At 39.3% G+C, this 104,819-nt stretch overlaps 1 protein-coding gene across 2 annotated transcripts; it reads left to right on the top strand.

The window, feature by feature from the left end:
- The first annotated feature begins 22,358 nt into the window (after nt 1–22,358).
- TSPAN12 (tetraspanin 12) lies at nt 22,359–88,261 on the top strand. 2 transcript variants are annotated; one of them, XM_082662027.1, is made up of 9 exons: nt 22,359–22,429; nt 22,670–22,838; nt 23,806–23,941; nt 38,193–38,275; nt 39,939–40,074; nt 60,367–60,441; nt 64,559–64,666; nt 69,151–69,294; nt 86,684–88,261. In XM_082662027.1, exons 3-9 carry the CDS (start codon nt 23,876–23,878, stop codon nt 86,987–86,989), a joined length of 918 nt encoding a protein of 305 aa, XP_082518153.1. In that variant the 5' UTR covers nt 22,359–22,429; nt 22,670–22,838; nt 23,806–23,875; the 3' UTR covers nt 86,990–88,261. The 2 variants fall into 2 exon arrangements, with proteins under 2 accessions (XP_082518153.1, XP_082518154.1); XM_082662028.1 differs by lacking the exons at nt 22,359–22,429; nt 22,670–22,838 and adding an exon at nt 23,247–23,345.
- Nucleotides 88,262–104,819: the final 16,558 nt, after the last annotated feature.

The following is a 104,819-nucleotide window of genomic DNA, read 5'->3' on the forward strand; positions in this document are numbered from 1 at the left end:
AGAGATGTACTTATAGGAGTCGTCAAGATATCAATGTAATTTAAAGCTTGAGAACTAATTGAGATGGTACAAGGGTAGGGTGAGACTGGCGGGAAAGAAAAGGAAGAAAAATAACAAGAAGGGGCAAAGTGGGCTCAGGAAATGCAGCTGTTCCCCATTCCATCATCTCCCAGTGCCCTGCAGGGAGAAAGAACTCTTGAAATTAATCCTGCTGTCTCCTTCCAGGGTTAATTTAGAGGAGTAGGGAGGGGACAGTAGAGACATATATGAAAGCCTTAAATAGAAGCAGCTGCTGACTCTTCTGGGTAGTAATTTGATGACTATTTATTTAGCTTCAGTGGAATAATTTTGTGGAATAGATGAAACAGTTTAAAATATTCTTATGCTGACTGTATATACCTTTATGTCTTACCAATTTTTAAAAATTGCATGGGTAGATTTACAGAAGGGCATTTCCAGGTAGAATTGAGATATTTTAAGGGTATAAAAAACTTGGGTATGCCATATGTCCAGTTTGAGTTAGCCCAATCAGTAAATATTACTGTTAAAGTTCTAAAGCACTATATACCTGTTAATGATGGGTGATCATTTCTATTTGTGCTTTCCACATGATTATAAAATAAAATAAAATTATATTGGCAATTTGCATCTATTATGTCTGTGACAGTAAGTGCTTTTTTTGTTTGGTATTTAATGGAAAGCAATCATTTAATAAGCCAATGAAAGTTTTGAATGATTATTTTATGAACTAAGAATCTTTTTTTCATTCTCCTTATTCAGCCTGTAAGCCTGGGGATTTTTTTCCTTTCTTTCTTTCTTCCCTAAGGAATGAAAGAGTTGAAAATCTGAAGCATCCCTATTGTGGTCTGCACCGAAGTTACTACGTTAAAAAACAAGTTCAGCAAGTTTTAAAGAAAAGACCTGTTAGTTAAGTAGAAGGCAAATATTTTCACTAGTGCTGAGTGGAAAAGGGAAAGTTTCATGTGACACATCAATGTTCGATCACTTCTCACCCAAAGCCCTTTTACCTCAGAGAAGAGGGAGAAGACAAAATAATGAATTCGAAATGAGGAGAGTTTACATCAGCAAAAAAATTTTTTTTTCACAAAATGGAGAAAGAAGAGATGGTGCTATTTTATTCAGCACCTCAGTACTGTTTCATGTAAAATAGAAACTCAAACAATTATTTTGGATATGTTTTTGATTAGGATGGAACAATTAAGAATAATAATTGAGAAGATGCTAAAAGTAGTAAGGAAGATAGGGAAAGGAAGTACATTCCTGTAGCCTGACCCATTGTGTGCATGCGGTGGAGATGAAAACGGCTTTTCATCTCCTGAACACCATCTCACACCTAGATGGCGCCAAGAAGGCTTCATCTACCTTCTGGAAGCGATATGGTGCCCTGACATGGTGGAACTGAACCAAGGCCTTTGGGATGCACCTCTGGAGGAAGGAGGGGTTTCTCTCAACAGTGGTCCTCATCCCAGGGGACTCAATTTGAAAAGGGGAGAGAGCAAAGCTGTCCCATTTTAGACTTGTCAGTGTAATTATTGGTGAGGAGAGTTGATCTCTGTTAGAAGTGCTACCTTCAACCCAGCGCCAAAGGAAGCTTGCCTCAGGAAACTAAATAAAATATTCAAATGAATATTCAAATATGCAAATGAAAATTTGCACAGGAAAATACTGGGGTCACAAACCGCTCTGATCGCGAACCTCTTAAAAGAATTGTTACACTGGCTGGAGGAGGACTGGCTCAGCCCTCCACATGCATATCCTTCTACTTCAACCAAGGGAGTAGTGGACAAAACCGTGAGAAGAAGGGAGGCACAATGACAGGGCAGTCATGCCTACATCACCAGGAGCAACAGCGTACCGAAATGGAGCACAGCATTGGCAATGGAAGTTGAGTCACCATATTGGTGCCTGTATATAGAACAAGTTCTAATGATATCCAGGGACAGGGTGAGATAGGCTGGCCCTCGTTGAAGGAAATAAGTGTGTAAAAGCGTGCAGTTTAAAAACAAACAAACAGAAGACTACGGTTATCATATCACTCCTTCCCCTGCAAACATATTCTCTCCTATTGATGAAAAATGGCAGCATGTATTCCATTCAGAGATTGCACTTAAAATATTTAATACCATTATGGTCCAGACGACAACAAACTAGAATGGCTGTTCCATAGTTCCTGGAGGGCAAGTGCTGCCCCAGCCTTAATGCTTTATTTTCTAGATGGTCAAAGATTGTGGGAGTGTGGGCCAGGTAGCTGGGGAGCCAAGGGCTCAGAGCAGCAGCTATTTCAGAAGCATTTCATATTTTACTGACCAGTAGAGCCATATCCATGCTTGCCAGATAAATATAAACTCTGATGAAATCAGATGAGTTCCCAAATGTTCCCTCCCTCTTGAAAACTTGAATCAATGGTGTGCAGCATATTTTTTTTAATATATTTTGGTTCAATAATGAATCTGAGCATGATTCCTTGATCATTCATCAGGTATTTATTTTACTACACATTAATTTTGGTGATAGAAAAGATTTTGGAGCTACTTATTTTGAGAGTTACTTTCTACCTCAGATCTCTAATCAAAATTGAATTATTATCAAATGGTTTTTATAGATCCAAATCATGATTTCATTTGTATATAGAAACAATGTTTTAGTGTACGCATGCACTTGAACTATCTTGGGACCATTATACGTAAAGATTCGGGAAGAACTCATGTAGCACAGCTTTTCTAAGCATGGTTTTTAAAAAGGTAATCAGCAAATAAACTGCCGACCATAAGTTATTTTTTAAAGTACTAATAGGAAAGATTGATTTAAAAATTTTTTTTTTGCCATTGATGCGACCAGGGGAAGAAACTGATTTGGATACGAGTCAACTCTGCCTGCCTATCTAAATGGAGTGGATATCCAACAGAGAGTACACACGTTAAGTTGCTTTCCAGCACCCAGGTTGTTTGTTCCTACCCTCCTACTAGCCCTCTGTTGATTAAGGGCCACATTTCCAGAGGACAGCAAGAACTCATGATCCTGAGAAACAGGATAGACTCTCAGTCCAACTGGGTTGCCCGGACTTTCCTTGGTTATGGAAGGACAGAAAAAATTATTAGGGAACTTGGAGAATTTTCTGTTTTGGAGAATTATAAGCAGAATTTAGTCCTATCTTCAGGTGTTTTATCCCAGAGAAAAAAAGGATGACTAAAAAAGAAAAATCTGCTGCCAGGAACATAGATAGATAAGTAGATAGACAGATAATTTTAAAGCATAGGCTTGGCTCATGGATGAGTGATATGAGTGCAAAACCATCTTTGTGTTTCTGCTCTCTCCAGTTCAGCCACCTCATTAACTCTTCCTTTTCTGATTCTTCTTTCTTTCTTTTTTATTTCAACCTCCTCGCCTCTCTCCCCTTCCCCCTCCTCCCATACCCTCCCTTCCCCTCTCCTTCTCTTCTTTCTCCCCTCAATATCTCTTCCTCTTCTCCCCCTCCCTCCTCGTGTCCCTCCCCCTTTCCTGCTTCCTTCCCTCCCTCATTCCCCTTCTGTTCTAACTCCAGTCACACAATGCTTCCTTAATCCTTTCCCTCTTTTGACGCTTCAGCACAAGTAACCAAGCACAATGTGGGAAATTGGTCTGGGGGAGTTTTGTGGGGATCGGAGCTAAGGGTGTAGAAGAAAGATTTTATGATGTGGGTATTGTAAAAGGTTTAAAGTGGTAAACTATTCAGATCTTCTATAGATCATTAGAACAGAGTATATAAAAAGGGCACAGATTAAATTAAATGTGCCTTAGTGCTGCTAACTAATTAGACTAAGTAAATACTCATGATTTGTTTTATCATTTTTACATTAAGAAGATTTCTCAAATGGAGGATAATTACAGCCAAAGCCTAATTTTAACCATACTCTTCTGTTCTGATGCATTAATGATTTCTTTTGTGTTATAATTGTTGTATTCATCAGGGCTCGTTAAGTGTTTCCTTTTCAGTATTCATGTAGAGGATGCAGAACACAAAGTGGGAAGTGTGTCTTAAGAATGAGCCAGTTATTGAAATGAGTTTGATATTTCTAGTCCAATCGCTGCAGTTTTATTATCTGCATGGCAAAAAATTCTAAAACATTTGGCACTACCATTCGTTTTAGCAGAAAACATATCTTTTGAAAATCAGAACTTTCCCTCATTCTGTTCAATTGAGAATCTCAAATGTACTTATACTGAACTATAATTGATTACTGCTGTACTAATTATTTTGTGACGATTAAGTCATAAAAATCATATAATATTGTCATTTTTATCCTGTAAATGAAAGAATAATGGGTTAAAATGAATCATGATTTATGGTCTTGAATCTGAATGAACAGAGGAAATTAGTAACTACATTAGCACAGATTAATAAACTACAATTTTGCCTTCTATGAATGTCCAATGTTCAAAAAAATTATAAGATTAAGTATGAATGTGGGTGCATAATACAATTGTATGTTTTAATTCACAGCCACCTGCAAACTTGAAAGATAAAAGAATAGAAAGAAAGCAAATTTAACACTTAAAATTCTAGATATACCTAGAGGAGATATAAGTATTTGATTTATGTAACACAAGGACCATTTTAAAGCCTCTGAGAAGCAGGAGATTGTTTTTTGTTTTTTTAACCAAAGATAACATGTAAACTAATGTTGTAACTTTGAACTTTAACAATTGAGATGTGATTTGTCATAATAATATCAAAACGCTGAACTATTGTTATCAATAGAATTGAAGGACATTCTCCATATCAGCACTTTGTGTTTAGATTTAAGTAAAGGATGTTAGGTCATGAATATTTTGCCTCTAAAACACCTACTATTGCTAGTAATTTTTGTCAGAACTCAAAAGGACAGAATTTTAAAATATGTGGTCCAATCGCTTGATGTTGGAACTATAATATTAAAATGAAAGAAGTTAATAGAATGTTAGGGATGAAAAACTCTTTCCACGTCTCCAGGTAGAGAGCTATTAAACAACTCTAGGCTTTCTGGCTCAGAAAAAATCTGGATGAGAACCTCAGTCTTCTGCTTCCCAGTTCACTGGTCATTTCACTCACCAGATAGGCTTGAAGTAGCTCAGAACAAAATTAGATTTGAAATATCACAATCTGCGAAAAGTAAATTTTCCTTCAAATATTTTCTCAGAGACTTTTTTCAAAAGGTTAGTTCAGTAATACTTTCATGACATGACCAGAGTTACTGATTTTAGAACCTTAACTACACAGAACATAGATGGATAAAACACATACATGTGCACACGCACGCGCACACTCCTTATGCAAAAACAGACAACATGAAATCCTTACACTAAAACTCATGCATTTTTCTAGACTCCCATTAGAGTATATTTCCTCTGACTCTGAGTTCCATTCTATCATCTTGCTTCTCCTGATTTTCTGCTCAAAGCAGATTAGAAGATTTCTTCCTTTGCTTTTGACAGGAAAGAGAGCAAGGTATAGGCAAGGGGAGAGCTATGTAGCTTGTTGCAAGCCTGCTACAACCAGCAAAAATAACAAACAAACCAACAAAAACGAGCCTGACAGTAAGGAGAGAGTTATGTCACAAACTCACTCAGGAGTGAAGCTAATAACCTGCTTACTTCCATAAGCTGTGAGATCAGTCCTGAAAAGAGACTTTAAAATATTCACTGTTAAACTCATGCAACTTTGGGCCAAACGCAGAGACACAGAAGCCATCAAATCTTTACAGGTCAATATCAGAAAGATCTGGGGACAGTGCCCCAGCTCTAGGGGTTGAGGTACATGTCTGAGGGGTCAAGGCAGACCCAGACTTGCTTCTTGCGGGTTTTAGTATCCAAGAAGGTCAAACAATGTGTGTGTGTGAGTGTGTGTATGTATGTGTGTTGGAGGGTGGTGATGGTGGTGGGGAGCTGATGGGTGGGGGAATCTTGAAGGACATCAAGAAAATTCCAATTTGAGCAGGTTGGAGCACTGTAGTGGTTTAAGGGTCCATTCCCAATGGGTCCCGGAAAAGTAAGAAAGCAAATGAAATATAGGGAGCTAGGTCTAGCCTCTAGAGAAAGAGATTAAGAATAGTATTAGGGCCTAGCCAAGAAGATAGGGTTTAGGGAAGGATTTCTGACTCTAAATAAGAATCCAAATTGGAATGTCAGGTGGGGAAAGTAGGCAGGAGCTCATAATTAGTACTGGACCAGCAGTGTCGGGACAATAGCGACAGGCCACAGCTGGGGGACAAAGGGAATCTCAGAAGCTCTGGTAGCAAATAGGCTTGGCCTTCCTGTTATACCGTCTGCACTGCGACTTCAGGCTTGTTTCAGCACCAGAGTGGGGTTGAGAACTCAGAAGGGCATCAGGAACTTAGCAAGTAACTGCTAAGGAAGATAGGGGCTGGTGTCAACATCTTTGATGAAGTAGACAGGGGAATCCCTTCCTCCCTTCCTTCTTTCCTTTCTATCTTATAAAATAATTACTTTATCACCTATAGTCATTTCCTTAGCCTGTTATAGTTTTGCTCCCACCCACCTCCTTCTGCTGTTATTGGCCAACATATTACAATAATATTTCTATATGTCATGGGACCAACAACACATTTCATGGATATAATTTGTTGTTTTATATATATATTTTTGTTTATATGAAATGTATTTATATGTATAAATATAAAATATATCATTGAGACTAGAGCACTTAAAAACATTTGGCTTTTATCATTTATATCTTTTGATTGATGTTATCTATATGATGTGACACTGCCGTCACTCCTTCCTGTACTTCTCTAGCCGTACTTCCTTTTGTGCTGTAAGCATATTTATAATGGCTACTTTGACATCTTTTTCTGTTAGACCCAACATCAGGTCACTGTCACAAGCAGTTTCTGTTGTCTGCTTTTCGTCCCTGGTGTATGAGTCACACTTTCCTGTTTCTTTTCAGGCCTCAACATTTTTTTTTTGTTGTTGGAAACTAGGTATTTTAGATAATTCACTGTGCAACTCTAGGTTCTGGTCACTCCCTCCCACTTTGGGGCTTGTTATTGTTATTTGCTTGTTTATTTGTTGAGGGATTGCCTGGGTCATTTGAGTGAAGTCCATTTCCCGGCATGGTGTTAAGCCTCTCATGTTGCTCCTCAGGATGGCACAGCTCTGGGTGTGCCCCCGCCAGCCTGGGGTGACAGTGGGACGGGTAGGGCTCTCTTCTACTCTGTCCTTGACCACAGACAGCCGGTAAACTCCACGAATTGGCTGCTGTTGCCTATACTGTTTTCAGTAATGCCACCAGGCAAATAGTCCTCTATAACCTAATCCAATCAAAATGTAGCTTCTTGGAAGGAAATTTCCAAGGTCAGGGTCTGCTATTTGTTCTGATCCCAGAATGACTCCTCCCAGCTTTTTTTTTTTTTTTTTTTTTTTTTAGCGGTACGTGGGCGCGGCGTGTGGGATCTTCCCGGACTGGGGTAAGAACCCGTGTCCCCTGCCTCGGCAGGCGGACTCTCAACCACTGCGCCATCAGGGACACCGTCCTCCCAGCTATCTTAATCCCAGGTTCTCTTCCGAAAACTAGCTGTCTATACTCTAGGCTGTATCTTAATCTGATCTGCTAATCTCTTGCTAATTTCCTTGCATCAGAATTTCTCTTAGGAAAAGAATTGTCTGAAAGCTGAGACCTCTAGAGCAGAGTTTGATAGAAGACTATAAGACAGAAAAGATAGCTATGTCGTCTGCATGGGAAATGACTAGGAATTTGTGGTTGGAGTATAAACAGAGGGAGAGCAGCATAGAGAAGAGGGAGTCAGTCAACATGGAAACTTCAGGAAAAGTCAACCAGGAAGAAATAAGTAGTATTAGAATAGCCACAGGATTTCTAATATTTGTTTCTGAGTTGTATGTGATGCTGCTACAAAAATCCTCTCAGATTCTTTGAGACTTCAAAGGCAGCTACGAATGGAGGCTTGCACTGGCGATACTTTGAGAGAGAAGGGATCTTTTTCTGAAGGTTGTCGCCCTTTAGAGAAAAGAATACATGGGGTGACAAGGTGACCTGTAAACTGATTCAGAACTCTAGAAGGACTGTTTCCCATTCTTTTCCCATCTCAAGAATCTGCAGAGGGATGACAAGGGGAAAACAAATTTACCCACTGCTTGCAGGAAAGGGGCTCAGCCATTCTACTTCAACCTCAAAGGACAGCGTGACCCCAGCTAAATTTAGGCCCCTCACCTATGACATAACACTCATGACCACTTTAGGAGGTAGGTATACAGATAAAGAAACTGAGACCTATGGAGGTGAGGTCATTTGCTCATTATCACATTACCAGCCCAGCGAGTGAGAAGCCAGCATTCCAATCCGGGTCTGACTCTAAACCCCTGCTGTTGTTGGTTATATTATTCTTCTTATCACGTCAAAACCCTTCAGTGGCTGCCACTGCCTCTGAATAAAGGGCCAACTCCTTAGCCCAGCATGTAAGATCTTCCTTAATCTGGAACCCAGAAACTTTTGTAATCTTAATATTATGACTCTTAAAAGTAGAAACTAGAGGAATTTCTCTGGGACGATGGTTCTTGTTCTTGAGTCATGGTTTTCTAGGAGCCTGCGTTCATCTCTGTGGACCAGCCTCACCGGCTGGGCCTTGGCAGAGAGGAGCTAAATCACCTTGATGTGTTGGGGGGAGGCAGGTCCTCTTCTTGTTCTGGGAAACTTTTCGTGTTTTTGCTGCCCAACTCCTGTGCCACTGGGTTCTGTCTGTCTGCCAGGGCACCTGCCTGTTACCATTTGCTGGACCTCTCTGATGCTGCCATCTGTCTTCCTGCTGAGATTTCCACCTCGCCCTTGCCAATGCATTCCCCTCATTCTTGGTTCCGCTTGGCCGCCTGAATTTACATTGCCCTTTGATGGTTCCTCACTCAAGTTCCAGTCACACCCTAATTGATTGGTCTAATTTTCAGGTTCTGGCCATCCCCATCCACTCCCATAACTGAATGAGGCACGTCTGTGAAACTTTGGATGTACAGCAAATACATTAAGTTCATGGGATAGTTGGCGACACCGGCCTGAATAGAGTGAAGTTTGTGGAGGGGAGGGAAGAGGAGAAATGATTGTAGTGTTCTTAGTACATGTGCAAGTTGGGGACCGTAAAAGGAAGAACAGATCGAGACAGAGAGTAACCTTAACTAACGTAAGCTTTCAGTTGTTACATTCTCATTTTTATGTCTGATCTAAGGAATGGATCTTGGGACCTAGTTAATTAAGTTAACATATGGTCAGTCTTGCAGCCCATGCTGGCTGCTGCCACATTTGAAGCCACTTTCTCTGAAGTGAGAACCAACTCATTTCCACCTTGGCAGACTTAGAAGTTTCCTTTCTGTGACCCAATGCTAAGGTGACTGGGGATCATAAAACACCATCAGTATAAAACTCACAAGGAAAACACATAATTCAGTTCCTGCTAGTCATTTTGGAAGATAGGTATACGTTTTCTAAAACAAGCATATTACATCCCAAGTCTTTTTTTCTAGTCAGTTACAGTGAGTAATATTCCTGATAAAGCTAAGAAATATATTAAGATAATAGAAATGCTTGCTAGTTATTAAAACTACCTGTATGAGTTATGTATGGTTGACTTATGTCCCTGTCATGATATCTTTTCCTTTATTACTGTGAATACTAACCCTCTGAGACTACTTTCTAAGAGAGAATAGTGACAATACAAAGATGGTAAAACATAATGACAATTGTTAGTTCTTAGGAATGAAAAAAGAAAAAGCAGTACCCTCACTGAAAGAAAGCAGGAATGCTAGCTTTTTTTCATATTCATCAGTCAATCCTTCACACATTCATACCATGAAATATGAAATGAAAATTCACTACATCTCTAGTTTGCCACCGGTGGTTATGGCTAATACACATACACACAATAATAACATAAAAATAGAAAGTCTAAATTTCAACGATAGAACTTTTGTAAAGGCTGAATTATAATCACAAGATCACAGTTGTTTTTGTTACATAAAATAGTTTATATGTGGTAGGTTGAGGACACTCAAGAGTTTGGATTAGCTGACTGCAAATAATTTTAAAAATTAAATATTTGTATCTAGCATAAATAAATAAATGTCTTATTAATGCCCTGTTGGAGTAAACTAAAAGTTTTAAAACATGGCAAGTGAATTGAAGGGGCAGCAGATGAAGACAAATGTCTAATATTCATGGTAAATATTGGTTTATTTCTCCTAGCTGTTGTATTGGGGACATGATAAGAAGCTGATGTCATCAGATAATGGAGTAACTCCTGAGGGATCTTTCTAAGAAAAGTAGGGTTTCGCAGCTGTTTGTAAATGGAAGCTATATTCCTTCCTTTTCCTTATAGTTTGTTTCAGAGAACTGTCAATTAAGACTTTTTATAAGGGGAAAGAGTTCTTAAGTTCTCTAAGTTTCACTTTCTGAAGAGAAAGTATGCCAATGATGTTATAAGTTCTTTGAGAGTCAAAGTTATGTTAGAACTTTTGCTATCTCCTAGCATAGTTCTGAGTTTGTAGTAACAATTCAATAAATATTTACTGAATACGACTGGATTATTTGTACAAATGTTAGCCAGTGAAATGAATCCAAATCTCTGAACTTTGTACAGAGGATGGGTTTGGATAAACGTTAAGAGGAAATTCTTCTAGGACTTTATACAAGAGTGCTAATTTGGACAATTTTTTTAAACATCTTTATTGGAATATAATTGCTTTACAATGGTGTGTTAGTTTCTGCTTTATAACAAAGTGAATCAGCTATACATATACCTATATCCCCATATCTCCTCCCTCTTGCGTCTCCCTCCACCCTCCCTAACCCACCCCTCTAGGTGGTCACAAAGTACCAAACTGATCTCCCTGTGCTATGTGGCTGCTTCCCACTAGCTATCTATTTTACATTTGGTAGTATATATAAGTCCATGCCACTCTCTCACTTCATCCCAGCTTACCCTTCCCCCTCCCCGTGTCCTCAAGTCCATTCTCTACGTCTGTGTCTTATTCTTGTCCTGACCCTAGGTTCTTCATAACCAATTTTTTTTTTAGATTCCATATATATGTGTTACCATACGTTATTTGTTTTTCTCTTTCTGACTTACTTCACTCTGCATGACAGACTCTAGGTCCATCCACATCACTACAAATAACTCAATTTCGTTTCTTTTTATGGCTGAGCAATATTCCACTGTATATATGCACCACATCTTCTTTATCCATTCATCTGTTGATGGACACTTAGGTTGCTTCCATGTCCTGGCTATTGTAAATAGAGCTGCAATGAATATTTTGGCACATGACTCTTTTTGAATTATGGTTTTCTCAGGGTGTATGACCAGTAGTGGGATTGCTGGGTCATATGGTAGTTCTATTTGTAGTTTCTTAAGGAACATACTGTTCCTTAAGTTCCTTAAGTTCCTCCACATACTGTTCTCCATAGTGGCTGTATCAATTTACATTCCCACCAACAGTGCAAGAGGGTTCCCTTTTCTCCACATCCTCTCCAGGATTTGTTTTTTTGTAGATTTTTTGGTGATGGCCATTCTGACTGGTGTGAGGTGATACCTCACTGTAGTTTGATTTGCATTTCTCTAATGATTAGTGATGTTGAGAATTCTTTCATATGTTTGTTGGCAATCTGTATATCTTCTTTAGAGAAATATCTATTTATGTCTTCTGTCCAGTTTTGGACTGGGTTGTTTGTTTTTCTGATATTGAGCTGCATGAGCTGCTTGTAAGTTTTGGAGATTAATTCTTTGTCAGTTGCTTCATTTTCAAATATTTTCTCCCATTCTGAGGGTTGTCTTTTCTTCTTGTTTATGGTTTCCTTTGCTGTGCAAAAGTTTTAAGTTTCATTAGGTCCCATTTGTTTATTTTTGTTTTTATTTCCATTTCTCTAGGAGGCAGGTCAAAAAGGATCTTGCTGTGATTTATGTCATAGAGTGTTCTGCTTATGTTTTCCTCTAGGAGTTTTATAGTGTCTGGCCTTACGTTTAAGTCTTTAATCCATTTTGAGTTTATTTTTGTGTATGGTGTTAAGGAGTGTTTTAATTTCATTCTTTTTCATGTAGCTGTCCAGTTTTCCCAGCACCACTTACTGAAGATGATGTCTTTTCTCCATTGTATATTCTTGCCTCATTTATTAAAGATAAGGTGACCATATGTGCATGGGTTTATCTCCTGGCTTTCTATCCTGTTCCATTGATCTATATTTCTGTTTTTGTGTCAGTACCAAACTATCTTGGTTACTGTAGCTTTGTAGTATAGTCTGAAGTCCGGCAGCCTTATTCCTCTAGCTCCATTTTTCTTTCTCAAGATTGCTTTGGCTATTCGGGGTCTTTTGTGTTTCCATACAGATTGTGAAGTTTTTTGTTCTAGTTCTGTGAAAAATGCCAGTGGTAGTTTGATAGGGATTGCATTGAATCTGTAGATTGCTTTGGGTACTACACTCATTTTCACAATGTTGTTCTTCCAATCCAAGAACATGGTATATCTCTCCATCTGTATCATCTTTAATTTCTTTCATCAGTGTCTTATAGTTTTCTGCATACAGGTCTTTTGTCTCCTTAGGTAGGTTTATTCCTAGGTATTTTATTCTTTTTGTTGCAATGGCAAATGGGAGTGTTTCCTTTATTTCTCTTTCAGATATTTCATCATTAGTGTATAGGAATGCCAGAGATTTCTGTGCATTAATTTTGTATCCTGCTACTTTACCAAATTCATTGATTAGCTCTAGTAGTTTTCTGGTAGCATCTTTAGGATTCTCTATGTATAGTATCATGTCATCTGAAAACAGTGACAGCTTTACTTCTTCTTTACTGATTTGGATTCCTTTTATTTCTTTTTCTTCTCTGATTGCTGTGGCTAAAACTTCCAAAACTCTGTTGAATAATAGTGGTGAGAGTGGGCAACCTTGTCTCCTTCCTGATCTTAGTGGAAATGCTTTCAGTTTTTCACCATTGAGAACGATGTTGGCTGTGGGTTTGTCATATATGGGCTTTATTATTTTGAGGTAAGTTCTCTCTGTGCCTACTCTCTGGTGGGTTTTTATCATAAATAGGTGTTGGATTTTGTCAAAAGGTTTTTCTGAATCTATTGAGATGATCATATGGTTTTTCTCCTTCAATCTGTTAATATGGTGTATCACATTGATTGATTTGCGTATACTGAAGAATCTTTGCATTCCTGGGATAAACTCCACTTGATCATGGTATACAATCCTTTTAATGTGCTGTTGGATTCTGTTTGCTAGTATTTTGTTGAGGATTTTGCATCTATGTTCATCAGTGATATCAGCCTGTAGTTTTCTTTGTGACATCTTTGGTTTTGGTATCAGGGTGATGGTGGCCTCGTAGAATGAGTTTGGGAGTGCTCATCCCTCTGCTATATTTTGGAAGAGTTTGAGAAGGATAAGTGTTAGCTCTTCTCAAACTGTTTGATAGAATTTGCCTGTGAAGCCATCTGGTCCTGGGCTGTTGTTTTTTGGAAGATTTTTAATCACAGTCTCAATTTCACTGCTTGTGATTTGTCTGTTTATATTTTCTATTTCTTCCTGGTTCATTCTCAGAAGGTTGTGCTTTTCTAAGAATTTGTCCATTTCTTGCAGGTTGTCCATTTTATTGGCATAGAGTTTCTTGTAGTAATCTCTCATGATCCTTTGAATTTCTGCAGTGTCAGTTGTTACTTCTCCTTTTTCATTTCTAATTCTATTGATTTGAGTCTTCTCCCTTTTTTTCTTAATTAGACTAGCTAATGGTTTATCAATTTTGTTAATCTTCCCAAAGAAACAGCTTTTAGTGTTATTGATCTTTGCTATCGTTTCCTTCATTTCTTTTTCATTTATTTCTGTCTGATCTTTATGATTTCTTTCCTTCTGCTAACTTTGGGTTTTTTTCTTCTTCTTTCTCTAATTGGTTTAGGTGTAAGGTTAGGTTGTTTATTTGAGATGTTTCTTGTTTGTTGAGGTAGGATTGTATTGCTGTAAACTTCCCTCTTAGAACTGCTTCTGCTGCATCCCACAGGTTTTGGGTTGTTGTGTTTTCATTGTCATTTGTTTCTAGGTATTTTTTAATTTCCTCTTTGATTTGTTCAGTGATCTCTTGGTTATTAAGTAGTGTATTGTTTAGCCTCCATGTGTTTTTATTTTTTACAGATTTTTTTCCTGTAATTGATGTCTAGTCTCATAGCGTTGTGGTTGGAAAAGATACTTGATACGATTTCAATTTTCTTAAATTTACCAAGGCTTGGAAAAGATACTTGATACATTTCAATTTTCTTAAATTTACCAAGGCTTGATTTGTGACCCAAGATATGATCTATCTATCTATGTATCTATCCTGGAGAATGTTCCTTGAGCACTTGAGAAGAAAGTGTATTCTGTTGTTTTTGGATTTACTGTCCTATAAATATCAATTAAGTCCATCTCGCTTAATGTGCCATTTAATGCTTGTGTTTCCTTATTTATTTACATTTTTGATGATCTGTCCACTGGTGAAAATGGGGTGTTAAAGTCCTCTACTATGATTGTGTTACTGTCAATTTCCCCTTTTATGCCTGTTAGCATTTGCCTTAGGTACTGAGGTGCTCCTATGTTGGATGCATAAATTTTACAATTGTTATATCTTCTTCTTGGACTGATCCCTTGATTGTTATGCAGTGTCCTTCTTTGTCTCTTGTAATAGTCTTTATTTTAAAGTCTATTTTGTGTGATATGAGAATTGATACTCCAGCTTTCTTTTGATTTCCATTTGCATGGAATATCTTTTTCCATCCCCTCACTTTCAGTCTATGTCTATGTCTTAGGCCAGTCTAGGTCTTTTGGTTGGAGCATTTAATCCATTTAAATTTAAGGTAATTATCGATATGTATGTTCCTATTACCATTTTCTTAATTGTTTTGGGTTTGTTATTGTAGGTCTTTTCCTTCTCTTGTGTTTCCTGCCTAGAGAAGTTCGTTTATCATTTGTGGTAAAGCTGGTTTGGTGGTGCTGAATTCTCTTAGTTTTGCTTATCTGTAAAGGTTTTAATTTCTCTGTCAAATCTGAATGAGATCCTTGCTGGGTAGAGTAATCTTTGTTGTAGGTTTTTCCCTTTCATCACTTCAAATATGTCCTGCCAGTCCCTTCTGGTTTGCAGAGTTTCTGCTGAAAGATCAGCTTTTTAACCTTATGGGCATTCCCTTGTATGTTATTTCTTGGTTTTCCCTTGCTGCTTTTAATATTTTTTCTTTGTTGTTAATTTTTATAGTTTGATTAATATGTGTCTTGCTGTGTTTCTCCTTGGATTTATCCTGTATGGGACTCTCTGTGCTTCCTGGACTTAACTATTTCCTTTCCCATATTAGGGAAATTTTCATCTATAATCTCTTCAAATATTTTCTCCTTCCCTTTCTTTTTCTCTTCTTCTTCTGGGACCCCTATAATTCGAATGTTGGTGTGTTTAATGTTTTCCCAGAGGTCTCTGAGACTATCCTCAATTCTTTTCATTCTTTTTTCTTTATTCTGCTCTGCAGTAGTTATTTCCACTATTTTATCTTCCAGGTCCCTTATCCGTCCTTCTGCCTCAGTTATTCTGCTATTGATGCCTTCTAGAGAATTTCTAATTTCATTTATTGTGTTGTTCATCATTTTTTGTTTGCTCTTTAGTTCTCTAGGTCCTTGTTAAACGTTTCTTGTATTTTTTCCATTCTATTTCCACGATTTCAGATCATCTTTAGTATCATTACTATGAATTTTTTTTTAGGTAGACTGACTATTTTCTCTTCATTTGTTTGGTCTGGTGGGTTTTTACCTTGCTCCTTCATCTGCTGTGTGTTTTTCTGTCTTCTCATTTTGCTTAACTTACTTTTTGCAGGCTGCAGGTTCATAGTTCCCATTGTTTTTGGTGTCTGTCCCCAGTGGCTAAGGTTGGTTCAGTGGGTTGTGTAGGCTTCTGGTGGAGGGGACTATTGCCTGTGTTCTGGTGGATGAGGCTGGATCTTGTCTTTCTGGTGTGCAGGACTGCATCCGGTGGTGTGTTGGGGGTGTCTGTGACCTTTTTTATGATTTTAGGCAGCATCTTGGCTAATAGGTGGTTTTGCATTCTGTCTTGCTAGTTGTTTGGCATGGGGTGTCCAGCACTGTAGCTTGCTGGTCGTTGAGTGGAGCTGGGTCTTAGTGTTGAGATGGAGATCTCTGGGAGAGTTTTCACTGTTGGATATTATGTGGAGCTGGGAGGTCTCTGGCGGAACCATGTCCTGAACTCGGCTTTCCTACCTCAGAGGCAGAAGCCTGACACCTGGCCAGAGCACCAAGACCCTGTCAGCCACACAGCTCAGAAGAAAAGGGAGAAAAACTAAATAAATAAATAAAATAAAATAAAGTTATTAAAATAAAAATTAAAAAATAATTTTAAAAAATAAAAAAAGTAATTTAAAAAAGAAAACATAAGAAGAAAGAAGAGAGCAAAGAAACCCAAAACAAATCCACCAATGATAACAAGCACTAAAAACTATATTAAAAAAAAAACAAAACCAAAAACAAACCAAAACAAAACAACAAGAAAACGGACAGACAGAACCCTAGGACAAATGGTAAAAGCAAAGCTATACAGACAAAATCACACAAAGTAGCATACACATACACACTCACAAAAAGAGAAAAAGGAAAAAAAAAATGTATATCATTGCTCCCAAAGTCCATCTCCTCAATTTGGGATGATTCGTTGTCTATTCATGTATTCCACAGATGCAGGTTACATCAAGTTGATTGTGGAGATTTAATCCACTTCTCCTGAGGCTGCTGGGAGACATTTCCCTTTCTCTTCTTTTTCGCACAGCTCCTGGGGTTCAGCTTTGGATTTGGACCTGCCTCTGCATGTAGGTCGCCTGAGGGCATCTGTTCTTCGCTCAGACAGGATGGGGTTAAAGGAGCAGCTGATTCGGGGGCTCTGGCTCACTCAGGCCGGGGGGAGGGAGGGGTATGGTTGCGGGGTGAGCCTGTGGTGGCAGAGGCCGGTGTGACGTTGCACCAGCGTGAGGCACGCCGTGAGTTCTCCCGGGGAAGTTGTCCCTGGATCCTGGGACCCTGGCAGTGGCGGGCTGCCCGGGCTCCCCGGAAGTGGGGTGTGGATAGTGACCTGTGCTCGCACACAGGCTTCTTGGTGGCGGCAGCAGCAGCCTTAGCGTCTCATGCCTGTCTCTGGCGTCCGCATTGGTAGGCGCGGCTCGCGCCCGTCTCTGGAGCTCGTTTGTTCGGAGCTCTGAAACCCCTCTCCTTGCAAACCCTGAAACAATGGTCTGTTGCCTCTTAGGCAGCTCCAGACTTTTTCCCGGACTCCCTCCCAGCTAGCCGTGGCGCACTAGCCCCCTGCAGGCTGTGTTCATGCAGCCACCCCCAGTCCTCTCCTTGGGATCCGACCTCCAAAGCCCGAGCCTCAGCTCCCAGCCCCCACCCGCCCCAGCGAGTGAGCAGACAAGCCTCTCGGGCTGGTGAGTGCTGGTCGGCACTGATCCTCTGTGCGGGAATCTCTCCGCTTTGCCCTCCGCACCCCTGTTGCTGCGCTCTCCTCCCTGGCCCCGAAGCTTACCCCCTCCACCACCCGCAGTCTCCGCCTGTGAAGGGGCTTCCTAGTGTGTGGAAACCTTTCCTCCTTCACAGCTCCCTCCCACTGGTGCAGGTCCCGTCCCTATTCTTATGTCTCTGATTTTTCTTTTTTCTTTGGCCCTACCCAGGTACGTGGGGAGTTTCTTGCCTTTTGGGAGGTCTGAGGTCTTCTGCCAGCGTTCAGTAGGTGTTCTCTAGGAGCTGTTCCACATGCAGATGTATTTCTGATGTATTTGTGGGGAGGAACGCGATCTCCACGTCTTACTCTTCCACCATCTTGAAGGTCTGTCTCCATTTACATCTTGTATTTTTTAAAAAAATGATCCTTACAATAGCCCTATAAGTCATACATCATTAAGCGTGAGTTCAAAGAGGCTACTAGAAAATAGTAGTTTGCAAATTCATGTCTTCTGACCCAAATCCACTGTCCCAGTCCCAGGGCTACACTCTTCCCAGCCGTGTTTCCTTCCCTGCTCAGCTTTGAGTGTTCGGGAGATGAAGGACTCCACGGAGTCGCCGGCAGAGCAGCAGCCTCCAAAGTGCCGGCGTGATGAGTTATTGGCCCCTGTGACTCCAACTTCAAAACTCTGGCGAGGGGCAGAAGAGCCCCCAGAAGGGCACTTCTCCACACCGGCCCGCAGAACCCGTGGGACGGGCTGGGCAGAGTGGGGCACCGCTGCCAGAACCTGCTTTCTCATTCAGATGCTCATGCTCGCTCCTGGACAGCTCTCTATTCAATCATATGGTGTACAAAGGCAAATGTGGGTACAGGATGTAAGCTGATGGCGTGGGATGGAAATGATGTGATCTGGGTTTTCTTAGGGTTCTTCGCTGTTGCCAGGAGGTTCCTGCTTCAGTGGTTCTCTCAGGAACTAAGGGCCTTTGCTGAGTAGTGCCACAGAAATTGTTGGGTGAGAGCTGGGTTGTTTCAGCAGTGAATGCGAGAGAAGGGGGCAGCACCCAGTTTTTTCTCTACCCTGCAGTTCAAATAAAAATCTGATTATTTTCTATTATCTACCCTCCTCTGTTTGGCCGTGCGCTTCAGAGAAGAGTCACTCCAGGCACAAGGAAGGCATCTTGATTGCTTTAAACCAGTCATGGCTGACCCATAGCCTTACCAATAATCCATGCATACATCAGTATGTGACAGGGTTCTAGCTAATGAATCATAACAGATAACCTGCTGCAAAACTTCTGGGAGAGGTTTCCTTGATCATAAGGGAGAGCCATAGGTGGGAAGAGTTTCTTCCTTCTCTAGAAGAAGTGATAACTGCACGTAGTGCCTGGATTTGCACAGTTATCTTGTGAGTATGAGAAGATGTAGCCCAAGGACGTTAGTTGACACACTGTATATATCAAAAAAGCAAGCTGGAAAAAGAACTGATGTCATTGCTGACTGGATAGATTGCTATTTTTGAACACACACTGTTATGTGAAATTATATATTTACTTATATCATTATTGTAGTACTTTGAGTTGAATTTTCTAGTTTGCATAGGATTGTCAGAATTAGCAAATAAAAATGTAGGATGCACATTAAATTTGAATTTCAGATAAACAATGAATAATTTTTTAGTATGTGTTTGTCCAATGTTATACTTGTCCCATGTAATATTTGGGACATCCTTATGCTGAAAAGTTATTTGTTGTTGATCTGAAATGCAAACCTAAATGGGCATCCTGCATTTTATATTTGCCAACCTTAAGCTTGTAGTGAGTGAAGTCTACGTAATTCAGTGCCGAAAGGCTTTTCTCAGGTCTGACTGGGTATACTCTTTCAGAAGTAAAAGGTGAGAGTAGATTCGCCAGTCATTGTTAGAGTATACATATTTGAAATTCAGCCTCATATGCGCAAGAAGTAATAATAATTGCCGAGAATATTTTTATTCTTGAAACTTGTCAGTGAATTCCCACCAAGATTTGAAATATTATTGTAATGCAGATTAACAGTGGAAAGAGTCAGACCGATCTTAGAATCTCACTTTCTTTTCACTACCAGTATGGCCCTGGAGAAATCAACTCTCCGAGTCTCAGTATCCAACTGTGTCGTTATGAGGAATTAATAAGACATTTTATGAGAAGCATCTATGATGTCAGACACATAAGACTTCTCAAAACATAATACTTCTCAAAACATCTTTCCTGTATTGATTGTGAAGGACCGTTGCAGGTGTACTGTAAGGGTATTATACCAAGAAGCAACAGAAATTCAGTCATCCTACCAAATACCTATGCAGTTCCTTCCCTCTGCACAACTTGAGCAGAATGAGTGCAATAAGATGTAGACAAATGAGCTGCCTTGTGGAGTGAAGAACTTGTATTACATTACTGCTTAGCTAGCTGAGTTTTGCTCCTGACTGTAGGAATGACACACATGAGACTGCTCGTAGATAGTAGCTGCTATTGTTTTCTAAACTGAAAAGAAGAGTTTTGCCTTTTCTTGAAGGACAGGGACCCATCTTATTCTTAGTACCTTCAGCATGTGGCCACACACTCAAAGGTACACGAGTGACGTATACATGGCCAGAGAACTGGGTTCCTACTTCACGGGCAATGAACAGACCATTCCGCCTTCCTAATGTGTTATTCTACATTCAAACTGTAATGCCCATTTTGGGATTTTTCTATCCTACCTTTGTGCACAAAAACGTTATTCTCACAGAGAAAAATGGAGAGCCGACAGAATGACAGCTGTGATGTCAAGTCTTACTGCGCTTCTATGATCCTAGAGAAGAGAAGACTTAGAGAGGAGGGGACTAGAAGCTGCCCTCAGGGAGTTGAAGGACTGTCATATGGGAGAAGGATTGCTCCTGCTGTGGATTCCAAAAGGCAGAAGAACTAGAGCTGAGTGGTACCAGTTATAGGGAGGTATGGTCAGGTTTAAGCTATTAAAACTACCCAGTTCTGCAATGCCTCAAATGTGGTGAGGTCTCCCCTGCTGAGATGCTGATCACAGACTTTGATATACCATTCTTCAGGAATATGAGAACAGTAACTGCAGCTCTGTTTTCTTCTTAACTTCTAACATAGGAATAATCCCAGGTATCAATTCACAGGTGAGGGATTTGATCCAACTAAACCTGAAGAAACTCCTTTGCTAGTTTTAAGGCATCTGTAAAGTGTTAGTTGCAGTGGTTTTCAAACTTTGCTGCAGATTAGAATTACCCTGCAAACTTTGAAAAATCTGGATGCCCAGGCCACATCTGCAGAGATTCCAATTTAATTAGTGTGGGCTATAGCCTGAGCATTAGGATTTGTCCAAAACTCCCTAAGTGGTTCTAATATACAGCAATTTTGAGAATCACTGAACTAGTTAGAGAGTATGATTCTGGATTTTCGCTTGGGATCTGATTTAACGAGAGGTGTAAATGAGCAACTTTGAAAACTTCTCGTGGCTCTATATTCCTCATTTACTAAAAGCGGGTGGGGGTGGTGGGAGATGTACTTCTAAAGCATCTTCCTCTAAAATTTTATTATTCTAGGGCCTTTCAAGGTTTATGACTTAAAAGGTACTTCACTGCTTTCTAGAAATAGAAGAGGATCTCTGTTCGGAGACCTGGGAATGATTTGCACTCTTTCTGTCAGTTTTAATGGCAGTCATAGACTGCCCTCAGTGTGGGGATTTTTCTGTCACTTAGAGGAATGTGTGGCACCAACAGCATTCAGATGGTGGGTGGTTTCAGCAGCCCTCTGCTTGTAACTGGCGTACACCCTCATTTGAGCAGTAACTGAGGATTAAAGTGGGTTTCTTTGCTCTTCTCTGTGACTCCAGAAGATACTCTGTTGCCAGAGGTAGTGTCATTTGGTGGATGACTGGACATTTGTCTTGGTATTTGGAGTCGATGGCTTTCGTGCTCTTTAGAGCTTGCTGCCTTACACACAGCTTAGTGACTCGCTTGCCAAGACTTTTCCTCCCATAACCCAGGACACTCAAGTTCTCTTTAGGTCTTAATTTTACTTCTCTCCACATGAGAGTGTGTGTTTCTTCGTCACCCTGGTCTTGTAGCAACTGACTCTAGATAGGCAGTGATGGACACAGGACTCCATTTTATTCCCCACCCCCCAAAGAAATTGAAGGAGGACTCCTATTATTAGGTTTTCTCAAAGATGTTTATATTTCAAGTAATTCACATTTGTCAGTGAAGTTTTATTTGCCACACAATGCACACAGAAGTAGTCATAGATGTGGACTATCACAAGGCATAAAACATCAAAATTCCACCATATTTTATGTCTGAAATTTCTTACTTTCAAAAGGGAAGGTACTTTTAGAAGTATAGTCTCCTACTATGAATACTTCCTGAATTTTTTGTTAAAAAAATTCAAAACCCATTACCATATACACAATTCAAGATAAATTACCCTGTTAAAGCTCAAACAATCCTATTGCGAGAAAATTTTTGAAACTTTGCGTTACTTGTGAAAGAGTTAAACATGTTCTTCCTATTCTGGCCGTCAGATCTCCACATGTCTACCCTGGGGTGTAAGTAAATGCTATTAGTGCACCATGGAAGTGGGAAAGAACTGTTTTTTTTTTAAATCAGGGAGGGCAACAAAGCAATAAGAAGGAGCACAGGGCACCATGTTAGTGACAAATCGCAGGAGGTGGTTCTAGAAAGGTTGTGAAAACTAGTTTCTCATTGCAGGAATCGGGTTGGGCCACTCCTTCACCCTCCTTCTCAAACACAAATATTTTCATATAATAAAAGCCTGTTCCCTATGGTTATAACCCAGCCTCCCCTCCTCCGACACCACCATTTTTAAGGGGCTTGCTGCGCGGACTTCTCCAAAGTCCCTAGGTTTTTTCTCCCTCTGGCCCTTGTAGAGGTGAGGCGTCCCTTCGGGGGCTCACGCCGCGTGAGGGGACCAGAAACACCCATTAGGATCCAACCCGGGCAGCCGGCGGCCCGAGCATGCGCTGAGAGTTCGTGCAGCTGGCCCTGGCTGCCGCCGCTGCCTCGTCCGGACTTGGCGAGGACTTGGGAGGGACAGCGGCGCTGGGAGGTGGCTTAGCAGAGACTTTCCAGCAACTGCTGCCCAGGACTTTTTTTTTCCCCCTTTTCCCAGGAGGCGGCGACGGCGGCGGCGGGGGGAGAGGAAGAGAAGGAAGCTTCTCCAGTTTGAGTCAATGCAGCCCTGCGGCTTTCCAGGAGGAGCGTCGCTGCCCCGATGAGCCCCCGCAGTGCGTCCCCGACTGTCCCCCGGCGGGATCGGGGCGCGGAGCCCAGCGCCGACGGTGAGTGGCCGCGCGTCTCTCGTCCTTCCTGCCCGCTGTCCCGCCAGCCCGCCGGCGGCGGCTGCCCCCGGCGCTGTGTGCTAAACTACTTAGAGTGCTGGCTTCGGGGCTCCCCGCCGCCGGCGCTTCCCCGCGCGCCCTGCCGGGGGCGCGCGCCCGGGTGGCGGGGCGGCTGACCGCGCTCGGCTTTGTGCTCCTCGGGCGGCTGGGAGAGCCGGGTCGCGGCCGGGGCCGGGCCGGGGGAGGGGGACGTGAATGACTAACCCGGCGTCTGCACAGCTGCACCGGCCCTAATTCCCGTGCGCCCCTCCCCGCTCCCCGCCCGCCGCCCCCGGCTAATCCATCATTCCGGGGCCCAAACATCATTTCTTGTGTTCTCCCGGAGAAACCCTAGTCGCCGGGCGGAATCCCAGCTCAGCGCTGCGCCCCCTCCAGTGCCCCGCGTTCACACCCGAGCTGCGGGATGGCGAAGGGGGTGCGGAGGCGGGGGGCCCAGGAACTGTCCAAGTGAGAGGAACACTCTCACCTTCGGTGTCGCCCGCGGCGTCTGTGACATCTCCGGGGGGGTGGGGGGACGGGAGTGTGGTTTCCAACCTTCGGGACAGTTCGGAGCAGAGCTCTTCCCGAGGAGGGGCGTGGACTGAGGGAGGTTTTAAAGAGCGTCTCATCAGAATTCAGAGGACACCGCCGCGTGTCCCCTGAGAACCCGAGTTTACTGCGCGCCTTCATTCATCCGGGGAGACAATCTTTTCTCTTCCCAGCAGGTGTTATCTGAAGCCTGTTTGGAACTTTGGGGAGTTTAGGTTACTATTATAACTTTAACAAATGATTTTCGATGAAGCGATGTCTCGAATGAACTAGGCTTCGGACCAGACCTGCACCCAGCTGACGGCTGGCAGAGGAGGGATGGGCTGGGGGTGAGGAGCGCGGTGGTGAGAAGTCCCCTGTTATCCTCCGCCCTCTGCAGATCGCTGCTGTTTTGCCCGTGGGGGTAGGATGTGGTGAAAGGATGGAGCTTCTCCCTCCCGGGGCTCACAATGGCCAGAGAAGATTCTGTGAAGTGTTTGCGCTGCCTGCTCTACGCGCTCAATCTGCTCTTTTGGGTAAGTCAAGCAGTCCACTGCACCAACAGGTGGGGACGGCTGGACTCGGTTTCCTATAGCCACCACATAATGCGCCAAAGGGCATGGCTAAGCATTAATTAATTACATGGGATCACACCCTCTATTTTTCAGAGAAGTAAATTTTGACCTTAAAATGCCTTTGATCTAGCTCAAGTTCCATTTGTAATTAGAAAAAAGAAATCCACCGCTGGATACTAGTGGCAGTAAAATTAGACTTGAAGTTAATCTGGGGATATAAATAAATGCACGTGCTTGTGCTTGTAGATAAGAAAATTTTGACACACTACTTAGGGAACTGCTTGTTTTCAGGAATTTCAGATAACTGTGCAAGCCATAAATTGTTTCCTTACGTCATCCTATAAAATCTGGTGGGGGCAGAAGTCTTACTATGTTTTTGTAGGAATTCATACCCAGATATCCTATCAAAAGACTAAGTAGATTTTTCTGGGAGATTCCATATAGTCTGAAAAGGTGGTTTCCGTGTAACTATTTCTAAGTTGGCAAAGCTTTAAGGAATTTTGTGTATGCTTTTGGAAAATCCCATAACCATTTAAGGAAATAAAATACATAAAATTTAACAAGCTCATGGAAATCTTTATGCCCTGTGAGTTAGTGACTTTTTATGCATTGCACCCAGGCATAAATTTTCATTAAGTGTTATTAATAATCACATTGTTATTTACAAAACTTTTGAGGAAACTGTAAAAATTTAAACGTTGAATGTTGCTTCAGGAAGCTGTCCTGCTTAAGCAGTTAGTTTTTTTCCCTGAAATTTGTGTTCTATTAATAATTTATATTCAAAACGTTCTGTTACAGTTTTTAATGAGTAATTTATTTATTTGGCTGACTAGCTGGCATTTACCAGCTTTTTTTTTTGTAGGGTTATGACATGTGGTCTCTAGAGAATGACATTTTGGTTGAACTACTCCTTATGGATGGCTCCATTTTAAGGTGACAAATGAAGCCTTACGTCAGGAAGTAATCTGAAAGATATCTAAACTGGCAACTTTTTTTCTCAACATGAAACTTAAAGCATTGAGTAGTTATATTCACCACTTGGAAATATAAAATACCTAACTGATCTTGTTGCAGTTTTTAATTCTAAAAATGTACAAATTAAATGTACATTTAATTTAAGGTACAAACTTAATTTAATTAAGGTCATTAAATTACCTGCTTAGCTATAGGGTATTAAGATTTTGAACTTTGTTCCTTTAAAATGTGTGATAATTGTCACTTCTGTTTATTAGTTTTTCACTTTTCTACTTTATTGTTTTTAATTACAGAATCAACACATTTTTATAACTAAAAGGGGATTTAAGATGATCTGGTCGAACTTCCTTACTTTGGGAATGAGAAAACTAAGTGTAGGTTAGTGACGGGAAGCCAAAGGTCAGATGGCCCAATGGTGACAGTGCCGGGAGCAGAACTCAGCTTTCTTGCCCCTAGACGGTGCCTTTACATGGACGATTACTGTGTTCGAACCTTGGAATTACTAGGACTTTTTTTGTGCAACATAGAACAATGTTTTGGAAATTTTCTCAATAACGTGTATTATGTGTGTGTGTGGAGGGGAACCCAAATCACTTAACAAAAATATTACTCTTCTGAGTAATGACATTTGCTTAAAAATGCCTATTCCTTAAACTCCTCCAGGGCTCTTTGTGTCCCCAAAGAATGTAAAATGTTATTTCTTTGTTGTTATCCTGTACTTCAACATTCTCACTTTCTGTGTGTTCTGATTTATTAAAATTGCTTCCCCCTTTCTCCAGCCCTCCTCTTCTCCAAATATCATCTCCCCACCAACAAAATAATCCGAGTTTACTGCCTACTCAGCATCCCTCTGTATTTTTCTTTATTTTATTATTATTATTATTTTTTTTTTTGCTGTACGCGGGCCTCTCACTGTTGTGGCCTCTCCCGTTGCGGAGCACAGGCTCCGGACGCGCAGGCTCAGCGCCCATGGCTCACGGGCCAGCCGCTCCGCGGCATGTGGGATCTTCCCGGACCGGGGCACGAACCCGTGTGCCCTGCATCGGCAGGTGGACTCTCAACCACTGCGCCACCAGGGAAGCCCTATTTTTTCTTTATTTCATACAAAGATGTATTTACTCATACCTGTCCACGTATACCCATTCATGTACATTCATATAGATATTCATGACATTTTTTGTTAGGTTGTTTTTCTCATTTGGTTAGAGTTACAGGAGCGGGATTGCTATGTCAGAGGATATGTAATGATGACAACAAAATAGCTAACATTTATGTAGTTCTTACTATGTGTGCCAGGCACGTTTAAGTGTCTCCGTTTCCTAGTCTGCAAAATAGGAATGGTTCCTATTTTTTAGAGTTTTTTAGAGTTGTTGGGGAATTAGACTCAATATATGTGAAGTGCTTGAACAGTGGCACTTAATAAGCGCTATCTAGGTCGTAGCGGTAGCAGTAGTAGCTGTAGTACCCGCAGTCGTTACTACTACTACAATAATGATGCTCACGAATAGTTTACTGTAATAAGTAGATTACCGGGAGATGGATGGATGAGTCAAAGGAATCCTTGTAGTAGTAATGGTTATTGTTGTGATTAATACTGCTACTATTGCTACCGCTCCTCCATTCCTTTGACCCAGTAATCCTGTCCTGGGAATCTATCTCCTAGAAATAGAAGCACCAATATACCTCATTATATGTACATCATATACATATAATGTTGCTGCCATCTTATGAAACTTTAAAATTTTTACCAATCTAAGAGGCTTAAAGTGTTATTTCACTGTTACTTTATTCTTTACCTCCCCCACTATCAGTGAGCTTGAGCATCACTTTATATAAACAAATTTTTATATGTTTTTTCGGTAGAATTTTTCTCTAGAATTTTTTTTATTCTTCTGTTCTTTTAAAGCACCTGCCTTTCTTGTCTTGATTAAGGTTTCTTTTTCTTTGAGATGATTTTATACAATTAAAATACCTGTCAGGAGTTTTTTGGAATTATATGAAATGTATATGCTAACTTTGGGGACATTGGTGTTATTCTTTCAAAGTTAAAGCAATGTTTGCAGATCCTATATTTCCTTACTTGTGCCTCACACACTCCTGGGCATCCTTACACTACTCTTTCATCTAATTCTCATCTAATTCTCGTTTTCCGCCTGGAAAATGGCGGGTGGTGGTAAAGAGAAGTTACTCAGTGAAGCTCATTAACTTGCCAGTAAGTAGCAGAATAGGGATTCAAAGTCCAATTTTTTTTTTCTCTAAGTGCGGCAGAAGTTGTACTATTGGAAACGGTGCTGAATTTATTTGCAGCAGAGAAATAAACATCTTCAGTAGGAAGGGATTAGCTGTCCACCTGCTCATTCCAAGTCCCCTAGAGCAGTGCTTCTCAAACCTCCACGTGCATACAGATCACCTGGGCATCTCGTTAAAATGCAAATTCTGATTCAGTATGTCTGGGGCTGGGCCTGAGAGTCTGCATTTCTCAAAAGCCCCTCTGTGACACTGTTGCTGCTGGTCTGACTGCCCCATCTGGAGGAGCAAGGCTTTAGTCCTTGCTTTTAGTTCTCATTGTAATTAGAAGGAGAACAAACTAGTGTGGCGTGAACCTGAGCTCATCCTGAGTGTGGAGAGGGCGACTGTACTGGCCTCTAGTTTTGTGGGATTGAGATACCTGCACTCATTAACTGCAGGATCAAAAGCTGTATCCTTTTACTCTTCTCCTAGCATCTGAAATAGACTTTTTCTTATCTATTTCTACTATACTGGTACCCTCTCCCCTTCTCTACCCAACAAAGATTTTAGGGAAAGAAAAATAAATCTTATTTGGAAAAACACTGAGGACCTATACAATTTTGTTTTTCTGTTCTGGGAGTTGAATATCAAACAGTGAATTTTTTTTTTCAGTAAAAACGTGTATCTTGCATATTTAATTTTTTTAAGTGGGAGGTATAGACCTGTCTAAGAGGAAACAACCCACAGAATATTCAAGATCACAGATGCACTGCATTCTTTCATTGCTGTGGATCCGGTCACCTTGATTTGCCATCTGTTGAAGTGGCTCTTTCACTTGTAAAGAAGCATGATCCCAGTTCAGCTCTACTGGGGCTGGCAGACAGATACTGGACCTTCGAGGTTTGTCATGAGTTTTGTGGATTTGTAACGGGAAAAGGCACATGAGACACAGTGCACGTGAGTAAACTGCCCTGAGAGCTCTTTGGAGACCATGATTCACATTCTGGCCACGATAGAGCAAGGAAATGGGTTATTTTTACTTCAAATGTATCACACTTTTACTTTTTAAATGCCATACTATTTCATAAATGAAAGCTTTCCTCCATTTTAAAGACAACTTCTGTGGCTTTATGATGTGAGTGTTTGCCATTCTTAGATGATAATTTTCTGCTGTTGGAAAAATGGATACATATGGTTCTTTTTGGAAATTCTTGAAATTGGTGAACACTTAACATTCATCACGTTTGTTTATTATTTTCTAAAAGTATAATATCCCACCTGTAGTTTTAAACTCTCTTTTCTCACCAGCAGATAAGAGCCATTGTCTTTCACTTACCATTACCAAAGAGTAGCAAGAGAGAGGAACTACCCTCGACAAAATACGAAAAGAAGCTTATAAAAGAAAGCCTAAAAAGCAGACAGGAAATCTGGTTCACACTTTTGGGATATATGCAAGCTAGATGAAGAAAACAGAAGACTCAATGTTCTGTTTGTTTTTCTCCGGTTTTCTATAGTGAACCTTAGGTGTCTGACCCCCGTAGTCCCTAAAGAGATTCTGGGCAAGTGGGTATTTGCATTCACACAGCATTTATATACTCATGTTAAAATACTACTTTTTATTTTTTTATTTATTTTTTATTTTTTTTTTTGCAGTACGCAGGCCTCTCACTATTGTGGCCTATCCCGTAGCGGAGCACAGGCTCCGGACGTGCAGGCTCAGCGGCCATGGCTCACGGGCCCAGCCGCTCCGTGGCATGTGGGATCTTCCCGGACCGGGACACGAACCTGCATCCCTTGCATCTGCAGGCAGACTCTCAACCACTGCGCCACCAGGGAAGCCCTACTACTTTTTGAATTGTTGCTCTCCACCCCCCCACAATTTTGTACTATGAAAGGCATTCCAGTTTACTTTAACTCTTCCTAAGGAATAAAGGAGAGCCCTTCGAGAAATGTTAGTGCTTTTTAAAAATAAACATTCAATAAGCTTTAGTCTCAGGGGCAAAGCTAATACACTTTTCTTAATGCGGTTGGCTCAGCTGAGCAAAGACAGGCCACTGCATGCTTCTTAAGGAAGCATTTCGAGAAGGAGAAGGGCGTGGAGGCTTCCTTGGGGCCCAGCCCTGCTGCCAACTGGACTCACAGGCCCCTCAGGCATCGTTCCCCACTCAGAACAGTCACAGGCTGGGCCATTGGGCTGCACAGAAACTACGGTGTAGAATGAGGCCTTTCACCCTTCTTTTGCCTGCATTGCCTATAGGGTGACCAGATCATTTATTGTGGAAATCAGGACAATTTTGAGAGTGAAGTTATAAGGGGTTGTCTCTATTAATAATGATGACAGGACAACAGAGGCTTAAAGTGGAACCATCCTGGTCAGAGCAGGATGTATGGTCACCCTGTCTGCAGGGCAACATGATCTATAAAAACTATTAGTCAGCACAGCTCCAAGGTGCTATTGATTTATTCATCCTTAATTAGTAGATGTTCGTGCTTAAATGATACCCACAAGGAATCTTCGGAACTTGTTTCAGCCATCATTTACAGTGCCCGTGCTTTCAGGCAAATAGTCTGATCTGTTTGCTTTTTTCTGCTGCTCCCGGCTCCCCCCCAGACCCCCAGAAGGGAAGCTGGTTGAGGCATGAACTGATTAAAAGGTGGATGGGAGCAGGCTTGGGAACTGAGACAGACATGTTCCTGGGAAGTACTTGCCTTGGACTGCTAGCCTCCAAATTATCAAAAATTGATTTACCGGGCTTCCTTGGTGGCGCAGTGGTTGAGAGTCCGCCCGCCGATGCAGGGGACACGGGTCCATGCCCCGGTCCGGGAGGATCCTACATGCCGCGGAGCGGCTGGGCCCGTGAGCCATGGCTGCTGAGCCTGCGCGTCCGGAGCCTGTTGCTCCGCAACGGGAGAGGCCACGACAGTGAGAGGCCCGCGTACCGCAAAAAAACAAAAACAAAACCAAAAAACATTGATTTACCTTTACATTTTAATAAATAATAATTGGAATCCTTTTGTTTTTAAGAAAAAAAGGGAATTTTAAAAGCATCTAGTTCAATTTTTCCATTTTCATCATGAGCGAAAAGAGTTTCTAAAAGTTTGAATTACTCGTCCAAGTTCTCTGTAGAGACAGAAATGTAACTAAGTTCCTGGTCTCTCTTCCACATTCTGCTCTTTGCTAACAGATTTGACATAAAAAGAAAAGTTTAGGTGGCTGGCTTTAGACATCTGTCCGCCTTGAGCAGAAATGATTAGTGTTACTGTCACCTTATATAAGAATATATATTATATATGCCAGACAGTTGAAGGATGTAAATGTCTATTTTTTGACTGCAACCTTACTTCCTGGAAACTATAGGTATACATTTCATAATAAATTCTGATATAGGAAACAACTTGATTCTTGTTATTTTTTTTACATGATTAAATTCAAGCAAAACCAGAATATATCTGCAACACAGCAAATTTCATTTTTATAAATATTTGTTGAGAGCTAGCATTTTCTGAACGTTTTTTGCAAGACAGAAGGTGGCAGAGGTCCTGCCAAGTAGTATATTAAATATATTTCTCTAAAGTAATCTTTGTGTTATTTTCTAAATATTTCCTTGAACTACAGATAATATTTTGCAATATTGGAGAAGATGTAAGGAGCTATAAACCTAGTTACATGTGATAACTACAGTGTCCTAATAATTTAATCATCATGAATGACAGTTGAAGAATTATTTTATTTTAATTTGGAAAGTTAGTAGAAAATACCATTATTTGTAAGGAGTCCTGAATTGGTTGCATAATTTGTCCTTCTGGATTTAATAGCATTAGGATTAGTTATTGAAGTGACCTTGTCTCATTTTAGCTTAGTTCCTTGCTATAGCATGCACTGTATTTGTTGTTACTGTTATTATTTTCTCAACAATAAGTAAAATCACTCTTTGAGAATTGAACTTTCTCAGCCATTTAATGCGGCTGGAAATAAGGTCATAATAAAAAGCAGTGTATTTTCAGAATTGCTTGTTTACTGTGAGATAAAGCTTTGTGTTGATATTATTTATTTCTACTGATGTTCTCTGCACAGCTACAAGGCTTCGGTGACTACAGTGAAAAAAACAGCGGGGCTAAGTAGAATGCAACATTTGTAGTTTAAACGACTTTTGAGAACACTTAAGCCAGCTTCTGACCTGATATATAAATTTTTCATCATGTAATTCAGCAAGCATCTCTCTACTGGAAAACTTCCAGTGATAGAAAGCTCAGTTCTACTTAAAGCATCTCCTAATTTTGCTAAAGTTCTCCAATAGTTAGCTTATCTGGCAAGTTGAAATCATCTTTCTTTAATTATTTTCTCATTCATTCATCTAATATGTATCAGGTCTTACTACTGGGCCTGGTACTCTACTGTGAGATGGGGCTAGAGGCAGTGGTCTGTGTCCTCTAGTGGAATGAGATGGGTGGGTAAAAATAGGAGACGGTAGATAACTGCTCTGTGAAGTCTAGACAAGAGTGTTGACTCTGGGTAAGGAGGGAGCTGGGAGGAAAACTTTACATTCTAGCTGATGTTTGAGCTGGTCTTTAAGGATAAGGTTGCTCTGCTCATGATATGGAAAGGCTGGGGCAGGATTGCATTCCAGGCAGAGGGAACTGCATGGGCAAAGCCATAGGTTTGGGAGGTCTGTGTGGTGCATATCAGAGAAGCACAAGCAGGACTTTTTTCATCCAAGGACAGAATGTGTGTGGGAAGGAGTTGGCAGGAAATAAGTTGAAGAGATAGGTCAAAGGGTGACTGAAGAGGGCCTGTGTGTCCTGCTGTAGAGTTTAAACTTATTCTCTAAGAGAGAGTTGGGGGAAGTGGAAGTGAGAGATGGGGAGGGGCCCCAAGGGGCAGCTATTAGAGCTTTATAAGCAGAATCGCTCGATCTGTGTTTTATAAAGCTAACTGAAGGGTGAATTTGAGGTGGAATCTGTGAGCTGGAGAGTTCTATTATAAGGTGATTGTAATTGCCTGGCAAGAGACTGAGGGCTTGAACTAGCCAGAATGGCAGGAAAGGGGGAGGAATTTATCAGGTGTGTTGCAGGAACAATCCGTTGGGCTTGAAAGCAATTAGATGTAGGACTGAGGAAGAGGGAGAGGTTCAGGCTGCTTGCCAAGGTGCCAGTGGATGTGACTGAAGCATTGATTATACCGTTTACCGAGACAGGAAAAACAGTGGGAGGGACACACAGGTTTCGAGAAGAATGAAAATGAGTTCAGTTTTAGAGATGTCAAAAATAAGAATGGCTATGGAAGTCCAATAGACAGTTCTATCCAGAGCGGCCTTTCCCGTCCATTTGTTAGACCTTCAAATATCCGAAGATCACATCTATGAACTGATTTAAGAGTTGTCTCCTAAACTGAGAAAGGTTAAGTGAAAGGCCGGAAGTCAAAAGGAATAGGTAATATGTATAAGATAGTAACAGGGAATATGTGTAAGAATCCTACGCTTTTTTCATCCTGTGAATGCTCTATGAAGTTGAACTTGCTATTATAACATTTTATATAGGAGGAAACTGAAGCTTAGGAAAGATTAAATGACATACCCGAAGTCATATAGATGAAAAGGAGCAGAGCTGGAATTCAAATTCAAACCAAGCTTTTTTTTTTTTGCGGTACGCGGGCCTCCCACTGCTGCGGCCTCTCCCGCTGCGGAGCACAGGCTCCGGACGCGCAGGCTCAGCGGCCATGGCCCACGGGCCCAGTCGCTCCGCGGCATGTGGGATCCTCCCGGACCGGGGCACGAACCCGCGTCCCCCGCATCGGCAGGCGGACTCCCAACCACTGCGCTACCAGGGAAGCCCAAACCAAGACTTTTTGATACAATGGCTTCTTATGGTCATTGTGGTCAAGACCATATGCCTCACGATGACCTCTAAGACCGTGTGCTCTGACCCCTGCCTGGCTTTCCATTCTTGCTCCCTGCCGGTTTCCCTTCCTTGCCCATATCATGCTGCCTTCCACCCCAGGACCTTTGCTGTTCTTTCTGACTGGAATGTTCTTTTCAACCTCCCTTTCCCTAATGAACTTGATAATTATCTTTCAGATCTTAGCTGTCTGGAGAAGTCCCCTTGACCCCATGGAATAGGTCAGTCACCCCAAAAGGATTTTTTTTTAATATATATATATATTTTTAATTTATTTACTTATTTGGCTGAGCTGGGTCTTAGTTGCAGCACACAGGGTCTTCATGGCACGTGTGGGATCTTCGTTGTGGCATGTGGGATCTTTTAGTTGCGTCATAAGGGATCTAGTTCCCTGACCAGGGATAGAACCTGGGCCCCCTGCAATGGGAGCATGGAGTCTTAGCCACTGGACCACCAGAGAAGTCCCCCAAAAGTTCTTACAGCAACTTGTATTATTCCTTCCTAGTACTTATTACATTTTGCAGTTACACATTTGTGTCTCTGATGAGTTGACTAACACTTGACTAACACGTGATCTCTTCACTTAGTAAATTTCATCATAGAATTGAGCTGGTGCCTGTCATTGCTGATCAGTATATATCTCTAGCACATTGCACAGTACCTGACAAAGAGCAGCTGATCAATACATATTTTTTTGAAAGAAAGAATAACTTCAGAACCCATGCTCTTAACTGTTCTACAGTACTAGAAATGTTTTGGAATATGCCGTTTTAAAAAATGACATTTTTGTTATGAATGGAAGTACTGTGTATATAATGACAACCGCTGATACTATATCATGCAAAATGAAGAATCTGATAATTTATTGATAGCTGTCTTAGAGCTATGATATTGAAAACTGGCTAAACAGCCTGCGAGAAATTAAAGGATGGAGAAATCAAGATCGGTTATTATTTCGAAGAATGATAAAGAGAGGGGAGAATTATTTATAACTGCAAAAGAATTAAGGTAATTAAATAAAATAGCACATTAGTAGACTTTCCCGTTCCCCTGAAACATATAAGGTATTTGAAGACCCACATATAGCCAAGTAGAGGGAGGCCACTTAGCCTCAGATTTAATCAAGCAGTCCATGGTCCCCTGCTAGCCCTGTGTGTTGTAATAGGTACTGTGATTATTGAGGTTTGGTAAGATCGACAGATCAGGAGACAGCTGCCATTGAAAAGATAGTCCGTTACACTCACAGATCCTAAGAGATAGAGTACAGGTCTCCTCATGGTGAGGTCCATTGCGAGGCAGGGAGAGAGGGAGACTGAGCAAGTGCTTTCATTGGGGCTTCTTCAAGGAGGAACTGGCAAGGCAGGATAAGTAGGTTTTGGCTAGTTTGAATAATTTCAGCAGCCTCTGTCCCTAGTTGTCTGGCATCTGGACCTTGCGGTGATTCGGGCATGTGTAGAGCGGCCTGGAATGAGAGAGCTCATTAAAGGGGTGGTTGGGAGTGTGGGCTCTGGATTGGTTGGTTTGTATTTGAAAATGAAAACTGTGGGCCCTGAAGAAGGACTTCTCACAAGGGCAGGTGGAAGGTGGCCAAGGCAAGGTGACTCAGGCATATTATCAGTTTGTCCAGACCAAGGTGTGTCCAGCATACGCATGTAGAACAGATGTTAAAGCGTCAAGTTTACAGAAGTTGGAAGCATGTTTAATACACTGTGGCTGATCCGCTGGGTAACTTTTATGAGGTTTACAATCTGTTCTTCATTCCCAACAGGAATGAGGATAGTTATAAGTGGCCTAATTCTCCTCTGAACTGTGATCCCAGGGTTCTTAACCTGTTTGAAGCCATTGAGCCCTGAGCCCTCATTCAGCAAAGAAAGTAGTTCAGACATTCAGACTGAGCCTGACCCCTACAGAGGACCTCCCCCTGCAACCCCACCCCTCCCTTGTTTTAAGGAACCCTGCATGCTATGCAGGTGCATCTCCTCGCTGTTTGGGGAATATAAGGCTCGTTTGTAAACTTGGAAGGCATTTAGTGACTAACCCTGAAGCTTAAAGATGAAGGCCCGGATTTGAATCCAGCCCTGCCGTTGAATCTGCAAGACCTTGAACAGGTTACTTCACTTTTCCGTGCTTCATGTCACTTTTTACAGTCTGTCATTATCTGGTTTACGTATTTATTCCTTGTGTTCTGTAAGAAGCTCCACAGAGGCTGACATCTTGCTTCTTTTATGCATTGTTGGGTCTGTACTCTAGCACAGACAGTACAAGGCAGATGGTTGGGGCTGAGTAAATACAGTAGTTCCCCTTGTCCTCGGTTTCACTTTCTGTAGTTTCAGTTACCCACGGTCGACAGTGTTCCAAAAATATAAAATGGAAAATTCCAGAAATCAACAAGTCGTAAGTTTTATATTGTGTGCAGTTCTGAGAAGCGTGATGAAATCTCCTACTGTCAGGCCCAGGACGTGAATCATCCCTTTGTCCACTGTATCCAAGGTGTAGATGCTACCCGCCCATTATTATAGAAAAAAACATTAGTATATATAGGGTTTGGTACTCTCTAAGGTTTCAGGCTTCCAGTGGGGTTCGTGGAAAATATCCCCCTCGGATAAGGCGGGGATCTACTGTATTTGCAACTGGATGAAGGATGTGTGAATTCACTAGCTGCTTTTCCAGGCAGGTGGAGCTCCACGTGCTCTGCTGACCTAGGAGCCCTTATCCAGAAAGCATGTTTACAGCCACTCCTTGAGTCAGTAAAGACTCATTCCTATCTTGTACGTTCATTATTTCAGCATTTACAGAAAACCTGTGACGTAATGGTAATCAATGTTCATCAAGATGCCAGAAATTATTAAAAATCAAATCAAGCTGAAATTCATTATACTGCACTTAAGAAGATAAGTATAAGGCAATTTGAGAAAAATTTCCATCAAAATAGGAAAGGCCTTCAGAACTTAGAGTTAACATTCAGCTTTTAGAAAAGCCTCCCAGGAAGACTGAATGTGTTCCAGATAGTTGCTGTTTAAAAAAAAAATCTTTTTTTTTAAATTATGGACAATTAAAAACATACAGAAGTAGAAAGCACAGTATAATTAATCCCCAGTTACCAACACAGCCTCCACTTCTCACTTAATCCCCATGCATCGGGATTGTTTATTAAACCACTCAGCATGTATCTGTAAAAGGTAAGGATTCTTAAAAAAAATAATACTATTGTCATATCTAAAATAATAAACAATAATTTATTTTATGATGTCAATATTTTTTATTTTATTTATTTTTTTATACAGCAAGTTCTTATTAGTTATCTATTTTATACATTAGTGTATATATGTCAATCCCTATCTCCCAATTCATTCCACCAGCCCCTCCCCTCCACTTTCCCCCTTTGGTGTCCATATGTTTGTTCTCAACATCTGTGTCTCTATTTCTGCCTTGCAAACCGGTTCATCTGTACCATTTTTCTAGATTCCACATATATGCGTTAATGTATGATATTTGTTTTTCTCTTTCTGACTTACTTCACTCTGTATGACAGTCTCTATGTCCATCCACATCTCTACAAATGACCCATTTTTGTTCCTTTTTATGGCTGAGTAATATTCCATTGTATATATGTACCGCATCTTCTTTATCCATTCATCCGTCAATGGGCATTTAGGCTGCTTCCATGACCTGGCTATTGTAAATATTTTCAAATATCCAATATCGCCAGTCTTCTCATAAATGGCTTTTTGTGGTTGGTTCATTTAAATCAGGATCCAAACCAAGATCCTGACATTGCCTTGGACAATCTCTGAAATCTCTTTTAATTTATAACAGTTTCTCCTTCCTTCTTTTTGTTCCACCTGCCAGCTTTTTAAATTGAAGAAACCAGATCATTTGTTCTGTAAAATTTCTTATATTCTTGATTTTGTTGATTGCATCCGCATGGTGACATTTAACAAGTTTAAATCTGTTCCCTGTATTTCCTATAAACTGATAGAGCTGGAGGCTTGATTAGATTCAGGTTTGACTTTTTGGTTAAATTAACCTCAAAGGTATCTCTGAGTACTTCTGATTGCATCATATTGGGGACATTATTATATCCAGTTGCCTCTTTTTATGATACTAAGATTGATCAGGGCATCTGGTATTTTATGTCAACCTTATCTCTCCATTCTAAAAGTCCCCATCAGCCTTTCACACTTAATGCAGTAGTTCTCAGCCCTTACTACCCATTAGAATATCTGTGGAGCCTTTATCCACTTTTGATGCCCAGACCCCACTTCCAAGAATTGATTCAGGGTGGATCTGGGCTCAGTAATTTTTTTAAGAGTCCTGGTTGATTCTGATGTACAGACGGGACTGAGAGCCACTGACTTGATAATTTTGGCAGTCGTTGAAGATCTTTGCCAAGAGAGCCATTATTTCAGAAAAGATTATCCAATAGTGACATTCTGTCATGCTTTCTGTACTTATTAGCAGACATTCTTCCATTAAAAACTTTCATTAAGTCTTTGGTTCTTTTCTTTAGTTCGTATAGGAAAGATTGGATAAATATTGGATTCTTATCAGTTTTCTGAATAATGAGTTGAATATCCAACATCCTCCAAAGCTGGCTAATGAGTTTTGTTTAACGATTATTGTGAATTCATAGATTTTAGCATATTGGATGTTTTAAACCGTTGCATTTATTATTATTATGATGACTATTATTTTCATGCTCAAATTGTCTAACTTTAGCCAATGGAAGTCCTTTGAAGTTAGCTCCTGTGACGTTTCTGGACAACATCAGTAGTGTTTGATTGCTCCCTTGCTTTTACATATGACGTGTTTTAGGCTTATGTTGTATATTGGATAATTTAGTTGTTCTGTACAATTCCTGTCCTGAACTACCGTATCTAATAGTTCCGCTATCTGTATACTGTTTAGTGACATTCTATTTAGTAGCTATGACATGATTACAAAACAGAATGGCAGATATTTATAGTAACAGTAAATTTCAACAGGTGGTAAATGGTAATTAGGAAAAAACATAATGATTATGTAAATAAAATCCTTAATTTTTTATTATGAGTCCTGCAGAGCATGGTGCATAAATCCTTCGTCACCAGTTTGTATTTTTTTTCCCCCCCAGTTAATGTCCATCAGCGTGTTGGCAGTTTCCGCTTGGATGAGGGACTACCTAAATAATGTTCTGACTTTAACTGCAGAAACAAGGTAGGCTTTATGATTAATGATTGATTTCTAGGGCTTCCCTGGTGGCGCAGCAGTTGAGAGTCCACCTGCCGATGCAGGGAACACGGGTTCGTGCCCCGGTCTGGGAAAATCCCACATACCGTGGAGCGGCTGGGCCCGTGAGCCGTGGCCGCTGAGCCTGCGCGTCCGGAGCCTGTGCTCCGCAACGGGAGAGGCCACAACAGTGAGAGGCCTGCGTACCGCAAAAAAAAAAAAAAAAGATTGATTTCTTTCATCAGGGTTTCCTCAGACACTAGTTTCTAAGTAACATTGCCCTAGGGTGTTTAGACGGTAGTGCTCATCCACGATCGTTTGGACAGTTTTTCCTGCCCATGGCAACACTTGCAGTTTCCAGCATATCATTAAGGTGTGCCACTGGTTCTGGAGGACACTTCTGGTTATGGTAATACCACTTGCCTGTCCTTCTGACAGTGTGCCAGCCATGTCATATTTGTGTATAAAGGACGACACAGCTACATTTCCTTAAGAAAATGATCGCCAACTTCTTCTTGCCTTCATATTCCTGAGCTAATGAAAACCAAACCCCAAAGGTCATTTTCTTACCCAGTTTCAAGGATTGACCCACTAACATCTCAAGGGGCAAATTACTTAACTTCTCTGAGCCTCAGTTTCTTCATTTCTGAATGGGGATTGTATTAAATGCCACTCTGAATTTTCCTAAGGATTAACTGAGATACATTTCTATAAAATCCTTAACACGATGGAGCTTAGTAAGCACTTTGTAACGGTCGTTTTTTGTTATCTTAATTATTACTCGTACTGTTATGGCTCTAGTTAATAATTTTTTCACAGTCTTAGCAGAAAGCATTTCCCTCCCTTCATTTTAATTCAGACCAATTTCCCTTCCATAGCAGTGTTTCACATCTTTGGGAAAGGTCATTTGTTGGGGAGAAAGTGCACACTGCATATGGAGTCCCAGACCAGAGAAGAGTAGGGAGAGTCTTCTCAGTTAAGAAATGTTGAAAAGGGTTTCCCTGGTGGTGCGGTGGTTAAGAATCTGCCTGCCAGTGCAGGGGCACGGGTTCAAGCCCTGGTCCAGGAAGATCCCACATGCCACGGAGCAACTAAGCCTGTGCGCCGCAACTACTGAAGCCCGCACGCCTAGAGCCCGTGCTCCACAACAAGAGAAGCCACCAAAATGAGAAGCCACCAAAATGAGAAGCCCGTGCACCGCAACGAAGAGTAGTCCCTGCTCGCCGCAACTAGAGAAAGCCCGTGCGCAACAACAAAGACCCAATGCAGCCAAAAATAAATAACTAGATAAATAAATAAATTTATAAACAAAAAAAGAAATAGTGAAAAGTCTCATGTGGTTTCCTCAGGTTAAGGCTTCAAAGCTAATATTAGATCGACTTTTTACTGACAACCCCTATCTTATATTTTAAATGAGCTGAGGTAGGAAGGCTACCACTTGTATAAAAAACTAAACCAAACAAGACAAAAAATAAAACAAGCAAGCAAATTGGTGATTGTTCAGTGATTCTGAAATAGAAATCCAGTCTTCAGCTTTGAGGCGTGATGATTTAAAGGATTATTAACACAAGTCAGTTGTGTCTTGTACTATGTCTTGGGTGCATTTTGGTTGTATTTTATTTATAATATGACATTATTGTTCTTCTTTCAGGGTAGAGGAGGCTGTCATCTTGACTTATTTTCCTGTGGTTCATCCGGTCATGATTGCTGTTTGCTGTTTCCTGATCATCGTGGGGATGTTAGGATACTGTGGAACAGTAAAAAGAAATCTCTTGCTTCTTGCATGGGTACGGTGTTTATATCTATTCTTTATTGTGGTTAAAAAGACCAACCAGTAATGTATAATTGGTTCATCAGTGCACAAGATTACATGCTTAGGGAACTGTGATAGCGGTTCCCTAATCTGTGCTCATTGTTCAACATCCTGTGAGAAGGGAAGTGTTCTTTCCATGAGAGACGATTTCAGTACAAGTATTTGCTTTACTCAGAAGATGAGGTGCGGAAATATGTACACTATTTAATTATTTCACTCAGGCCATGTGTTGACATTTTCATCTGAAAGTACGAATTTTTTCTAGTGTCACGGACCTTATTACCACTCCAACAGCCCCCTCGGGACTAGAACTGAGACGTCATAATGGAACTCTCTTTCTTTCTCTCTTTTCTTGTTTTAAGCAAACCCACCACTTAAACCCATGTGGAAATTCAGGTGGTGAGGTAGCAAACAGACATCATAATCCCGGCACTGCCTTTACATAGGTTAGTGGATATGAGTCTCAGTTTCTATAGTTTTAGTGTTTTGTTTTTTAAAAAATTCTGGAACAGTTGGACTAGATTACTTCTTAAATTCCCTTCAGCACTCAAGCTCTATGATTCCAAAATCTATGATTATGCCTTTAATTCAAAAATTAGCAAACCCTGTTTTAACATTAAAAACTTGAGTCAATTAAAAATACAGTTTACAGATAGAGTTTTGAAGCTCATTGATTGTATAAAATATTATATGTTAACGGCCCCAGGGGGTTGAGGCTGCTAACATGTAATTGCAGACATATCAGATTCCTAAAAAGTAATTCATTGAGTATATTCCTTTCTTTGCCATAGTTCTCAATGGTATCTGTGCACTCATTTCTTGTAGGGAACTTAAAAAAAGGTGTTTTTATGGTGTGCTGATAAGCTGGATATCTGAGCAGAAAAAAAGCCCTGATCTGTAGCATTTGAAGATTTCTGTGATGTAAATACTCCCAGCATGGTCGATTTCAGGCTACCAACTTGCCATTACTGAATGCAGAGCTGGGGAGAGATGAGTACAGATTGGCTCTCAGGAGACAGCTCCTGCACGCCAGGGCTTGACTAGCTCCCGTCCCAAGCCCATTAAAACAGACTCTTAGTGTGAAGCTGAACTAAAGCTTTGCATTTCACAAGAACAACCTGTGTTAATGTATTACTTGGCTTCGTGGAGGATAACTCTTTAGGTCCATGATTGGAAAACAGAAAATGCTGCAGAGAAAGGGGACATGCCCATTGCCTTACTTCTGTTCACTTTGGTATACAATGTTTTTGGCTGTATTTTATTTATAATATGTCATTAATTTTCTTCTCTCAGGGGAGAGGAGGTGGAAGGGTTTGGAACCTATGTTGCAATTCAAGAAATTTGGACAATAATTTAAACAAACTAAAGTACTTACTTTATATGAGACTTACAGTTTAAGGGATGGATAAGGTATTGAAACTCAAAAAAAAAATCTCAGAATCCTTTTTTAAAACCACAATCTTACAACAATGTCCTATGTATACAACCAATTTAAATATAGCTGCTGTTCTTCCTCCTCCCAACTGGTATGATTCTGGATGGTCCCTGGACTGTGGAGGTGGGGTGGGGTAGCATAGCGTATTTCATGGAACTTCAAAGACTTTTAGGAACATATTTTGAAAACCATTTACGCATTCCATTAGATTGCTTGAGTGCAAGTAAAACAATTTGACAAATAACGAGGTAATTTGGGCTCTCCTTGGGGCAGGATGAGTCATAGAGACTTGTGCATGGGAGCTAGTTTGTGATGTTGGAAAGAACCTTATGCTGCACAGGTGACATGGAGGACTGAGGTTCTAAGGGCCAGAAACTTGTTCATTCATTCATTCTTCAAACATTTATGGAGAATATAGGCACTATTAGCCTTTGCCATCAGACCAGTGTATACACCGTGGATAGGCAATTTCACTACTGTCTGACAAGACCTCTAATAAGATTTACTCTGAGTACTGAGGCTAGAGAAGAGCTCCAAGCTCCGTCCCAAGGGGTCAGCCTCTCCTCCAGGAGAATGACTGGCATAGATGGATACTGCTTTATCCCATCCCGCCCCTTTTGGTGGATGTACTCTTTTCCGCAAAGCAGCTTTTGGTGCATCGCTGTTCCACGTGTCCCTGGCTGCCGTCAGCTCTTGGTTTTCCTTCTCGTTGACTCTCTGTGGCAGTTTGTTCCCCATTCCCATTGGGCTGCCTGTCTCCTCTTAGCAAGTTCCTAGATGTTACTCTGTCTAAACCCAGCACAGCCTTCCTTTGCTTGAAGAATGATTTGTGGTCTCAGCTCCCAATTACCTGTTGCTCGTAACTGATCTGCATCTGATCTGCTTCTCAGGCAGTTTTTTCTCTGCCTTTCTTTCCATAGCCTCCTTCTCTAAACAGTTGTCAAATCCTGTAAGTTCTAGTTTTACAATCTCGGGATCCCGTCCCTTCTTTTCTTATTTGGAATGCCCAGGTTCAGGCTCTCCTGACTTTTTTTTTTTTTTCCTTAATTTATTTTACTTATCTTTAAATTTTTGGCTACGTTGAGTCTTCGTTGCTGCGCACAGGGTTTCTCTAGTTGCCGTGAGCGGGGGCTACTCTTCATTGCAGTGCGCAAGGTTCTCATCGCGGTGGCTTCTCTTGTTGCGGAGCACGGGCTCTAGGTGCGCGGGCTTCAGAAGTTATGGCTCGCGGGCTCCAGAGCGCAGGCTCAGTAGTTGTTACACACGGGCTTAGTTGCTCTGCGGCATGTGGGATCTTCCTGGACCAGGGATTGAACCCGTGTCCCCGGCACTGGCAGGCGGATTCTTAACCATTGTGCCACCAGAGAGGTCCCTCTCCTGACTTCTTGCTGAAACAGTGCAGAGCCCCCTAACTAAACTTCCTGCCTCTGTTGTCTCCTAATTTACCCCAAACCAGTGCTGCCGGTTAATACAATGCAGCAGCGATCACATTACTCCTCTGTTCCAAAACCTTGAAAGACTTCTGGTTGGGTAATGAAGTGTTTAGAGACACTTCAATCTTGTGTCAAGCTCTTCTGCAATCAAACCTTCATCTGCCATTTTTAGCTTTCTTACCTACTTCATTTTCTGACTGTTCTTTCCTGCTCTTACTCCTGCTGTCCCTTAGCTGGGAATTTCTTCTTAATGCTTTTGTTTCAGTACTACCAGCCCATTACAATTTGCCTGAAATACTACCTCCTGAAATTGTAATAATGACAAAGATGATGATGATAATCAAAGTAGTTAACATTTCTCATGTGTTGACAAACTGTAATGCTTTCAGACTCGTAGAGGTTTAAATGAAATTTTTATATGAAGGGCTTTACATTAATTAATCAATTTTGAGATAGATACTATAATTATTCCCATAATATAGATGAGGAAAGGAAGCACAGGTTGGCTCAGTGATTTGCCTGTTTGCATAGCTAGTAAATGGAGTATATGGTATTCAGATCATCACAGTCTAGTTCGAACAACATGTTTGCAACAACTTCACTATTTTACTCTGTAATTGCTGCCTTTTCTTAAATGCTTAAGTATCTTAGTGTTATTTAATTATTAATACTTAGTATATCTTAAGGATTAGGCATCTCACATTGTATAAAACATTTTCCCTATGATCTTTCATTTTAAACTCAACAACAATCATCTAAGAGAGATGATTACAAATGAGGTTCAGAGAGGTTCAGTAATATGTCCAAGGTCACTCAGCACTAGCAGGTAAAGCTTTGATTCAGACCTCTGTGTTTCTGACTGCCAAGCCCATTCTCATTGGGCCTTTACCGATGTCTCCAACAGACACGTCTCAACTTTTGAAGTCCAGTGCATTTCTCCTATTATAAATTTCCCTTTTTTTATAACCAGCCCAAACTGCCGGACTACAAACAACTTGATAATATGAACCATTCATCTTGCCTATTGCTTTAATAACTTTTTATGAAATCGAGTAGTAGACAGGAAATTAGAACAGTGTGAGTCGAAGTGGCCAGCACATCAGATAGGGAGGATGGTGTCTGGAAGGCAGTGAAGAGGGTGAGATTTTAAGGGAGGAGCCTGGCTGTTACATAGGTTTTGACAACAGTGGCCTGTTAAAGGGGTGAGCACTAACGCAGGATATGACAGGATGTCAGGTCTTTGGCAAATGTTTGCAACGAAACTCACATGATTTCTTCCTTTATGTCCTTTAGCTTTTTTTTTTGTGGTATGCGGGCTTCTTATCCTTTAGCTTTTTATCCTAATTTTTTTTTTTAATTAGGAGGTTCCTTAATTTTGGATACAAATGTTTAAATAAGCCCAGTGCATTCAATCCAACTTGTCCATTTCCTTGTACTCAAAATCGCGCTTCACTTTTAAGACCTGTAAACCAGATTAGAGAAGAAAGCTTTTTTTAAAAAAAAAAAAAAAAAAAAAGACCACCAGTATCTCTGAGAGCTGCCACAGCTCTTGAATGATTACTAAGAAAAGGTCTGGCAACTGGGCTATGGTGCTGTTTAAGCAAAAGTCAAAATGCCATTATTCATCAGACTGATCAAGAAAAAGTGAGAGAGGCTCAAAACAGATCTTTATAACTGACCTGCCTTCCCACGCTCACCCCTCCAACAAAACAACTGCAGGCTAAGAGACCACCTGTAGGAAAACATTTCTGGTGAACCTTGGTCATGAAGTCGACCCTTTTATTGAATTATAGATGCAGATTGCTAAAACACCCTAATTTAAGTTTCCTAAATAAACTACAGGACATCCAATAAAACTTGTATTTCAGATAGACGACAAATAATAGTTTCGTATAAGTTTGTCCCATGCAATATGTCCCATGCATAATGTCCCATGCATCTACTAAAACATTATTTTTTATCTGAAACTCAGATTTAAATGAGCATCTTGTATTTTTACTTGCTGAATTTGGCAACCCTGCTCTAACCAGATTTGTTCTTAATAAATATGAAACTGTCACAGAACAGCAACTTTTATATACATATAGGAGGATATTACAAGTAATTAAATTCTAATTATATTGGGAAAACAAGCCAAAATGAATAGGAAGATAAGCTTGAATGTGCCATGACTTTCAAAGTAATTTTGGTAACAGAAATTCCTTTTCTCTTTACAAGAGAAATTAAAGCTAAATGGAAATTGGTTTCAAGCTTTAGATGGGTACTTCCCAAGGCTTTTAGCTGTAGACTAAATGAAATTCATTTGTTATTGCAGTTCTACCTTGCTATTAACAGAGGCATTAGGAAGGCAGTGCCAGCTCAGGGGGAATGTAAACAGATTGAACAGACATGTTTACAATATCGACAACAGCTGAACGTCACCGTCAGGAGATCGTCATTTGTCAGAGAGTGATGCTAATATATGCTCGGCTGCCAGCAAACCACAACTTGTCAGGCACTCGTCAGAAATTAAGTTGCCTGCGCCTTACATGTTTAAGATCAGTACCTTGTATTTAAAAGGGAAGGTTTTCTTTTCTTTTTTTTCCACTTTTATTATCCCAGAGAATTTGCACATAGCTAGTGATTGTGTGGAAGCACTTTTAAAGCTTTCTTAAAATATCCAGTGGTTGAATCAGATTTGAAATGATTCTCTTAAGAGAAATCAAGTACGTTTTTAATGGCCATGGAGAAATTAACCATCCTCAGTTTTCTGTTATTTAAAATCATAATGCAAAACAGGAATATCTTTAAATAGTAGTTAATTTTCTACTGACTCTGTTTAAGTCTTTCTTTTAACTAGTTATACATTTAATAATTATACAGCTCCTTATAACCCATTAAGTTAAAATTAAATTATTAAGTTAAATATCTTTATTATTTGCTATTTATAGTTTTGGTTGATAGCCTAGCACCTTTATTTCTAAATCAAAGTCCATCATATCATTGATTGCACGTTCAGCATCTACCCAGAGTTTCACTCTGTTTTCTCAGAAAATACTTATAGCAACTTTATATGGTTAGACTTATTTTACACCTGAGGGGAAGTAGGATGCCTGAAGATACACACCTGCTAGCTGCTTTCATTAGCATTCAGATTCAACTTATACAAGTCTATATGTGTTTCATTCCAACGCCCAGTGACTGGAATACATTTAATTAATTAATGGCACTATTTCTATAAAACTTAAATATGCTTCATCTGTAATCCAAGGTATTCAGTAGTCATTCCGTTTTTAAAAATATAATCTTTTAATGTCCTTATTAAGGAAGGAACTCTAAAAATTCGACCATATTTCTCCCTTATCCTGTCCAAGAATCAAACAACTTCTCTTTCCCTTTCTGCCCTCTGTCCTTCCCCTCTCTTTCCTTTTTCCCTCTGTAAACATATACTGAGTACTCAGTCTGTGATAAACATGAGATACAAAGATGAAATGGGCGACTGCAAAGAAAATATCACAACACGATACAGTATTAAGGTTATAAATAAATTAATGTGGGAACCCTGAACAAGGAGCGGTTGGAGATTTCCAGTAGGTTGGGCAGGAGAGTCTTTATTTGAGCTGGATGTTGAAAATGTGTAAGAGTTTTCTGGTGGAGGAGGGAAGCCACATGAAGAGTATGTGCAAAGATACAGAAGAGTGAAAGAACATGGCAAGTTTAGGCAAAACTTAGAAGTTCCGTGTAACTATGGTGTCAGTGAAAAGTGCATGAAGTAGTCCAACCATGAAGGTCTTTGTAGGAGAGTCTGATGTTATCCCTTGGACTATAGAGAGTCAATGGGTGTTTCCAGCATTTAATGAAATGATAACATTAAGGGCTGGAGGCATTGGGTAGGCTGGTTAGTGGTTATACCCTAGTCTTTGGAAGCCATGCATGGGGTCTAGACTAAGACTAGAGTTTGAGGACTGAGTGGAAGGCAGCTGAATTCAGCAGACTTTGCTGAGATAGAATTTTTGCACATGATAGTAATGTTTGTATTACTTGACATGAGGAAACGGGGTATTACTCAATATGTATGCGTTTTTCATCTAATAGAAACATATCCCTTCAATATATGCGTTTTATTTTGACATGTTAACTAGAATTCTTTTAGAGCTATAGCTTTAAAATTTAGTTGTTAAACTCACAAAAATTTCAAGCAGAGGAAACTGAAGATGACGTAGGCATTTCTGCATCCGGAGGCTCAGCTTGCACATTTCGGTTTTGTATGCACACAAAGCCCAGGACAGAGTTCCATTAACCTTTCTGTTTCTTCAGTGATGTTGGTTTGACTGTCTCTAATTATACCCCAGAAAAGCACACAAGCAGACGTCTCTGAAAGGAAATGTCATGATATTCATGCCCTTAGTGGTGGGTCTTTGTGACAGGATCTTGAGTGTTCTTTGGACTTTTTGCTTACTTTAGGGTTTGAAGTATGAATGGCTCAAGGTTTTGTATTTCTGACTTTGGTATAATTTAGGTATACTCTGTCATGGTACGCATTTTAAGCTTTGTTATATACTGTTTCTTATTATATACATTTGCGATAGCTTTGGTTAAATATAAGCCATATAAATCTATACCCATTGATTTGGTGAATATCCCTAGTCTGTTCAGAGTTCAGTGACAGATATTTCTCAGGCAGCACGTGCTCTGAAGGGGTGATTCTGCTGTGGATGCTGGTTACAGGTTCAGCAAATGCTACCTTGAGGTTAATTCAGCAATTGTGTAGAGTTTTTGCTTTCACATCTGGGTCCAACATCTATTGACTTCCTTTGGCCAAGGTAAAACAGTAGCTATTCATTCAAAATCATATCAGTGTCTAGATGACTCAGGAAACAGAGTTAAATCAATAGACAAGCAAATGACACGTAAAAGACGAGAGAATTAAGTTGCTTAAGCTATAATGAGGAAAGTAGCTTTCAGAAAACTTGTATAGAAAAATGATGTTGAATATTTACTTAATATGCAATATCTGATGAATTTGATGACTAAATAATAGCTTATGAATTAAAGGTTTTTTTCATGAAATTTCCTAAGTTAAAAACACCTACTTTTTCAGAATTGTGATCCATGTATTTCCCCCTTTATTCATAGCAGGGATTTTTTTTTTTTTTTTTGGCCTCGCTGCGTGGCATGTGGGATCTTAGTTCCCTGACCAGGGATCGGACCTGTGCCCCCTGCAGTGGAAGCATGGAGTCTTAACCACTGGACCAACAGGGAAGTCCCCATTTCCCCCTTTATTCAGTTAAAGGGTTATTACAGGCTCCAATTATGTGCTCAGATTAAGATGAATCTTCTCAGCTCACATGACAGAAACACTAATTTAAATTTTATTTAAAATGTATAAACACTGTAGTTGTATCACTTAGTATTCCTCTTAAGCACTACATTTGAATTATTCGGAAATAAGTGATTATCCCTGAACTTTTTTTAGATTACCATTATTTTAGTTTTAAATCTTTAAAATTTGGAAACTACAAGTTTCCGCAATATGGTTACAACTATGAAGACATTTTAGGAACATCTTTAAGAAAGTTGGAATTTTATTAGATGATACGTGCCAATGTAAGAATTGTTGCTAGTTAAGTAAAAATATGAATCTTTTCAGTGCCTCTTCTAGGAAACAAGCATTTAAAATATTATAAATTTTCAGGTTCTGTGCAGGGTTTACACAGCCGAGTTGAAGACACAGACTGATAACTTTTGACAAGACTTGGAGAAGTTTGCCTTTTGTAATTAAAATATTTTAATTCTAAAAGTTCTCTTTTGTGTTATTAAAGTAGTTTAAAAGAACTGTAAGGAACAATAGATAGCCTTGTTCTACCAAGAGCATTTAATAAAAGGACATGAGGAATCATTTGAACTGAGATCTGAGGGGGAGGGCAGAATTTGGGAGGCTGGTGATTCATGGGCAGAGGTGGGAGAAGGGCCTCTGCAGGGGAAGCAAGGGACTTTGAGGAATTGAAAGGCTAGTGGAGGGAGCAGTTGTGAAAAGACTCAGAAGCTCATGGAGTGCTTGGCAAAGGGCATGTGTAGGTCATTGGATAGACGTGTGCCAGTCTTACAAGGCTGAGACTTGGCTGTGTGACCTAGGGCCAAATTATGGAGATGTCTTGAATATATCTTGTGCACATGCTCTGCAGTGTGAAGTTTTGGGAGCTGCAGAGTGATGGGATATCTCTTTTGCTACATAACCCAGGAAGCAGTGTCTGTTCTTGCTTTCCTCGGGGCCTTTTTCTCATTTACCTGGGAGAAGATAGCTACCTGGTCCTGCCACTCTGGGCTAAGGGGCCTTCACATTTAGAGAACCCTTTTTAATGATGGAAGAGAGAATGGAAGACGTATTTTATTCTAACAATGTGCCTTTACTGATGAAGGAATAAAGGTTTCCAGGTGGGACGGTCTAGCTAATGCTTTAGAATTTTTTTCCCAGATGTACATTGTAAACAACATTTTATTAATCTGGATGTATTTAATTCAGGTTTAATAGCAAAATTATAGTTAGTAAGCTAAAGTAGGCACCAGGAAACTGGGTGTGGGGCTAGGATGCCCTTAGGGAGACCAGCCAGCCAAGGGCTCTTGTGGAATGGTTTGAACAGTAGTTCTTTGGAATGCTGCCACAATTTCCCAGGCTCAGGGGAAAAAAACGTTCCATAAACAATTGACTAGTAGCAGAGGATTGTTGTAGAACTGCTTAACTTGTTTGAGAACAAACTTTTTAAGCATGTTAGAAGCACTTACCTACAGATAATGGATATGCTCCTTTCCAATCATCATTAATCTGTTTATAAAAGCAGGTCTTTAAGGATCTGCTTATCAATTTTCAATATTCTTATAGCTAAAATATTTGTTGTAACAAGCATGCATTTCTCTAAAATTGATCTGTAATTCATGCTATTTAATTCAAATTGTTCCTTCTACCAATTAGACTGAATTACTGATGTTTGGGCAACTTTGGTGACAATTTAGTGATTTTATCATTATTCACATATGCTTTTCTTTCCCTGAACATTAAGCATGACTGTGGATCAGCTTGTGTTCTTCTACTTTATTATTTTAACAAAGAAAATACATATTTTTGGTTCAGGAAGAAAGTGTTTTTGCTGGAATAGATTTATCAAGAAGAAAAAAAAGAATGAACCTCTTATTCGTGGATTTATAAAATTTAATGGAAACATTTCCCTTTAATACTCTTTTAACAAATAGGTTTGAGGTTTTTCTGGAGAATGTACAAAGGTAAGTTAAAATGTATATCTTGTCTGAAAATAAAGGTAAAACAAAAGAAAGTGATTTAGAAGATACTTTCACAAATACAGAATGATTCAAAAGTTATTGCAGATATTAAAGTATGAACACTCTTCCTACCTAATAAAATTCTTTAAAATTTCCAATTTCCTAATCTGTTGTCTTGTAAATGATGTTGTCCTAAAGACGCCGGTGGTAATGGACTCACTCCTCTTGTGTTTGTGAGGTATCTGGCCGCGTTTGCGTCTGAGAGGCATGAGTTGGATCAGAATTGAGTCTGGTGTTCTTTAACTGTGTTGCTTAGGATACTTCCTCTGTACTTTCCTGCCCAGGTTCTGGTGATGGGGACTCCTGTCTTGCGTTCTGAGGAATAGCCCCGTAATACATAGAAACAACCTCTTCCGAGACCAGAAACACCCTGTAAATCTTTTGCAATGGGGCCGAGCATGCAGACTTTAGCTGACCTGGCTTACAAAGCAACAGAAGCTATATACATGGTGACCTGTCTAGCGTGTCCAGTTGCTTTATTGCCTTACCCTTAATGTGTTACCTGTCACAATATACATCACTGCCCCCGAGAACCCGTGGCCCCTGGCTAAGTCCCTCTGATTTTGGCATAATACGTTTCTCTGTCTCAGAGTTTGAACAGCGTGTGAAGCAAACGCTTATTAATCTGAACTTCACCAACATCTTCGATAGAGAAACTAGCTCAACAAATTACCAGTGTAAATAAAATGGAAAAGGGGAGTAAATTAACATACATTATTACAAAGATTCTTCTATGTATTTATTCAAATGTAAGCATGAACAAAGGACCACAGCATACCGATACTTTCTTACTTTAGCTCACCTTTCTGCATGGGCTCAGGAATGCCAAGACTTTGTTTCTTCAAAAACTGGTTTATAGTTCTAGCTTTTTCTAAATTAGACTGAACTCATCTCATTTATAATTCTTAAAAGAAAGGAAATTTAATGCTGCCTTTTCTTGGAAAATTTTGTAAAGACACACAGAACATGGTGAATAGTTGGCCTTCAGAAAGTACCAAGCCTGTGTCTGCTATGACATCGTTTTGAGACTTGGCTAAAACAGAGGCTTTGTGTGGACGTGTGTTCTAAGCACAAGTGCTCTTGGACTGTTAGTAGTTTAGTCCCGGTGGATTCTTAACAGAATGTCAGCCGTTCCATTATCTTGTACAAATATTTGGCACTGGAATTCTCTTATTTACTAACTTTAAGTAATATAATATTTTTAAACCTCCAATCACTGGGAAAGGAAAAATAAACAACTGACATAGAGATACTTAGCACTGAAAGCTTGCAGAGTTTAGCATTTGACAGGGTAGAGACTGGAGTTTATCATTTATCATTTAGTGAATGCAGGCCTTTCATCAAACTTTTTGTTTATTAAAAGAGTTGGTTATGTAGCACGTAGGTAGGAGTCAAAAGGCACCGTGTTTTTAAAATATTCAAATGTCCAGTAAAGTATGTTATATTTTGAAATAGTTTTTATTTGTGGAGAGGTGAGTCTCAGAGAGGTATTAATGTTCCGAGATAAGCAAATCTGACTTTTGTGGTTTTAAATTATGTTGAATGTTACTTATGAGAAAACAATCTGAGTTTTTAGTTATGAATTAAGAGACTAGCAGATTAAAATAACTTTTACAGTGTTTATACTTTTTACTTCTCACCCAGTGAAATATATTCTCACTGAGGAGGTTCTGTGATATGTGGTTTATTATCTGCTTTGCTCACACAGAGAAATTTATATATATAAGTGTTTCGTGGAAGACATTACAATTTTGTGTTAATGTAAAAATTCTTTTCCAGTTGGCATTTATACAGGAAAACAGTTTGGAGAATAACTGTTTTGTCTATTTATCGTAGGTTGGATATAGGATTTTTTGTTTCCTTTAGATAGTATATATCGCAGAGTCCTCTATCCATAAAACTGGATATGATGAGGATAAGTTTTATATCAATAGAACATAGTTCCTATTAAAAAGCTCTTAGTAATTGAAAGTATCTTTTCCTATACTTCTCAACTGCTTATAAAGTTTAATATTCTCAATAAATTGATTGGCTTTGTTAGGGCAGATTGCTTTCTTCTTTTCATTAGATTGATGGAAGTTAGAAAGGAAAAATTTTAAATAAATCTATTTTCCCCAAAGTGAAAATTATTTGAAATATTTTGTACAAAACAAACATTACTTTCTTTGAAATTTTATTAAATCAATTATTAACGTACATAAGTAATACTTATTTCATTTATTAGTGTTTTTATGAAAGTTCAATTTAATGAACTGTTAAGCACTCATTGGCTATATGACATTATATTTCATTATGAAAATTGTAAGATGAATAAGAACAAAAGTTAATTTTACTATTAACTTCAAAAGAAGCTGATCTGACTGATTTAATGTAAGGTCAAAACATAAAAAGAGATGGAATTACTGAGATAAAGTGTCAAGGAGTTTGATATAGTAGTTAAAGCAGCATTTGTGGCTTTAATTAGGCATTATTTGGAGGAGCGAAAAAGGAATTTTTTTGCCATCCTTAAAATTTTGATATTACTGGTAGTCTTTTTTTTTTTTTTCCTACTGAAAAGGTCAGAGATGGGAATGTAGGTGTTTTAATTCAAAGACAAGAAAGGTTTTGTAAATACCCGTGTGAACATGTACTTGTGTGCATTTGTGTTCAGTAGTGGGGGGGTCTATAGATGATGGATCGTGAGGTATTGCTAACACCACTGCCAACATCCGTGATATAATATGTACTATGTGCCAGCCACTATTGTATGTGCTTTATGTGTATTGGATCATTAAATTCTCCCAACTATACTATAACGTTGCCACGATTGTTATCTCCACTTTATAGATGAAGACACGGAGACACAGAAAGGTTAAGTGATTTGCCCAACTACGAAGTGGTAGAGCTGGGATCTGAATCCAGGAACTGTGCTCTGAAAAACTTAGTGTTCTGTTGCCTCTCAATGTACCTAGCTCCATTTTCTCTTTTCAAACATACAGCTAATGATATTTTTGTAATATGTTTTGGGGAATAACTTACACAATGTATATATATACCTTTGACATAATAAATTTACATACATACATTTGCACATACACATATATACCTATAAGAATACTTTATTTTTTACATACTTTTTATATACTTTTAATTTTGTATACTCACAGTACTTGATTATATATACAAACGTGTGTTTCTTGAGCAAATAAACTAAATCCAAGCCTCCCTCCTTGAACGAAATTGCCCATAACATAGAGTTCTAAACTTCAAAATTTTGTGACTGAAGTGAATTCTCCAAGTTGGAAAATAATCCAGCTCGCATTGATTTGAGCAGACTGCCTGTGTGGTTTTATGAGCAATATTGGAGGAGACATTCAAATTTCCAAATAAGGTCTAGTGAAAGAGACCTCTGGGGTGGGGGGGGGGGCGGGTCTGTAAATCACATTTAAATATAAACTTTTTGCATTTTGTTACGGAATCCCTATTTTCAGCTACTGAAGGTACATTTAGGAAAAGGATGACAGCACCTGAGTATAAGTTTCCAGTTGCCACCCCCCTCCTTTACTCTCAATAACCATGAAGTGTAATTGGGCTACTTATAATTTTCAGCCTTTTTGAATAACATTTTCTGTGTAAAAAATATAAAATCCTCCAGCTACCAGCATCTTTCTCTTGATTGTCGAGTCTTCGGGGCAGGGCTATTGTTTGTTTTAATTTTATTTTTACTTTTATCAGAGTGCTTCATACACAAAGTGTAGAGTAAATTTAATTCCAAAATACTTCTTATGAAAAATAGTAGTCCTCTACCTTTGTCATTTTCCACTGCTAAGAAAGAGGCAACTGCTTTCAATTTTTTTTTTTTTTTGCAGAGTCCCTTGGAATTTACTTCCATATCTCTAAATCACATATTTATCTAACTCTTCTCATTCTTTTAGTTTTAAGCCCTATCCATTGACGTCTGTGCAAGATGAGGAACTGGTATCTTTTCCTGCCCTCAGTGCCGCACCACCCTCCAGCCCCGCCCCATGCATACTTCCTCTCTCAGCTCGACACAGATATATTATCATTTTGGTTAGAACAGTGTTTACATGCTCATGACTATGTAAATGTTATTCACAGATGGGCCAGGTAAATTACCAGGTTTACTTTTTTCTTTCTGGAATAATACTTTGGGTTTTTTTTTTTTTTGGAATTCGTAACTCTCCTTGTTTTCTATGTTTTCTGTCTAAATCAACTCTAAACTTCCCCTGGTGTACGTTTTCTCTTCATATATTCAAATATTTGGGGTATTCTATCGATGATTTTTTTTTTAAGAAATCTCTCAGCACGTTCTAGACCCACTCCAGTCTAGACTGCTGAAGCTGCTGCCGTCACGCAATACCCCCTTTACTACCATTCTGAGATTTCCTTTGCCTCCCTTTTGTTTTAGATCCCTTGTTTCCTGGAATCCAAGTCATTGTCCTACTCTGTTTAGTCTCTCATTTGAGGTAGCATATCTTCCAGTAGTTTCCTGAAAAACATACATAGGAAATACATTTTTTAAAAAGCCTGCATGCCTAAAAATGGCTTTAAATATCCTTACAGGTTAATTCCTTTTTTTTTAAATTTTAATCTTATTGGAGTATAGTTGATTTACAATGTTGTGTTCGTTTCAGGTGTACAGCAAAGTGATTCAGTTCTACATATACATATATTCATTCTTTTTCAGATTCTTTTCTCATACAGGTTATCACAGAATATTGAGTAGAGTTCCCTGTGCTATACAGTAAGTCCTTGTTGGTTAACTATCTTATATATAAGTAGTGTGTGTATTTTTTTTAATTTAATTTTATTTATTTATTTTTTATACAGCAGGTTCTTATTAGTTATCTATTTTATACATATTAGTGTATATATGTGTATGTTAATCTCAAGCTCCTGATTTATCCCTTCACCCCACATTTCCCCTTTGGTAGCCATAAGCTTGTCTTCGATATCTGCACGTCTGTTTCTGTTTTCTAAATAAGTTCATTTGTATCATTTTTTAAAAATTAGATTCCACATAGGAGTGATATCATACATGTCTTTCTCTGTCTGACTTAACTTCACTTAGTAAGATAATCTCCAGGTCCATCCATGTTAATTCTAATGGCTATAGAATTATAGGTTGGAAATCATTTTTTTTCCTCAGAATTTTGAAGACATCCTCCTGCTGCCTCTAGCTTCCAATATTTTATTGAGAAATCCAATGCTCTTTTGGTTTTGATCCTCTGCGGAAAAGGTATTTAAATTTGAACTCCAGTTCTGTTTCCCGTATTCTGCTTTATCCTCGACTATACCTAGTGTCCCCAGTCCTGAGACTCTGTTTTACTGGTTCCACAGAATAACCCCTAACTTCTTTACTGGTAGGGGTGGATAGTACCCAGCTACATAGTGTAGGGGAGGGGACCTGAGGGCTCTAACTTCTTCCTAAACAAGTTTTCAACAAATCATCCTCTTTTTAGTCCTACTTTCATCCACTTCTGCAAGTACCCAGGGCTTCCAGCACCTAAGCATTTGGAGGGACTCTGTATGTGAATCAGGTTGTTCCCTACTTTCTCCACTACTGATTAAGCATTCAGCTTTTGGGGGACTGCTGAGAAATTTGCTACTCAACTGTTTGTTTTGTACCTTCCCAAATATACTTGCTGTTGTCTTCTTTCCCTTTTCCTTTATCTCTGGGTTTATGTCTTTTAAAATATCCCTTTATTGTTTTAGTGAAGCTTCAACAGGGAGAAGGGATAAGGACGTGTGTTTAATCTACTTTGTTTAGTGGGAGATCCTGGGGAGTGGGGGAGGTGTCAGGGAAGCAGCTCATTTTCATAAATGAATGTTCCTTTAACAAAAGACCTCCTGGAGATTTTATTCTTTTGTCTGTACACATATAATGAGATGAAATAATCTTTAATACGAGAAATGAATCCCCTTTATTTCTACTGGAGGATGCATTGACTTACAGGTCACCAAGGGTTAAATAGGAAGGTGGGATTTCATGCCTTTGCGTTCCTCCTCAAATACATCCAGGGGACAAAGGGACTAGTTAAACTGTGCCATTCTTGCCATTCTGTGGCCAACGCGTTATTTAAAATAACAGACGAATTGATTTCAGTATTTTTAAAAAAGAATTTGGTTTCCCACCCTCCACGCCCTTCCTGCCCTCGTTTCCTAATAAAGATCTTTTGAAAAATACCAGCTATTTTCTCACTAGACAGGGATTTTACTAAAGATTTTACCAAATAACTTGTGGGTTTAGAAGACCCTTTAGAGCGAGTGACACTAACGGTCTTTAGGAGGAAATGAACAGTTTTACTTGTTGTCATTCTGCAGTCATAGTTACATGCATTCAAGAAATATTCACTGAGTACATGTTCTATGCCAGGCAGTATGTTAAGTATTTAAAACATAATATCTCTTGTACTCATGGAGTTTATATTCTAATAGATACTACGATATGGTTAATAGTGGCTACCCTTTAGGTAATGCTTCCTGTGGGACAGCACTCTACCTGGTTGAATCCTTAGTGCAACACTGCAAGGCAATTTTAACACTCTCATTTGACAGATGAGGAAATTGAGGCTTAGTGGTTTGCCCAAGGTCATCCAACTGGTATGTAAAGGAGCCAGAATCTGAAGCCAGGTCTATTTTATTTCAAAGCTCATGTTCTTCCATTTGTATAGTTGAAAAAAGTCAACAAAGCAATTTCACCTACAGTGTTTTATCTAATCTTCTGTTATCTAAATCAGTAAGGACACTCATTTCTGAACTGAAAGGTAATTATTCTCGGCTTGAGAGATTTGGTGAAAAAAAATCACTAATTAATTGCACCATTTTGAGGGTATATCTTATTATCAGCTTGCCTTACTTGATGCAGTTTTTGCATGAACATATGTTTAGGGATAAAACTTATTCATAGAACACAAATTTTAGTTTAATTACAGTAGAAGAACTTAGCTGTTTTAAGAAAGTCTGTATCAACTAATTTTTAAAGCAAATAAAATAGTTTGTTAATGCAAATAATTGCATTCTAAGTCCCTTGTATAAACACTTTCTCAGGCTTTATTTATTTAAAATGTTCAGTTGATAGTAGCTCAGGAAAGATGGGGAGAGTCTGCATATGGTTCCTTAACTATGTAAATTGTCTTATATGTTTAAAGGCACCCTGGACTATCATACTATAATCCTTCAGAAAGACACACAGTAAAACAGAGAGGCAATGTAGTACAGAAATGTGTAAGCAAAGTCAAGGGAAGTCAAATGTTAACAAGAAACTCAGAGCTCAAATTAATCAGAGAAATTCAAGGAAACCTGAAATTGGTTTTTTCAGTTGGTAAGCTGATCATTATTTCCACTGACATTTATTAAATACCTGCTGTGTGACAGGTCCTGCCTCGGCACTGGGAATAAAATAATGTTTACGAACAAGATCCCTGCCAGGCAGAACCGATGGTCTGGCAGGTTAGTAAGCGCAGTGAATTGTGGGTGAGGCAGCCGACTGGTTTAAAAGCTGAAGCCTCTGAAGCTTGATACACAGGAGACAGAGATACCCAGACACACAAGGGGAAGGAGAAGGGTAAAATGGTAAAGAACAAGAGATGAGATACTGGAAAACAATGATGAAGAAGAAACTGCGGCACACTGCAGGGAATGAAGGTCAAATCCAGGAGGAAAGGGCAAGTCCATAGTGGATTGTATTTCACAAACGAGTTCAGAATTGCATTTGTATAATGCTTTACAAATTCAAAATTTTAAATTTTCCAGAACAATTTCCCATGTGTCAAATCAGCCTTGATGATAACAGTGAAGAAGACTTTATTTTTATCTTCATCAGACAGATGAGCAAACTGAAGTCAGGGCAGTTTAATGATTTTTCCAGAGATCACAGAGTGTGTTACTTCAGTCTGCTGACTCCAAATTCAGAGCTCTTTCCACTGTTCTAGGACAGCACTCATGGAGGAGAGGGGTGAGTTGCCCTGCAGACTAGCTTGGTACAGACCATCTCAGCAAACCACGTGTGTTGGGAAAGTAAGGGCTTGACAGACACATACTGACGTCATTAGGAGAGATATACACGTGTTTCAGTAATGCTGAGGACAGCAGACGGTTTTGTAGTGAAATGTGATATGTATGTACCCTACCTGCCATAACAGAGCTCAACGGGAGTTGTTGCTTAATTCTTCGCTGGCTTTGTTTTATTTAAACTGTGGATTAACACCAAGTTTTATAGATGCCTCACTCAGATCCAGCTCTTAAACTAGTGACTGAGTGATTCTCTGTGCAGTGATCAACACAAGGGTGACTAGGACTCAGAGCTCCCTGAAAAAGAAAATGTAGGCGTAGGGCTTCCCTGGTGGCGCAGTGGTTGAGGGTCCGCCTGCCGATGCAGGGGACACGGGTTCGTGCCCCAGTCCGGGAAGATCCCACATGCCGCGGAGCAGCTGAGCCTACGTGTCCGGAGCCTGTGCTCTGCAACGGGAGAGGCCACAACAGTGAGAGGCCCGCGTACCGCACACACACACACACAAAAATGGAGCCCTTTCCTGATCACCCAGTCCAAGGCAGCTCCCAGTCTCTTTCCATTGTACCACTCTGCTTTTTTTTTAACTTTTATTTTTTAAATTTTTTATTGAAATATAGTTGATTTACAATGTTGTGTTAGTTTCAGGTGTACAGCAAAGTGATTCAGTTATACATATATATAGCTATTCTTTTTCAGATTCTTTTCCCTTATAGGTTATTACAAAATATTGAGTAGAGTTCCCTGTGCTATATAGTAGGTCCTTGTTGGTTACCTATTTTATATATAGTAGTATGTATATTTTAACCCCAAACTCCTAATTTATCCCTCCCTCCCTTTCCCCTTTGGTGCCCATATGTTTGTTTTCTATGTCTCTAAGTCTAGTTCTGTTTTGCAAATAAGTTCATTTGTATCATTTTTTTTTTTAGAATCCACATATAAGCATATGATATTTGTCTTTAGACAAATACTTCACTTCTGACTTACTTCACTTAGTATGATAATCTCTAGGTCCACTCATGTTGCTGCAAATGTAATTATTTCATTCTTTTTTGTGGCTAATGTTCCCTTGTATGTATATATCACATTTCTTTATCCATTTATCTGTTGATGGCAGGTTAGGTTACTTCCATGTCTTGGCTGTTGTAAATAGTACTGCTATGAACTTTGGGGTGCATGTACCTTTTCAAATTATGGTTTTCTCCAGATATGTGCCCAGGAATGGGATTGCAGGATCATATGGCAACTCTATTTTTAGTTTTTGAAGGAACCTCCATACTGTTCTCCATAGTGGCTGCACCAATTTACATTCCCACAGCAGTGTAGGAGGGTTCCTTTTTCTCCACACCACATTCTGATTTGTTTTCATATATTCTTATCTATTCATATATTATGTAAAAAAAATTTATTGAGCACCTACTTTGTGACAAGGAACACGGTAAATTTCTGCCCTTGATAGAGCTGTCATTCCAGTGAAGAGGAATAATCAATAATCATCACTACCCGATCCTTCCACCCTGACTGGCACCATAAATGGAGCGGAGGATTCATGACAGCAGTGGAGTTGTTTTAGTTCTGCTGGAATTAGTGAACTTTCAGAGAACCTCTTCTTTCTCACCCTTTTACTGTTTACTTCTGTAAAGTGACCTCCGCAACTGGAGAAGTGGCAAGGAAAAGCACAAAGAACATGGCTGCAGTGGTCCCTTTAGGGCTCCAAAATTTATTTTATGATGCACGTTCTTGAGCAAGTCCTATTGTATACTTTTCACATTAATTTCTTCATTTGTAAAATGAGGTAGTCTTATCCATTGAGTGAATTAATTATGAAAGCATTTGATAAATGAAGCACCATCCAAACGACCCACTTAGGTGAGTATTGAATGCTGTCTGCCGATATCTCAAAATTTGCTGAAATTTTCCCCATCTGCTCCCAAGGGAGGGAGCGTCTTGAATATGTGCCTCCGTTTTCTTGTCCTTTGAATAAACAACACTGAATAATATTTAGCTTGTCTCTGATGACCATATTTTACTTTGAGTCTATCCTAACAGCATTCATTTTCTGTTCCTCTACAGTATTTTGGAAGTTTACTTGTCATTTTCTGTGTAGAACTGGCTTGTGGTGTTTGGACATATGAGCAGGAAATTATGGTGAGTTCAAAATGGAATATAACCACAGTCTGAAACAATATTCGTTCAGCCTTTTAAATCAGATACTCTGGAGTTGTTAGGCACACGATTATTAATTTGAATGTTCATGCTGTCTGGTAACAATGAATACTCCCAATACTTCTGAAATGTAGCATTTTCTTTTCTGTGTCTAAAGCATAGTTCCAAAGCATAATTTGTAATTTTTCATTTCCTCTATTCCTATATATATCTTTAATTCCACAGATTGCTTAAACATGGATATAATAGACTGAAAATTATATATGTTCTAAAATAATTTTACCATCTTCTGAGTGTATAATAGGAAATATTCACATTTGCAACAGGACTTGAGAAAAGTTGAAAAGCTACATGAAAACCTTATAAAATGCTGACTGCAGCTGTACACTGGTGGCTAGGAAACATGTACCTTCTGTTTGCAGGAAGCCGAACCATCTTCCAAATTAAGAAGTGTGTGTTAGAATGAATGAGAATAAGAGTTTCTTAACCTTAAGATTTTACCAGTCATGTTCGGTATACCACTCCACTTCACCTCTGCTCTATTGGGCATTATTACTTATTTAATGTTTGCTCACTTCATTGGTGAAAATTGGTGCATTGATTATCAATGAGGTTGAGCACTTTTGCATGTCTGTGAAGTCTGGCTGTTTTTGTGGTGGCAGGTCAGATTCTTCCACTGTGAGCTTCGTAGAGTAATTCTGTTTCAGGAAGATGATGTTTTTTTTCCCCCAACATGTAGTCTTTGGACTGTCTACAGCAGGAGTCCACCAGGGTGATTCTTTAAAATGCACATTATAGGGCTCTAGGCCAGAGCTGCTAGATCGGAATAGAGGAAAAGGCAGGGACTGAGTATCTGCATTTGTGGCAAGTTCCCCAGGTCAGTCTTCAACATTTTAAAATTTAAGAGCTCTTAAGAAGCGAAGCAGATTCTTTTTTTTTTAATTTAATTTAATTTATTTTTTATACAGCAGGTTCTTATTAGTTATCTATTTTATACATATTAGTGTATATATGTCAATCAAAATCTCCCAGTTCATCACATCACCACCATCCATGAAGCAGATTCTTTTACATTTGTTTCTGAGAGGCATTTTGGCAGTTGTGTAAGAAAATTGAAGACATCTCTGGTACTGATGCAGTTATTAAAGATTCTATGGTAAATCTGCTACTGTACTGTGACACTGTTTTGAATACTAAGTGGTAATTACAGACTAGTGGGTACTCTACATACTTCAATTTACATGTAAACGATACTTTGGCACTGCTACACAGCTGAACCCCTCTGAAAACACTCATGCTTTCAATGTGTGACAACTCTCAGTAAGAAGAGAGAATTTATGGTTATTTTTTTCTCTATTAAAAATTGAAAAGTCAGGGCAGGTTCTAACTAGTTTAATATAAAGTTAAACACTATCTTCAAAACAAAATCTCCTCTTACAATAGGAATGCTCTTGTTGTCTTTGAGAATCATATTTTCACACCATCCCTAGAAACTTGGCATATTAAGGGAATGAAAAAGTGATGGATTCCAGGGACTCAGCTTTGGTGTCTTACTAATTTCTTCTAATTTCAAAAAACACATGGATCTCCTTAACATTCAAGCAATGAGTAGTAAATTGTATAATTAATTCTTGATCTCCTCATCTCAGCTTTTGTGTTCTTTTTGGTAATTAAAAGGTTTTTAAAAATGAGTTTACTTTCTAGTGGATTTAAAAAAATGGCTTGAACAGTGTTTATATCATACTAATATTTGATAAATTTCCTAAATTATAACAAGTTTGAAATGAATTAATTTAAGGTATTTGAAAGGAAATATTTTGACTCTAGTACAATTCTAAGGAACTTGAGGAAACAGAAAGGAATTGATACTTTTTAGATACTTGCTTCTATTCTGTGAAGGGGCCATCTGCAAGTATTCTTTTAGTATCACAATGGTACTAGATGGGTGTACACTGCCGTGCCTGCTGAAGGCATACATCACTGTTTTGCTTGTGTAAATCTTCCCCTATTAAGTCACCAGGATAAAACAAGGGCTGTTTAAAAGTGAAATGTGGAAAGTAGTCCTTTAGGAAAAACGTTTGTCAGAATTTTTTTTTTTTATTATTGCCTTTGCACTAATAGCAACGTGAATGAAAAGTGCCGTTAAAGTTTATGAGCTGCGAAATTTTGCAGAACCCAGACTTTGCGTAGAATGGGCTTTGTGCTCTTCTCTGTTCCATGCAAGGAGCCGATACATGTGTGTTTTCCTTTATGGCCAGAGCACTGTATTTTGTGCCCGAACCTCAGTGATCACCTGTGTTTCTTGCTATATTTGGTTTCAGATCAATCGTGGTCACAAGTGGGAAACAACTTAATTTATTTTGGAAAATAACTTAAAAATAAGACTGTTCTAATAACCAAATCAAGAGATTGAGCATCAGGCAGCCTATTTTCCCATTATTTCTGTTTTTTGTATACATGTTCACCTCCCATTCATCATTCCTTCACTAGATGAAATCTGTCAATCATGTTAACTGTTTCAGATTATAAATTTCTAGAGAATTTATTTCACTTCTATTTATTTTATGTTCAAAAGGATATGAGATAATAAGAATTTATACTGCATAGCTTGAACTTTGGTTAGTTCTCTGAACTTTGCTGGAACCAGATGAACACACAGTATACCCAGTCAGCCCATTATTTAGGGAACAAAGTTGTATGCCCAGGTGTTGGGGTGTTTTCTTTTGTATTGTACATTTCCAAGTAATAAAAAAGAAAATTAACAAAGGAACAAAATGAAGACTTTCTGTGGCCAGGAATTTTTAAACTACTATTGATATTGCTTTTTTTTTTTTTTTTTGCGGTACGGTATGGGCCTAGCCGCTCCGTGGCATGTGGGATCCTCCCGGACCAGGGCATGAACCCACGTCCCCTGCATCAGCAGGCGGACTCTCAACCACTGCGCCGCCAGGAAAGGCCGATATTACTATTTTTAAAAATAAGATTTCAAAATATTATGAATATTGAGTTAGTGTCAAATTTGCTTGACTTAGCCCGGTCAGTATTGCTCCATAGATCAGGTGTGGATGTCTGTCTAGTTTCCCAAGAGTTACTTTAATAAAACACGTGTGGAGAGACTAGGATTTTTGTGACCCCATTTCTCCTGTAGCACTGTACACAAAACATAACATGATATGCTAATTAGATTTCTTGCCAACTGTTGTGTTGTGTACCTGAAGCTGTGTCATGATTAAAAACTGTTCAGGGACATGGTGCTAGGTACCTTAAGAGGCAGAGCACAAAAAAATGCTTTAATTTCAGAACAATTTTTCTAGAATTCTAGCATGCCTCTGAAATCCAACCTTTTTTTTTTTTTTTTTTTTGCTGTACGCGGGCCTCTCACTGTTGTGGCCTCTCCTGTTGCGGAGCACAGGCTCCGGACGCGCAGGCCCAGCGGCCATGGCTCACGGGCCCAGCCGCTCCGCGGCATGTGGGATCTTCCCAGACCGGGGCACGAACCCGTGTCCCCTGCATCGGCAGGCAGACTCTCAACCACTGCGCTACCAGGGAAGCCCTAAAATCCACTTTTTGAAAAGTTTACAGACTTATTCTAGAGTGAGGCTTGGCTTGAGCTGAACTCGTTCCCTTAATTCTTCTCCCTTTATTTTAGTACCATAATCTGCAGTCACTTCAAAGAACCATTTCATAGCATTACGAAATCAAATGAAAGGGCATTTTGCAGCAGGGATCGCTTGTTATGAGGAGCTCGGGTGTATCTACAGAACATAGAGCTTTACTTCTTTGTGATTTCCTTGAACTTGATATCGGCATTAAGTGATTTCGCATTATTTTGCTTAATATGAAGTACTTCCTCATTTAGTACAAAAATCTACAAGTAGAGATTGTTTGATACGTATTTAATAACGCTGAGCTTAATTTAAGCCACAAACAAATACAAATTTAAGGCAGTGTTTGGCAATGGCAGTACATTCCAAGTAAGTGTGAGTATGTGGACGAGTCTAAGAGTGAGTGTATTTGTGTGAATCTGTGAATGTATGTGTGTCTGAATGTGGCTGTTTGCATGTTACAGTTGTTGATACTTTGTCTTTTCTATCGCTAGGTTCCAGTACAGTGGTCAGACATGGTCACTTTGAAAGCCAGAATGACAAATTATGGCTTACCGAGATACCGGTGGCTTACTCATGCTTGGAACTTTTTTCAGAGAGAGGTAAGTGCTACCTTTTCTGAGGTAGAGGGTATGGAATAAATGACACACTTTCAAAACAAGTGTTCAAAGCTTTGGCTTTGGTCATTTTCCCTGTGCTGAAAAGTTAAGCCGATGATTCAGTTACCACTGGTGTAATTTTTTATTGAGAAATACTTTAAGTAGCTCTATGCCCTGCTTTTCTTCCACCATTTCCGCTTCATTTCCCACGGTTCACATATATTTTAGAATCTTTTAAAAGCCCTTTTGCTAAACTAAATTTTCCTTTTTTAATGAGAATTCCTTGATAATTACCCAAGCTCGATTTGAATGGATAATTTTTCGTGACTTTTAGAGCTATCTGTAATTTAAGCATCATTTGAAAATTTAAAATAATGGGTCTTATTTGGAAATTAGGACTCAGCATATCATTAAAAGCATGAACTTTCTAGTCAGAAAGAACTTCGTTCAAATTCTGGCTCTGCTGCTTACTATTACATGAGCTTCTGTAATTTACTTAACTTCCTTAAGCTTCAGTCTCCTCATCTATAAAATGGGGATAATAAAAGTACCTATCTCCTCCAGGTGTTGAGAAGATAAAATGGGATCATAAGTTATTGTTAACAATAACATTACAAAGTTACGTGCTTTTAGCTTTTCTTACCTACCTTCCATATAGCACTGCATCCCATTATCCTCTCAGACAGGAACTATATTTAGATGTTTAAAATCTGGTGACTTGAAGTTAACCATTGATTCAAACTAAGTTCTTCTCCCAAGCAGTTTCCTTGCGATTGGAGTGACATTCCCAGATGACCAAGTCTATCTCTTTCTTTTACTGGCATTTAAAGCTGGGCTCCAAAGCATTTGAGAATCAGGGTCTTGCACAATAGAGGTCCTGCTCCCTGCTCAGTTACTCTGTCTTGGATACAGGCAGAGGTTCAAGTCCAGGATAATCTCCAAATCTGGCTCTTTGTGTTACAGTTGTTGAGATGGTGAAAATTATCACTGCAGCACAGATTTCCTGTTTATTTAACTGCTTCCTGACTTTGTTTGTTTACTCTTCATTTGTACTAAAAACAACGTGAAGGGAAAATAAGTGAAGCGTTAGGGAATTTATAATAAGCTGTGTTCAGCTACTGCCCGGAGTGGAAGCTTCCTAGAGCTCTTTATTTTCTGACAGTTGTGATGTGGACCATGATAATCCAGGTAAAAAAACAAAATGAGTTTTTTTTTCTAATGGTACAAAGAGGGCGCCACCCTAGGTCGATAATGTACAGCGCTACAAATGATAGCGCACATATGTTTAGATTGGTTGTATGGTAAGTTTCCTCCTTTACATCATAGGCTTATTTCACTCCAGAGGAGGTGGTGAAGACCTCCGGGCCTCCTGAAAGAATTTTTAAAAGCCCCTAGTATTCGTTTGCTAGGGCTGCAGCCATAACAAAGTACCACAGGCTGGGTGGCTTAAACCACAGAAATTTATTGTCTCACAACTCTGGAGGCTGGAAGTCTGAGATCAAGGCATCGGCAGGATTGCTTTTTTCCTGAGGCCTCTCTCCTGGGCTTGTAGACAGCCGAAGTCATCTCCCTGTGTCTTCACGTCATCTTCCCTCTGTGTCTGTGTTTAAATTTCCTCTTCTTATAAGGGCATAGGTCAGATGGGATTAGGACCACCCTTATGACCTTATTTTAATGCCTTCTGTAAAGACCTTCCCAAATATGGTCACATTCTGGAGGTTAGAACCTCACCATGAATTTTGGTGGTGGGGCGGAAGGACACAATTCAGCTAACCACCTTCTCCCAAAATAAATTGTAGAGCAACCTTGTCAGGCTGCAGTTTTCCTGACTCCTCATTCGGTGCAGGTCTGGGCATGTACTTCACTTTAGTGGACTCTCACTTAAGCCCTAGTGATGTTTATTTAATACCTTTAAAAAAACTGATGCTAAGAACTGTATTGATTGATTGATTCTAACATAGAAGTTGGAGTATAGGCTTGAGAACAAATAGACTCCACCGCTGGCTGGTCTGTGATCTTGGCAACCTACTTGTCCTGTTCCTTAGAGCCTCAGGTTCTGCTTATGTAAAATGGTGGTGGAATTTTCCGGTTTGACAGCATGTTAGAAGAGTGGCCCCATCTCACAATGTGGCTCTAAAAGAGGCAGCAAGACTCCAAGGAGACGTAGACTATAGTCATGTGTGGCTTAAGAATGGGTTTGCTTAAGGGAGTTTCCAGGAAAATTTTCAGTATCAATTCCGTATCTTCTATTGATGAAGAAAAACAACCATGTAAAAAGCAACAGTATCTCAGTGACTTATTAAAATAAAAAAAAGCATCTGGCACAGAACATGCTATGCATAAGTTATTTGGAAAAGTCATCTGTGTGGAGCACCTCACTTCCTGAGAAGGCCAGATAAATGGGCTGTTCTATTGTGGACGGAGTGAGCATGTTCCAAGAACCGTCCTCCTGTCAGCAACACAGAAACACACATGACATTAGGAAATGAGAAGTAGGTTTCTTCTGCATGCAAGGATTTAAAAAGACTGACTTGGAAAGGTAGTAGTTTATGATTTTTAGAAAGTGGTCGTTTTACTACATGTATTTTTTATGGATACTCAATGACTTATGTAAAATACATGATGTTAACTTATGTTTGACTTAATTGGTGATGTTTGTGGTATATTTGTGGATTTTAGAACACATTTGTAAGAGGGAAATACTAAAATTATTTTTAAAGTTTCTTGGAAAATTTTAGTATTACTCATAGCATCAGTATTTCATCATTTATAGTACTCAAGATGATTTTTTTCTCTTTATTTATTTTTATTTTTTAACATCTTTATTGGAGTATAATTGCTTTACAATGGTGTGTTAGTTTCTGCTTTATAACAAAGTGAATCAGTTATACATATACATATGTTCCCATATCTCTTCCCTCTTGCATCTCCCTCCCTCCCACCCTCCCTATCCCACCCCTCTAGGTGGTCACAAAGCACCAAGCTGATCTCCCTGTGCTATGCGGCTGCTTCCCACTAGCTATCTATTTTACGTTTGGTAGTGTATATAAGTCCATGCCACTCTCTCACTTCGTCTCAGCTTACCCTTCCCTCTCCCCGTATCCTCAAGTCTATTCTCTAGTAGGTCTCTTTATTCCCGTCTTGCCCCTAGGTTCTTCATGACCATTTTTTTTTTCTCTTTAAAATTAGATATTGGGCTTCCCTGGTGGCGCAGTGGTTGAGAGTCCACCTGCCGATGCAGGGGACACGGGTTCGTGCCCCAGTCCAGGAAGATCCCACATGCCGTGGAGCGGCTGGGCCCGTGAGCCATGGCCGCTGAGCCTGCGCGTCTGGAGCCTGTGCTCCGCAGCGGGAGAGGCCGCAACAGTGAGAGAGCCACGTACCACACACACACACACACAAATTAGATATTTAAGCAAGTGAAAAAATGTAAAATGATTTTTTGTATTTCCTTGTTTCATTTTACGTAAGAAATTCAGAATTCTTTAAAGTTTATTTTAGTTGAAATTTTGAAATGGTGGATTGTGATATTTTACAATACAGTGTTAATCCTGAGCACAGGGTGATTTGTTGGGCTACATAATTTTCAAAGCCAGTCACTCCTGGCAAAATTCTTCTCCGTGACTGCCTGTACATAACCCTTGTTTCTGACTATATGGAAGAGTAACTGCCCTCTACCCAAGGGCAGAAAGTTTTCATAGTTAATTACTCTGAATCTAATCTACATATGTCCTGAAGCAGGGTTTCTAAACTTTGACCAGAGAAGGTTTTTGTTAATAGTTGGTGAAATGAGACTAAAAAGAAACAAAGACAACATAGTTTGTCTTAAATCCAACTTTATTGACACTAAAGACACATCATTTCTTCTGAGATTATGGTGATAGAATATGACAGCTTTTTTCAAGAGTCTCACTCAGTTGAATAAAAATTTGTTGACCAAACCTATGCTTCCATCTCAGAAATTTTTGGAAATGTTCTGGTTAATGAATCGAGTTGGGTAATCTCTGTGACGTGGGCTGTTGGCCAAAAATCTTTCTACAGAGATTGCGGAAAGTTTTAATATAATATTTGAATTTGTTAAGCATTTAAGTTGGTAACTAGGCAATATGCAAATAGATTGATCAACTATTCCCTAGTAGCTAGAGGTTTAATGTTAAATATAAGATTTCAGCTATTTGTTTTGTTAGTGTGTATTAACTTTGCTGCTATGTGATCACTTGTAGAGGATTTTACATTTGGGGGGAGGTAAGACTCAGTCATGCCTGATCTGTCTTCATGTGTTACGGGCATTATTGTTCAGAATTGTTCCATTATGGAGTCCTCTATTACATTTCTGTTGTCAACATAAAATGTGCACATATCATTAGGTGATGACAGAAGTGACTTTAGCTCTGGGTGCAAATATTTAAGAAATCTAACGTTCAGTCTCCCATAAGTTAAGAAAATATTTTTGTTGTTTCTGAGCCTGACCAGTCATTCTTTTGCAGTTCAAGTGCTGTGGAGTTGTCTATTTCACCGACTGGCTGGAAATGACAGAAATGGACTGGCCCCCAGATTCCTGTTGTGTTAGGGAATTCCCAGGATGTTCCAAACAGGCCCACCAGGAAGATCTCAGTGACCTTTATCAAGAGGTAAGGCCATATGTCATTAACTTATCATGGAAGTAAAGAATCAACAACATGCCAATGCAATTTTCCTCTTCTGTCTAAATATGAGGGACTCGAAAATTGTTTTCCTCTGAAATGTGGAGAAAGAAGACAAAGCTAAAAGTTAATATAAAAATCTGAATACTAATCACATTTTAACAAAGTAAATTTGGAAAGACTAGGTTTTAGAATTAATTGGATTTTGAACTGTATTGTCTAGAACCAAGCTCTATTGCCACTTCCTAAGAGCGCTTTAAAAACAGACATGCAGAGTGTGTGACTAACTCCGGACATTGGGGAAGACAAGGTTTGTAGTTCTTGAGCATAATGTGTATTTAGGGCTTCCATATAGACTAAAACATGGGGGCAGGGGATGGACAAAAAAACCAAAACCCAAAAAACCCCCAAAAACCCTTCTACTCTCCAGAGAAAATGCTGTCCTCGACTCTTCAGGTCCCCCTGCTGGCTAATATCAGTGATGTTAGTTTTAGCTGATTTAATGAAGTTAGGTGCTCAGTGGGATTAAAGTCAGTTATCAAGTGGCTAAGAAACTTGCATCTTTATGTTTTCCGGGAGAATTCATCAGAATCATCTGTTATTCCTTTGTTAGCAGAAGCTTTCCTATTCCTTCATCTTTAATGGTGATTTTCAAACTTTGTTAGCGGAGAAATCCTATTTTCAAATTAAAATCTAGAACTACACCATTCCAGTATAGTAGCCAATAGCTACAAGTGGCTATTGGCTATTCAATTAAAATAAAATAAAATAAAAATTACATTTCCTCAGTTGCACTAGCCACATTTTAAGGGCTCAACAGCCACTTGGGACTAGCAGTTCCTGTGTAGGCCAACACAGATATAAGACAGTTCCATCTTTATAGAAGGCTTCATTGTAGTCTTGATCTAGAATGGAAGCTCAAAATGTGAATCAGGTGGAAGGGAAGCTGCTCAGGCTGATGGGCTGGGATCATTTCCCAGATACATCACCAGTCAAGTATCTGGGTACCACAAATCATATTAACATAAAGTAACAGTTTATATCATTCATAATATAATACACACACACACACACATCTGATTTTCCCTGGAAATACTGTCATTGTTCAAAACATCTTTTAGGCTGTCTGCCAAAGTCAGTTGTAGAGATGCTCGAAAATCAGTTGTATTAATTTATAGTGTAAATTAATGAATTTGAAAATGATGCTGGATTACCCACACAAATGTTTCATTTCATTCATGTCTTAGAGATGAATAACTTTTGACTGTTAAATAGTTCATCTTAGAGGACAAGCCTTTGCCACATTTAAGGATACCCAAAATGAAGTGCTTTGGCCTCTGAAGGCAGGCCACAAAGAGGAGTGCCAAATATCTTTAAGAGATTCAGAATTGTGTTAGTCTTTCTAGGGCAGGAAAGTACCACAAAGTGAGTAACTTAACAGATATTTATTGTCTCACAGTTCTAAAGGCTGTAAGTCTGAGATCAAGTGTCAGCAAGGTTGGTTCCTTCTGAGGCGTGTGAGGAAGAATCTATGCCTCAGCTTCTGGCGGTTCGTTGGGAATCATTGGTGTTCCTTGGCTTGTAGAAGCATCACCCAGATCTCTGCCTTTGTGTTTACATGCCATTCTCCCTGTTTGCATCTGTCTCCAAATTTCCCTTTTTCATAAGGACACCAGTCGTATTAGACTAGGGGCCCACCCTTCTCCTGTATGACCTCATCTTAACTAATTATATCTGCAAGGATTCTATTTCCAAATAAGATCACATTCTGAGGTACTGGAGATTAGGGACTTAACATATGAATTTAGAGGGGATGAAATTTATCTCATAACAAGAATTGTTGAAGCAACTGAATAACTCAGGTGTTTACTTTAAAAGATAATCAAAATACTTATAGTCGTGCCTCACACTACTGGGAAGTATTGTATTTGGATGTTATCATTTTAAACATATTATGCTTAGTAGCATTTTGGCTTTGAATGAAAAGGAATATACAAGATATTGTATATTAAACGAAGAATTATTGAGTCAGTGTCTCTGAGTTCTGCAGTGATTATGTTACATTTTTTTTTTCTGAGTGAAAGGTAAATATTGGTTGGTGACTGTAGTAGGGATGGTCACCTAACAAGTTCACCAGTTAAAGTCCTATTGATTTCATAAAACAGGAAACCAAGCTTAATATTTCTAAGATAATATTAGATGCAGATGTAATTGTGGATATTCAAATACATAACTTACCACTAGGTTTTAAAAAACAGATGATTACAGACAGACATTTATTTATTAAGATGTAAGCCCCAGGGAGAGCCTCCTCCTGGGATAATAAACCATTTTGCAGAAAAATCCAAAACCAAAATACCCCAGAGGATTACAGTATAGATGTAAGTGTTGACATGTGAATTGAAACCTATCCACTTTCCTAGTGTGAACTTAATCCTTTGTTAGTTTTTAGGAGTAGCAAGTCAATATGGGGAATTATTGGGCTACATATGTAATAATTTCTACTTTCTTTAGTGATCAACACTGGTAACATGATTATAACCAATATTGATCCTGAGAATGACAAAACATGAATGAATTTACCATATCTTCCCACAAAGTCTGAGTATGGACAGATTCACTTCAGTTTTATTATTTAGTTGAAAGGCAGTCAATTAAACATTTAATAAAATTTTTTTGTTTAAAAATGCAATTCACTTTTGCTAGTAGTATTCATAATGAGACACTTTAATTTCAGGATGTCTAGAATTGCTTGTGACATGAATTTTAAGATTAAAAGAAACCACACTATTGTGCAAGTGCAAATTGATGGCCCATATTATTTAAAAAGTTTTCTCATATTTTCATCAAAAGACTTTGAAAAGCAAGCTGACATTATCAGTGACAAGATGTTCTTTAGACAAACTTCCAGCAGAGACAGAGGTTCATTATATGAGAGTAATCTGCTTTTGCATTTTACAATTAATAACAGATGCTGAGATTGGTAACATAGTGCATAATTATATGCATAGCTGACTTACAAAAGTGGATCACTTAGTAGCTTTATGGCAAAAGTACAATTAAATCCATCATTAAAAATAAGACTTAATTCCACTTTGCCCAGGAGAACATACGTTTCCTCGTTGCAGTGTGCCCAGAGATCATCCACCTGAAAGATGAGGGGTCTGAAAGGGTGAACAAGTGAGGGACAGCTGTTGGTATCTGGGAAATTTATTCTGAAGTAGCAAGTACTGAAAGGAGATATTTTAGAGGTCTTCAAAGTTCATCATTCCGAACAGGAACTAGACTTATTCATTGTTGCTCCAAGGGCCAGAAGTTACAGGAAGGAAATTTTGAATCAATAGACGGAAAACCTTGCTCATCAAAATCCGTCCAGTTGTGAGAAAGGTTCTCTTGTAAAGTCGTGAGTATCTCATCACTAAAAATATTAAAGTCAAGGTCAGATAACTATGTCATTGGTGGGTAGAATGGATTTTTAAATTAAGAGTGAATCTGGACTAGATGAACTTCAAGGTCCCTTTTATCTTTCATATTCTGTAAGCTTAGAGATAAGAACTGACTTTCTTCCTGTAGTCTTTCTTCAGTAGTCTGAAATCAAGGAAATAAATCATTCTCAACCATCTGGTGGCCTGCATGGTCCCTGACCCATATGTCATATTTTATGACATATTTGAAATCTGTGAAAAATGACAGAGCGGAAATATAGCAACAATCGCACATTTTAAAAACATTTCCATCAGTGGTATTGTTGGGTTTGGCACACAGCCCCTCAAACATCCATAATGAGCTATCCACTTGTATAAAAGTATAGATTTAAAAGTATAGATTGTATAAAATCTTGTATAGAAGTATAGATTTAAAAATCTATAAAACTATCTCTGACCCTCAATTTGGTTCTATCCCATTCATTCATTCAAACAGTTTTGAATGCCTCCTGGGTTCCAAGTGCTATTGTGAACGCTGAAGATACCATGGAAAATGTTTCAGACAAAAAACTCTCCTCCAGTATAACTTATGTTCTAGTTAGGGATATAGACATTTAACAAGAAAAAAACAGCAATAAAAAATCATTTCAGGTGGCGGTAAGCACTTTGAAGACTCTGAACAGGGTCATGTGCTAAAGAATGGCTTTATTGGTGAGGGAATTATTTAAGACAGGATGTTTAGGAACAGGCTGTCTTAGGAGGTGGCATTTGAACCGAGACCAGTTGGTGAGAAGGATCCAGCCATGCAAAGATCCATTGAAGAGTATTTTTTTAGCCTAGGGAACTGCAGTGTATAAGCCCCCCTGGAGGTGGCCTGGACCAACGATTCCTGACTGCTTCCTACCCTGCAGTTTGGGACTGTTTGTGTAACCACACTGTCTAAACAGTGGGTGTGAGACTTGGCTTCAGCAAAACCTCAGACTCAGAGTTTAAGTTGGTAAAATACAAGACTGAGATGCGTCTTTTCCTTCTTTCACCTGCCGAGTTTTCCATCATACCAGTTACTAAAGTTCTAGACTTGATTGGAGAATAAGACGAGAGAGAGAATAAAGAAGGCTGGTAGAAAAAAAGTTTTGGTAGAACAGGGACTTCTAACCCCTTGCCCATGGACCTGTGCTCTTGGATGGGCTTCAAGAGAAAAGTGGTATTGTTGAAATTGTTTTTGATATTTTATATGCATTTTTCAGTGAGTAGGATCTATAGCTTTCATCAGCTTTTCTTGGGGCTCCATACCTAAAAGTGTGAAGAACCACAGTTGTAGGGAATAGTTGCGGTGTTTGCTCTCAGATAGGAAATGAAGAAAAACAACACCTCCTCAAAGAAACTGAAACGCCACCTCAAGAAAAATAAATGGATGTAAACAAGCTCACAACAGGCCCTACTTCAAATGGACCAACTCAAAACGTAAAACCAAGAGGGAGAGAGTCAAGTAAAATATGCTTCCAAAACCACATTTCTTTGTTTTGTAGTTAGGAGAAAAACTACTGTTAACAGTAGTTTTTCTCCTAACTACAAAACGAGATTGACTGCTTCTTCAGAATAGTTATTCACAGAGGTTATGTAAGGGCCGGACAGAAAGATGGTTTCTACGAAGCTGTGTGCCTTTGGGACACTTGTTCTTTGGATGCTTAGTCTTGGTATGTTCCATGGCGTATTGGGTTTGAATATCAAATACTCTTAATAATTTCCTTTGCGGCAAATGATTTTGCTCCACGCCATTTCTGCCTCTTTAGAAGGTTGTTTATTTCTTTTCTGAGTAACAGAAAACCTCTACATACAAATAAAGAGCTGGAAGAGGGCAGGGGTGTGAGTGTGAAGGGGATGTGATCTTTCTGAGTCCTGACTTGCCAGATGAAGAACCCAGATGGTGATGGTGTGTATAGGTCTCCAATGCTCACAGATAGTAAATGGACATGCAGGGGTGCTCCCCCAGGTTAAAGCTGGGGGCAGCTCATGGTGACCATGTGGGATGGCTTGTCTGAGGTTTTTATTCTCTCAGTTGTGTATTAACCTTTCTGTGAGCTGAGAGTTAAGAATTCAGCCCTCACCCAGATTGGAGGTCCTTCCTCACCCATCTCCTTTGCACACTGCTGTCCTTGGCAAACGGTATTTGTTTTATAATCCGTGTACAGTTTTGGGGAGAAGTATCTCAGCTCTCAACACTTTTTATTAACACTCTTCCCCTGTCATCATCTTTGTTAGAATTAGGAAGGTGAGTCAGTACTATATGTCTGCTTTGACTAATAGAAACAACTTTTATTTTATAATTTTCACACACAACATCCTACACATAGAAATATTATCTCAGCACTTCTGAGCCAGAGGAAGAAACATGACAGAGTACAGTGGGTACAAAAGGACATGGTGGGGAAATGGGGGTGTGGCCTTATGGCAATCTCTACCTAGTTGTGGGATGGATTATTTTTCTCCCAGGGAATCCAGCTCTTAAGCTGCTAGTGAGATTCTTCTTGGGACCAAGTAAATTTCCACACCCCAAACAAACAAAATTAGGGGCAAGTGTTGAAAGAGAAGCCCAAGGCAGGAAGCAAGAGGTAACAGCTTAGGCCCCTGGCCAGGTACCATCCAGTTGCACTGATGTGAGGTTGATCACATCTGCATAGAAATGATCCTCACATCAGTGGCTAAAAGAAGAGGTAGGAATGAGACGATCTTGATTGGGACACAGGAAGGAGCCTGACACTGGGTGGGCAGTCCTTCATTGCCACTGTCTTTGCGATTGAGATGTGCAGTGAGAGCCCACAGAGCGGGTAGTAGTTCACTGGGCCTCCAGTCTTAAGGCTAAGCAGGTGTTAGCCAGTTGCAGAAATCATTTGGGGGGTATGGGGCCCAAAAGGGCATTTCAGGCAGAGGCAATGGTGCAGCGTTAGAGCTGGAAGCAAGACAGCACAGCGGGAGCACAGGCGTGAGGAGGGCTGGACAGGGCAGACGCTGGCTCATGAAGAGCCCTGTATATCCTGCTAACGCATGCATTTTATCCCGAAGTCTGTGAGTAGTTGCCGAATGAAGTGACAAACAGGTTCACAAATTTGAGACATTGTTAGGAAAGTAAAACTGAGAACAGAGTTGCCATGGGATTCTGATTTATTAATAATGAAGCTCCATTCTCAGATAAACACTCAAAGAATCTCCTGCCCAGATAGTGAACCATAGGCAGCTTTCAAGCCCAGTGGTTATTTAGATGGAATATACCTAAGAAGTTCCATTCTCAGTTTTCTTTTGTATAAAGGCAAAGACCCTCCCTCGTGCCTCTCTGCTGACTTCATTATCTCCTCCGTAACTGCTGGCAGGGATCAGGTTGACTCGGACTTGGGGTGATATCTGTTTTATCATCTGAAGCCCTGTAGGACGAGTTTGGTCTTGGTGGAGGGGGGATGAATCCCTTTTATATTCAAGCTTCACTTGATCTAATCAGGCCTTGAACTATTCTGCCAGTTTTGCTTCAGGTATACAAATGCCTTCTTTTCTTTCATTCTCTTTCTCAACAGAGTTCAGTTGTGAGCTTCCTGTTACCTATTCAGTATTCAAGCAACTTTTCCTCTTGTGCTTTATTAGTAGAGACTTGCAAACTTTGCCTTTAGAAGGTACTGATATGAAAGCCATTATAATATTTTGACCTGAAAAAGTACTGCACAAAGTAACAATTTTAGATATGTGCTTAAAACATCATTAGGTCGTTGGGCTTCCCTGGTGGCGCAGTGGTTGAGAGTCCACCTGCCGATGCAGGGAACACGGGTTCGTGCCCCGGTCTGGGAGGATCCCGCATGCCGCGGAGCGGCTGGGCCCGTGAGCCATGGCCGCTGAGCCTGCGCGTCCGGAGCCTGTGCTCCGCAACGAGGGAGGCCACAAGAGTGAGAGGCCCGCATACCGCAAAAAAAAAAAAAAAAAAAAATCATTAGGTCGGCATTGTGGAGCAGAAGTTGAGGTGAGAATTGGGTCTTGACGGGGGGAAATCAGGTGGAAAACTGTGCAGGTAATTCACTGTGAGGGATTGTAAGGGCTGGAATTCAGGTGTGCCACTGAGGAGGGCAAGGAGATGAATATGAAAGATATTTAAGAGGGAGAATGAACTGAATGATGATTGGGGTGGGTGTGGGGAGTGAGTGACAGAGAAGGTGCAAGGACAAGGACACCTGACATTGACTTGGACCCTAGAGAGATGAGAAAGCTGTTCATTGAGGGGAGTGATAGGATTTGATTAGTTCCATTTTGAAAATGCTGGGTTTAAGGTTCCTGTCAAGTCCTCCATGTGCAGAAACCCAGTAGGAAGTATGAAGCTCAGGAGACGGAACTCAGCCAGAGATCTGGGATTTGTGTGCACTAATTAGGAAAGTGCTGACTCCAGATACAGTGGCTTGGATGAGGTAGGACTCGAATTTCTCTCTCATGCACCACTCAGCTGGTCCAGGCTGCCAGGCAGCCCTGCTGCACAAGTTCACCCAGGGACCCAGGGGTGAGATAGCATCACCTTTTATGACACCTGTCTTCCAAAGTTGCCCCTGTTTTCCTCCAGTTCCAGTCAATTGGGAGGAGGAGGAAGTAGGAAGGAGAACGTCCAGTGCATGAAGCTCTGCCCTCAGCACCTCTGCTCACATTCTCTTGGTTCACATGTCTGTGCTTAGCTGCAAGGGAAGCTGGGAAATGTGGTCTCTGGCTAGGAGGCTGTGTTCCCCTAGAAAAAGCCACCTACTGTGAAGAGTAGAGAACAGCCTAGAGCAGGTGGGGGGACTGTCAGTTTACAGGTGTTATCAGTGTGTATGAGGCAATACATGCACAGGAGGAGGTAAGACCACACAAAGAGATGGTGTAAGGTATGCAGCAGAGGACAGAAGTTGGGAAATGGAAACCCATAAGGGCAGTGGAGAAGGCACCTGTTGTAGGTAGAGAAGAAATGGAAAGCAGTGTCCTGAAAGTCAAAGAAGGAGAGGATTCTAAGAATGAGTTTTCCTTAGTGAGGAAACGTGGTTCAGATGTTAAGGCTAGGTTCCAAAACTAGACTCTTTGGGTTAAACCTTCCCTCTACTCCTTATTAGCTGTGTGACCTGGGGCAAGTTTTAAACGTCTCTGTGCTTCATTTTTATTACCTGTAAAGTGAGGATAACCAGAGTACCCATCTCAAGTTGTTTGGTGAGTGAATTAGCATGTTTACAACCCTTAGAATAGTGCGGGTTTGTAGTATCCACTACAGTAATAGCTGAGAGTTAAAGTAAATTAGGGATTGAAAAGTACACATTGGATTTTTCAAATAGGAGACACATACACAACTCTGTGAGCAAGCATTTTATATACATTACATCATTTCAGCCCTAAAACATTTCTGTGAAGGTACAGTATTATTATTTCCATTTTACAGATGAGAAATGTGGGGCACAAAGAGGCTCGGTGACCTAGTCCAATTTCATAGAGCTAGTAAGTGTCTAAACTCAGATCTATTTGATTCCAAAGCCCATACTTCAGTTAGGCACTAAAATTTCAAGATGTGGAGTACATGGTGAGGAGAAGGCTGAGTGTTTATAGATTTTTTTTCCACTTATAAACCTCAATTTTCTTGTCTATTAAATGAGATAATAATAGTACCTACCTCATTATGGTTTTATAAAAATAAATAGAGCTACTTAAGAAACCCTTAGCAAACCACTAGGCACATAATAAACACAAATCTTCAATGCATGGTGGTAGCTAATGACAATAACAGGAACTTGTTAACATATTTATTAGAGTAAATAGAAAAATTAGTGATCTATGATTAGATGTTTAACTAACCAAATTGCCCAGAATTTTGCTAGTAACACAGGAAAATACTCATTTTCTAGTTCTATTTGTGTTGGTTGAAGGTAGAATTTAGGTCAGTGTTTTGGGGACTTCATGTGGTTTCCCACTTTGCTTGTTTTCACACCTTCCTACTTCTTAAGGACAAATATTTAGGGGACAGAAGGGCCCAGTGAGAGACGTCTGATGAGGGCTTTGTACATGTTCTGCTCAGTGAGGCAGGGAATGCCTGCCCCTGGACCTCACCTCCCTAGGGAGAATACCACCTTCTGAGTTTGCTGAAGCTAGTTTCTTTATAACCACATATCTGGTGAAAATGACAAATGTTCAATAAACACAGTCATTTAAACTTGAGGATTGTGCTTCTCTAATGGGGAACTTGTGAGGATTAAATGAGATGTGAGTTTTTTGAGATACGTGAAGACTTTTTCTGCTGCATTTCCTATGTATGGGTTTGGCTAACTTTATTCTTAAGAGAACAGAAAATCCTGTAGTAAATTTTATTACTTGCTGTTGAATTTTATTTTTTTAAGGAAGGATTTATTTCCCTGCAGAGCTTATGATTATCAGTGGAGAACTTTTGTTCCAACCTCTTTAAAGCTCATGAACTCATGAACTGCTATCACTCAGCTTTCAATTTTAAAATAAATAGATCTGAATATTATATATTTGTACCTGGTAATGAACACGTCATTTCAAACTTGGGAGTTATGTTTATGATGAAAACTCAACAACAGGAATATCAATACTGGCATGTATTGGCACCTAGATTTTATTTATACTTTATCTTCATAAGCACATTAGAGGTCTGCCTAATTTTTTGATGTGCCTTGTGAATATTGAGTACCGAAAAGCCACGGGGGTTCTTCTAATTTTAGAAACTCATTTTGGAGACAGATCAGAGAATAATTTCAAGTGTATAATTTCCTCAAGTGAAATGAGGCATCCTGACATGCCTTCAAATAGATTCCAGGAAATATGGGGTTTAGTGATTTTTCTCTGATAAAAAGGTAGTGTTGTTATTTACAGTCGACCAGAATTTTAATATTGCAGCAAGTAAAGTAGACTGGCTAACTTGTCTTATTCATACCTTTGAATTATTTGAGGTTATTAATGTGGCTTTATCTAGGAAGAAAACATATTCAGGATAAATCACCTCAGAGTATTTTATTTTGAGAAAAGCAAATAAATGCAATTCTGTTCCTTCCTATTTTGAATAAAAAAACCTTTGTGAAATGGAATGCAGTTTTGAACTCTAACATTTCTATTTCCCCTTTTGACCCACTCAACAGAAATGTTTGTTTATGCAACTAAATATCTATGAACAGTACAATAGATTACAGAGACGTATTTCCATTTTTTCTTCTCTAGACTTAGTGTCTTGCTTTTCAACAAAAACTTCCGAGTTTACACTGAAAAAGTGTAAACCTTATGCGTGATTATTTGACTGGCTCAGAATAAGCTCACAACTTGTGTTCAGACTGAATTACTTCAAAGAGGGTGATGCAGAATGGACAGTAAACCCTGGAGCTGCTTCTACGAAGAATTTAAAGAGTGGCTGAGGCAGGCAATTATTTTATACACAGAAATCTGGAAAAATACTGTCTTCTCAGGAAGAGGAATATTCTTGTGGAAAGTTAATCCTTAACTTTAAGTAATTGTGTAAATAGTTCATTGGAATTCAGCATGATACCTACCTAGTAGGCTGCAAGTTTCTACAATGCCTCCTAAGTTACCAAAGAAATATCAAATTGTGTGCCATGTAGAGAGATTTGTGCTTTTATTTGTATATTTATACTTTGTATCTGTTTTTATTAAAGGATTTAATGCAGCATACAACAAAAGGATACAATGGATGAATAATACAAATAAGTAGCATTGGATAAGATAAATAAGTACTAGGGATGTAATGTGATTAATATAATTAACGCTGCTGTGTGCTATATATGAAAGTTGTGAAGAGAGTAATCCTAAGGGTTCTCATCACAAGGAAAAAATGTTTCCTCTTTTTCTTTTATTTTGTATCTATATGAGATGATGGATGCTCACTAAACTTATTGTGATAATCATTTCATGATATATGTAAATCAGATTATTATGCTGTACACCCTAAACTTATACAGTGCTGTGTGTCAATTATAGCTTGATAAAACTGGAAGGGAAAGCTACATAAATAGCAATGGAAAGTCAGGATGAAGGAAAGAGTAGCTAGATATGCTTAATGTGAAGGCAAATGGGATAACTGTGGTTGACTTTCGTATTTGCCCCTGAGCTTTCTGAAAGCCCAGGTGAAATGGCACATAATCACCTGCATCATTTTAATGTTGGAGGGCAAGTATTCTAATGTTTCAAAGGGAGCAAAATCCAAAAGTATTTTTTTCAAGTGGGATTTTATATCTACTACTCTAAGTTATCTAGGAAAATATCTTCAATATTATTTTTCACAAATTTTGTAGAGAAATTTCTTATGGTGTTCTTCAGTAACATTAAAATACACTTCAGTGGAAAATAATATGCAGGGGCACAGGTTAATACATTCCAGCGTGGCAGAATTTGGTGGTCTGGTTTGACATTTTAGAGTACCTAGAGACATCAATTGATTTCATTTATTTTAAATAATCTGTAGATAACACCTCTTTCTGAGGAGTTCCTGATAGAGAATAATAACATATAATGTAATGAATTCCGATAACAAACTTAGTACTAAGCTAAATACTAAAATTCTGTCTTGTTTGGGGGTTATCTTTGTAAACTAAATGAGGAAGTAATAAGACTGACTTATTTATAAAAACTGAGGCGTCTCACTAGAACCTTTGCTTTGAATAAACGACCCTTGCCCACCTCAACAGGGAGACAATCTTCGGGCCCAGTGAACTCTAAGGAGGCCAGGTCCTGACCGAGCAATATTGATACAATCCCATGTCCACTCTTCTGGTGGAACTGAAAAGCTTTTTTCACTGGCATCCAAACCCATTCACAACAGCCTGGATTGTCTTAATATTTCATTGCATTTTCTAGTTTTTTAGAGTTAGAAATCAGTTTTATTTTCAAAGGAACATTGACAAAATCAACACCATCCAGAAAGAAATCATCAGGATGATGAAGTGCCTATATTTGGAAAACATGACAGAGCTATAGGAATATTTAGCCTAGGGAAGCGAGTGGTTAAAGGGAAAGTGATGACACTTCAAATATGGCTCTCTACCTTATGGAAAACAAGTCACAAGAGCAGAATTAGGACTACTGCATCCTTATTAGGAAGACAGTTTTCAACAGGGAAATGCTTCTTAAGAATTAGTGTTGTCCACGTGTGGAAAGGGCTGTCTAGTGAAGCAGGGAGTCCTTTTCTTTAGAAGAGCTTTTTTTTTTTTTTGATGGCTTTTGTGTGTGTGTGTGTGTGTGTGTGTGTGTGTGTGTGTGTGCCATACATTTTTGTTTCTTTGCATGTGTTATAATTCTTGTTGTTGTTGATAACTGGACATTTAAAATAATATAATGTGGCAACTTTGGAAATCAGATTCTCCCCCCTTCCCAAAGTTTGTTGTTTGTGTTTGTTCATTAATTACTTTTCTGAACTAATTCTGTAAAGTCTGTACTCGCTGTCCTGTGTGGCCACTGAAATCTTGGCTCACTTAGCTTAGTGGTCACTTAATGAATGAACTGAAGTTTCCTTTAGATACCTGGAACCAGTAAGTCTCCCAGCCTTTGCCAAGGGTGTACAGAGCCTCAAGGTTAACCAGAAGTGAGATCTTAGGGCCTCTTTAGGTCTTTGCTGAGCTTGTGCACAGCCCTGGGCTTGAGCAGAGCTCTACTCACATGTGTAACTTTCTAGATCCCCACAAATATGTTAGAGCTCTGCCAAACTCCCTATGGATTTCACATTCTCCAGTTTTTCCTTTTAAACTTTTGACTAGCCCATTGTGTGCAACTGTTATCCACTACCTCAGGCAGCCTCAGTGTTGAACAGTTACCTCTAAATGCTTTTGACAACTATCCCCAGGGGAAAAGGCTGTCGCCCTGGTTGAGCTGCAAGTCGAGTCAAATAAAGACAGCCTTGCAAGTGAGCTCTTCCAGGGAACCCCCAGATAGGACAAATAATGACAATTCTCTGAGAATGGGGCTTTGAAGGAGCTCCAGCCCTATTCTGTTGCCTTTGGTGGCTGCCAGACCACGGTTTTTACCATAATCGTAGACTGTTTGTTTTCAAGGCTCCTGCAGAGCTGGGGAGGGGAGATGGGAATAAGGCAAATTAAAGTGCCACAAAGCTTTTTGTTCTTACTGAGGTTCAGGTGCTTTTCTTGAATAAATGCTCCCCAGATTGCTGCAAGTGTTTGGTTAATTTCCAGAGTTCTAAAAAAGTTGATTCTCACAATTTTTGCTAGTGCTTTCATTGTTTATGTAGGGGAGAGACTATTCAGAGACTATTCTCTGCCAGTTTTGTGGATGGCACTGTAGAAGTGCTTTTTAACCATATTTTTACAAGTTAGAAAGTTGAATTATTGACTTCCAAGTTCCCCTCCCACTCTAGAACATTCGGTGTTATCTAATATATCACATTCCCAAACCATCCTAGATGATATAATTTGCTGTACCTTATTTCTGGGTAAATGTGATTGTTTAAAATAAAATTGAAAGAGACTTTACCTGATGCCAAAATATGAAACACAGTAGACTGTAGCTTAGTTATCAATCTCTGCTTTGTTTTAGTCACAGATTAAAAAAAAAATATTACCTTTTCTGCACATTCAGCTTAGAGTGAATTAGTCTAAAGGGGTGGGAGATCTTATACCAACAGGAAGAACTATATGGGTAAAATTTAAGCACCAGGGACTACTGAAAAGGTAGAAATCAAACAATAATTGACTTACAGCATTTCACAAGGTTGAATCATCAGCATATGTATTTCATGAGTAGTTTAGCTTTAATTGTGGAATTTATTATTATTACCAACATATTGGTATCGCATGCTGATTCTTTATCCATTAAAGAACCATCTTTGTAATAAATACCGAAAACATAGTTAAGGAATCAACTGAACAATGCAAAGCCATTTTATATCAATTTCTTTAAAGATGGATTTGATGATCTGGTGCTGCATTACTTAGCAATGATGTTAAATGATAAGTTAATATAAATTAATTTCCCAAATGTCTGAAGCTAAACCCTCTTAATTAAGTATTTTTGGTTGTCTCTTTTCAAACTATGTTAAAGATTTCTCTGCTTCGTGACGAGGCTCATGATCCATCATCTCAGTGGCAAAAATCTTTTTGGATAGTTACATCGCTCTCTTGAGAAACAGTGGCCGCCACCTTGACTCTTGTGGGCAAGGACTGTTTCATTAATACTCGGTGGTGACACAATGCTGTACTTTTGGTACTTTATACTCTAAAAAGGTGTTGTGCTCCTTCTTGTCCATTAATACCTGCTTTTCATAGATTTTGCATCTCTTTTAATTTGTGCTTTCTAATCTTCTGTGGGCTGACGTACCAGTTACATCTGATTCCTACTGAGCTCTTACCATATGTGAGATCACATTCTAAATGTTTAAATGTGCTTGTTCATTGAATTCTCCCAACATCCCAAACAGGTAGGCACTATTATCATTCATGTTTTCAGATGAGAAAACTGAAGCACAGAGAGATTAAGTAACATTCCCAAAGTCACATAGTTTATAAGTAGCAGAGGAGGGATCTGAATTCACAGTTCTGACTCTACAGGTCATGATCTATATGGTGTCCTATAAGGATGCTTGTTGGAATTACACATAAGCATAAGAGTGAATGGGCTCTGATAGACTACCTGAGTGGAACTCTTTGAAAAATATTTGAATTTCGGAGATTGTGACATCTATTTTGGTTTCCCACAGTGTGTGTGTGTGTGTGTGTGTGTGTGTGTGTGTGTGTGTGTGTGCGCGCGCGCACATGCGCATGTGCGCGTGCACCCATGCACACACCGTGTGTGTGTATTAAATAGGTATGAAGACCAGAGAAGTGATTTTACTAAACCAGTGTTAAGTAGTATTAATTATAAATATTTTAACTTCCTTTTTGGTGAAATTGATGAAACTTTGCTAACGTTTTGCTGTTAATTTGCATTACATAGTATACCAAAAATGGTAGTTATTGAAATGGGTCTGTGACTAATTCTACATGATTTTTATTTCTTGAGAGCAATGGCTTATGAGGGTACACTTACTGATCAGTGTCTTTGGAAATCTAAGAATTACATATTATTCATTCCTCTCCTCCAGTATAATGCACAAATTAGCAACTGATTCAATAGTCTTGCTTTCCTTGATTTAGTTACTTATGGAATCTGGGGAATAAAACAAGGAGGCAGTTATTTTAATAATTATCAGTTTCCTTTTATTCATGTGACTGCCTCAGCAGGGTAAGCACTGAGTCACTTTTATCCCAAACTCAGAATAAAAGCTTCAAAAAGTCGAGTTCTTGTTGGGAGATAATTTTCCATGGGTCTCTTGCATTTCTGTGTGTCTTACAAGTAGAGACACTGGCTGCCTTTGTTCTGGACTGTCTTTTCAAGGGTGTTTGCATAGACTGTCTAGTATACAGTCTATGTTTACTTTTTGTTTACTGTCTAGTATAATGAAGATTTGTTTACTGTCTAGTATAATGAAGATAATGTCTCTCTCCAATATGAGGGGCAGGTGCACTTACTGCCCATTATAAAATATTAGGGTTCCCTAAGCTTGGGGTTCCTTTCCCATAATGTAATCCTCTGTGTGTGCAGGCATCATCTGGCCTTCTTCATGTTGCCCTTGGGACTTGAGGAACTGGCATGTACCCTGGCTATTGCTATTGCTATAAGTAATAAAGCCCTTTGTCTCTGTCTTCTGCAACATCCATGAAACTGGCAGGCTAATTTGTTATCATCCAAATAGAGAAAAATCTCAGAATCTTCAAAGTTCGTGAATTTTATTATAATTTTAACTTTTTCTAGATTTTTCACTTTAATTTAGAATCAGCTTCCCTTTTGAAGGGTAAATTATCTTTTCTATGCTGTGGGCTCACTAGAGACAGGGCAAGTAGCCTATACATTGATCACCTAATAGGTAACTTATGACAATTGTTAGACCCATTCTACCTTCTTTTCTTTGCTTCCTCCTGCCCCCCATTTTCCTCGGTCATGACTCTTCTTTCTCTTAACTTTTTTTCCCCTCCTCTCCTCTTCTTTCAGAAATCTCTTCTATATCTACGACAGGCACTCCTTAGCCTTTGTAGTTAAAACTAAGCACAAAGAGAAACCTTGCTAATCTTTTGAAGTCAGCTGTCTCTAGCCTGAAGGGGAGCTAAAGGTACCTTTCAAACCCCTACCTGGTAGAATTAAAACTTGGTGTCATGATAGAAATTCCCCCATGTGTACTTCTGCTACAGGCAGTGGACAGAAGTGTGTGCACACATGTGCAGTAGGAGGAAGGCAACAGATTGATTTCCACTCACTGGCAAGCTTCAGCAACAGACTGGGGAAACATTCTTGATCTTTAAGGAAAAATGTCTGACCAAATGAGCTATAATCAAACAGTGAATACAAATAATAATAATAATGACACATTATTTTCAAAAATCTCAGATCAGTCTGTATCAGGGGGTCATCCATCTATATGGCCTAAGCCCCAAATCTGGCCTACCGTCTTTTTATCTGTGAAGTTTCATTGGAACCCAGGCACATCCATCGATTTACATACTGTCTATAGCTGTGTCCTGTTACAGTGGCAGAGACGAGTGATAGCAGTAGAGACCGTGTGACCTGCACAGCCTAAACGATTTTCTATCTGGCCCTTTACAAAAAGAATTTTGCTCACCCCTGCTCTAGATGTTGTATTTTATACCAGTCTCAATTTCAGATTGTGGGGAAGCCAGCAGAAGGAGTAGACTCTTCAGAATCACATGGGCAGGCTTTTCAAAGAGTGCGCACCTCTATCTCTCCTCCAGCTGCTCATAGGGGCTCCCTGTTGAGAGTCACTGTCTTCAAGTTTATAACTCAAGTCGTTTGGTTCCACTAACTGATACAGATGACTTGTTTTCACTATTTTGACCCACTGTAACACATCCAAAGTAACATTGACTGTGTTATTTCTTTTACAGGGTTGTGGGAAGAAGATGTATTCTTTTTTGAGAGGAACCAAACAACTGCAGGTGCTCAGGTTTCTGGGGATCTCCATTGGAGTGACACAGATCCTGGCCATGATTCTCACCATTACTCTGCTCTGGGCTCTCTACTATGATAGAAGGGAGCCTGGGACAGACCAAATGACGGCCCTGAAGAATGACACCAATCAGCACCTGCCTTGTCACTCAGTGGAACTGTTGAAACCAAGCCTGTCAAGGATCTTTGAACACACGTCCATGGCAAACAGCTTCAACACACACTTTGAGATGGAGGAATTATAAAGACTGTCAAAGAAGAAAACCACAAATTTATTTTATTGGACTTGTGAATTTTTTGAGCACACACTTAACTGTTTCAGAAGTGTGTAGAAATAAAAATGTTGCCATAAAAGGATACCCAAGCACATAATGTTCCAGCCTTTAGAAGAAAGTGGGAAAAGTATATATATTATAAGGCACCACCTGGACAATAGTTGATGCCCTTTATAATGCTGAGGACTGATCTAATACCCACTTTATAGCCTGTGTAAGATTTTTACTGGACACAGTTATGCTTTGAGGTTTATGCTTTGGCATAGTTCGACCAGCATTTCTGCATCCATGTAAATGAGCCATGCTATTGTGGGATTGGAGCTACAGTGAATTTGATTCACTTCCATAAGCTTGCTAGTATATAAAGTTCCAAATAACTGCTAACATAGGAAGTTAGACAGTACTAATGACTTTTATTACTTGGTGATATATTCTTTTGAGGGTAAATAGGCTATACATAAGTACACTCTGAAGATTGGTGACTACCTAAACATGATTTTTGCTGGTTAATAAAAATATTCTTACTACTTACAAGAGCAAACTTAAACATTGTCTTAAACTGATCAGGGATATATGTGTATATGAGTCTGTGTTAAGTCTGTATAATTCAGTAGATTTCAGTTCTTATAACTTTAAGCATAACAATTGTGAAATGGATACATTCGTCCTGTTATAGAAGCATTGTTTTTAACCTTCCCTGTTAATAGAGCTTTAAAATTCTGTCTTGGGTTTATATTACATACATAACTATTAATTTAAATACTTAACCACTAATTTTGAAAAATGACTAGTGTGATACAAAGGAATCATTATAATTCAGAATGTAGTCTGGTCTCTAGGAAGTATTAACAAAAAAGTTTACATATAACTTAGTTCATTCAGCAAAGACCTGGATATTATCTTTCTGCCAAACTGAGACTCTTTTTGACACTAAACACTTTGTAAAGGAACTTATCTTTGCTTTCTCCAAACAAGAAGTGGCAGTCTCCAAGTCTCAATATAATTCTACAGAGAATAGTTTTCCTTTTCCCCAGCAAAAAGTTGAGAGAATCATAAAAATAAGTGACAATTTAGCTAGAGATTTTCTTTGCCTTATTTCACTGATTAAGATACTGTGGTGAATTACACAGATTATTAAATTTTTTATAAGAGTAAACTATATTTATTTGAAATGGGAAAAGTGCATTTTACTGTATTTTGTGTATTATGTTTATTTCTCAGAAAATGGAAAGAAAATTAAAACGTGTCAATAAATATTTTCTAAAGAGTAAAAATTTGTGTCTAATTTTTATACATTGTAAGCACTTTCACCATTCAAAAATATTAGCGGGGGGAAAAATATGAGAAGAAATGATTGAATAAAGTAATAATAACTATTTCCAAAATCCAAAAGTAATCTATAAGAGTATGTGCCTTGGGCTTCCCTGGTGGCGCAGTGGTTGAGAGTCCGCCTGCCGATGCAGGGGACACGGGTTCGTGCCCCGGCCCGGGAGGATCCTACATGCCGCGGAGTGGCTAGGCCCGTGAGCCATGGCCGCTGAGCCTGCATGTCCGCAACCTGTGCTCTGCAATGGGAGAGGCCACAACAGTGAGAGGCCCGCGTACAGGAAAAAAAAAAAAAAAAAAAAGAGTGTGTGCCTTCACTGAGAAATGACAAAGAAGTGCCCAGTTACATTTCAAGTTTGGCTTTTGAGCTAATTGATAATGTAGCTGGCTGATACAATACAAACATATGCCCATTTAGGTCAATTTATATTCTCAATGTTTTCATATCCCAGTTTCTTAAAGTAAGTTTTAAAAGAAAATGAGTCTAAGGAATACAATATTTGAAATCAACTGCTAGATTTCATCTCTTCCATAATTTAAATAAAAATTGAGTAGATAACTTGCTCAGTCAGAACCAAAAGCATCTCTTTTTCTAATTTCCTTAACAACTCAACTTCCCATAATTTCGCTAAAATGCCCAAGTAATTGACAGCTGTGAGTATTATTTGAATTATTTGAATAATTAGTCAACTTTGGCTGCTTCTCTTTTGACATATAGTCACAGAAAGAACAAGCATATATTGTATTGAGCTCAGTAAAAAAAAAAAAAAAGCCCAAATTATAAATAATGTCTACATTTAAAAATTTTTATTTTATTTATTTTTTATACCGCAGGTTCTTATTAGTTATCTATTTTATACATATTAGTGTATATATGTCAATCCCAATCTCCCAATTCATCCACACACACCCCACCACTTTCCCCCCTTGGTGTTCATACATTTGTTCTCTACATCTGTGTCTCTATTTCTGCCTTGCAAACCGGTTCATCTATACCATTTTTCTAGGTTCCACATATATGCTTTAATATACAATATTTGTTTTTCTCTTTCTGACTTACTTCACTCTGTATGACAGTCTCTAGATCCATCCACGTCTCAATAAATGAACCAATTTTGTTCCTTTTTATGGCTGAGTAATATTCTATTGTATATATGTACCACATCTTCTTTATCCATTCGTCTATCGATGGGCATTTAGGTTGCTTCCATGACCTGGCTATTGTAAATAGTGCTGCAATGAACATTGGGGTGCATGTGTCTTTTTGAATTATGGTTTTCTCTGGGTATATGCCCAGTAGTGGGATTGCTGGGTCATATGGTAGTTCTTTTTTTAGTTTTTTAAGGAACCTCCGTACGGTTCTGCATAGTGGCTGTATCAATTTACATTCCCACCAACAGTGCAAGAGCGTTCCCTTTTCTCCACACCCTCTCCAGCATTTGTTGTTTGTAGATTTTCTGGTGTTGCCTATAAATTTCTACACTTTTGATATATTACCTGACTTAATACTGTCTAAAACAGTTAACATTAATTTAGACAACCATCTCATACACTTATACGCCTGCTTAATGGGAACAAATGACATTTATAGCAGTGGACTACAAAGGCCTCTTATAGTATCAGTGCACCTGGAATAATAAAACTGCAAGGGACTTTAAAAAGTGTCTTTAATATAGTAGAGTTGAGGGAATTCACTTTTTGGGTACGTTGCAAACAAATAACTGTTTCTTTGATACTTTTAAAAGCTTTCTTTTGTAAAAATCACCATTTCTTAAAGTAATAAGTTATTTTCAGACTGGTGAGAATAACTGACTCAGTCAATTCAAAGGGCCTTGGAGATTGAGAGATGACAACAGGAGACGGTGTTTGTCCTCTAGCGCTGTAAAATCTGATTGAGAGACACTCGTGCTATCCACCGATGAGATTAGTATAGGAACACTCAGCCTAGGAATATGAGATGGAGGACAGTGGAGTGAAGGTAGCTACATCGAGGAGACCTGAGTCAGGAAGAGCTTAGCTAGCTTGTACAGAGTATTCCATGAGCCACTGACTCTGAGGTTACAAAGTTACATTATTTGGGGAGCAGGGCCTGCCATTCAATGTGGTTAGACAGAGCATAGAAGGCTTGAAGAGATACCATGGGAAAGGAAATGAGTGAAATTTGGCTTTGGGGACTTTGTTCTGTAAATTCAATGGTGAGTCATTGAAGTATTTTCAGAAAGGGAAGTGATTTGTGTTTCTGCAATTTAACTGGATTAGCCAAGTGAGAAGCTGGGGGCAGGGGGACAGGTACATCCATTACACAGCTCTTCAGGGTGGGCCATCCTTTGGCTAGTCTAGGTAAGGAGCACTCTGGAGTTGCAGGACATTGGATCTTCTGGAGGGGGACTGGCTAGATCGCTGTTGCTGTGGTCCGGGAGAGAGACGAATCCTCACTAGGGCAGCACAAGTCAAAAACACAGTGCAGAGCACAGATGAATCCACAAAAAATGATAGCAGATCGATCTTGGGGAGTGTCAGATGAAAAGCGAAAGAACTGAAATGTCTAGATTTTGTACCTGGGAAATTGGCGATGGCATTAACGTGGACAGAAGACTGGAGGGGGAGCGGGTGTGTGGGAGGGTAATTAATTTGGTTTGGGGCATGCTCGGTTGGACCTGACTGCAGGACGTGCAGACGGAGGTGTGTACAGGCGGCTGTAAATTCCAGTCTGGAGCTCAGGAGAGTTCACTGCCGAGCCTGAGAATTTTTATGCATTGCTTTCAGATCTCAGGAAGCCTGACAGAAAGTGGGCTGAGAACCAAATCTTACATGAAGGGAATCTTAAGCAGCATGCTATAAGAGCTTCTTTTCGTCTCAACTCCCACTCCTGGAGGTGAGTCAAGGGAGGTAAAGAGAAATGCATACACCACTGAAGCTTCTGTGGCAGAAGGAGCCTCCTCCTTTAGAAAACATACTGCCAACTGCCATGTTGCCTCACCCGACGCCCCTTCCTATCATCCCATGATTTACAAGTGGATTTGTCTTTCCTATTAACTGAGTTATTTTCTCACGTCCGAGCACCTCCTAGAACCACAATGGAGAGTCTTTGGTATCATCTTGGAAGCTCATTTATTTTCTATTATAATGTGTGATTACAACCATTCTTTTTTTTTTTTTTTTTTTTTTTTTTTTTGCGATACGCGGGCCTCTCACTGTTGTGGCCTCTCCTGTTGCAGAACACAGGCTCCGGACGCACAGGCTCAGCAGTCATGGCTCACGGGCCCAGCATGTGGGATCTTCTCAGACCGGGGCACGAACCCGTGTCTCCTGCATCGGCAGGCGGACTCTCAACCACTGCGCCACCAGGGAAGCCCTACAACCATTCTTTATCTCTTGCATTCAGGGTGCCTACTAGGTGCCAGGCCAGAGGGTGCTAGGTGTTTTCCACATTTTTTTCTATGTTCTTCACAACTTTTTTTTGCAATCTATAGGCATCATTAACCTCATTTTACAAATGAAAAAGAGGGACTTGGAGAGACTGAGGAAGTATATTTAACTAGTGAGTGGGCTCAATCTTCCTCCCTCTCCGTTTTGTGATGTGGCATCTTCACCAGCCTGTGGGGAAGCTCAGCTCATGCCTTACACAGAAAAAAAAGCCAGATCCTCCCACATGTGAATCAATATTTCCAGGACAAATTTGTCTCCAAATTCTGCTACTTCTTCCCACAAAATGAGTCTTTTGTCTATTAATTTCAATCTTCCCACTATTTCCCCAGAAACTCTAAACAATCTAAAGGTTTGTTTGAAGTCATAAATTGTTCTCCCTACCTCTTGTCTCCTCCTATTGACCTATTTTGCACACACAGCCAACTTAAGGTCTTTAATAAATTTTATTGAGGTTATATATATTTATATACACACATATATATATAACCTATTTTAAGTATTAGTTAGTTTTGACAAATATATATATATATATATATATATATATATATATATATATATATATATATATATACTCATAACCAAAACCACAATCAAGATATAGGACATTTCATCATCTCAAAAAGTTCCATCATGCCCCTTTGCTATAAATTCTTCCAATCCCCACCTCTAGCCCCAGGCAACACTGATCTGCTATATGTTACTCAAATTAATTCTTGTAAAACACAATTTTTAGCAAGTCACTTCCTTACTCAGATTCTTCCAGGGGTTCCCTGTTTTAACTAAGACAGAGCTTCCCAATTCGTTAGTGTAGAAGTCTTTTCTATAACACACCGGGTACATGAAGGTCAGAGGTGACTGGCCAGCCTAGGTCTTTCCTGGCTAAGGGAGGACTACAGGGAAGCAATAGTTCAGCACACAGGGTTGGCTGTAATATACAGTGACTTACACGACATAGAAGTGACTTTATATGTGTGTGAGTAGCCCAAGTCTTGGTTGCCTGAGGGTGTCAAGGACTCAGACTCCTCTCTGGCCACTCGGCTGTTCCACAGTGTTCTCATTCACCTGGTCTCAGGTGGCACACTCTACTTTCACAGTTCAGGCAGCAGGCTGGAGAAAAGTGGAAAGTGAAAGGGGAAGAGGCATGCCTCTTCCCTTTGAGGACATACCCAGAAGCAGAAGCGTACGCGGCTTTCATTCACATCTCATAGGTGGAGGGGTGGGTGGGAAATAGTCTTTGTTCCAGATACCCATGTAACCCGTTAAACCAGGAAATTCGATGACAATAGAAAGAGAGGAAAGTGGGTATTTGTGCCAACCAGCCATCTCTGCTGCATTCCTAATTACCTGCAGGATAAAATCTTCCACTTGAACTTATTCTTTCAAACCTATACCCTAAAACTTTCCCACTTGTCACTATACACTGCCAGATGAACCAACCATGGTTCACCCATTGCCTCTATCATCCCACACATCCCGTGCCTCCTTGATTTTGCTTGCATTGTGGTGCTTCCCTGACATGCCTTCATCTCCACAAGTTTACCTTGCACTCGACCTTCTAGGTCCTAGCTCAGCAGCTACTTCCTATGTGAAGCTTTCCTCTACCACTTCACCCCACACCAATCTGTCCTCCTCTGAGCTCAGTATTTATTTGTTGCTAGTCTGGTCCTTGCATTTTCTATTTTATATTATTTTTCATTTATAGTATTAGTATTTTATGTTTATACATCTGGTCTCTCTTGAGAGAAAATATTATGCCATTTCATATCCCACTCAGCATTTTGCATAAGCCTAGACAGTGTTTCTTATGTATGTTATAAATCTATTCACTGTGTATCCGACTTAATATATGCATGAATTGTGAGTTGGTTAAATGAATCAAAAGCTATTGTCCAAAATGATTCCAAGAAGGAGGAACTGCTCTAAAGGAGGTCATCTGTTCTTGAGTGAGATAGGACACTGGGTTATCAAAGGCTAAGTACTTTTTAGCTATAAATGGATGTAGCTTGGATATGCAGAATGCATTTAGAGCTTGGCCAAGTCTTATAAATGACTGAGTGAACTATTAAATTGTACCTGTGGCCTAATAATATAATAGTGTCTTAGATTTATAAAATGCTTTTATGCCTAACCCGCAATCCTTGAACTTTTAAATCTACATTTGTTTAACCGGGAGTGTACAGAGTAAAAGCTGAGTACACCTCCCTGAAGAAATCTCTGGAGAGTTGGAGATTGGAGCAGATCACTACTAACGTTGCAATTTCCATGCATATTCCAGGAAGTAACTTTAAAAAAATATGTGGTATCAAAAACATTTTTGCTGAGTGGGTCAAAGTGTTTCATTTAGTCTTCTCGTAATTCCAAGGAAGTCAGTTTTATAATAAAGGTAAGGTAAGTATGGATCAGCAATGTTAAGGAACATGCCCAGAATTATATTGGGTTGGCCAAAAAGTTTGTCTGGGTAAGATGTTACGGAAAAACCTGAATGACATTTTTGGCCAACCCAATATGACCAGTAAGTGATCGTTGAGATTTTAACAGGTTTGTTTAAATTCAGAGTCCATGCTCTTAACTACTTTACAAGAGAGCTATTGTATTAACAAATTTCCTAAATTATTTTTAATTTCTTGGTCATGACATATTGTCAGTTTAATATATTGCTGAATTTTACTAACTTGTACTTATTCCTGATTTTCTGTGTATATTCAAAAGTTATACTCATTTGTTTCATATATGTGTGACACATTCATTTTTAAAAAATTTTAATTTACTTTTGGCTGCATTGGGTCTTCAATGCTGTGCGCAGACTTTCTTTAGTTGCATCAAGTGGGGGCTACTCTTTGTTGTGGTGTGTGGGCTTCTCATTGTGGTGGCTTCTCTTGTTGCAGAGCATGAGCCTTAGCTCACAGACTTCAGTAGTTGTGGCATGGGGGCTCAGTAGTTGTGGCTTGCAGACTCTAGAGCACAGGCTCAGTAGTTGTGGTACACGGGCTTAGTTGCTCCGCGGCATGTGGGATCTTCCTGGACCAGGGATCGAACCCGTGTCCCCTACATTGGCAGGCGGATTCTTAACCACTGCACCACCAGGGAAGTCCTGACACATTCTTTTTTGATAGATATTATCTAAAGGACAAGCTAGAGTCCTTTAAATGTATTTAATTAAAATTTTATTTTAGTTTAAAAATTTGGAAGGTATACACACTGTCTTTGTTTCTATAAGAAAAGAGATTCTTTAGTCTAACCCTATCAACATTAAGAGTGCAAAATAAGACTTCCACTTCCAGCCAAGATAGAATAACAGGGACCAAATTTACCCTCCTGCCTGAAATAAATAGCAATAATGAAATATTTGAAACACCGTTTTTAAAACACTGGACATCAAGCAATAAAGGATAGTGATCTATAAGAGACTGGTAACAAATGAGGTGAGTCCTGTGGTTTTCCCAACTCGTTGCCTTGAGAGAGCTTCCAAGATGTGGTGAAAGAAGGGAGAATCTAAGTAGAGCCTAGAGAATTCCATAATGAGAAAAGGTGGAGCTCAGAATACCAGGAGACCAGGGCAGTAAGAGTTTGGAGGACACGGTGGTGGAAGAGGGAGATGCACAAACAAAAAGCTCAGTGGATATGTAGACTGTCCCCTTTGAGTGTTCAGAAGAGTACTGCTTAGCATATTCAAAAGAGTTAGAGTAAATGGTGCCTGGTGCCCACATAGGACTGGGAATTGTGCTGTTTCACCAGCAGACTAGAAAGCCTCATAATTCACAGGGAAGTGGGTGGAGTACTCAGAAAGTCTCACCTCAGTAGTGGAGAATAATTAGCCTTCGAATAAATATGACTCTACTGGCACCAAACACAGCAAAAAAGTAAGACCCTGGATTATCATATTATTTCCACATAATATAACTACATCTAAAACAAAGCTCAAGAATATTTAAGGAAATATAAACGTTTCCTTGCTGGAGCACTCAACAAGGGAACATTCATAAAATCTGATATTCAATCAAAGATTATCAGCTAAAAACAAGAAAATGTGACCCTTGATGAGGAGAAAAACATAAATTGAAATAGATCCAGAATATATGTTAAAGTTAGGAAAGATATTAAAAGAATAATTATTGTGGTAGTCCTTGTGTTAAAAAATTACATAGAGCTAGGGAAGATATTTTTAATAAAGACAAATTTATAGAGATGAAAACTATAAAGTGTGACATGAAAGATATGCTGGCTAGAACTAACAGCAGATTAGCCACTGCAGAAGAAAAGACTAATGCATTTCAAGACATAGCAATATAAATTACACCAAAAGGAAGCCAGAGATAGGGACAAAAAATTAAAGATAGTGAAAAGTGCATCATCGAGCTGTGACCGGTTCAAATGGTCTAACATACATGTAACTGGCATCCTCAAAGGAAAGGGGCAAAAGCAGGATTTGAAGAAATAATGTTAGAAAAATTCCCAAGTTTGATTTTAAAAGATCCAAGAATATCAAAGGACCCCAACCTTAATATTCAACCAAAACATGAAAAAAACTACACCAAGGCACAGTATAATCAATTTGCTCAAAACCAGTGATACATAGGAAATCTTGAAAGGAGCCAGAGGTAAACAGTCTTATGTAGAGAAGAACAAGCATCAGCATGACAGTCAAGTTCTTGACAAAACAATGTATGCAAGATGGCAGTGGAACAATATCTGGTGTTGAAAGAAAACATCATCAAACTAGAACTCTCTACCCATACAAAATATCTTTTCAATGGTGATAAAATGAAGACTTTTTCAGACATACAAAAGCTGAAAAAATCTATTGCCTGAAGACCATACTACAAGAAATGTCAAAGGATAATAGAGGGCCTACTGCATGAGTAAATATATAAGAACTTTTTTTTATTATACAAGGCAAGAAAAAGAAATAAAAGGAATCCAGAGTTTATTTGCTGACCACATGATTGTCTCTGTAGAAAATCCAATGGAATCTACAGAAGAACTACTAGAACTAATAAGCAATTTTAGTAAGAATGCAAAATACAAAGTCAATATGAAAAACTAAATTGTTTTCTATATACTGCTCACAGAAATTGAAATTTACAAGTACCATTTACAATTACATTAAAATACTAAAAGTTAAAGATATTTCTTGGAATAAAAAAAGATGTGAAAGACCTATACATTGAAAACTATAAAACATTTCTGAGAGAAATTAAGGAATACCTAAGGAAATGAAGATATATAGCACGTTCATGAATCAGAAGACTTATTATTATTGTTAAGATGATAATTTGCCCTCAATTGATCTCTTGATTCAATATAATCTCCATCAATATCCTAGAAGGTGTTTTTGTAGAAATTGACAAGCTAATTCTCAAATTCATGTGAAAATGCAAAAGAATTAAAATATTTTTTAAAAGTTGAAACAGAAGAACAAAGTTCGAGGATGAATACTACCGGATTTCAAAAAATATTATAATGCTATTAAGATTATGTGGTACCCATGTCAAAACAGACAAATAGAGCAATGAAGCAGAATGAAAAGTCCAGAAATAAACCCTACATATAAGAACAGCTAATTTCTGACAAAAGTGCAAAGGCAATTCAGCGGCAAAGTGCAAAGACAACTTAGTTGTCAGACTTAGGGACACAATTTCGTAGATACGGTACCAAAGCATATTCCTTTTCCTATTGTGTACCTATGGATATTCAGAACAATATCGGTAATAATCAAAAGAATTATTCTGAGTGAAAGAGGCCAAACTATAAATAGTGCATACTATGAGATTCAATTTGTATAAAACTCTAGAAAATGCAGATTAATCTGTAGTGACAAAAGCAGATTGGTGGTTGCTTTTGAGAGGATATGGAGGGAGGGAATAAAAATGGCACGAGGAAACTGTCATGGGGATGCTAGGAAATTTAGGAGGTGTCTTAAGCTCTGACAGTGTTTGAACCCCATTCCCCATAAGCTAGGTCTCTACTGGCCTGTTTGGACTGTGGTTCACTTCTTACCTTTCTCCTACTTGAACTGGATGTTCTCAGTCCTGCCCTGAGTTTTGCTGACATTTTTTTTGTTAACCATCTGAGCAATTTATGAACCCTAGTGTCTAGTCATTAATAGTTTATTAGAACTTTGCATAATTTCTCCTGCTTTACTTCAAGGTAATTTTGCCTGGACAGAGCTGAAAAAATCAAATGTTGAGACTGCTCTTAAGCTTGGTCAGTTAGGACCTTGCAATGATTCAGCGACAAGCTAGGCAATCAGATGCAGCATCTCTTCCATTCCTCAGGGATTTCATTATGCTCCAGCCCAGAACATTTCTATGGTGCTCTCAGAATATATTCTTTTTCTTATTCTTAAAAGAAGGTTTAACAGAAATAGGCCTATAAATAAAGATCTTTGATTGATCTAGTAAAGAAAGACAGAAAGCATCTGTTACTTACTGAGGAAGGAGAAAGTTCCCCGTTTTAGAATTCATTGTTTAAATGCTTGTCAAAGGTCAGCGTCCTGTAGCTCGAACAGTTAAAGGGGAAAAAATAGATGCATTTTCCAGAATTAAAAATTAAGCCTTGGTCTATTACCTTTTATACATAATGGACTAAGTATGTGAGAATTTAACTGCCCTTGTGTTGTTAAGTTCTCCACACATGCATAGCTTAGAAATCTATTTCCCTCTGGAAAGCTGTGCTCTGGCAAAATTGAAGAAAATTGCTGTGATGAAGGTATAATGTGCTATTATCCTGCTTGAGGTTCAGTATGAATCAATCTGACAATCAGATGTCTAATGATGGTTCCTAATTTCCTTCTATTCTCTCCTTGTTTTCTTTGGAATTCATCTTCTCATTTTTCTCTTGCCAAGTTTGAGACCAATTCAATTCAATTGAGTGAGATCCATTGAACATCTGCTATGTAGAATAAGTTGCTCTGGACACTGTGAAGACCAGAAAAACAAAATAAGTTATAATCCCTGCCTCAAGGAGCGCACAGTTTAAGTGAGAGATAGGCAAATGGACATGGAATAGTTAACCAGTGCCTGGTACAGTTCCTGGCAACTGAAGGTACTCATTAATGTGTGAATTGAATTAAAAACACTGAAAAATAGTTTAAGGCTAAATGCAAAGTGTGTGGTACAGATACAGGATTTCAGAAATAGTAAGACATCAAAGTAGGCTGAAGTTTTGGCACATCATGGAAAAATTGTACTTGTGATGAGGCAAATTTTAATGAGAAAAAAATGAGAAGGATATTTCAGGTTAGGGTCATTATAAGGAAATCAAAGAGATGGGTGTTAGCATCGTGTGTGTCCACAGCAGAGAGAAGCCCTTTATGACTGGAGAAGATAAAAACACAGAAGTAGTTTGGGGTCAGATAATGGAGGGCCTTGTACAAATTTTGGACTGTATTCTGAAGATTCTGTGGACATGGAGAACCCCACATGGGTATTTATCAGCAGAGCCTTATTTTTGAAATCTGCATTTATATAGCATGGAGGATAGATGGAAAGAAAAGTACTCTGAAGGGTGGGAGAACTGAATGTAGAAATATAGAAACTGGGTAATGACATCTTGCAGTATTATGTGTCCAGCATCGTTGAGAAAAAAGAAACCAGTCATGGAAAGTAGAAAACAATGAAACTCACAAATTGTGAAGAAGAAATAAAATTTGACTTCCTGACATGGAAGTCAAAAATTCAGGAGAATACAGTCCCAGAGACAGAAGAGAAAGCTCGAAGTTGGAACTGATGTAAAAAAGATTTTGTTTTGGATTCAAATTTGGGATTGTCATGGCAAAGTCAGGATGATACAGGTTCTTAAAGGAGAAGCTCCAATTAGAGATAGATGTTTATTAGTGATGAGCTTAGAGCCTTGGAAACAATTGGATTGTTTAGAGCCTTGTTTAGAGCCTTGTTTGGGGCCTTGGAAACAATTGGATTCTGTTAACTCAGCAGTGTCTCTGTTTCCTCATTCTCCTCTGTTTCATGGGAAATAAGTCTGGAGATCATTCCTCAAAATGTCCTTATATGGCTTCTGGGTAGATTATTCCAATAAGAGCATTTTTATGATGTTCAGAAAGCTCAGTCTTCACTTATTCCTGTGGCAGCTGTAGTCTGACTTCTCACTGGTGGCCTCATTGCTGCGAGCAATCACTTCTAAACTTCTGGTCACCTTCTGGCCTTACTTCTGCTTCCTCTAGCTCTCAAGTTGGGTACGCTTCTAATTCCTTGTCTTAAATCCTTTTCTACTCAACATTTCTGGACTGGAGTCCTCTTTCCTCATAAATTCTGACACAAAAGCACACTCCACGTGAGGAGATTATGAGCGATGACAGAGACTGAGCAGTATTTGTGTGTGTGTTGGAGAAGCACAACCAGTGAAAGACACAGAGAAGCAATGGTCAGGAAGTTAAGAAAAAAATGAGCACATCTTGTAAGAGAGGCTACTTAAGGGAAAATTGTGAGGAGAGATGTGATTTTTTTTTTTTTAATCAGGTAAAGGGAAAAAGTAAAGAAAAGGGATTGCACGCTGAGAAAATGGTGTCATATTTGTCAAGGTGAAGGACAACTTGCAGGAATTCAGTTTCCCTGTATTAGTATTCCCACACGTTTAATTACAGGGTTAATGAGAATGATATTACCCAGATAGCAGGCCAACATAATGTTTGGTTGGACAAACAGATGATCAAGATCCCTGGAACTTGATCACCACAGAGAAGCCAGAGTCTTCAAAGCCCTGAATTAAGAAATGGAATCTATAGTACTACCCTGCCATAGAAAAGCAAATTGCTTCTTTGGTCTTTACTAAGTGGTCTAGAGAAAAAGCGTTTAGCAGATTTAATGTCAACAGGCTATTAATCACATTTTGACCCACAGTGCAAGAGGCAACACTACTTGATTATAAAAGTCCACGTAAGTCTACAAAATCCACGTGTCTTTGGCATAGACCACGTAGGTGAATTAAATGGAGAGGACACTATCAAATCTGATAGTGGCACTCATCTCTGACATATTATCGGTGATTTTTGAAGGGAGGGGGCTATTCCAACCACTGTCATTTGATCCTTCCTGCTTTACAGTCCTTACTCCTCGGATCAAAGAGCTACAGTGGATATATTTTCTGTTGTTGAAGCATGATTTACATTCAGAAGCTACATAGGTAAGCACAGGTGAGTTCACACACCCACTTGGTCCACTGTGAGATGGACTCTGACTTTTGCATTCCTTTCTCTGTATTATAACCCATTTAATGTAGGTCACTGGCTTCCATAAGTCCCTCCTCTGAGTACTGGGATGCACAGGATCTCCCCAGATTAGTGTTAGCTCAGAACCAGTTCAATAATCTCTGAAGAGTCTGGTATTCCTCTTTCTCCAGTGCACAGCCACACTAGTAAATGACTGCAGGTAGCTTTGGGAAACTCAAGGAAGAAGATTTACACAACTTTCTCGTGGTAGTGTGGCAAGGGGGATCCTTAAGGGAATCTGGTTCTCCTTTCATTATGGGGCCACATTTACAAACTGGCTCAAATCTGCGAACTGAGTAACGAATTGTGATTCTCCATGGTGTCAGCAAAAGTCAAGACTCTGCTCACAAGAATTAAGGATTCAAAATGTTTTTCTTGTATTATACAGTGTCCAAATATATTTCGTCTAGGAACACCAAAGATCTCTGTGGGTTAAGCAGAGATCAATTAGCCACTATCAAAGATCTCTGTGGGTTAAACTATTTTGATTACTGCTCTCTAATCCTGCTGCCCGTGTGGATCGTCACCTCCAGCTGCCCCTTAAGACTGTGAATCAGGGAGCCCGTTTCAGAGGGAGCATCTCTCAACATCATCGCTGGCTTAAAGCACCCTGAGCTTTTTAGGATGTTGATCCTTTCCTTACCAGTATATTTCTCCATGCATTGGTAAATGTAGTATTTTCTGAACACTCCCTTGCACTAGACTTATTGGGTTGGTGAAAGGGACACACATGACAAATTCACTCCAAATTCCTGCTTCCCTAAGCATTTGAATGTGTCCATCTACAATATACCAAAGACATTCTGGCATCTCAACTTCATTTAATTTGTGTGTGTGTGTGTGTGTGTGTGTAGAAAAACTATTGATATGTAAAGGGACAGTGTAACTTACAAATCGCAGGTAAGGTTTGTGCCTGAAAAGGGAAGGAGGAAATTGGAATCTGAAATGCTTCACCTGTCGTTTTAATGCTTCATTTCTTAAAAATATCTGAACCAAACAAGGCAAAACATTAACATTTGTTGGGTCGTAGTGGTGAGAACACAAGTGTTTGTTTATTCTTCCTATTTTTCAGTGTTTTAAAAATATTTTATATTAAAAATAGTCTAAAATCTCAAACAATCAAGATGAAGCCAACGGTTGCAAGTAAACACGTTTGTAGCACAGATCACATCACAGGGGTTTTGGAAAACTGATTCTTAAAATAAAGGCCCTTAAAAAGAACTGATTACAAAAAATTAACTTCTAAGAAGACAAAGACAAAAATAGATGCAATTTATGTTCTACTTTAAAATGTTTTATGAAGAGACGCTAATTCTCCATGTTTCTTTGATTAGTTAGATGGATCAATCTTGCCATTATGATGGTCTTATTCATTCATTCTTGGAGATCAGCAGCTTCCCCTAGGAATGCCCTTTTCCTTTATATTAAAGGTTAGGAAAGGAAAAAGCTAATAAAAAAGAAAAATTGAAGTCCAACGCCACAGTTACCTCAATAACCAAGCATGAGCACATATATTTTGCTTATACACACTTCATCTCAAAGTGTGGGTTTTATGTGGAAGTGGCCTTTAATACAATCATCTGCTTACCACTGACTGCTATGATTACTGTGATTCTTTTTGATGATTTTAACAGAGAGAAATGGGAGTAGAAACTGATGCTGAAAACTCTAGTTAACCCGACTCAGAACCGACAGCCCTTCCCTGAGATTTTCTGTGTCTTTAATTCGATAAAAATAGTTCAGACCAAGAATTATCAAAGAGGAGAAAGAACAAAGCTTCTAATAATCATTTATAAAAGAAAAATAGAAGAATAGCTGAATCAGGTTTATGAAGCTACATGGACACATTTCGGTAGAAATGTGTGCTTTGGAGTAAAATGTGCTGAGCTCATACAATATATGAACAATTTGAAAGAGGAGCATTCAGGGTCACCTGACTAAATGTATTCTGTCCTCAAACAAACCACTGACCTCTAATCAGCTATTTCTATCAACACACCACTAACAGAGGGAGTAGACAGGATCTCCCTAAAACCTCGTCATTTGAAAGGGTTTTGCACACATTTTATTTTATTTTATTTAACCCTCTTATCTCTCTGTGGGATGGGCAGAAGTTCATTTCAGAGATGTACACACTGAGGCGCAAAGGCTGGATACATTTCCCAGGTCTCACAGCCGGGTGGTGGTAGAGCCTGGGCTTCTGGGTTTTTCCTTTCCATCTCCCCGACTCTTCATTCTCCTTACTCTTTCCGTGTTTTCTTGGTCTTGACCTTCCAATTTTAGGGAGATTGGGAAACGTTTAAATCAATTCCTTTTGGGAATCCTTCATGAAACACAGTATATTGACCCTATGGGGTTGTGTTTCATCACCAAAAATACTGATTCAGGTAGGTAGTACTTTGACCAAAAATAGCTGAAGGTGGAAGATGTTGCCCACACATGGATTCATGCCACAAGGGTTCATTTCTGTGTGGATAAAAGATGCTGTCAATTCTGGTCTCTCCAAATACGCTTAGCAGATATGATTTTTTTTTTCTCTTCAGAGTAAAGCAGGAAGAACAGTAGAGGGGGAGCTTATTACACACAGTTACACAGCATTTTCTGTCTTCTATGCTGAGGAATTAGTTAACTATTGTTTCTTAACATATTAAGCACAAAACTCAGTGGCTTAGTTACCAAAGGGGAAAGTGGGGGAGGGATAAATTAGGGGTTTGGGATTAACATATACACACTACTACATACAAAATAGATAACCAACAAGGACCTGCTATATAGCACAGGGAACTCTATTCAATATTTTGTAATAACCTATAGGGAGAAAGAATCTGAAAAAGAATATATATAAAACTGAATCACTTTGCAGAAACTAAAACAAGATTGTAAATCAACTATACCTCAATTAAAAAAAAATGTAGTGGCTTAAAACAACGAATATTTATTATCTCACAATTTCTGAGAGCTGCTCAACTGGGTGGATCTAACTCAGGGCATCACATGAAGACATTGGATGACAAAGCAGTTATTTGGAGGTTCGACTGGGAACAAAGTATCTAATTCCAAGTAGGTTTACTTAAATGACTGGCAACTTGAGACCAGCTGTCCACTGTCCTCTCTACGTCGGTCACCTAACAGCACAGCAGCCAGCTTGCTTCAGGGCAAGCGATCTGAGAGAGAGTGAGAATGAGTAAGAAAACTCACCCAAGATGAAACTCTCATCCTTCACTGAGAGTTTCTTCTACTTTCTTTGCTGCCCCTCCTTCTCTGTTTGCCTTCAAATGTTGGACAGTCCCCAGCTACTCAGAGCTCTTCTTTCCGCGCACGCTCACCTCCCCAACACCCTCTAGTACCATGCTCCAAACCCCAGCCCTAGTCTCAAAATTCTTATGTTTCTATCTTCAGCCCTGACCTCTCCTGGTAGTTCAGGTTTTATATATCCAGCTGCTCCTTCACATTTCCAGAATGATCACAAGAGTTTAAAACGTACCATGGCTAACAGAACTCTTGCTTTCAGAGTTCTCTCCCAGCTTCCCCGTTTTCAGTAAATCCACCCAGTTGTTTAAGCTTTTCCCTGTCTCATGTCTAATCCCTCAGCAAGTCCTGTCAGCACTTTCTTCAGGGTCTTTCCTGGATCTACCACTTTCTCCATCTCCACTGTTCCCACTCTAGTCTGAGATAGCTCTCTTCTCATCTGGACCACTGCAATTCCCTCCTAAGAGGCTTCCCTGCTTCTTCTCTGATCCTTGTAAGCATTCTCCGGAGTCCAGCCACGGTGGTATTTTGAAAATAAAATCAGTTCTTGTCACGCCTGCATTTAAAACTCTT

Source organism: Grampus griseus, assembly GCF_964374135.1.
Source record: "Grampus griseus genome assembly, chromosome: 9".
In the NCBI taxonomy this organism is placed as follows: domain Eukaryota; kingdom Metazoa; phylum Chordata; class Mammalia; order Artiodactyla; family Delphinidae; genus Grampus; species Grampus griseus.

What these genes read in the sequence shown, in the direction of transcription:
- TSPAN12 (XM_082662027.1), top strand. Translation starts at nt 23,876, where the DNA reads ATGGCCAGAGAAGATTCTGTGAAGTGTTTGCGCTGCCTGCTCTACGCG. An exon ending in ATCTCTTGCTTCTTGCATGG is followed by an intron (nt 40,075 to 60,366) that starts GTACGGTGTTTA and finishes GTTCCTCTACAG; the next exon opens with TATTTTGGAAGTTTACTTGT. An exon ending in TCAGTGACCTTTATCAAGAG is followed by an intron (nt 69,295 to 86,683) that starts GTAAGGCCATAT and finishes TTTCTTTTACAG; the next exon opens with GGTTGTGGGAAGAAGATGTA.